This window comes from Schistosoma haematobium, chromosome 6, assembly GCF_000699445.3.
Source record: "Schistosoma haematobium chromosome 6, whole genome shotgun sequence".
NCBI lineage: Eukaryota > Metazoa > Platyhelminthes > Trematoda > Strigeidida > Schistosomatidae > Schistosoma > Schistosoma haematobium.
In genome coordinates, this window is record NC_067201.1 from 15314519 (window position 1) to 15458697 (window position 144179).

The 144179-nt window shown below is 33.7% G+C and overlaps 1 protein-coding gene across 2 annotated transcripts; it reads left to right on the top strand.

Moving 5' to 3' along the window:
• Positions 1–20882: 20882 nt before the first annotated feature.
• Positions 20883–101631, top strand: MS3_00008603 (uncharacterized protein; the record flags this gene model as incomplete). Of its 2 annotated transcripts, none has more annotated exons than XM_012937832.3 (3): positions 20883–20906; positions 68538–70248; positions 97004–101631. In XM_012937832.3, the coding sequence occupies 3 exons, from the start codon at positions 20883–20885 to the stop codon at positions 98452–98454; spliced, it is 3186 nt and encodes a 1061-aa protein (XP_012793286.3). In that variant the 3' UTR covers positions 98455–101631. The 2 variants fall into 2 exon arrangements, with proteins under 2 accessions (XP_012793286.3, XP_051065572.1); XM_051216939.1 differs by lacking the exon at positions 20883–20906 and adding an exon at positions 45786–45955.
• Positions 101632–144179: the final 42548 nt, after the last annotated feature.

Genomic DNA, 144179 nt, shown 5'->3' on the forward strand with positions numbered 1-144179 from the left:
AGTAGTAGTAGTAGTAGTAGTAGTAGTAGTAGTAGTAGTAGTAGTAGTAGTAGTAGTAGTAGTAGTAGTAGTAGTAGTAGTAGTAGTAGTAGTAGTAGTAGTAGTAGTAGTAGTAGTAGTAGTAGTAGTAGAGAGAGAGAGAGAGAGAGAGAGAGAGAGTAGCAGCAGCAGCAGCAGAGTAGCAGAGAGAGAGAGAGAGAGAGAGAGAGAGAGAGAGAGAGAGAGAGAGAGAGAGAGAGTAGCAGTAGTAGCAGCAGCAGCAGCAGCAGAGTAGAGAGAGCAGAGAGCAGCAGCAGCAGCAGCAGCAGCAGCAGCAGCAGCAGCAGCAGCAGCAGCAGCAGCAGCAGCAGCAGCAGCAGCAGCAGCAGAGCAGAGAGAGCAGCAGCAGCAGCAGCAGAGCAGCAGCAGCAGCAGCAGCAGCAGCAGCAGCAGCAGCAGCAGCAGCAGCAGCAGCAGCAGCAGCAGCAGCAGCAGCAGCAGCAGCAGCAGCAGCAGCAGCAGCAGCAGCAGCAGCAGCAGCAGCAGCAGCAGCAGCAGCAGCAGCAGCAGCAGCAGCAGCAGCAGCAGCAGCAGCAGCAGCAGCAGCAGCAGCAGCAGCAGCAGCAGCAGCAGCAGCAGCAGCAGCAGCAGCAGCAGCAGAGCAGCAGCAGCAGCAGCAGCAGCAGCAGCAGCAGCAGCAGCAGCAGCAGCAGCAGCAGCAGCAGCAGCAGCAGCAGCAGCAGCAGCAGCAGCAGCAGCAGCAGCAGCAGCAGCAGCAGCAGCAGCAGCAGCAGCAGCAGCAGCAGCAGCAGCAGCAGCAGCAGCAGCAGCAGCAGCAGCAGCAGCAGCAGCAGCAGCAGCAGCAGCAGCAGCAGCAGCAGCAGCAGCAGCAGCAGCAGCAGCAGCAGCAGCAGCAGCAGCAGCAGCAGCAGCAGCAGCAGCAGCAGCAGCAGCAGCAGCAGCAGCAGCAGCAGCAGCAGCAGCAGCAGCAGCAGCAGCAGCAGCAGCAGCAGCAGCAGCAGCAGCAGCAGCAGCAGCAGCAGCAGCAGCAGCAGCAGCAGCAGCAGCAGCAGCAGCAGCAGCAGCAGCAGCAGCAGCAGTAGTAGTAGTAGTAGTAGTAGTAGTAGTAGTAGTAGTAGTAGTAGTAGTAGAGAGTAGTAGTAGTAGTAGTAGTAGTAAGTAGTAGTAGTAGTAGTAGTAGTAGTAGTAGTAGTAGTAGTAGTAGTAGTAGTAGTAGTAGTAGTAGTAGTAGCTTTTAATTTACCTATATCTTTATGATTTAAAAAATATGTTAAGTACCACCACACAGTGAATATGACAAGTTGTGTAGACTAAATGCCAAAGAAAATTTGCTTCTTGTTCTGATTTCGGCTAAAATATTGATCAATCAGTGAGCATATGTAATGTGATTACGAGCATATTAAAAGGTGTTGATGTAACAAAAAGTATTCTCGTACTCTAATCTCAACTCCTAACTCTTATTCTTAATCCCAACTACTAATACTAATCTTTTTTATGTTTGTTTTAATAACTAAATTATCATATAAAAGTCTATTGTTTATGTTAAAACTATTTATCTACTGTAATTTGATTACTTTTATTTCAAATTGCTGTATAACTACATTGTGTTTCTGATTGGCCGACGAATCGCTCAATGTGGTCAGTATAGTATCGTTTTATTAATGGCAACAGTGATAATAAAAATCATAATAATAAATTATACGGTCAGCCGAAGTTGGACCAGGCAAAATTACAAATAATACAATCACGCTTTCCGTGTACTAGTATAACCTGGTACACAACTGAGATCTTCAAATGAATTAACCTCATCCTCATATCAAAGAAGTAGGTAATTTGAAAATTAACGTTTAAATTGTTTTCAGTCTAAGGATCTAGTGTAATTTTAAAAGAGTTAACTAATATGTGTATATATTAGATCAAGTTTTGTAGAGATTATTTTTATGTTTTTGGGGATAATTTCCACGGATTTATCATAGATGGAGTGCAATTGAAAAACAAAGAGCTTTAGACATTTATTTCATCTTAGTAAGAGATTCTTTGGCAGTGTATACCTACGACTCAGGTCATCACTGACATATTTCTAGATGAGTGTGTAGTGACTCAAGAGAACACGATTGGTTTAATGGAAACAATTATTATTATAACCAATTGTACCAGTGATTGTTTTACCGTACTTGTTTGTTTGACCGTACAAAAGACATTTATTCTTCCGTTGATTGTGACCTTGCACGAATTCGGTTACGCTCAGTAACCACACTTGTACCCCTTTGGCACGATCTCGGTATTCTTTCGATATCACGAGATCGCCAACAAATACATCTCGACTACAGCCATCAACTGCCTTCTGATATTTGGCCTACGGGGGGTCTTGTCTGTTTACTGGCACGTAGTATTCCCGTAGTGGTGATCATAGCCAACCGCGACTAAACGCCACACAACAAGTGCATGGACTTCTAGTGAGAAGTTGTAACTAGTGGAGTCCAGATATATTTGGAGTGAAACAGTAGTCACCAGTATTAATGAATGTTTATCGCACTTTATCGTAAGTTGATTGAATTCGAGAGCGTGTCCTGTTGAACATTAACCCAGTAACTCTAATGCTTAAGTATTTATGTCGAGAAGTGAATGTCCTGTGTTCGGTGTTTGGGGAGGTCACAGATAAAATTTTCTAATCTTCTTTAGCATTTCATGGCATTCCAATTTAAATCAAGCCATGATGGATATTTGACAATTATATATTCTTAATCATTTATCTGTCTACTCACTCGTATATCTGTGCATATCCAAATCGGATGTCGTGGATTGTGATAAGATTATTGTACCACTATTCACCTGGTTGGTTTATGAACATATGAATTTAATTTAGTTGGTTGACTATTCATGAATTTCAAAGTCATAGAATCATTTTTAAATATTAGGGTATCAAATAAGCATACTATTAAGGTGTGCTAAATCGGTATGATACAAATACATAGTACTCTTTTATTTTCAGTAATATGTATTTCAGCTTTATTTGATCGCTTCCAAATGATGGCAGGATGCGAATAACACCAAGTCTTGCACATAGAAAACATTAATTTAATTTATTATATTTTTTTAGCTTAGAATAATAAAACTGATTAATCTCCGTTGGCAATATGAACAGAACATCCATATGCCTGGATTCCTCAAATAGTCAATATTAAAGTCATACAGACATTGTAAAAATGTATTTCTGTATCAAGTTTTCCTAAGAATATTGACTACAAAAGACTGAGAGGGCCTTATAAACTCAGTCATAAATTTCAATAACCATAAGTTAATAACCTTAAAAACAAAAAAAAACGTTATATCTTATTAGTTGAGCAAGTAAGTACCCAATATGGCTCTATGACCATAATAAATGATGACTCTTTGATATTCCAAGTGCTCAGTAATGAATCAGTTTTCCAGTGGAAATATCAGTGATGACGTAGACTCATTCTCCTGACCAGTCTCAAATGGAGTAAAACTTCCTCAATAAGGATGCCCGTAATCCAAGGGCAACAGCATATCAGCAATTCTGCGGTTCAGAAACGTGTGTTTGAGCTCAGGGACGATAATTGAATTGGTATTACCATCTCAAAACACCAATTTTAGTTTCTTGAATATGTTTTATAAGTTCTATCCCAGTGACTTACAATTCGTGCACTATGTTTTAATGCTAGGATGAGTTGGAAAAAGAGCATAAACGGTCAGTGATATAAGAGCAAGCTGTACAGTAATGACATCCATCTGTCTATACCGATATAACTCAGTGATATGAGACATACTCTGATCCCTTCTCTATTTTTTCACATTTTCATTTTCATATTTCTGTAGCGTACATTATTATTTCAGTATCCACTTGTACCAGTATGTAGGTATATTAAACAAATAAACAAAATCTTCATTAAGTTCCCCTAATCACCTTTTACAGGCTGTCATATACAGACGAAAATGTTTAACAAATTATGTAACTTCTTAATCTATAATTAAACTATGATATAAAAATTCTTGCTATACAGCAAGAACATTATTTTCTTGAGAAAAGGAAAGAAACAATTATACAAACTTATTGGACTACATAATTTGGTTTCCAATGTTCAATGTGATGACAAAGAACAGCCGCAAAATTCAAATCCTTATTATTATTAAATTCACTTGATATCGTTTACTTGAATTTTCCCATTATTGTTTAGGACTGCAATTGATCAATCTCTTATTGGAGGTACATCCAGCTGACGAGCCCCAAATAGGACGAAATGTGTGCCCTGGATTCCACTGCTAGCCACTATTCATCTTTGCTTAGAATGCTTGTGAATTAAGGCCATATCAAGGCAATTCAAACAGGATGCACATATGCCAATGAGAGACTGATCAATTGCGGTCCTAAACATCAATGGGAATATTCAAGTAAACAATACTAAATGAATTTAGAATTCACCCCACTGCATAATAAAGTAGATATTAGGACTCAGTAGCTAAGTAGATAACGTGATGGAGTTAGAAGCGAACGGTACTGAGTTCGAGTCCCATAGTGGACATCAACTCTTAGACGCAGGTATATCCAGCTGACGAGTCCCGAATAGGATGAAACGCGCGTCCTGGATTTCACTTCTAGCCACTATTCATCTTTGCTTAGAATACATATCAATTAAGGCAATATCGAGATAATACGTACAGTATGCACATACGCCAATGAGAGACTGATCAATTGTAGTCCTAAACATCAATGGGAATAAACAAATAAACAATACCAAATGAATTTAGCATAATTCTCTAAAGATTTGTTCTAAACGTTCCATCATAATTATTCACCTGAATTTAACACATCTCAATATTAACTGAAGTCAGTCTTATAGACCGTTGGATTCTTATATAACGATTTAAAATTTCTGTACAACTCCTGAAAATGAAAACTTCCAAGTACCATTTTGTTGTGTCATCTTAACAGAGAGTCACTTCCATCATTCAGAATAGTTTCAAACTAGTATATAAACAAGCTATGATAAAGTGAATTTTGATTCTCTCAGAGTTTTTCCATTTGGCAATAATTTGTCATAAAACTATCAAAATATTATCATCTTTAAATGTAATTTTTGTAAAGATAAATAATGGTAAGTATCTTTGGATAGAAATAAAACAAATATTGAAGATTCACTTGTCTCAACGACAATAAATTGTAAATAAAGCATCGATTCATCCTAATAATGAATTGGATTTCGAGGGGGCGGGCGTTTTTTGCCACCAATAAACTTATTATCATCTACGCATAATTAATCGTTTATAAACTACATGGATTGAACATGATTCATTATTAGTATTAGTATTATTATTGTAAAAGTAAATTGCATCACGAACCGACATTGACTGAAGAATTGCATTGATAACTGAAGATCAATGAACAATTTCATCACCCTAACTTAGAGTTGTTTAATAATGTATATTCACAAATTTCAGATCTACAGAACAATAGTGGTAGCTCCCGATCACTTTGTCAACTAACTTTGTGGCATTACTAGCGTCTAGACAGAAGAATTACCCCCTATAGGTCTACACTCTCCTATTCAACTCTGTCAAACTTATCCGAAAACTGGATTTTGATTAAATAAGATATTGTAGCAGTTAGCACAGTTACATGCCTACATCATTTATCCTGACTTATGGACAGATTACTATTCTAATCTTCCCATTCATTTTGTTGTCATTTTCTCATGAGACTTGGATTGGATGATAATATGTATGTATCTATATATTGGCTTGCTTTATATACCTATAAAATATTGAGTCATATTTTGATCAAATTGACTAGACACATTCAACCTGTCTACTTCTCATCCTCCTATCTCTTTGAGTGAATAAGAGCCTGAAATAAATCCTAAATTAATTTGTATTTGACTTTTTATTACCGTTGTCGCCCAAACGAGGTTAGCCTAAGTAGAATATATACGAAATCAAATGAAGAATTTATGTTGATGGATCATTCATCGTTTGTTCCTTCATCCTTCCTAGTGCAGGTAATACGTTGTTATAATACTTTATGAAATCAGGAAAGATGTCATTGTGATAATAACCACACTTCATCGTAGATTGATTAACGTTTAAAAACAATAATAACGGATTTCAACTAACTAACTAAATGATACTGTTATTGTCACAAAAACTGAATGCTCTTGGTTTGATCCCGTGTACAGTCGTTAAAACGTGTTGTTCTCTGGTTTACCACAGTTATATAATTTACATTGATCGATCATTAAATAATAGTCAATGTTACGTGTGTCTAGTCGTCAGTGTTGGTCGAACATTATCGATAAAATTGTAGTGTTACCACAGGTCTGCATGATTCATCATCTCACGCACTATTTTAAGATACTAGGTGGTTGGAAGTAGGCGGTAGGAAATCATGGAATTAGATTTCATATTGGTTGACACTGATTAACAAGACACATCTACACTTTTAAAATAACCTCTCCATTATAGTATTCGAACCCAATTCATCAAGTTTCACAGTTTGAGATATTGACACAGCTATTCAAGCTAAGAATAATCATTTAACACAATCGTTGTTGATCTAATTAATAATAAATGATTTCCAAATTGAATAAATTTCTATAGAATCACCTCACTTTATCATAAAAATGCAGCTATTATTTAGTAATTTATTTTTAAAAATTCAGCCAAATTTTTTCTTTATTCTCCATGACTACGTGTGTATCTGTGTCCTTCTAGACTCTTCTTCATACCGATTAAACTAATTATAATAATTAGGGGCGGTAAAAAGAAAGTTTTATTCTCCCCAGTTACATAAATTCACTAATTCACTTTAGTTTCATTTCACATTGTTTAAGTTGCCGCAAAATGTTTTGAACATTTCAAAAAATAAATAAATAAACTACTATCCTTTACTTCAATAAATAGAGTTTTTAAATATCGCACTTGGTATTGTTTTGTTTGTTTGTTTGTCTGTTTTACAAATACGCTGACGTGTTTGTTAATTGAAGAAGGGGTATCAACAATGTTGTGATGGTTGTTTAAAGTATCCAGCGCATCTAGTTTTTTTTTCTTATTCTTTAGTCTTATACTATTTTATTTATCCTAAAACAAAAAAAAACCCAACTGTTTTGTTGTGTTTCGTTTTGTTTTCATTGTTTCCTCAGGAGTTTTTCAAAGTGTTACTTGGATTTCATAATTGTCGGCATTATGTAGTGTAGTTCGGTTTGTCAATCAACTTTTTCAATGTTTTTTTTTGTTTTGTTTTTTTGAATTCCCCTCCTTGAAACCGTTCAGAAGATCTTATTAGTAATTACGATGAATTAGAATGTTTGACTGAATATTTGATTTCTTTTTTTTGTTTAAAAAAAAGGTTAATTGATATGGATAAGCAATGGAGTCCATTAACAATTACATATTGTACTAGTTTGATTACAAAAAAGAAAAAGCACACACAGAACTGTATTTTAAAATGTTAAAACATTATCTGTATCAAGGTAGATCAGATCTACTGCTTATTTGTATGTATGAAATAGTAATAATGTAATAAGAGTGATGGATTTATGTAAGTTCTTCTCAAATTGGCGTCTAAAATACAAGTTAGATAATTTTATGAGACTTATTAAGACTTACAGTCTTTTGACAGCAAGTCATTTGTTCCGGATCAATCTATGACAAATTTTTCTGTGCTGTTTAAATGTAAATCATAATTATCCTCATTTTTGTAGAGAATTTGGATATTCTAAATATAGGTCGTCAAACATTAGATACCCCACATGTTTCCAAGTCCCAATTATTTTATACTGATTGAAATCATGAGTCGATTGAAGCTAGATCACCATGAAAAACCTGGAAGCACTGGACGACCGTTTCGTCCTAGTGTGGGACTCCTCAGAAGTGCGCATCCACGATCCCGCCCCCTCGAGCTTCGAACCCAGGACCTATCAGTCTTGCGTGCGAGCGCTCAACCATTAGACCACTGAGCTGGCATCCAACTGTGTTAATGTCTAACTTTAACCAACCCACGAAGTTGCGCCACCGTACACAATTGTCTTCAGTGAGTTGATATCTCACAACAGACCTGGTTGAACTCCACTGGTAACGGCTTCAATTGACTCATGATTTCAATCAGTGAAATTTCTAAAATCTCCACAAAACCCCTTCTGATAATTATTTTATAGTTTCTCAGTATATATTGGTCATTTTCGCGTATGGTGTCTAGTGTAACATAGCCCAGGATGTAAAATGTAAGAAACAACGATATCATGAATTTTAAGGCATGAATTGACATGATTAAAAACTATTGTTCAACTGGATACTTTAACCCACTTAACGAATGAAATAAGGTTTGCATGGAAATGTGCCTGCAGTTGGTTGGACAAGTCCAGCTTTGAAAGCAGTGTCTTAATTATAGTTCTAACACATTTTCATAATTTATCAGATGTATTTTACACTGACGATCTTGGGCAACCTATTGGTCAATCAGGAAGCAGTGCTTAATCATAAAACAATTAACAATAGAAGCAATAAAATTACAGTGGAATAATAGTTTTAATATGACTAATTAAGCCTTATATTCCAAATTATACATTATCGTATAAGATAAAGGTTAAGTTTATATAATTGGAGTTGGGGAAGTGTTGTAAATTAAGATTATGACCTCTACAGGGGTTTAATCATCAGTTAATATCATCTATAGTGCAAAAGATTGGGGATTAAGATTTTCATCACAAACTGAGCCCAGTCATAATCCATTGAAACATTCCTACACCTAGGGTTAGAGTTAGGGCTTTCATCGTAAATTGACCTTGGCTATAGGGTTACGATTAATGTTAGAGCTTAGGTTTAAGTTTAGTGTTGGGTTTATGGTTCTCATCACGAACTTACTTTAACTACAATCCAATGTAACGTTCCCACTCTGTTGTTAACACACTTAAGAAAGTTAACGAAAAGTTTTATAGTAAGCTACAGTAAAGGAGAATATTATTTAATTACGCAAAACACTCTTAAATTATGTCAAATACTCTAATATATAATCTGTATCGGGAGCTGGTGTTTCCTGTAATTTAGCTTAAGCGCTGTGTCATATTCACTTTCTGGTTGTATAATTGACATTTATATCATTTTTAATTATTTTAGGGACCAAATACTGATATCTCCCCTTTAGTTTATAATAACGTACAAGCTCTCTTTCACTGAGCTTTCAATTTTGCGTAATAATCTATGGGGAGCTAATTTTAGTTGTGATTGGTCCACTAATGGCCGTCAGCAATTATTACGTCTGGATCTTGGCAACACATATTGGATAGCGTAGGATGTGAGAAACAGGTAGAATGTGAAATAAAGTATAGTATAAGCACATATATTACTCATGCTGGATGCAGACTAATAAATTTTGGAAGCTTATAGGTCTTGAGTGGTCATATAATGTGTAAGAAAGTCAGAATTTCAAAGCATGAATTACGACAATCTAGTCAAAGGTTATCTTTAACGCTTAGCTACTGTGTATCAAAGTTTCCATTATTTGTGACTAGTGTTATTCCAAGACAATAAATTAAATTGTCTGTTAACTTGGTATACTATGAAGTACATTTGGCGTTAACTTCAGATTTCTGACCGAATCATAATAGGCAGATAGAACCTAAAACATACTACTGTTTACATCAATAAAAAACAATCAAATGGATAACGTAGTCAGAAGTAAAAAGGCATAGAATCTAGCCAACCACAATAAAATTAATCGAACACTTATATACATTTCAAATACAAAGTATTATACTGAAACTAGTGATTACTTATGCCATACGATTATCGCAAAATAAGATTGTCAAATTCAGATATGCTGACTTATACGACCAAACTAATGACACATACACCAGTACGGGCATTCTAGAATTCCGACTGGTCCATTTCCCGCCTAGACGTGTCAGTTGAGTCCAGAACACCAATACCAGCTCCCACCATATAGATCATTTATTTCAAACATACCTGGTTTATATACAAACAAACCAGACCACATCACACCATAAAATAGAAAATAACATTTGTACAAGATCAAGCCAAAAGTAGCTGTGATTGTGAGAAACTGTTACTAATATATTGGGAATATTTCAAGAATAGTAAATTATATGATAATAGTCAATAAGTCAAATAAAAGCTTACAATTAAGAGAATATGAATATACATATAATATAGTTACTTAGTAACCATACAATAAGAATATACGTATAATATTAGTCCACAAATAATTCCTAACAGTTACCATTCATTTATTCTCGTCTGTACATAACAATTCTCTCTATTCATACTAGTCACACCTATATGAGTTGATATTCCACTAAGATATAAAGTAAATGTAGAGCCATTTCGACGAAAAATAATAAAAACGACAACAACAAAATTATTACAAAGACCTCCACTAAAAATATGTATTTAGTGTCTGTTGTTTAAACAGTATTTTTAACCTGGAATAAATGTTTTATTGGTGAAACGTGGTACACATAGAGAGTGAACATGCAGTTGAAAATTTAGAATTTAGTAGTTTTAACGGTGCAATATGAATGCCAAGAAACTGGAAGATGCTTTTATTGATCTCTGATAGGTTCATAAGTAAGTATTGCTGAGCTTTTCCAAACTAGAATCAAACAACTTACCTGATGTTAACCGAATTTCCGAATTGACGACAGTTTATCACGAAAATCAAATTCATAAACCTCTTCCAATCAAACATATCATTCAACTTGTATTCATCAGAGACTGATCTCATTTGGCGTACAGTTAAGAACCGGGCAGTATTAGAAAACTGTTCACTGCTAGTATGGGATCATCAGCAATATACACCAACGAACTTGACAAGGATCAGACCCAGGGATTCGAAGCCTTGTTACGAACATCTAACCATTAAGACCACTGGATTGGCATCCATTAATACAATTATAAATTTAGTTATTTCGTGATATACCTCAACGCCCATGCAATGTCACTTGTGACAGTAATTTCACACTAGAACGAACTAAATGTCCAGTGATCTCTAGTTTTCGATTGTACCTCAAACGAAGCCAGTCTATGACGAATACTTACTTACTCACTTATGCCTGTTACTCTTAATGGAGCATAGGCCGCCGACCAGCACTCTCTAACCCACTCTGTCCTGGGCCTTCTTTTCTAATTCCATCCAATTCTTGTTCATTTCTCTCATGTCTATCTCCATTTCTCCGCGTAATGTGTTCTTTGGTCTTCTTCTTTTCCTTTGGCCTTGAGGATTCCATGTGAGTGCTTGCCTTGTGACGCAGTTGGGTGCTTTCCTCAATGTGTGTCCTATCAACTCCCAGCGCTTCTTCCTCCTCTGGGATCTGGTTTGTTCTCTCCCACAGTAGGTTGTTGCTAATAGTGTCCGGCCAATGGATCTGAAGTATTTTGCGTAAACAACTGTTAATAAACACCTGTATTTTCTGAATGATGGCTTTCGTAGTTCTCCAGGTTTCTGCCCCATACAGTAGAACTGTCTTGACATTTGTATTGCAAATCCTGACCTTGGTGTTGGTTGACAGTTGCTTTGAGTTCCAGATGTTCCTCAGTTGTAAATATGCTGCTCTTGCTTTGCCGATCCGCGAATACAACATGTAAATTAAACCAATCTTCACAAAATCATTTCAACTCTAATTGAATTTGTTTACATTTTAATGGATATTAGATCTACCAATTATCTATCGGAAAACTAATAGATATATTTATAACTATATCACTTCATACAATATCAAATTAATATGCTTATAAGATATACAAATTGTCATTAAAAATGCTAATTTAGTTAAATAACAATTAGCTAAAAGAGAGAGAGAGGGAGAGAAGGAAATTGAGGGCAGAGTATGTTCCCGTGTGTACAAGATAGGATGGGGAAGCATTTGTATCATATTCCAAAGTTAACAGTAATCAAAATGTTAAATAAAAATCAATGACAATAGCTTACTTGATTGTTTATGTGATAAGTATTGAACTACGTATATATTAATGTGTTTGTGTAACAGAACATGTATGGAGATCGATTCTGTGAATGACCGGATACAAAATTTAAATTTTAGAAAGTATAATTACAATGCTACCATTATCAATATCGGTAAAATATATTAGAACGGAACAAACCATAATAAATCTATGACTATTAAATGGTTATGTAATTGAAAAGGTGATTGTCCAAGTAAGTGGAAATGGAGCATTAGTTGTCATACTATATCGTTACAGTGGTTATATGTATAATCATTGTATGTATTTTTGAATAGGTAAATTAGTTCAGTACAATTACTTCTAAAAGTTTAAAAGAAGATTGTTTTCTCCCGTGCATTTGGAATTTAGCCTTACTAGCTCTTTGACACTTTTCTCAAGCTCGAATTTAACAAACAACCTGATGGAGAGTAATAGTGTGAAAACATTAGTGTGAGTGTATTTGGTTGCTAAGTACACAAAAAAACAAGATTTGTACGTCAAATCATTTATTCACTTAAACTTTAATTCATCTAAATGAAATGGTAAACTTTACCGTTGACTTCAATGATTTTATTTACTCTCAAAAATATCTCTAATTTTCAATAGTATCTGACCATAGTGTTTGTGATAAAGCTAACTTTTTAGTTTTAGACCAGCTATAATACCAAATGTGTTTGGTATGGCAATTTTGATTCTATTCACTATTTATCACAAGTTAACATTATCTTATTGTGTTGTGATTATGATAGATTATGAAATAAGTAAGTCTAGATCGTCCAGCTTCATCCTAGCTGTCCATTGTATCCCATGCTTCCCTTCAGATGTTTACGTCTTCATGATCCAGTCGATCACCAGGAGAAAGAGAAAGGGTGAGAGTAAGTAACCTTGCCTGACATTGGTCTCTTCTTCGAACGATTCTGTCGGCTGCCCTCCATGCACGATTTTACAGTTTAATCCATCATAGGAATTCCGTATGATATTGACTATCTTCTCAGATACCCCGTGGTGTCGAAGAAGCTTCCATAGTGTTGCCTTGTCCACGCTGTCAAACGCTTTCTCGTGGTCAATGAAATTGATGTAGGGTGATGAATTCCACTCAATTTATTATTTCACAACGATCCGTAGAGTTGCGATTTGGTCGGTACATGATCGATCCTTACAGAATCCAGCCTGTTGGTCTCGAAGTTGGACGTCTACGGAGTCCTTCATTCTGTTTAACAATATCCTGTTGAAGACTTTTTCGGGTATTGAGGAAAGAGTGATGCCCCTGTAGTTATCATACTTGCTGAGATCGCCTTTCTTTGGTATCTTGACAAGGTATCCTTCTTTCCAATCTGTTTGTGCCTCATCCTAAATCTTTCTGAAGAGAATGTGGAGTATCTTTGCCGTTACTGCTATATCTGCTTTCAGTGCCTCTACTGGTTATCGGTAAATAACTGTTCTTAAATTTTGAAGTTTTACACAATAGATATCAGGAAAATTATTACTTAACTAATGAAGGTGACGTGTGTATTCCATTTTGTAAGTGTTGTTAAATATGCATAACTTTTCTCAGTACAATCACGTGAATTGTTAATTGATCATGAAATCATAATTATGAGAACGATGATGATGAAAAGATAAAGAATAATAAAATAATAATTGCTAAAATGACAATAAATATGCTCATGAAAACTAATGTTGTAACAAGTTATTGGGATCACGAACCATCGGAAACCCGGTCAGGCGTTTCTCCTCAATATGGGATTCATCAGTGGCAGTGCATATCCACGAACTCGCCATAGGGGATCAAACCCATGACCTTAGGTCTTGAGCGTAAATACTTAACCTACAGGCCATTGAGCCAGGATCTAATAGTTTACATGTCTAGTTTTGTATATTAATGCAGGCGGTCTGCTTGAATATCTGGGCTACCTGTTCCTGCCATCTAGATATTTCAACAAGTTATATGTCTTTTGTTTGTTTCAACAGATCATGATATCAATTAATTGCACAACCTCTTCAGGTGTATTTGTGAAAAGTTCACGACATTTCGTTGTACAAGTTAGAAAAGAGCACAATCAGAGATATTGTGGTTACCGGTAATGTACATCGAAGAGAATGTGCATTAATCAGATGACGATTTCTGAACTGCTAACATCTAATTAGCGATCACTCAATATTTATCGTCATGATCGATCAAGAAATAAGAAGCGGAAACTTGTTGAAATACTTTGTGCTGAGAATTCTATATTGTACCGGAAATATAATACTGAATAGAGCTAGTAATAACAATAATAATAATAATAATAATAAACCCGTGATCAGTTAGTTTGCTTTTGTAGAAAATCCTGCCACGTTTTGAATATATGGTTTTGATTATAAAGTAATATTGTGTTGGTTGTACTAAGAATGAGACAGTGACCCGACAATGAAATTAGATGACGTCAAGGTATATATGGTGAATCGATTCAAGTTCAAAACATGTAACCCATAGGATTCCACCTCGAAGGTTTAGAGACAAGGTGCTCGACATGAGACCCGAATGTCTTAAGCACGATCTCCACTGGGGACATGGGTATGCACTGTTATAATGTCTCAAACTAGGATAACATATCCGTCGAACATTCCATGGTTCTCAGTAGTTTCCTATCATCTCCACCACTAATCAGTATCACTTTATGGTGAAGAACTGACTTTAAGTTACTAAATACAATTGAACACTGAATGCTATTCTGGGTTTTTTTAGATTTCTCACCAATGAATACCCATACTTTCCACATAAGATTAAGCCCAAATATCTGAAATGATTATTCCATACCATCTACTGTTCTCTAACTAATATTCCATTTGTGTTGTAAATTACTTCTGAGAGAATTAAATTTTAACGGGGATGTACTTTGTTATTCCTTTTGTACTTAATATTCATTATTTGGTAAGTTTTCGTATTCAATGTTTGAAAATCTCATCAACTTTTTGGTCTCATCTTTTAAAGTTTTTCTTTACTGAAAAAGTATGAACACATTTAAATGTGAACCTCACTCTGGTTTAATAATTCAGTAAAATTATATTTACTTATAAATTTTCAATCGAGGTATTTTCTTACAGAAGAAGGAGTTGAATTTAAACAACGGGTGAAACGTTAAGGATCGAGAATTGACAATACCATCACTACCACTAACAACAGGAAAAACATTTAGGGGTTTGTGGAGATATTTTTAAATTTAATCAGGAACTGATCTTAGTTTAATCGTATGCTTGGTAGTGAATCACTTCGAAAGGTGATTCCTGATTTCTGATGAGAAGTCATGAGGAGTGGAATTCAACCATTTTGATTATGAGGCAGTTACTCACTAATTACATTGGGAGATGGTTACGGGATGTTACGGACTAACTGAAGTAAAACTTGCAAATCATTGATTATCAGCTGAGTGGTTTAGATGTTAAACATTTATGCCCGAGGCTGAATTGTCCTCAGCTTGATCCCTGGTGACAAGGTCTTAGGTGTTCACTGTTTCTAATGACTCCCATACTAGTGTTTCCAGGTTTTCAATGTTTGTTAAACTAAAATCACTTCTTGATGTTCATTGTATGAAAAACATCAACATTGAAAGAATAATGAAGAGAAATAAGAGAGAAAACAATAATTTAATTTCGTCATCTAATTTATAATCTATGAATGGATAAATAAGTTTTTTTGGAAAAGAAATTTAAACCTTTACTGTTAATTTTTTTTACCTTGAATGAAGAAATCAATCTAGATGATTACTATTATTATTATTATCAAAGGTAAAACATCTTGTATAATCAGAAAACACACACGTACACACTCATAGTTACAGTAATCACATGGTTTAAAACAAACGAAAGAAACAATATTACGTCATTAGGTGAGAGATAATGATAGTTCAGCAACAACAAAAAAACTTATGTCATTTACAGTCTAATTTGTATATACCATTATTGGAAAAGATTTAAATAATCCCATCGTTGATATATAGGGCTGAATTTTGATCAGTCTTTGTTGGCGTATATGCATCCTATGTAGATCGTCTTGATATGCCAATGTTTAACAAGTTTCTATCAGAATAGATTGATTTATAGCCAGCAGTTGAGTTCAAGATGTGATTAGTCCTATCTGGGACTCGTCACTTGAATGTGCCTGAGACTGTACTGATGTTCACACTGAAATTCAAAACTATTGTCTGTTGTTTCATACGCCCAATGTGTCATTGACTGAATTATCCGGATTCAGTACTTCTGTGGATAACACATGTTGTATTTGAAGCTAAGATAGTGGGTTAAAGTCATAGTGTGAACATCAATATTGAAATTTAGCTGGTACACCTAGTTAACTCGTCCGAAATAAGATGAGAAACGTGTTCTGGATTCTATAAAGAAATCACATTTACAGTTATTTACGTAATTGATGAGGTTGACAAAAAATTCATCGAAAATAATTTCATGTGTTGAATAAAAACACCATGGCAACTGGAGGATAATAATTAGAAGATAAAATGAGAATAACATCTCTAAGAGAGATGTGAAAGGGAAAATAAAGAAGAGACGAATTCATGTCAAAACAACTTGTAAATTTAGATGAGCGGTTAATACCATAGTGAAACAAGGGACTAAACATGTCAACAATGAACACAGAGATCGGGCTTAATTGGTAAACTATCGAAGCTTCAATTATAATACAAACTTATGACGCTAGTGGTCTTTAGAGACGTACTGGAAGAAGAGGAACAAGCCCAACGTAAGGTGAAACTGTAGAATGATGAATAAGACTATTTTGTAATAAGTTTTCTCTTTTGTACTCGAATCGCGTGTTTTGATTTTTGGAAATATATATGTTGTATTTGTACGTCATGTTCTTGCTCCTGAGGCATTCACTGGTCCTAAATGTCGTGTTGTTGTTTCAGATCTCTCCCGCTTCCAAATAAACGCTAATAATACGTGCTACAATATATGCACTTTTTTAGAAAAAATATAGTAAAACTACTCATTTGAATCAAATGCATAATACAGAATTGTACTTTCCTGTTCGTATTCTAATTAATTATTAATTTTATTTAAAAATAACCAAAAAGTGAAATAATGAGAGAGTGTGTGTGTGTGCGTAGGAAGCATGGAAACGAGAATAATTAAATGTAAACCAAAAAAAACTTTTAATGAAGTTCATTACTCAATCGATTGTGCTTATTCATTTCTCCTTATAATCAAACATTGACATTTTGACGTTCCTTTTTTCTTCCTTCACCTTAGTGGATTAAAAAATAAACATTCATTTATAAATTAATAAATATGATTATTTAACTTGAGAAAAGTACAAAAGAAGAAAGTATACTGAACGACGATTTAGTTAGGGAATGGAGGGGAACTAAAGAAGAACAAACAATAAAAAGGGCGAACGGTGAAGAAAATTCATTTTCCCTCCAATATAATTCAGATCATCAATCATTTCAAAGTGTTTTTTATCCTATTGATATTATTACTATTACCATTATTATCATTATTATTGCCACTATTACCATTACAATTACTTATATTGATTTCTACATCTGATCAATGCAAGTAGAGAAACATAATTGGGTAAATAAATTAATATATTTGTAATATCCCAATGAGCATAAAAATTCGATTTTCTGACGTTTGGTAACTGAGTGTAAGCCACTTCTTCAGAGAACGTGTATTTATTATATATATATATATATATATATATATATATATATATATATATAATTATTTTGATGGTAAGAGATATTCAAACTGTCCGCTATACCGAACCAAATAGTTCATGAACATCTTAAACAGTAGAAAGTTTATAGTTTATGGATTCAATCCATAAGTCGGTAAGTCATCAAATATAATCAAATGTAATCAGACTCCATCTTGATGTATTTGTATTCAAACATATCATTTACTTTCATGCATTAAATATACCCAATCATGGACTACTTCGAAGTGTAATGCTTGCTGGTGTAGGAGAGGGTTAGATGAAAGATAAAAATGATCAAACTGAAACATTGGATCACTCTATGAAAATACTGATTGTTGGTCTGAGTCGTATAAGGAGGTCCTGGCTACCTTATTAAATCCCTAAAAAAATGTCGTAATCAATGGTTGGATGATATGGTTCGAAATCCACCAAACAAGATAGATACATTCACATTTTTATCTTCTCATAGATCTCATTCTGCAAAGTTCTCGTATAGTTTTTATTGCACGAGTTTAGTTTATCTTCTCAAATCTTATTATACATGGCTACTGTTTTTTACTACCTTTGATATTGTTAGTGCTTCTCCTACTTTAACATTAATCTTGATAATTTCATCTTGCTTTTATGTTATGGTGTTGTAGCATGAACTGATCCAGAGATATATCAGATTCTACGTTGTGTGTAACTGACTGACTGATTAAAAAAAAACAAGTTAAACGATGGAGCACTGGATAGGTGTTACTTTTTACATGGGACTTCTCTATAGTTTTAACTGTTCACCATTTTATTTAACTCAAAAGTAACTTTTCGATGATAAATATAAGTTATTTTTTCTATTGAGATCATGAACCGATTGATGTTAGACCAGCAGTGCGCATCCACGATCCGGCTCGCGGGATTCGAACCAGTAGGTTGAGCGTTCGCGCACGGGACTGAAGGCCCTGGGTTCGAATTCCGAGAGAGGGACCATGGATGCGCACTGCTGAGGAGTCCCACGATAGGAAGAAACGGCCATCCAGTGCTTCCAGGTCTCCAACAGTGGTCTAACATCAATCGGCTCATGATCTCAATCAAAAACTTAATAATCTCCACAACCCCTATACTGATAAATACAAATTACTTAAATGAAATTGAAAGCAAAATAATATTTTTATTATAAACTAAGAAAGCTATGATAATGAACAGAATATCATTCTATGATTCATCGTAATCGACAGGATTTAGCGAACTCAAGCTATATGTTTGTTGGAAGTCATCAACAAAGTGATTGAAAATTAAAAGGGAACTTATGTTTGTTCAGAAATCACAATTGTCTAACCCAGTGGCATAAACAAATATACCATCATTGACCTGTCAGGGTGGTATTATTTTCTGGAAACAAATATCATCAATTCTTCTTGTCATTTATGAGCTGATTTTTTAAATGTATAGCATAGTAACTGTTTCATCTGGACAGGGTCCAGTGAGTATTCACCATAGACCTCAGTCAATAAACCATTTCAGATTCTAAAATGATATTTGAACTTCTTATCTATAAATAATTTCGGGTTCTTTACTTATATGTAAATTCTAATTGTTGGTATTTAAAAATATAACAGAAATATTCGGAAGGTAGATTAGATTTCATAGTGACACACTTTTAACTAATGTTCTATATTCCTACTGTAATTCTAATGTAAGCACTATTATCCGAGTAGCTTGATCTTCTTGTGGGATCCTACTTTACGAATGATTTCGTAAATTACATCAAATATTAAGAGCGGAAACTTTCGTGAAGCCGTATGCGTTATAATTTATATGGTAAACATATTAACAAGTCTTATTTGGATCGCTACATTATCACTGTTGTTGTTCAGGCACAATTGTTCATTAGAGGGGTTTCTTAATAATGACTCGCCTGTTTATGAACAACAAAGGTAACAAACAGATTCATAATATTCATTTCATGGAAGGATATTTAGTCAAGTCTATGAAAAACACTGTGTTAGTGAGAAAAAAAAGTATTATCCTGTTACTCAATTCACTTCTTTTTTTCAATGTTTAATTTATGTAAATTTTGAGTAGAAAAGAGATATGTTGAAGATCAATAAAATGTACACAGATTTCATTCTGAATATACAATCCTTATCAGTTGTAACCATAAAAAAATTTTTTTCCTCTTACAGTCTGAAACCTTTGATAATCTTTAAAAAGAAGTATGAAGTAACCTTGGTTACTACTTTAATTCAATGCTTCAATTCTTGACTTGATCTAAGTTGAACAATTTCAAAAGAAGATCAATTAAAACAACATGGAAAATTTATACTGCAATATGAAATGTTACCATATAGGATTAAGTTGTAGTAAATAACTTTGTTCTCTATAATTGATGACCATGACGATAATAACAATAATAATAATAATAATAATAATAAATAGTAATAAAGATATCCAGTCAGATTTGTGTCATTACTGTGGCATTATAGTTATCACATATGAATTCTAAAATGACCTTGACGGAAAAACCTTCAGATCACCATATTTCGAACACAGCGTCATTCTATGATTGATTTGGAATTGTCAATCATAACAATTAAATCAATAATTTACGTAATTAACTTGGGGTTATAAGGTTATTATTATTATTATTATTATTATTATTATTATTATTATTATTATTATTATTATTATTATTATTATTATTATTATTATTATTATTATTATTATTATTATTATTATTATTATTATTATTATTATTATTATTATTATTATTATTATTATTATTATTATTATTATTACGAAATTGTATGATTTCATGTCTGTATGATTACCTCATAAGGATAGTTGTGATTACACGTCAAGTTTTAAGGTCAAATATTAACCAATCAATGATGAGTTAGTCAATATATAGTTGAGCGTTAGAAAGACATATCACTTGCGCCTGTATATTTTTTCAATGATTCAATAGAATATTATACAAAAATAATGCCCGATTTAACACGTGTACTATTTAGATCATATTAGCATCCTATGCACATTCTTTGATTTATTTCATTTATTCATTACAATCTGCCTTAATACCATTATGGATTATGTTTGATGTTATTCAGCTATTGTATTGAATCTATAACCATAACAACTGAATGCAATCATTTCTAATTCTTTTATTTTTTAAAAAAAAGTTATACATATGCCAATTTGAATAAGAAGACGGATTATTATTACAGAAATGGATTGTTTTTCATCTGCATCTGTAAGTTGATTTTCTTCTTAAATATATTTGTGACATGTTATCATTTTGTTTAAAGGCCTTATTATAAATATTCGTTTTTCATTCACTTGGTATTGTTTGGCTTTTATCTTCCCATTGAGGTTTAAGACTGTAATTAATCAGTCTGTTATTAGCATGGCGTGAATTTCAATTCACTTGGTATTGTTCGGTTTGTATCTTCCCATTGAGGTTTAAGACTGCAATTGATCAGTCTGTTATTGGCATATGTGCATACTGTGCGTATGCCTCGATATAACCTTAATTCACAAGCTATTTGTAAGCAATGATGGATAATGGCTAGCAGTGGAATCGAGGATGTGCGTTCCGTCCCCATTGCACAAGCAAGTGGCTATCAGGACTCAGTAGCTGAGTGGATAACGCGATGGTGTTTGAAGCGGATGGTACTGGGTTCGAGTCTCAGGGTGAACATCAATTCTGAGATGCAGGTACATCCAGCTGACAAGTCCCAAATAGGATGAAACGCGCGTCCTGAATTCCACTGCTAACCACTATCCATTATTCGTTTTTCAGTTTGTATTCTTAATATGAACATTTGGTGAAATTATATAATTTATGGACGACGACCTTTGAGCGACACTAAAGTGACCTTGAGAGTGTTCACCTAGTAACTAGAACTAAATGAGGGTTATAAAACTGTGTGAGGAATTATAATTGTGATTTACAGTTGATGTGTAATATTAGGAATTAGATTGAGGGTTTTCATCACGAGCTGACATCAACTATAATGCCGAAACTGTATTTAGCTAAATGGATGGGTGAATTTCGCGCCAAAGTTTGAGACCTGTTACATCTGGTTGGTTCGTTCATAAATTATAGTCTTGCCGATCTCCTTTCTTATCTGCTGACATTTATTTGGTACTTTAAGTTAACTAAAATGATTTCTATGATATATTTACATTAATATAATCTCGTATATCAAAAGGAAAATATTTTCTAAGCTATTACGTCGTCCGAGGTTAGACATATCTTACTATTCTCATATGAAGTTATTTAAACTGTCTAGTTTTCACTACTGATCTTCTCTAGTTTTAAAACTAGCGGACTGGGAAAATCTCTGAAAATATACATTCTAAGCATTTAAACATTTTCACCAATGAACTAATAGTGATGTTCCAATTTATTTCTATGAATTTGTTTATCTAATGTATTTTAGTAGAATTTTTGGATTGATTCATGACACAGATAAAGGTGAGGTTATCTGCAACCTTTTCACTGTTGACTATGTTATACTCAGAATTTCCATTCATTTAGTCGATATATGTTGAATATTAGACTGTAATTTGCATAAAAGCTTTCATTTGTACTTTCGTGTGTTAGTCTTTATCAGTTTTAATGGTGCTTGCAAAATAAGATCGTCTAGTTAAAAGTATGCGATTGTATATACTTTGTGCCAATTTATAAAACAATGGACTGAGAGACTATAGTTCATGGACGAACAAGTCAGATGTAAAATAGAACGTCTTGGATTTTCACTCAAAATTCATTCACCTTAATTACTAACCCTACCCTTAATCCTAGCTCCTAACACTACTTCCTATTGATTGTTTAAGATTTCAAAAGGTCATCTTTGGGATCGTTGAAGGTTGCTCATAAGTTACAATCTCTTTCGTTTAGATCTATGGTATATCTTACTTTAAATAATCGATTCACAGCTATATGGTTTCATAACATTTACATATTAATTGTTTCAAGTGTACACAGCCAAGATCAGTTCATCTTATTTAAAGAAATATTATGGACAGTAGATAAACAGGATTACTTCTACGTTTCAATAAAATACATATGTTCATTTCTTAAAATGCTACTTAAAAGTGAAATTTTTCAACTCAAAATTTGTATATAATGTAGTATTTTAAGTATTTAGAGAGAATCTACACTTGGTTGTCAAATGCGCTCATTAGCATTCTTACGAAATTTTTTACTTTCACCCCAGTAATTCGAGTTTACTTTCCACCTAGTGTCAGTGGATGCGCACTGCTGAGGAGTCCCATACTAGGATGAGACGACCGTCCAGTGCTTCCAGGTTTTCTATAGTGGTCTAACATTGATACATTCATATTCTCTATCAAATCTGTTTTAGTTAAATAGCTGTACAAAGAGACTAGCCTTCCGTAAAGCTGAAATCGAGTATGGTGAAAGTGGGAAAGATATATGACTAAGATTTGTTTTTAACTTTTCTGTCTTCATGGGTCCAAAATAAAGTGAAACGTGCAACCGAGATTCCAGCACTAGCCACGACTCAAAAATATACTGTCTACGGGTAATACTTTTGAGTTCACTTAAGGAGCACATGTACTAACAAGGGCTGATTAAATGCAGTCCTGAAAATTAATAACCCTTACTAATACTTCATGGTTTTCAGTTGAATCTATGCCTTTATTTGTTGACTAGTTACGTTGTCGGTTTTTATAAGCGAATAAATAAATCTCCAGTAATTCATTGCTGGTGATGTTTGTTGGTGTAAGAGTAAGTCAGGAAAAACCTAGGAGGGTTAAACCAAGATAGCATAGTTTATAAATTCATTGACTGTTGAACTAAGCCATGTGGTTGGGTGCAGCCTACCTAGTTGTGGTCCATGTGGTTATCTTAACAAATTGTTAGGGGCTCTGAGTGAAATGACCATAAATCTTTCGCAGTGGCGCAGGTGCATTCACTCTTTATCTTTCCTTAGATTATAGGTGTCGAAACCACCTTGTAAATTTTGTAGTTCCACCAATTCATATTTTCCCAGATGATATCTTCGGTACCTAGTCCTTTTTATTATCACTATTGCTGTTATTACCTCTACTACTCTAGGTTTTTCCTTAATAGTTTTATTTTGCTGTGCCGATGGGATGTGGGAACTTGGACTGGTTCCAGGTTTTACGTTGCGTATGATTAATTCTGTATTTTTCAATAATATTCCCAATGCCTAGTCTTTCTCATTATTCGTAGTACTGCAGTCAATTTGTTTCCTTTGTTTGTTAATTTTATCTAGTCATGTTAATATGGTATGGCTAGACTGAACGTTGATAATAACTAACGGAAATTAGCTTTTTAATAATCCTATTCTTCTGTCCTTCGGTTTCAATTTTCCCTTCTAAACTTTGCCTCTCAAGTTTAGAGTTCCACTTTTTAGCCGCCTTTATCTCCCATCCTATGCTTCTCGTCTTACTGATTTTCTCTTTCTATACTGACTTTCATTATGAAGACTTGAACTGGTGCATAATCGTGGAGAGTTTTACTTTAACTAAAACAGATCTAGATGATAAATTGTTATTGTAATTAAGATATACTGGACAGATTTTTAACTGACAACATTCAACGTTCAATGGATGAATCATTCTTTCCTAGAAAATTTAGTTCAACTTTATCACTATAAGCAAGTTTTTATGAATTATTGATTTTAAAGCTTGGACTTTCTCCTCATTGATTTTTCAAGACTACCGAGCTTATCAACTTTTATTGTCGTATTTTTGTTTGTATTTTACACACATAAAGGAAGCTAAAGGTTTTTTTAGTGATCAGAGCTTACGTAAACTTTAAAATGGATTTCTGATAATCTTGTAAAGGGGTTCGATAGTTATTTTAAGGTCAACCTTACGAATTGTTTCAGTTATGTCTTCCAATCAAGTAGCATAGTTATCTAATCTGTGTGTTTATCTGATTTTGTGATGCTAACTGCCACTGAAGCTATTTCGGCACATACATTCTAATTTAATTTAATGAAGACTGATAACGGTGGAGATTTGTAGCTTAGGTGGATGATTTTGATGGAAGCTATGATGACAACTGATACCAATAGGGCACTATTTGACTATTATTGGTAAGTGTTCTGATGGACAAAGCTGTCATCTGAAGCTATGGATTCTAGGCTGGAGTTCCAGTGGGAGTTATGCGTATATCAGTTCAGTCTCAATTATGAGATGCATAATTTCCGTAAATGGTGCCGTCTTATTTAAACTGAGTTAGAAATGCTTAGAAAGGTATCTTCGTAAATCATCCATCATAGAATAATCAATTGTAATGTTTATAATTCTGATTGTTAACGGAAAATAATCGATCAAGTTACTTTTTCAACCATTAATCTGATTGTCTCATGATTCGCTACATATTATAGTAAACGACCTGAATAGATTAGCTGTAACCTTACAAGCTGCATTACTTTATAACTAAATTCTAAAGCTTAAAATATGTCATTTAAATGTAATTTATAAGAGGGTTACGATTCATGTTTCTTCAAAAAACTATGAACTGTGAGTTCGATAAAAGTCCTATTGATTAAGGAGACCATAGCCCCCTGAAGTTGGAAGATCATAGAATGTTGATTAAGTTGTTGAAAAGTATTAAGCTTACAAAGACGCTTGACAAACCCGAGTTTATTCCGACACGATGTTTTAGATGCCCACCACTGGGTACTCAAACAAAAAAGAAATATTTGTCCAATGCTCCCTGCTTTCTTAATGTTGCCGTGCTAGTGGGGTATATCAGCTTGAACCAATGTACACCTGTCGGGTTCTATAGTGCGTTAGATTACGTTCTTCGTTTTAAATATTTTCTAAAAAAAATTAGTTTCCAAAAGAACTCAGATTTTGTTTTAGCTGCTTAATTATAATCATTTCATGAATAATAATGGTGTGTATTACGAAAGCATTAAATACAGTACTTTTTACTGTCTGAATAATCCTTTAAGGTAAAATATTGATTTTTCGTACTTATCAACTGAACTGTTAATTATTGTCAATAATCATCTTGCATGAACTCAACATTATTGATCGTGTGTTATCTTTTATATTGAGATATTTATAGCTAGAAGGAAAGTTTACTGATTACCACTGTCATTATTTGGCATAAAGGTTATTCTATTAAGACTACGCTGTAATATAATCTGTCATAGTAATAATAAATAATAACCTTGAGTTTTAGCGGAGGTGAACAATTTGTGTATCTGATTTACTCAGTTACAGTTAGTTGTTGCTTTTTCTTAAACATCATTAATTTAAACCGTTTTTTTTTCTTACATTAATTATTGATTACATAATCACTGTCACTAAATTTTACATTAGTATTTTGCAAACAAAAATGAAAATTAATTTGATGGATAAAATCCAGCTTTAAAATTAGGGGTATACGTTTTGCTAGATATTCGAAAATAAATGAATTAAGATTCCTACTGACAATGTGTATTTACGCAGTCCGCCTACCGATCAAGGGTTGAGTATATTGCACAACAGTGTATTTTGGATTACTCTAAACTGAAACACCACCCATAAAGGTTGAAGATGTATAGAAGGGTGCAAGTATTTGGTTACTACTGAGTGAATAAAGCTATGTTTAGGCGTAGAGTACTCCAAGTATAAAAATATGCATCAGTCGATTAGGCCATAAACCTTCATAACATAGGGTGTTTGGGGCAAGTTTTACAAATGTTTAATGATATACGCTATCTCAACCTGGGATGGTGGGTGTGTTGAAAAAGAACTGAGGGTAAGAAAATTAAGACAAAATCAGTCCATGCGTTCACTGAATGTCTATCTGAGTGGTCTGAAAATATGTTGATCTGTGCAATATCCGTAGTCTATATTTGTAGACATTGGCTGAAATAACTCCAGATCGGTTACAGTGGCCCAACCGCATCTACCGTTATCTTCCTTTTAATCTTGAATTTATCGCCATTATATACTTATCATTTTTTTACTTCATACATTTGCTTCGAACCATTTTTCTCATGTTTGACCTTTTATTACAACTCATAATATCGTTTCTCATTTCCTGTCATTAATTTTTTCTGTCTATGCTCTGGTATTTATGGTAATTTAGATCGATACATATTCCAGGTTTTATACTGAAGACTATTGACTCACAGTGATTCTGATTCATTTACTTTACCTATTTTTAAAAATTTCAAACATCTTATCATCCCCCAAATACTCTCGTTTGGTCGTTTGATAATTCTGGTTGATTTCAACACTTCCATTAATATTTCTAGATATATGCTACTGAATTGCATAGGGGATTCTACGTCTCACGTGTGTATACTTGATATATATATATATATATATATATATATATATATCCCATGTTTGGTAGTTGGTATGCTACTTTTAGTTGGAAAATAACTTAAAAAACTCGTCAAACAATTGACAGAAGAGATTGTTATACATTTCCTAACGTTACCAATTATCGGTTAAGTCAGTTTGAGTAATTAGTGCAATAATGTTCGGTAAGACTACTCATTCCCTATTGTGCAATGTATTATCTGTAGATTTGCTTAAAATTACTCCTCTACTATATTATTGACCTTATTCTATACAAAATATATTAATTTGTTGGTTTTATTTTTGTGTGTATGGTCAATAAATTGATATGTTTTTTGGGAATATATATTACCGTCAAGTTGTGAATAATACTTTTCTATGTAATGACTTTTCTTTGAACGCCAATTAAATTTGATTGAAAACGATTTTGTTTTCTAATAGAAAAACAGCATTATAAAATACAGAACCGATACAAAAATATTCAACTTTCGTATGTACAGATCATGATAATGAGTAGGTGGGATTTTGGGGTGAAGGAGTAGAAGAACTCGAACTTGCAATTTAGTGTTTGAAAGTTGAACATGATTTAATTACTAAGCCACATTTCATTGATTTTATTTTCTTTGAATAGATAGAAGTTAAACCTACTGTGATTATTCGGTAGTGTGTATGGGTGAAGACTAAGTGATTTGATAGGTCATCTGAATTAACATTGGTCATCCAATTATGATGTGACTATGAAAATGATGTAGTAGAATGATAGGAAAAAGATGAATTAGATGCCATTATTTGAAACCGCTGGTCAATAACTTTAAATGTAAAAGTTATATTTGAAATAATCTCAGTGATTGAAATTTAAGCAATTTTAATGTTTCGTTGGGCAAACTGGTCTGGGCTTCTTTCTTTGTTATAATCATGATCAACACTATCATTAAGTTAAAATGTTCCTCGTTTTCACATTATCATTCATACTGCTCTATGATTTTCGACAAGCTTATAAACTAGTTTATTTTATTGTTGGGAAAATTATTCGACCGGTTTTTCATTGTGACTTTAAGTTAGTTAAAACTTATATTAAGTAGTTATATTTATTTCTCAAGTAATAATTGATCACAGTCACAAGTTAAGGTTATTATTTTTTTGACATCTTTGTATCTCTGCGACACACATATATATTCATGTATAATCATGTCATTCAGTGCAGTCAGTTTGTTGTAACCATATCGGTCCGTTTAGTTATATTACAAGGTCCCAAAATAATATTCATGTGATTTCAAACTATCATCTCATAAAATTCAAACTGTCAACATAAATTACCTTAAGTAATTTATTTTAAATGTTATTTTGTCAAATCAAATACACTATTTAGAGTTTATCGAAATAAAAAAGAACGATCTTCAAAACCGATTCCTGTGTCAGAACTAACCTTCAAGTAATTGTTCGCTTATTTATTCGAGATTTAAAATCTGTGAAACGATGTAGGACTAGAAGTCGAATGGAAAGTCAATATTTTAGGCGGTCATATTCTAAACTTACAAACATAAATAAAAATACTTCTAAATGACAGTGATGAAAGAATAAAATTTGCCTTGTTTTTTGGCACAGCTATACAATGATCTCACTTGAATAATTTTAAACAAACTCTACGTAGCTGAATAATTCAATTAAGAAAATAGTATGTGTTGTTGTTGAATCTGTATATTAAGATGCCTAATTCCTCACAGAATAACACCTTCATACTTGGCCTAACTTAGTGGTTATGTCCTGTTTCATTTTATAATCAAAACTTTTAGACGTACCATCTGGTTAAGTGAATTTTATGCCATAATATTGTGACATCGTACTGTAAATATTGGAGCCCGATTTGATTGTTAATATTTTCACTTATTCCGAATAAAAACCAGTTTTCAAAGGAAGTGTTAAGGAATACTATTGGATACATTACATCAAAGCTAGCTATTTTCACCCACTATTTTCCAAATGACTTTGAATGTATCATTTTAGAAAAGAGTGGATCACATAGTTATATGATGAATTTATTGAGTTTAAGAGATTCATAGGCAATGTTCGTCACGGATTAAAGTCAGTTGGGTTATCATTGAAAACCAGTGAACACTGAGCACTTGCGTCCTCCTTTATAAGATATTTAGTTCACACCAAGGATCGAATCTAGGTCTCTCGGATGTATCACATGATGTACGTTACCTTTACATCATTTCAATCAATTGATAATATAACCAGATGATATTGTTAATAATTACTTATTGATTAACTGTTTGTAGCCACACCTTCAATTATCAATAATACTGAACTAGCTACTCCTATTTTCACATCATCCAACTATCAAGCTTATTTCAATTTCGTTAATGTCATACTTTAAACAATTTAACTCATTGTTTACTAAAATGTGTCCTATTACATGAATGTATTTGTTTCTTTTACAAAAAAATGATAATGAATTGTTTTTAACTTTCGCGTTGTTTTGATGTTATGAAAGTAAACATTTCATACTAGTATAACAATGTTATTCAAAGAATATTCCCTAGCACAAAATATCTAATTACATTGATATTAAAGCAATATAAGAGTAATGCTTATTTTAACTTAATTTACTAATGCATAACTAATTATTGAAGGTGGTAATATGAACCACTGAATTCCAACTCATTGGTCTAATGTTTTACTGTTTGCTATAAAGTATAACACATCTTTGGTTCAACTGTTGACTGGGTTGTTGGTGCACAAAGCTGAAGAGTCCTAAACTATAATAAAGCAACTGTCTGGAAATTTCTTGTTATCAATTGGACCCAAAACGATGTTACTCCCTTACTAAAATCATGTACAGATCAGAAGCATTTAGTCAAGCTTAGTTGTGATTTTCATTCATTATCTAAATATGACACGTTCATCACGAAAGCTGTCTACCTAAGGTCTACTAAAGATAATTGAAGTACACCTTGTCTTTATTTTATAAGAATAATTTATCTTCGGAAAAGCTTTATTATCACTTGAAGCTCCTTATAAATACCATCATAAATCACTTATAAATAGCGTCATCATCAAATGTGAGCAATCGCAAATGGATCACAAATACTTTTATTAAGTTTCTGATCTACGATCGGAATATTATTGAAATGCATGGGACACAGTCAGGTGAATCTGTACGGTTTGCTGACTGAAGCCAGTTCTGATTACACCGGAGATTAAAGTTAGTGTAACAAGACAACGCATACCGTTGAAGTCAGTGACGTTATTATAAGCCTTAGAACAATACAGTAGAAGTTAGGTGCTTTTGACTTTAAGTGTCACATTTTAACATCCAATACTCATCTATAGTTAAATCTTTATAGTTAAACTGTTTACACTTTTTGAGTGTTGTTAGAAATTGGAGTAAATTTTGGTTGCTATACGTACTTATCGGATTCAACATTTTCTCAATAAATAAGTCCTCCTCCCAAAAAAAGAAACGATATATTTGAAAATCACAAAACACGCAAATAGTTCCACTTTGCCAATACGCCTAGTTGATGTATATATAAAGCACTATCTAAAACAAAAATAGTGGTCTTCTTTCCCCAACTTAACTATATATATAGCTTAATTGTTCACTGCTTGGTATTTGTTTAGTCTGTGATTGTAATCTATAACGGTTAAAAGCATAAATGTTACAGTCAAACACTATCTTATTGTTAACTCAAAATTTATAAACACTAATTACAAGCAAATTATCCTTTAGATGTATTTATAAAGTTTTTATCGTCCTATTTTCCTGGCTAAAATGGGAGTTCCAATTAATTTCTGAAATATAGTGGGGTTAAATCTCACTTATTAAATGGATAAGTCTCTGTTGGCATATGTATATGCCTTGATATTGTGCTTTAGTGAAAACCTTTAGTATATTTGGAATGTGGCTAATAATCAAATCCAGTGGAAGCATTTTTTTTTATTTAGGACTCGTCAGTTTGAACATCATAACTAAGATGTTTTTGCATTCAGCTGATTGCCCAGAAATTTTAATCTAGGAATTTTCAACAGTATCAAAAAATTTCTAGAAATACGGTATTATGTTAAATCTGCGATCAATATAAATCCAATTTACCAATTAATGTGGAAAAGAATGGCCAGTCCATGATCAAAGGTTAACTGAATAAAATGGTCAACTGGAACACAAAAGCACATGACGATAATAAAACTTGAAAAGACAACCCGGCAGAAATAAAGGTGTCAGACCTGACTTACCTAAGCTCGCTTCTACATGAAGTAAGAGTTAATGATAGTTCTTGGAACAAAATGAATGCTTCACAATCAAACTATCCAGTTCAAAGAATCCTTCTATGCTAAAATTTTCCTCATCATTTCAGAACATAATTCGTGTATCAGTTGTAAAGCATTTTATTTCGTCAGCTTAGGGTTAGATAAAAATATTCCATTCATTCAATACACATGTACCATATAATTTGTTAAGTTTCGTTGTGAATGTTGGTTTTTTTTAAAAATAGAATACAATTAAATTATGAAGTCGACTGAAACACTAATTCATAACACGAACCCCATAAATTTGATCTGAAACCAATATTTACTCTTTAGACTGCGCTCATTTTCACATGAAATGAATTCGGTAAATATGAAGGTGATATGTGACTAATGTCAATACCCATCTTGATTTTTATACCAAATTATATTAATAGACGTGATGAAATGAATTTAGCTTAGTCTGTGGTGTAGCAAACAATAAATGCAGTGATTTTAAAGGATTCCATGGTATTATTATGAGGGATTTGTGCAGATTGTTGAATTTGATCGTTTGCATCAGGAACTGGGCTTCGATAACAGCTATTAAAAAACCCAGGAAGCACTAGACTAGACAGTAGTTTTGTCCTAGTACTGGATTTCTCAACAGTGCGCATTCATGACTCCATCTAGGATCAAACCAAAGATATTCAGATTTTGCGACAAGCGCTAAATCACTAGACTATTGAGTTGGTGTATAAGGGTTTAGACTTGTAACTTCAATCTACGAGTAATAATTTATAGTCACGTTTTAATGCTATTGATGAGCGACACTAATATCAATTGTGGTTGAACTTTATTGGTGACGGCTTCTCACTAGAATTTCGGGAATCGCCTCTCGAAATAAGTCACTAATGACTACGTGATCCTGGCTTAGTAACCTGGTGGGGTCGTGGATGCACACCACCAGTGAGTCCAATACCAGGAAAAACACAGCTTTTCAGTGCTTGCTGGTTTTCAATCTTTAACTAGCCACTATCAATCCAATGATGTAAACTATAATTTAACGGTAGTTATACAGACAGACCACTTTATGATCAAAGTCTAAAAATTAAGTCAAATTACTAACGTACTTTTTGTCAAATAATTGTTCACATTATTTTGGAAATGCATGCATACAAATCTGGAATAATTTGGGGGGAGGGGGTCCCACTAACTACTCACTATTATTAATAAGTGGAATTTTTATCATTTCTTCATCTTCATTGTTTTGGCGTAATCTTACAGAAATACTGGTGTGATCGGTGTAAATTAATATGGATGGATGAATGGATACATTGATCGACTGTAATCACATTCTATCCAATTTTGACAGTGCATGTCATTCTGTGTTTGAATTATTTTTTCTGGTAAGCGTTTTTTTAGCGAGTTAGTTTTCTACGGGATGGGGACGCTAACCCCATGCCCAACCCTCCTCCTTTACCCGGGCTTGGGACCGGCAGTAACTCTAGAAGAGCTACAGGCGGATTGCCCAGGACAGGGTTGGATGGAGAATGCTGGTGAGCGACCTATGCTCCTTCACGAGGAGTAACAGGTGTAAGTAAGTAAGTAAGTATGTCATTCTGTGTGCATCTTACAAACTATTCCCGTAATTAATACGGATAAAAAGAATAATCTTTGTATTTATTATGAGATAAAAGCCAAATCACCTTCAAGTCGAGCTGCGAGTTCTGCTTAAACTTCAAACTACCGAGTCAGAACTTCTGACTAATCAATTTACGATATAAGAGCATCCAACATGTCACTGATAGGTAATTTCCTCACTCTAGACATAGTTGAACCTCACCAGAAATCATGGTTTCCCATTAGAACTTCGAAATTCATCCCTGTACTATTCACCATTTAGTATTTGGTTAGTTTTCAGTTGGGGGATATGTAGAGACCGGTTGAAGTCTATCTTAAACATCTTATTTTTTATTACTTATACCAACTTGTGTAGGCTTCATTTTACATATCTTGATAATATTGATTTAAATAACTCATCTCACAAGATTCTATAAACACATTTGCATTCAATGATTAACTACTGTTGTAACATTCAGATTTGTACACATATATATTCTATGGAATTAACTAATATATCTTACTTAGAGACTTGTAAAAATGTCAACTAGAATTAATCTCTATTGAAGTGTAATTCACTAATATTATTCAGTCGACTATGACTTCTACCAGCAAGAAACTTTCATCATTTAGCTACAATAAAGATATGGGTTTTATTCATCACAGCCTGATTCCAGTCAAGTTATGAATAAGAATAATAAATCAATGAACATTTTTTTGTTCTAGTATAGAACTCCACATCGGAAAAAGTTTTCAACTAGGATTTCAAGGATCACATACGATTTTGTAACGGGGTAATCAATATCACGTATACTAAGATAACTAATTTATTCATTAGATAATTTGCGTTCACGTATTGATCACATTGAAATAAAATAAAATATTTGGGGTAAACCTAAAGCATAAAAATTTTGTATGTATTTGTTTCCAGTAGTAGCTCTTTGTGAGTTTCATTGTCATATTGGCAAAATAAGGAGTATAGTATCAGTAAGAATGTGTGATAAAATCTCTTTTTTTCAAATGAAGTTAATCTGGTAGGTATATTGCAAAGCTCCAGCTAAGATGGCTCGGACAAACAGTCAATGATTTCATGAACTGGTGTTGTTCTTTAATTTGGTCACCTCTAGCTTTCTTTCACCTCAGTTTACAACAGCTTGGATTGACCATTGAGGTAGGCGATGGTTACAACACATATAACATAGAAACCAAGTCCACTGATTAACTGCCTAAATATGTAAAGACACATATATTAGGGAAGTAGAACTATTGTTTTCATAGAAAATATTGAACTAAAATGAATTACTTAAAATATAATGAATGAATAATCTAATATGAGAAAACAAAGGTCACCTAAAACCACCAATGGATCGTTTTAATAGTATTCATCATCTAAATGATTTTATCCATCAACCAATTACTTCTTTGTCAGACAGTAGTACGTTACATTCAACTAAAGACGTTTATGATATCTGCATATTAAAGAAAACTCTACCAAGAGAGAAACGAAAGACGATAACAAAGTGAGACCATCTATCCGTGCACATATGACCAGGGGATGTATTGACTGTGTCTTTATGCAATTCATCTCCCAAAGGCACTTTATTTTCATCTTCTTATGTGGTGGAAAACTTTGAATTAATTTTCACGTTGACGCGGGCCAGTCCTGGAGCGTTATTTCCATCGGTAGGTCTATAATGAAGTTCAACAAAAATGGAGAAAGTGGACAGCCTTGACGGACACCACTTGAAGTTTCAAAGGCAGATGACAGCTCGCCATAAGCTCTGACTCGACTAGTAGTGTCCGAGTTAAGAGCCTTCATAAGGGATATGTACTTCTGAGGCACACCTTTCAATGACAGACTGCCACAGAACCTCTCGATCCACAGAGTCAAATGCCGCCTTTAAGTCAAGAAAAACTATCATAATGGGACTCCTATAAGCATGCCTGTGCTCTAAAATCTGACGAATGGTGAATATGTGGTCGATGCAACCACGACCAGGTCTGAAGCCAGACTGGTTTTCTCGTGTTTGCAGTTTACGAGTCTTTGTTAAGCGTTCAATAATTATTGAGGCTAGTATTTTAGATGCTATATTAGTCAAACTTATCACTTTATGGTTATCAGGGGATGATTTTGACCCCTCCTTATATATTGGGACAACCAGTGATTGCGACCGGTCAGATGGGATTACATTCAGTTCCCAGATTTTAGCTAAAATATTAGTCAACCTGATGGCTAAAACTGGACCACCATACTTAAATACCTTTAGAGTCGATCCATCTGAACCAGCTTCTCTTCCTCGTTTCAGATTAGCCATAACTTTTTCTAACTTCAATTAGAGTCAGGGGGCCTATACAATTTATATGGGATCTAACCTAGCACTTTCAGGTCTGGTCGATGCTGACAAAGATATCTTTAGTTCACTTATTCTAAATCCAAAAAAAAATAATATTGTGAATTGTTTAGATAAACGACTAGTATATAATAGAGAGATTATGTGAGAAATAACAATTCAAAACAGTAGTAAACGTATATACGTCATTATCACTGGTTCTTTATTCTTTTTAATATCATTGGTGGTTAATGTTTAACACCGAATTAGTTGACCATGAGATCTAACTTCAAATCTCAACTCATAAACACAGATCTAGAAATTGTATCACATATTGCAACAAGAAAAGATTATCTTTAATTACAATCGATTAGGAAGAAATTATTCATAACTTTACTTATTTCATTAAATAACATGATGATTATGGTTCCATGGGTAAACTTCGGTTTCATTGATATATAGTACATGCCAGTATCTTAACTAAAAACATTTTAAGATTCTACATCTAATTAAATTATGGCTAGGAATGGAATCTATAGTGATCACTTCATCCTATTTGGAATTCGTTGACTGGATGTACATCCTGCATCCCGATACGAATGTTCATACTGGGACTTGAATCCCCAGTACCTGTTGGCTCAGTTGTCAACGCATTATCCATTAAACTACTGAGTCCAGATAACCACTAATCCATACATATTTTGACATTTTGTATATCCCACACACCTGACGTATTTGCATTCATACAAACCCTTTTAGTAACGAAGTTTCCCTACCTCTAACCAAATTCATTTAAATACAGTTTAGATTTTTACTCATTAGTTTTTAACAGTGTTTTCTTGATTCGCCATTTACAGAGTTAAAATCAATATGATGAACCAATAAAATATACTATTAAAAACTGATGAGTATATATGTCCTTTAGAAATTTAAGCTCCATTTTTCCACCGATGGAGTGTCTCCCTCTTTAAAAAAGAAAACCATGTCTTGACAAACCACGCGTGTGTCCAACATTTACTCGATGTCTGAGATTAGCCCAGCTTTCCATTCTACAAACAAATAGGTATGGCCTCATGGTTTCAGCTGTAGGATTTGAGATTGGGACACATCAGTGAAACAACAAAAACGGAAATTTCGCCTTTAGTATATTCATCTCTTTTCTCCTTTCTTGTACACATTTTGACACTGCAATATGGTGCCATATGGATATTTATCTTACTAAATAAAACAATATACTGCTTACTAATTAAGTCTTTATTGTGAAGCAGTTTTCAGTTTCCTTCTCTTCTTTCCAAACTACAGAATTCTATCAATTTATCTCGTTTTATATGAATTCATTCCCCGTAGATTTTTTTATGGCCGATGAGTGTTGAGTAGAAAAGAAACAATACCTGTTTCCTAATTCGTTTTTTCCAAGTTCTAATACACTTAGCTCTCTTTCTATCCTACTGTAATGTGCGGTGCGTGAGTTAACGCAAATACACACACACACACACTAATTACTGTTCTCTTTATTTGACCTCCTATGACCCTTGTTGTTTATCGACCCTTATTGATTTTACTATTTTTCCTGACCATCTTGCTTTAAGTTTCTATGTTCACTTTCCAAATTGTGTGTTGAGCTGTGGTCGTTGTTTGTATATTTTTTTATCTCAAAGCAACCTAATCTATATAACCAAAGAGGCATATAGAAGTTAGATGGATTGATTGAAAGTATGTAAGTAAATAAGGAAGGAAGGAAGAAGACTGTATTGCACTCCTATGAAGATTGAAATAACTTGGCCAAAGTCACTTGGCATGCGGACATATAAATAAGCCTGTCCTTGTGTAGTAGTAGTAGTAGTAGTATTAAATCTCCATTTTTATTCAGATTTCCCAATTAATTGTCCTGAATATCAGTTATGACCGCATCTATTATGAGTAAATAGATAAGTAAATAAGTAGCATAGTATAGTTTATGTGTGTGTACATGTGTGAAAATAAGAACAATAAGAGTAAATCAATCAAGATGGTTTTCAAGAAATTACCTATTAATATTGTTGGTTCTAAAGGACGGAGATGAAATAGACCAATTGCACACACACACACACATGTGTACATATGCAAATAAATAAATAGACATAACTATACACTTACATGGATAATACAATAATATTTATTCTTAATTGTGAGATTTTCATTTAAACCATGAATAATAATAATCGTCATTATGAAGATGATAATGGTCAAGTCATTGATACCACAAGATAAAGACATATCTACTTATTTCTAAAAGAGAGAAAGAGCGACGAGTCTCTCCCAAAAAATTCATATAGTTGAAACAGCTTTTTACTCGACTCATTCTCATTTACTTGTAAAAGTTATCAGTGGAAAATGTAAATGGTGATTCGGTCTTCTAACGAATGGTCGTAAAAGAATTGAGTCATTTTTTCTTGTGTTGAAAAGTTTAATTATCACCTTGATGAAACTTCGCTTGGTTCGCTAATTGGTTTTTAGTGTAGTTGTAATAAATAGTAGTAGTCTAACAGTAAGAAATCTTAATATATGTATAGTTAGACATGACTTCTTACCTAATCTACTCATAGAAGTTGAACCAATACTGAATGAGTATTTAGTGGTAATAATAATAATAATAATAATAATAATAATAATAATAATAATAGTTTTGTAAACACCACTGTTTTTATAACTATATGTTCGTTTCACTGTAATGTGATTTTGATAAAACTATCAGACATTACGAGTTTCATATTTTATCATCTCCACTCCTAAAACTGTTGTCTATGTTTTTTCAACAGTAAAGTGATGATCTTTAGATTCACCAATTAATAATCAGATTGTAATAGCAATTAGTAACTTCCGCTTAGTAGACACTTACTCGTTCATCATAACCGCCGATAATTTACAGTTTATGGAGTATTGGATCAGTGTATTCTAGCTATCAGAACTGTGATCATCAATATGATATTTTTGAGATTTTGGTATTTTAGTAATTTTTATTGATCTATCAGTTAATTAGACATGTAAACTAGTGATTTTGATTTTATATGAATTTCAGTTTCAGTCTTAGGTTGTTCTGTTCAAATAGTTTAATTACCGATTGCTATCTGAAGAAATTTTTACATGAATTTAGGAAACTTTCTTGACTTTTTCCGATTTGCGTTACCTATGTGACGTAACTGAGATGTTTATCTGCCAATTAATCTAAGAGTATACTGAGCAGCAGTTCCTTTTATCCTGATTTATAACTGAAAAACAGCCTTTAAAATAGAGGATTTTCATAGGTTACTAGAATCTCATCACTTGTACTTACAAAAAATTGCTTACATACACTGGAACTATCGAGTGAGGAATGATGTGGTTAGGCGCAGAGTACTAGGTAAATATGGCAAGTCGGTAAATGAGGTAATGGACTTTAGTCAAATTAAGGAGCTAGGATATTTGTTACGTATATTCAGTTGCCGACTACCTCATCATGTAATACCGGCTAAAATAAGATTAAGTCTGGGAAAATCTAGAGGCTGTCAAACCAAGATTTGACATCCAGTTCAACAACCAATGATTTCACGATTAGGTCACGTTGTTAGATGCAGACTACCTGGTTGGAGTCCGCGTAACAGTCGTAATCAATAGTTGGAGACGGGTTACATGACTCAGAATTGATCACAACAGCACTTTTTTCTCAATCTTTGTATCCCTTTAGATTTTGGGTTTGAAAATTATCTTCCACTTTTTATTTAACGAAATAATTATTGAGTCACATCTATTTGTAATGTTTTCTACTATTAAGTGATACGGTCACTACCTCTACTACTCTGATATTTATCTTGATAATTTCATCTTGCTGCGTTGATATAGTGTAGCGAATTGGACCGATGCACATATATCGAAGCTTTACGTTGTTTATAATTGAGTATTCGATTACTACAGAGCAGGTTATGCTTAAGACATCTTTGAACTCTAATGACGCTCCATTCGGTGAGTTACTTAGATGACTTAACTATGAATCTTTCATTCTAGTTCTTAATACCATAACCAGCCGTTTCTTTCAATAGAATGAAAATGATGAAAACTTTACAATTCAACCATCGAATTTACATATCTTATTATCAGATGCATCCATTTAATCTACTGTCCCCTTTTCTCAATTATTTTAACATTTTGATATTTACAAAACGAATTATGCAAATGTTCACGAATAATAAGTCATCAATGTTCCATAAGAATTTATACTTCTATTATTAGATTGTAAGTTTTGTCTAACAAAAAAGGTAGTTGTGCACTTACAAGGCACCGAAAAAAAGATGAATAAAAATGCATTTATGAAAAAAGCGCCAAAGCTACATAGAAAGCGAGAAAGGTCTACCATTCAATGAATGCTTCATTTCATACAGGTAATGATCACAGAAACAAAATGTGCCAAGTTAATTAATTTTGACCTGTTGATTTGTTTATTCACTTTGATGAAACAAGCACATTGCACTGAGTTACGGAACATCAGTAATCCAATTTTTTACTGATTGGAGTATTAAAAAAGCACATTCCAACAAAAAAAATTATTCACAATTAAATCATCATTGGGTTTTACTCTAATTTTGTATTTCAATCTGTGTCGGGTATGAGACAGTTAATCACCGCAGGCAATGGATGGAGGTCTGAAGTTAGGTGCTAACACCGTTGAATTCTGGCTCAGAGGTTAAGCGTTCGCGTTCTGGACTGGAGGTCCTGGATTCGATTCCTGTACGCGGAGTCGTGGAGTCCCATACTAGAATGAAATGGCCATTCGTTGCTTCCCGGTTTCCAATGATGGCCTATCTGAGATCAGTTCTTGATTTAAACGGGTACAGTAATATAATAATTGTTAAGCTTTATCTGGCCAAAGAAGGGTTAGGAGTGTTACATATTTCTTCTGAATAATTAAATTGGGGTGTTATGAATATATTATTATTATTACTAAACAGTCCACTCAATGCTCAGTTTATTTGAAATCCTTCAGTCAAACTTTGTCAATGATACTTACACATAAATATCAAATAGTCACGGTTAAACAACAAAAAATTTCAGAGTAAAAATAAATATATTATTAATTCAATTTTAACAATTTTAATTATCCCGTTGGTGATATTTTCGAATCAAAATCTACTGGGTTCGAATCCCAGAGTCCACATTGACTCAACCGATGAATCCAAAATGGGATGAGATGTGTATCCTGGATTCGACTGACAGTCAAATTTCATTTATTTTAAAGGAACATAGTATTGTTGCTGATGTTGTAGAATTCAAATGGGAGATTATGTTCAGATGGTATGAAATGTGAGGTTTTCTTTTCTATTATGATACTACTAACAAGCGAAACTTTATTATAGTGTATTTTGTTATTATGACATTCAAAAAGGATGTGTAAGAATTATCAGGTTTTGGAAAATCTAAATAAAGCTAGATTTTCTTTAGACCAACATTATTTTAAAAAAAGAACCAGATTTTACAATGTCTCAAGTAAATACTTTCTAATTCATTTATCTTTAAACTTCTTTTGTTCTCATCACAATTTCAGGAGTTTTCTTTAAAGTAAGCTATTAAAAAAATTTAAAGGGTACTTTGGGTTATTGAGTGGTATGTTAAACCTATGAACATTTAGAACTATGGATCATTCATTGGATGGTTATTTCATCGTTTTCTAAAACTAATCAGTAGTTCACAACCCTACTACATACAGCCTCACACATTCAGTGAGACCTAGGACATATGTAATTCTCATAGCAACCAAAATAATATTGGACCACTGTATCTTACATTCAATAGTTTTAACTTCAGTGGATTTGCTATAAGGCGATTTTCCCATATAGCCATCACTAATATTATAGGTTACTGATCATAAAACAGTAACTGAAACTATTGTATTCTCTAATATTTTTAACATTATTTCTATAATGAAGTATTTTTGATTGATTATATTGTCGTTTATTCATTCATCAATCCACCTTGGTTAGTTATGTAATTCATTTGAAACTACAACAAACAATATACATATAGTTTACATTCTTTATAGAGAACTATCGTTCATTGAAAGCATCCTTAGAATAGATGAATAAATCAATCATTTGTAAAATGACAATTATGATGCAATACTCATTAGAGGGAGACAGTGAGAAAGAATCATAAGTCAAATAATTTACAATGCAATCATAAATAGAAAATTGATTGATTGATTGACTGATTGATTTACCCTATAATTAAATACCTTCTCTTATCCAAAGGTATAGAGAGAAATATTGATTATGATAAGCAAATATGGATGCTAGCCACTATCCATCTTTGCTTAGAATGGTTGTGAATTAAAGTAATATCGAGGCAATACGCACAGTATGCACATATGCCAATAAGTGACTGATCAATTGCAGTCCTAAACATCAATGGGAAAATCCAAGTAAACAATACCAAATGAAATTAATTATGTTGCTTTATTATGACGTCATAATTAGTAATCATTTACAAATAGTTTCATACGGGTTGATATTTTATGGTTATATGTATATAAACACACAAACAATCATATACTTAGTTGTAGATACATAGGATTTTATTGTACAGTTAAAATAGTAGTTTCCTTGTTACTTTTTGAGATTATTTGGTAATAATTAGCGACAACGCAATTCAAGATATATGTATTACTTATTTCAGTCAAATGTTTTTAACTGTTCACCTTCACCTACCAATGTATTTGACATACTTGATACGTATACCCGGCTATCACCTTTCTTCAAGGTGTCACAGTGAGTAACACAGGTAGCGAGACCAAAAATTCATATTAACAGACTACTATATATCTAAGCTGCGTTCAGAGTTGCAAACTTTGTGTCTGGAATCTTGCAGATAACTTTAACCTATGGTTGGAGATAATCGACAGTAAAGCCTGTTTGATATAGGTCTTGTACTAGTTGGGACTTGTCAGCAAGGCGTGCCTGGGAAGTTCATTCAGCTAGCTCTCTTTGTAGGATCTGAATCCATGTTACCTAAATTTACAATCTGAGACATTACAACATAGCTATTCCTGACGAGTACCAACTAACACAAAAACTAATTCTATCAAGGTTTTCTGTCGACTACCTCCAACCACCTAACATATGACTACAGTGCACTCTACGTCAGTTCACTCAGACTAATGATAACTTTGTAATTCGATCAACACGTGGTCAATAATCGTCATTTTGAATAACTAAATTGCACACGTACTATCGAATCTTACTCCATGATGATAACAATTTGAATAGCTGGTTTTTAAGGGCATAGTTTAAAAAAAACTTATAAATACTCACATTCTCTCCTATGTATCCATCTTCGATTGAAGCAGGAATAAAAAACTGACTTATTAATAATTAAATACTGGATAAAGAGTTATTGAGTGCTTATATATTTAAACTTCATGCCAATACAAATTAATTATAAGCAACATAGTATTTGGTACAATATACATATCCGTCTAATTTCTCATTCCACATATCAGCGCAGTATAGTGAAACTATAGAGATGAATACCAAATAATTAGAAGTGGTAACAGTATTGATTGTAGTAAATGAGGGAATATTTTGAGAATTAAATCGCGAAATAAAAAGTATAAAGTAATTTTGGAATTCATAATCAAAATGAAGATAATGAGTGAATGGATTGGTACAACTATGACTGATTCTGAGTTAAATTACTATTTAGCATCTCCAGTCATCAGTCATAATAACAGTCCGGATTTAGTGGCCCTTAATCTGACTCCATTTGGACCGTATGAATGTATGTTATTGAAATATACATGCCACCAATCATCGCATAAAATTATCGACTTAAATCACGTTGGTGAATAACGGAATTAAATAGGTCAAATACAAGAATGGAGTTTTTGAATGTGTACATTTCATACAATTGTTGATCTGAACGGAAAATCTGGGAGACGGAGCGAAGGAAGCGAAGATAAGAGAGCGAAGCGAAATGACGCGTGATGAAGAAGGTATATAAGCTAACTCCCTTTAACCAAGCGTGGATCGATATTTATAGTCAGACAAAAATAAGATACAGACATGTGATGAGTAGGATAAGAGATGCACACACATACGATCGTATAAAAAGTCAAGGTTGATAGACGAATAAGTGACAGGGTAAAATGAAGCTTGAGAATAATAGGTAGATTGTTCCGTCCGGAGGCTAGAATAGCCTATGTGGGCTTGACATAGTACCAGCCGCAACACGGACACCATCCAAGTGGTTCGCTATTACCAACAGGCCAGCAGCCTATAATTTTGCCGACTGATGTCACTTTTTTGTTTGCTACTCCTAGCTTTCATCCACCCTACTTTTAGTCAAGATCGCTCGTCAAGGTAGCCAGTGATTTAGACATATATGACACGACTTTTTGCATAAGTTTAAACACTAACTTTAGTGTAATTTTCTTATGATGCAAAACGTTCAAAAACTGACGTGTTTATCACATTATCAGTAAAAACACGGATTATCTGAAAAGTATGGTGAATCTAAGGTTTTGATTACATAATAAGGATTATTTTACAGATAAATGTCATGTGTATATTCATACATCATTCATTTATTCGTTCATTCATGACTGGGTATAAATGATAGATAAATAAATGGGTCGGTAAAATTTAATCATTAATGAAGGTTGAACAATATTATAATGTTTATTGAAACATAATCGAATAGTCGATAATATATACAGTCTAGTTATTTGACATCCGTAATAATAAGGTTAGTATGTTTGGTCGAATTGAACTAATTGGGAGAGAGAAAATTCTATTCAAACTTTAGATAACCAGACAAACTTAATTACTTTTTAGATCAATCACTCAGTTTTTATCAAAATAGGACCTAGAAAAGTTGTATGGTAGCTTAAATTGTCAAATCATATCAGGACAGCGAAATAGAATTATCAAGACGAGTGCCAGAGTAGTAGAAGTAGTAACCATATCGGTGGTAGTAAAAAAGATTAGATATAGAGAACATGATTTAAGAAGAAAGAGTGAATCCGTGAACTGAGAGGTATAAAATAATTATAAGACTCACTATCCATTCTGATTCATTTCACCCGAAGTCTTCAACAACTGGTCATAATAGTTGTGAGGACTCCAAACAGGGTAGTGTACACCCATCAACATCACTTGGTTGGTAGGTGGACATCTCACATACGTCACAAGTGACACAAATGGGTTTAATTAAACAGAACGAAGCAGTGCCAACATGAATACATCATGCTCATGATAGTACTTTAGTGCAAACTTCTGTAGGTTTTTAATTTAAGTTGCCTTTATTAGTTTGATAATAAAAAATAGGAATTTTAGGGAACCAATCAATCAGTCTATATTAGTCCTACTGCTATTACGTTATAGTCTATACACTGTTGGTCAATTGAAATAATCTGAAAGTTATCTTTACTAATGGACAGTTTTAACTTAAAATCTCATGATGTCATATAATTACTTAAATTATCATATATGGTGGCTACTGCTTGTATAGATTGAATTATTTGTTAAGCTCAATTCTTGACTATGAAATCTCTCAATCTTGACTTGATCAACTTCTATATTCAATGAGTTAACACCTATATAGATGACACACTTTATGGTATTGAAACTCGAGTTAACTGTGGTTTTAGAAATGTACTGATAACTCGCTTTTAATACTAGTTTGGAAATAACCAAACAAGAGATTAGTTACATTATGACCTGAACATACATCACTCTGATTCAGTTCTATCTTAGCTTCATCTGTCTTTATTCGACTGATAATTAATGAAGATTGTAAAATTTCTTTTTATAAATGCAACTAATATTAACAGTCTATTCATTTAGAATCAAATTAAGTTATTAGGACCAGGCAAACTAAAATGTGACATCAGCCTATGTAGTCAGCGAGTCACTCTAAACTATACTGGTAGGTGTAGACTATCTAATTGGAGCTTGAGCTATAATCGTGATCAGTGGTTGGAGATGTTAGATGATAATGCTCAGAATCAGTTACAATGACACAAATTTATTTGTAATTTCTCTCGAGATCTTTAGTTCCAGTTTTCCTATTTACATATTCTCTCATTCTGTATTTTGTTACCAAATTCTCAATGCTTAGTATTTTTCATTATCATCACCACCACACACTTCAGATTGCTTTGCTATTCATCTAGTTAATTTCATCTTCCCATAGTACTGTAGCATGGGAACGTGTACCAACGCATATTTCCTCCAGATTCTATGTTCATTGTGATCGACTTATAGTGTAGCATTATAATCTTTTATTAAGTTAAATTAAATTTTAGATTTTGTAGATAACTAGAAACTGATTAAATAATGCCAGGTTTAGTAATCAAATAGCAAATCTATGTACTTGGCATTGTAAGCCATGATTTATTTACTGAAGATTTATAATACTGCTTCTTGTTTCCAGCGTTTTACAACCTGGAGAGTAATTTATTTTAAATCAGTTGTTTCAAGTTCTTTACCCAAAACTTCTGATTGATTAGAGTTAAAGATAACAATTATATCAATAAAAAGTCTTACTGTGAATAACAACAATGTTGTAAATCTTCTCTCTTACATAGTCAAAATACATTACTATAAATAGATAATTATTTAATACTTTATTTTTAGAGAAAATTTGGCAATAAATTTCATTAATTAGAAGAAGAAAGCAATAGAAATCAATAAAAAGAATTGGTAATCAGTTGTCGTTATATTGTTTACTATGATTAGATTTAATGAAGAGAATTGTACAATTATCATTGAGTTATTCATTCTTTCGTTCATTCATGAATTGTAATGTGAGTTTATTCAAATTAGAGGAATAGAATGTATAAGATGACAGTCTATATAGAGTATTCAAGTTATTTTCATTTTTAACTGAAGATCTTTAAAAGTCAAATCAAAATATTTATTCAAATCTCAAGATGTGATCACATTACTACTGTAGCCAAGTGATCGTGTTACAGTTGAATGTACAAAAATATCTTGTTAACTTAGAAGAATAGATTGGCTTATACGGACACACTGAAATATATGGATTGTATATATTATTGTACTATTTTTTTGTGAGAAATATTAGTTTTGCGAACGAAATAAGTGATTGAGACATGTATTCGGTGTCCAATCACCGTCTAGCTTGATATTTGTATTAAATCTTAACAAGAATGAGTAAGGTATTTGAGTTTTCGGTTGGCCTACGGTGAATTCTATTTACGAGCGATTAAGGATTCTTCTATTACGACACGACGAATAAAAACTCGAATAAACCGTACATCGGTTATGCAACAATACTTCGATATTGATAATCCGCGCACTAATATGAGACAAAGATGGGACTTTCAGGATAACTTTATACACCGAACAGAAGTCAAAAATTGAGGAGAAACAACTCTGTTTTACGGTAACATTCAATGACCTTAGAGCAAACAAGAAAGTTGCCAAACAGAAAGCAACGGCTAACAATCAAGTAACAGCAAATGTGATTGCAGAAATATTGATTAGGAAAATTTCATCGAAGTTGTTCTTAAGAGAAAGAACTTCGCATGTAATAACAAAAAAAAACTAGATAACCTGATTTATTTTTAGTCTGTCAGTCATCTACAACGTGGGACTAGGCACATATATGCATCGGTCCAAGTTCCTATACCCCATTAGCACAACAAGATAAACACCGAATTCATAGTTTGGATAAAAGCTAGAGGCAGACAATTCAGTGCACAAAATTATTGACTGTTGGGTTTGAGCCATAGTATTTGAAGCGAACTATCTAATTATAGTCCGCCTAATTATCAAAACCAATAGTTAGAGGTGTTGAGTGATTTATGTGAAATCGGTCATAGTGGTGCAGATCTATTCACTCTTTCTCTTCCTCTAGATCCTGAGTCGCAAAATTATTTGTGCTTTTTAATCCATAAACTCATTATTAATTCTTAGATCATATTCTCTATGTTTGATTTCACTAATTTTGATACTGTTACTATGTCTACTACTGTACTAGTCCCCTTGAATATTTCATCTCACTGCACCAATGTGGTGTAACTGTGTGAACCGAAGGACATTTGTGCCAGGTTCTACATTGCTTATGACTCCCTGATAATTCTGAATTAATACGAAAATAAAATGAACAAGCATTAATCTGACAAATAGCGAAAGGTCATTAAAAAGTCTTGTTTTGCTTTTTTTTACACTCATTGAAAAATACACATTTCTAATAATGCGTCAGATTATTAAGGTTAGAATGAACTGTTTAGAGAAGGTTCAGTTCAACTTAGAGCTAATTTTCATCATGAACAAATACCACCAATATGTTATTGAATGATCAAAGCTATTGGAAATATGAACCGTTGAATTTCAACTTGGGATAATTGAATGGTTTCAAGTTGACCACCAAGATCTCATTTTTGTAAATAATCTCCCGTATATGTTATTGTGTATTATATACTACTGATAGGCAAAATCAGTTGTTTAGATCTTCGTGGTTTCCTGAAATTCGCCAGTTGATACTAATTTATTTTAATGAAAGCTGATTTCATGCAGACGAATATTATTATTTGTAAGGATTTGAATTATTCCGTCGTTAATATTCAGGATTGAATTTCGATTCATCACAAGTGGCATGTATCTACAATTTCTGGATTAATTCTATGTAGCCATTTTATAACAATTTTCTTAATGTAGATGAACTGTTGCTAACAAACAGTTGAGTGCAGAACACATGTTTTATTATGTGTACGACTCTTTAATTGGATCCACCTGTTAATGTTCACATTTGGATTAATATTGTTTACGGAGAAATTTGTAATTTTAATAGTTAAATTCATGGGTCGATGTAAGCTAGACCACCACTGAAAGCCTGGAAGCACTGGGCCGTGACCAGTGGAGTCCAATCCGTGTCGGGTAGAGACAGGAATCATCCTCAGACAATGGATGAATGGTTGTGTAAGATCATGAATCGATTGAAACTAGACATTAACATTGTTGGATGCCAGATTAGTGGTCGAGAGGTTAAGCGTTCTCTTGAGAGACCGAAGGTCCTGGGTTCAAGTCCCTCATGCAGGGTCATGGATGCGCACTGCTGAGGAGTCCCATACTAAGACGAAGCAGCTGTCCAGTACTTTCAGGTTTCCAATGGTTGTCTAGCTTATATCGACTCATAAATTTAACTATCATAAGCACTACAATCTCTACAAACCCACATTCTAAATTTGTAATTCACTAAAATATGAAAACTATTACTTAATTCTGTGGATAGTTGGTGAAATAATTTATTACTTAACGAGCTTCGCATTAAATCATTCGCGAAAACAATACTCGTATATACCACCACATCACACCACCCCACCCATATTTTTCCCATGGAAATACTTTTTTTAAGAATTAGAGTAACTCTCATTGACGAAATGAGAAATTGTTTTGGATGATACTTAAATATAAAGTAATGTAGTCTTTTCTATACCATTCTGACATTGAATGTATGTGTTTTGTATATATATACGTGATTGTCGAATTTTATTATTGATACCTATAACAAATTTTTTGTATTATTAGATAATAAAAATTCAGTCTTATTGACCAAGTTGAATTAAGAGTTAGATTTGCCCCGAAAAGGATAACTAGTGACACATACTTATGTATTTAGATATTTATACGTGAACACTAATTGAAGTCAATGGTATTGAACTGATTCAATTCAATGGGTAACAGAAACTAATGAATGAATGGATCCACTTTTTTACATTTTTAAAAGATGTTGGGTAATTTAACACTATTCCATTACTAGGATAGTATTTGTTTACTAATACTCGAACAGATAATTTATATTTTACGACATGGATAACCACCGTAGGTGAAGTTCGGGACGCTTGTTTATTGCAATTTTATATGGAGCTTGTCAGTTTCATGTACTCAGACTCAAAACTGTTACTCATCTCTGCAAGCGTCAAAGTTATAATACCAGTTGGTCCAATAGTGATTAACTATTGATAAATAATCACAGGTAACTGTTTGAGTTGTACAGATATTTGATAAGCATTGATAATGTCCTTTTTGTTTGAGGTTAACCATTTCGTTCCTGTTTCGTACCATGAGATTGTAAAGATAAATGCTCCAGGCATAGGAAACTAACTTCTGTTACTCTCAGATATAGATACTTTAAGATCTTGTTTGGTTTTGATCTAGAATTATTTTGGAAACAATTCGACAACTTATCACAATACATATCTTGTGTAATGTTTATTTATTTGAATGCATTTTTGTAGAGATTGGTTTGATTGGTAGGCAGTGTTCGTTACACATTAATCTCGTTTGGGGTACCATCGGAAACTAGGGGGCAAATTGATTAAAATGCATCATTGGAAACCGGCTTAGTGGTTTCCATGATTAAATTTACACCGCGAATCCTGAAAGTCCTGGGTTCTCAACCCTTAGTGGGGTCGTGAGTGAGCATTACTAAAGAGTCCCCATAATAGGATTAGATATCAATTCAGTGATTCCTGATTGTCGATAGTACCTAACTGAGATCAATCTTTGACAAATGCCAACTGTAATATTTACTTCGTCCATTTCCCCTCCTCAATAACATATTACTTACTTACTTACGCCTGTTACTCTTAATGGAGCATAGGCCGCCGACCAGCACTCTCCAACCCACTCTGTCCTGGGCCTTCTTTTCTAATTCCATCCAATTCTTGTTCATTTCTCTCATGTCTATTTCCATTTCTCGGCGTAATGTGTTCTTTGGTCTTCTTCTTTTCCTTTGGCCTTGAGGATTCCATGTGAGTGCTTGCCTTGTGACGCAGTTGGGTGCTTTCCTCAATGTGTGTCCTATCAACTCCCAGCGCTTCTTCCTCCTCTGGGATCTGGTTTGTTCTCTCCCACAGTAGGTTGTTGCTAATAGTGTCCGGCCAATGGATCTGAAGTATTTTGCGTAGACAATTGTTAATAAACACCTGTATTTTCTGGATGATGGCTTTCGTAGTTCTCCAGGTTTCTGCCCCATACAGTAGAACTGTCTTGACATTTGTATTGCAAATCCTGACCTTGGTGTTGGTTGCCAATTGCTTTGAGTTCCAGATGTTCCTCAGTTGTAAATATGCTGCTCTTGCTTTGCCGATCCGCGCCTTCACATTTGCACCAGATCCACCCTGTTCACCAATGATGCTGCCCAGATATGTAAAGGTTTTTGCATCCTCCAGAGCTTCTCTATCAAGTGTGATTCGATCAGTGCATGCTATGTTGTATGGGAGGATCTTGCCTTTTCCTTTTTTCATGTTGAGATCTACTGTTGCTGAGGCTGTTGCTGCACTGGTCTTCTCCTGCATTTGTTGTTGCGTGTGCGATAGAAGGGCCAGATCATCTGCGAAGTCTAGATCGTCCAACTGCATCCTAGATGTCCATTATATCCCGCGCTTCCCTTCAGATGTTGATGTCTTCATGATCCAATCGATCACCAGGAGAAAGAGAAAGAGTGAGAGTAAGTAACCTTGCCTGACATCGGTCTTTACTTCGAACGACTTCGTCAACTGTCCTCCATGCACGATTTTGCAGCTTAATCCATCATATGTATTCTGTATGTTATTGACTATCTTCTGAGGCACGCCGTAGTATCGAAGAAACTTCCATAGTGTTGTTCTGTCCACGCTGTCAAACGCTTTCTCGTAGTCAATGAAGTTGATGTAGAGTGATGAATTCCATTCAATTGATTGTTCCACAATGATCCGTAGTGTTGCGATTTGGTCTGTACATGACCTATCCTTACGGAATCAAGTCTGTTGGTTTCGAAGTTGGACGTCTACAGAGTCGTTCATCCTGTTTAACAATACCCTTTTGAAGACTTTTCCGGGTATTGAGAGAAGAGTGATGCCCCTGTAGTTATCACAGTTGCAGAGATCGTCTCTCTTTGGTGTTTTGACCAGAAGTCCTTCTTTTCAGCCTGTTGGTACTTGTTCCTCATCCCGAATCTTATTGAAGAGAATGTGGAGTATCCTTGCAGTTACCGCTACTTCTGCTTTCAGTGCCTCTGTTGGAATGTTGTCTGGTCCTGATGCTTTGCCACTCTTGATTTGTCTGATGGCCATGTTGAATTCTTCAATTGTTGGTGGGCCAACATTGATTGGGAGGTCCGTGGGTGCCTCTTCGATGTTGGGTGGGTTCAGTGGAGCTGGTCGATTCAAGAGTTCTTCGAAGTGTTCTACCCACCTGTTTCGTTGTTCTTCAATATTGGTGATTACCTTGCTGTCCTTGCTTTTCACTAGTCATTCTGGTTTGCGGAGATTTCCAGGGAGTTTCTTTGTCGTGTCATACAGTTGTCTCATTTTTCCTTCTCTTGCAGCCTTTTACGCCGTCGTTGCTAAGTCTTCCACATATTTATGTTTGTCGGTTCTGATGCTCTTCTTCACTTGTTTGTTTACTTCTGTGTATTCAGCTTGTGCCTTGGCTTCTTCTGCTCTTGTTCAGCTGGTATTGATTGCTGCCTTCTTGAATCTTATCCAGTGTATCAACAGTGATCCATTCCTTGTGACCCAGGACCTCATGACATGTTGAAGTGATTGCTTCTTTGATCCCCTTCCAGTTGCTCTCCACAGTAGTTACTTCTCCATTGAGTAGATCATGAAAGGCCTGGAACTTATTGCTGAGGACTATCTTGAATTTGTTGAGTTTGTTAGTATCCTGAAGAAAGGCCGTATTGAACTTTTGTGATATTGTCCGCCCCGTTGTCCAGTGCTTCTTGAGTTTCAATTTCATCTTGGCGACCAGCAAGTGGTGATCTGATGCTATATCAGCTCCTCCCTTGGTTCTCACGTCCTCTATAGTCCTCCTGAACGTTTTGTTGATGCAAATATGGTCGATTTGGTTTTGTGTAGTGTGATCCGGTGAAGTCCATGTGGTTTTGTGAATGCGCTTATGTGGGAATATGGTGCCGCCCATGACCAGTTTATTGAAGGCACATAGATTTGCAAATCTCTCACCATTTTCGTTCCTTTCTCCCAGTCCGTGTCGTCCCATGATTTCTTCATATCCGGTGTTGTCCGTTCCAACCTTGGCATGTAAATCTCCCATCAGAATGGTCAGGTCCTTTGTTGGGCACTTCTCGATGATTGACTGCAGCCTATTGTAGAATTGATCTTTAGCGTCTTCATTGTAATCGTTGGTAGGCGCATAGCATTGAATGACGTTCATTGAAATGCCCTCTTTCTTTGTTCTGAAGGAGGCTTTGATGATCCTTGGTCCATGAGATTCCCATCCTATAAGCGCATTTTGCGCTTGTTTGGACAGCATCAATGCAACTCCTTGTGTATGTGGTGCATTTTCTTCTTCATGGCCGGAGTATAACAGGAACTCTCCTGTAGTTAGTCGTTGTTGTCCAACTTGCGTCCAGTGTGTTTCACTGATCCCAAGCACCTCTAGGTTGTATCTCCTCATTTCTGCAGCAATTTTGAAGACTCTCCCACAATGTACGAGCATTCCATGTACCTAAATAGTTGCTCTGGTTGTCAGAAGGGGCATCGGCCTCGTGACTTCCGAAGGAACTCGGCTTTCATCATGAGGCGTCATAGTTCTTCTAAATGAAGACCTTCTGACTCCCAGGGCAGAGTTTAAAAGGTTTGAATAATTTTTTCTGGTTAGCGTTTTTTTAGCGAGTCAGTTTTCTACGGGATGGGGACGCTAACCCCATGCCCAACCCTTCTTTTTTATCAGGGCTTGGAGCCGACAGTAGCCCCCGGAGGGACTCCAGGAGGAGTTCTCGATAACATATAGTGTAGATAAAACTATGGTGACTAATTCCTTTGGTTTTCTAATTCTATATTGTTTTCAGTCTACGAGTCAATCCATCAGTCATTATCAATATTTGGTCTGTCCAAGTAACCACATTATATCAACATAGTGAAATAAAACTAACTAAGTGACTAACAATCGTTTGGAAACGTATTAGCAATAATCATAATTACCAAAAATGTGTTTTACATAGAACCATGAATCAGTGAAATAAATGTAAACGAAAGTATTGAAATTCACTATTCAGTAAAAAAATAAAGAATATATACATTACGGCTGATAATATCACTTAAATCCGTTTAATATTGACCATGATTTTTGCTCGAACTCCAACCAAATTGCTTAAAGCACCTATAATTTAGATCGAAATTCAATGACTTCATATTATGGTTTACTAATCTAATCGCTTGTTATCTTATCGATTAATTCCTGTAAATAATTAAAAGAATTTTTAAAGCCTAAATATTTACTATTAGTGATCATCTACTCTTATTTCTAATACTTTAAAACAAGTAATACAATGCTATTAAATCAGGATGTAATTTCGGGTTCAAATTCATAAATTATCATGAGAACTTAGTTATTATTCAATGAATGTCAGGTTTGAACATAGCACGACAAATTAACTGCCTATTCAGAATCCACTGATTACTTTCCATGTATATTTTTCAATTTAAAATTACATATATCTATATAGAAAGAGATGTCTTTGTCAAAACATTAATTAAAGACATCTTTCCATGGACAGAAAACTATATATATATATATATATATATATATATATATATATATATATATATATATATATATATATATATCATATCAATCAGATAACTATCTACCTAATGCATTTCTACATTTGGTTGTATACGTTTCCATAGTAACATAGTTAAATGTTTCACTAAATTTATCATATTAGCTAGTCTGTTACAACACTATGTATGGAGGTAGGTAGCTTTATGGATTGGAGATAATCTAAAATTGTGTACACATATTTATTTACATATTTTTAAGGAATTAAAATAATAAACATATACTCATTAATTTGTTTATAAAAGGTGGTGGTAATGTATTTTAGTTTTATTGTGGAAAAGAATAGATTACAAAAATACATGTTTTCCCAATTTCGTAACTAATATTATTACAATTCCTGTAAATATAATCTATTTTTATGTTTTGTTCAAGTGGTTATGGTAACCACTGTAATTATTAGGTTGATACTTAAAAAATGACTTTGTTCCTATGGTAAAACTAGGAAGAATTTAACTTTTTATGTATTATTTAATTTGAACTAACTACTGAATTTGAGAGAATAAACTCGAGTTGCGTGGTAGATCTTGAGAGAGAGAGAGAGTGTGAGAAGTGAGAGTGAGAGTGAGAGAGTGAGAGAGTGAGTGTGAGTGAGTGGAGTGAGTGGTGAGGTGAGTGAGTGAGTGAGTGAGTGAGTGAGTGAGTGAGTGAGTGAGTGAGTGAGTGAGTGGTGAGTGAGTGAGTGAGTGAGTGGTGAGTGAGTGAGTGAGTGGTGAGTGAGTGAGTGAGTGAGTGAGTGAGTGAGTGGTGAGTGAGTGAGTGAGTGAGTGAGTGAGTGAGTGAGTGAGTGAGTGAGTGAGTGAGTGAGTGAGTGAGTGAGTGAGTGAGTGGTGAGTGAGTGAGTGAGTGAGTGAGTGAGTGAGTGAGTGAGTGAGTGAGTGAGTGAGTGAGTGAGAAGGAGATTAACATCTGAGTTACCAGTCCTAAAAAATACAAGACCAAACTGGGCTAATCAGTTTTCAAATTCAATGTAATCATCAAATGTTTTCTTAAATTTTCATTTACGTGAAATAATACACATTTTTTGTTACAATTTATAATATTGGTTTTGTGGGCAAGTCTTTTTAGTCCATTATAAATTGGATTGAATTTAAGAAGGTTAGAACAGATTGACTGGTTGGTAATTAAACTAATTTAGATATCCAGTAAATTGTTAAACTCTGCTTCTATCATATCATTCAGGTGCATTCTTGACAACGAACATAGAGTTGAGCGAAGAAATTTCTTTTCAATTAGTTTTTCATCATGGCTCTACACTAATATATATACGTTTTACAATAATGATATAATACTCATCGAGTGGATACGTTACGTAATAATTACATAATGACATTTAAATTAACATTGATTGATTGGAAGAAAGAGGATTATTAATATTCAAAGTGATCAAGAAGTTGCTAAGTTGCGTAATGTAAGAAACAAAGAAGGAACAGAATTTTAACGGATGGTCAATAGGATGGTAGTTACGTAAGAATCAAGAGATGAATGTTGAGAAGTTATTAAGTTCTGTTGCTTTCTTCCAATTAATCAATGTTAATTTAAATGTCATTATGTAATTGTTACGTAACGTATCCACTCGATGAGTATTATATCATTATTGTAAAACGTATATATATTAGTGTAGAGCCATGATGAAAAACTAATTGAAAAGAAATTTCTTCGCTCAATTCGTTCCTTCTTTATTTACCAAATGGCAAAATGGGAATATAGAGTTACTTCTAACTGGTGTACATTGCATAGGTGTTTTATCCCTAATTCTTTATACATTGTAAATGAGTACAGCCTTGTGAATATTCCCTTTGCATATAAACTCTAGTAAACATAATAACGTATCTCCCAGCTTCAAATATAACTGTCTGCACTCATCAACGAATTCTACGCATATATACTATAGTACGAAAATTCACGAAGTTTAAGTGACAGCTATAATATGTGGTTGATAGAATTTAATTAACACCAAAGTATTTGACAAAAATAACATCAGCCAGTACTCAGTGATCAATTAATTTTAAATACCTCAGCCCTATAGCAGGTCAGTCGGAACCTAAACAAGCTCACTGATAGCATCTCAGGTCATAAAGTTGGGTGATCAACGTTCCGATCCCGCAAAAACAACAGTTGTTTCAAGATTTTAGACACCTCTTACTGACGAGTCCCAATGAACACGAAACCTAGGTCAAACAGGGTTTCCTACCTGTTGCATCTAACCACGTATCGTTTAAACAAAGTGCGCCCGATTTCTGGTCATTTAGACAAGTGGGGAATGTTACAACCCGATTGATAGGACCCGATCAGTGCTAAACGGAACTAGACAAGTATAACATTGGTCATTACTATTCATTGATCAATCCACACAAAATTATGGGATAGTTTACTGTAATAGTCCCATAATCATCGCTTTGTTAGTCGTAATGACATTTGGTTATTATTTTCATTGTTTTATTTGTCTTAGTTGTTGTTATAGTAACACTCAGGGCAACTATAACATCATTGATTAAAATATCAAGTTAAAATCATCAACTAAGTGTGCAGTCTAGCCAACTAATTAATAAATGATAATTATTTATCAAAATAATATTTGGTCGATATATATATTGGTTTGATATGGGTTGGTGGTTTGGATACTAGACGAACAATTATTAGAACAACGGTCTATATTATTTACATTCAGTGAATTTTATTGCTCTATACTGACAAAATCCTTATCAGCATTAAGAACTTACAAATCCATAGAGTCCTGGTTATATATATAACAAATAAAGAGGTTCTTTAGTGTTCACTGGTCTTCTTATTCTGATGCTAATCATTCACTCTTTTTACATCTAGTTCAACTGGCTATTTGAATGAGAAGACAAGGAATGGATAGGAAGCTTTATTGGCCGACCGAATCAAAGTTTATACAAACTTATCCATATATTTTCATAGTTTGAAACGCGAACTGATCTTAGCTAGACTACCATTGAAAATCTGGAAGTACTTAACGGCAATTGCGCCTTGCATGGAACCACTTAGCAGTACGCGTTCACAACCACACAATCGGTAATCGAACTCAAGACCCTCAGACCCCTCGGATAATTAGGCAAGATCTCAAATAATAGCATCCATCAACGAACAGCATTCGCCTATCATTTGATCTTGATCTGGCATGCGCGGATAGGCATATGATGAGGCTAAATTGATCGGACCTATCGGTTTCCTGACCGATTGCCTTTTACAATTTTATTAGCGTACACAACAATGAAAACACGGGTCTTTATGTGTATAATAGGCTATGTTTAAAGTATGGATTACTGAAACTAGACTTTATGATTCAGTGATTAATGTTCTCTCTTTGTTTAAAATGTCTAACATTCATTTATTTGATTCTCGGTGACTATACGAAAGCCAGAGAACAAACTGAAGTATTTATTTATCAGTTAAATTTAAACATGCTAGTCCAATAACAAGTCAATTATGATTACTCAACTTATCCGACTTGATTTTTAAGTTAATGTAGAAACCACTATTACTGAGAAGTATGCTTGACACTCGTGTAGACAAATGAAAAACCTAGATGCATGTCTTTCATTCCGCTTTGTGATGGCTGAGCAGAATATTGCAATTGTGAGAAGTCATAACAAATCGAATAGAGTACTAAATACGTACATACATGTGTGTGAAGTTAGTTACATAGTTTTAGTTAGACTACGTCTGATACGGTTACCTGTTTTAATGTAGAAATTTCTAGAATGACTATATTATTCAAAGAATAACCTTACAAAAAAGAATTTTCTTTCAAATTGTTAATTGTATCAATTGTATGAATGACTTAAACAGATTCTAATGAATATTTAAATATACATAATGTTGGCATTCATAGTGATCAAGCTTAAAAAAAAATCCTTAAACTACAATGTTAATTTTGTGTATACGTAAGTATACATCACATCGTAGTTGTGATTATCACCCTCGTCATCATTGTCATCAATCCAATTCATGATAGTAATGCCAACTGTAAAGAGAAAACACATGCAACTATACATGCACACGTAATATTCCACTCCTTATCGTTAGAGATATTATCAGACTTTTTCTGCAAGAAAAAAAACCTGATAGTAACAACAATCAAATCTGAAGAAAAAGTTAAGACAGTTACGTCATTTCTTATCATATAGCACGTTTTTCTCGTATGATATTATTATGATTACATACTTTTCTAATAATGAATGATTTAATAATATGTCCCTCAGCTACGGTAGTAGCACACCAGTGATCATTATTATTATTATTATTATTATTATTATTATTATTATTATTATTATTATTATTATTATTGATAGGTTTTAATCTTAGTATTCATGATATGTTACCTATGCACAGTTGAAAATGTTTCTTAGTATTACAAGTAATAATAGTAGTGTTTCTTATCTGTCGACATGTATTTGTGGGTGTGCATATGTGAATACATAATTGTTGTTTGTAGAAAAAATAAACATACGTATCATCGTTACATTAATTTACAGCAGCTCAGTTAGTTATATTCTCTTACGTCACTAATTACAAAATACCCGCTCTCTCTCTCTCTCTCCCACTCTCTCGCTTTCACACACATACACATTTCATTTAGTAAAGCAGTTTTTGCCAGTATAAAATTACAATTAATTTCGTCATATATATAACAAAAATTAATGGATATATGTAATAGGATCATAACTTAATAAATGTTCAACAATTTATTAGGTATCATTACTAAGGTTTGACTTGATAATTTCGAATAAATTGAGCATTGGGTAGATTTTTTTATCAATGAAAATAGTATATATTTGTAATAATATTCTTGCATTATTCCTTTGTACTATTTAAACTTGGATTAATTTTGATTTGGTTATTTATCCTATGAAGAAGTGGCCTACACTGAGTCACGAAACGTCGGAAAACCTAATTTTTTTACTCATTAGGATATTACAAATATATAATTTTATTTGTAATGTTCAACATTGTTCACTTACCAGCGTTATGTAGAAGTAGGTAATTTGTGGGAATGTATTTATTTTTTCCAAATCCAGTTAGTTTGCATTACAACGGGACTGCCGCTTAATAGAATGTCTGATAACTGTCATTCAACGAATCATATCTTTAATTAACGGTATAGGGTTGTGAAGATTGATCAGTTTTAATTGAGATCATGAGCCGATCAATGTCAGACCACCATTTAAAACCTGGAAGCACTGGATGACCGTTTCGTCCCAGTATGGGACTCCTCGGCAGTGCGCACCCACGATCCCACAAGCAGGAATCAAACCTAGGACCTCCGGTCACACACAAACTCTTAACCCCTAGACGATTGGGCCAGCGTCCACTGAGGGATCCCATACTAGGGCGAAACGACCATCCGTTGCTTCCAGGTTTTCAATGCTGGTCTAACATTGATCGGTTCATGATCTCAATTGATCCCTTTAAATTGTCTAAATATGATGGGTTGATGGTTTGGTGTCTAGAGTTTGATTTCCAGTCGCTAAGTCCTAGGTTTGGACCTCACTTCACCTACTTTGGCTTAGGCAACTGGACAGCATCATCAGCTCTTATACTTATACTGTAACTTATTACCAAGTACCTGGTAAATTAGCTTATTATTATTATTATTATTTATTAGAATATCTAAATAGTGACGGTCGGAATCGAGATATAGGAGACAATTGGGGTGATTAGCTTAAAGATGTAACTTTTCCGAAGACATTTAATCAAAAGTTACGATATATGTGATTCAAACATGTTAGTATTCACGTAATCATCATCGATAGTATTATTAGATACTGTTTTCATAATATCACAGTTTGACTAAAATTTATCATATTAACCAATAAATTCTAACTCAATAGTTTCAGAGTATTGCGCTCTTCTGTATAACTAAAGTACAGTTGATCGACAGATCTCGATCTTCTCTAAAGGAATGAAATTGGTCCCCACTCAGTGATCAATCAATAATGTGAAGTTTATCGACAGGAATTTAGTCAACTGTGATAAATAGATGGAAGGTGATATTAGTTCACCTCTATTCACTAGTCATAAATGTGATATCATTTAACTAATTACATTTATACTACTGTATACTTTTAGAATACTTCCTGATTGTTTTTTTTGTTAAAATAGTTCGTTTCTTCCCCACTTGTGTACGGAAGCTGTCACAATATACTTATCTAGATTGAAGAAACGTATCGTCAACGAATTGCTATGGAAAAGTATTATAAGTAATTTATCTGAATAACTGTAGTTGTCTTGTTAACTAGTTTTATTCCAACGTGTTATCTGTCGTTGATATAGAACACAACCTGAATTAAATTAAATGTATCGATCTATTATTTTCATATGTCAAAACAGTATAGTTGAAGAAAAGAAATAAGAAATTATGACAAAATATGAGTTATAGAAGGATGGGAAAGCTAAATATGATAAATGTGATTAGACATAGAACAAATCAGATGGATGAATTAAAAAAAGTTATAAATTGGACACAATCCAAAATGTAGAACTGAAGTCATCTGTATAGATTGATATTGATTTCTCCTCTCTACGTATCCTTAGTTTTAGGAGGAAAAGGCAGAAATTATACTCACAATGATGTTAGACTATACTTTCAAGTTTTCAGTAGGAACACAAGTATATATATATATACCTTTCAATAGGATTCAGAGTATATCTTTCACCACCAGTGATCTAGAGATTAATTGTTCGTACTGGACTGAGGGTCTTCATCTCGACTCCCTATGGTGGGGTCGTGAATGCATGCTATCACGGAGTTCTATACTCCAATGAAACATATATCCAGTACTGGTGGTGGTCTATCTAAGGTCTGATTGTGGTTTACAACTGAAAATTTTAATCTCCACAAAACTCCATACTGATAAAAATATTGAGTAGCTTATAATTGTCCACTATTTTTTATCTTCTTCAGTCGTCTTTATTCTTAAATCAATGTATTTCCGATAAACCATACATGAGGGGCAAACGAAACCCACGAAGTCGTAGGTTATTGTAAGTATTTTTGGTAAAACATAAACTCACAGTACATTTCCGTTAGTCTCAAGAATTGAAGAATATCTTACTGACAAACAATCGTGGTGATTGGTTAATGTCAATTTTACTCTAATGCAACAGTTTTAAGTCTCGCTACTTTTGGGAGATTTCGAGAATATCTGTAACGATCGGAAAAATAAGTCCTATTGGAAGTTTTATTCATCACAGATTGATTTCTGTTAGTGAACCTTTGAAAACCAAAGATCACTGGACAGCTGTTTAGTCTTAGTATGAAACTCAGTTGTACAGACTTATGACTTCACTACAGATTAGACTCAGTACATTCGATTCTTATGGCGAACAATTTGCCATTGGATCCGCGTCCAGTAATACGGTCGATACTTGACTTATCTCTAATGAAAACATTTCTTCGCTATATCTTAAAATTCATCATTATGATATTCGTGAACATACTACTTATAAGTAGGAAAACTAATAAGAGGTAAATAAAGTCTGAATGCATTTCATTTACAACTTATGAGTTATTTTTGATTTTACGTGCTTTGAATCTACCGTAAGCTATTGATTGTTTATAATAAATAAATAAATTATACTGGGTTCTAAAATATTCTTATTCAAAGTAGATATGAAGGGATTGGATTTTAATGTCTGTAAGGTTTTAGGTAAGCGAATGACATCATATTCATAGGTAGCCACAAATCTTAACTACAAACATAACTAACATTAAAACATAAATCTAATAACTTTTTTAAGTCTTAATGAATTATTTTTTAAGACTGTTATGTCCAGGTTCTAGTTTGTGATGAAAAATTGAATACATTCTCTCAATGATTTTGCAAAACGAAGAGATTGTAGTTACCTAATTGAGTCTGGGACTCATATGTTGATATGTCCGCATCCCAATGTTAATGTTCAGATTGGGACTCGGATCTTTTGCTTCAAATAAAAACATGTTACCCGTTAAGCTACTAACTTCGGATTACCACTAACTACTTTACGGGTATTATATTTAGATTAATATTGGTAAATGTTAAAATTATCCCGGTGTTGACACTCATTCACACTGCTCTTGTATGTTACAAATGAACAAAAGGATTATTTATAATTTCTCTGTTCTGGTTTGTATTTAACATGATTAAGTTTGATTTAAATAGTTCGAAAATAGACTATTAACCACCATTTTAAGGATATTTGCATTGACAACGAAAAAAGTTACTAGTCAATAATGTCATTTTCATTTGTTGTTTGATTAATATTAAGATGTGATGATGATTCAATATGTGCTGTCTTAGTAGGAATAAATTTAATGTTTATGATATGGAATTAATTACCGATAGCATAGTTTTTTATATGTGGTTAGTAAAGGGGTCGTTTCAATGTATTTGGGACTTACCAGATGGATGTACCTGCAATCTCACTGTTAATATTCTCACACTAAGACTAGAACTCAATACTTAACTCTCCAAATACCCATGCGTTATTCCCTGATCTACTGACTACAGATAGTCACAAACATTAACACAGAGATTCAGATGCATACAACTGATAAGTATTAGGTATGATAAAACTCACATCTTAGATTCCACTGTTAGCCCCATGATCGAAAACTACGGGCAACATAGAGAAGCATCCGCTTAGAGTGAACATATACTAACAAAGGTTGACCACAATTCAATCTTGAATATCAACAATGATAAACAAGTCAACCTTACGAATGATGGCTATTAATATTATTTATTAGCATCTCACTACACATATCTGTTTAATTTTAGCCCAATACCAGTCAGTTATTGAATGTAATTATTATCTTATGAGATCATAACAGTCGTAATCTAATATAGTTTAGCGGTAATAACTAGTAGTGCCATTTTCGAGTCCCCATTAGCTAAAACTCCAAAAAGATAACATACACTGGAAAAACGAGACTAATCAACATTTCTTCTTAATTGAATTCTCACTACGAAATTTAACATATATATATGAACTTAACTCATTTTCAACTAAACTGGTTCTCATGTATATTATTTCTATTACCACTATGATCGACTCATTTATCAGGTGCGGATTCGTGTATTTGGCTTTGATCCATACTATACCTATGAGAGTTAGTGATACAACCCAGTTATCCAAACCAAAGTACGTGAATCGAAGTTTAGACCTGCAACTTAATATTTGAAAGTCGAGTGTCTTGACCACTGAGCCACTGTTCTACAATATATACTGTAAATCAAGGTGGTTAATACATCATAAGTGTTTGAAATGTTTATTTGTTAAATTTGCAGGATTGAATCACTCAGAAACTCACCGTCAGTATATATATAGATATTGTATGTTAACTTTCATAATCACTTAGAATTAATGATTCGAAAGCTCACATCAGAAATATTTAACTGTTGTTGGTTTTATCAAACCTGTAACTAACTCCCAATCATTTTTATTATGACCAATTTATCATAGAGACTAGACGATGCTACTCATAATACTCTTTAATAATCTTATATTTACAAATCATATCATCGGAATTATTTGATTTAATAATTTGAGTTTGTTAATTTTATTAATTCCTATGATTTATTGATGTATCGAAATGCACATATTTGTGTGCTTGTATTGTACAAACCCCATCGACTACAAACAAATAAATACATAGGTTGCCCTAAGGCCAATTAGTTACATGTTTGTTAGTCGAATTTATATTACAAATGATATGAAAAATATAAATCATGCTATAATGTAGGGGATTCAACCTTCCATTATGCTATCTAAATAAGGAGGGGACAACAAATCAGCTAATTGTAGTTTTCAATGGTTTTTCAGTCAATGTCAATCAATTTGTAGTGAGCCTTGGAAAAAGTTTCTGTCAATAATTAATTGTAGAATCATGGTTCACAGGAAGATAGTCATCACCTTAGGCATTAAGTGATCGTCGCGCTAAATCGTGAATTGATTGAGTTTTGAAATGTGTCAACTATTGGATGTAAACTCAGTAGTTTTACAATTAATGTGCTCACCGGTAGACTTAAAGGTCATAGGTTCAATCCTATGCGGGGCCGTTGACATGAAATAAGATGGTTCAAAACAGAGCTGCTAGGTTTATTATCAATCCATATCAAAGTATCGTGTTATTTTCGTACAGCTTCACTTGAGTTCTACATCAGTCTACTGTAAGGACTTTGAGAAATATATAAATGAAGACATTGAAGTTTATAGTTTAGTATCGTAATTATATGAATATTCTTGTTATTAAGAACGCAAGTTCGATGGTTAATGCGTCTAGCATTTAGCGATTAAGTTGCAAGTGCAAGACCTGCCAGTTAACTGGGCATTAGTATCTTACATACTCAGAGTTGCTGCTCGAAACTAAGTACATTAATTCATACTTGGTAAATGAAATATATATATTAATGATATCATTATTAGAGAATATTGTGTGATCCCGTTATCGATAATCATGACGGGATTGTGATCAGTCATTGTCGGCATATGTGCGAAAGGTTCTTGGTTCGAGTCTGCGTGTGGACATTAGCATTAGGGTGTAGGGATATTCGGTTGACGAACCACGAATAGTACGAACCTTACATCCTGGATTCCATTGTTAGCCATAAATCTATCTATTCTATAAAGGAATAGTATTATGTTTACTGTACTTTATAAGATAATTGTGAATATGTCTCTTCATTATGATTATTGATTTTGACTCGCATCACTTAATTGAGTTTTCAAACTAATGATTCCAATCAGAAAATCTCCACTTCTCTTGAACATCCATTTCTTCCTAATAAAGTTATCATCAGGGTAAATAATAGAATAGTATGTGTATAACCCAGAACTTGGTCCTCATTCCCAGTCATTGAAAGTTTAACCAATCTGAGTTACTTTCCATAACTCTATAAAATCTTAATATTTCAGTAGGAAGCCTTAATTCAAACAAATGTAATTTCCCCATATCATTGATCTGTATCGATATCGTATCTTACGAACATGAAACATTGGGCACTAAGTGAGCAACTTGCCAATATACTCAATTCTTGATAAAAAAGGGAATATTTTGGTCTGTGATAGATTGTGCATAGCAAAGGAAGGGAACTATTTCTAATAAACGTCTGGATGTGTTCAAGTATCACATTAAGTGGGCCTCTCATAGAAAATCACAAAATGTCTCTAATTATCATATTGACATGTATCATTCATGAATGAAATTTAAGCAATCATCTAATTCACTTTATCAATGAAATGAACCAAATTTAGCATCTATTGTAATCAGAAATCGTTACTTGACATACATAATAATATTAGTTATATTAGTTGTGATCTGAATTTGGATTCATCAAATTTGATTGCATAAAAATGTTCATAGCTATCAGTTGATTCAAAAAAGAGAATTATTTGGATTGTAGAATTTTTTAAGCCAGATTGTAAAACTAATCCTCTCTCAGTAATGATTTAATCAGTGTTGCATGTTTGAAACTGTTCCATTTGAATGTTACGATTATTTGCCTCAATCTGAAAAGATGGAACAGCATTCAATAAAATTAATTGTATGATCTAAACACTGAAATCTTCGAAATGTGAAGAGGTATTACCTGAGTATTGAAATTTGTTAACTATTCTTATCAATGGATTTCACTGAGATCCGTGTCTATTGTTAATGTTGGTAATTTAGTATGCTCAAATTACTAAAGTTACTTAGATTGAGTTTAATTTCAAACATCATGTTTTTAGATATTAACACAAATTGTTGTATTTAATTAAAACAAATTCTAATTCTCTTACATTCGACCGATTTTGTAAGTGTTTCTAAATGACCTGATGAACCGTATAAAGTTCGGATGACTGACTGCTTTTTCTCGCGGATCGTAGTTTGCCCGTTTTCCTGATAAATGTAAACTTTTAGTTAATTTTTCCATATTCCTTCAAATATTTTAATTGATCATCATTGTACAAATAAGAATACATTAAAGTAGGTAGGTGGAGTGATCAAAACAACCTAGCGGAAGGATCTCTATCCAACTATTTCAATATTGAGTCGTCTAGACTAGGGTCCATATTGCAGTTTGATCAGAACTAAAGCACTAAACAAATATGACACTTCTCACTACCACTCGGTGATCAATAAGTTGTGGGTGGAGTTATCAAACCCACTTGATCACTCCACTTACATTTGTTATGATTAAACTAAGAGGTAACAAAGTACTTATTCTGATACATATTGATATTGGAACATGTCAAAACTACTCTTATTTATTCAATCTCAATCTCGTCTACATTGTAATATTATCATTCATCACAATGTTTTTTTATCTCTGTCTGTATCTTTTCCACGCATTACATTAGGCATTCGGATACAGACGTTTGCCATTTCTCCCGCATCTCATTATGTCCAGTCTTCTTACCAATTACTCATTTGTCTCTCTCTCCGTGGCCTGCACACTCACCCGCCCAATTTGTGTAAATAGCTAACAAATCAATTGAGTAGTTTTGTATGGAATGATGAATTTTCTACTTTCCTCAAAAAGAGGGAAAAAAACGTGTATTTACTCATTATTGCCATTACTACCTATCATCATTAATAATACTCTCATTAGTATTATTACTACTCTGTTTGATTGTCATATCGTATAACATAGTATTATAACAGATTGTTAATTTGACTGAAATAAGTCTTGTCTATCTATTTGCCTATCATAGTTCTCGTTGCATTACTATTGTGTATTGTGGTGATATTTATTTGTTTGTTTGCTCGCTCGCTCTCCCGCTCGTTCTTATCTTTTCTATGTGGTTCTCGACACCAGCTGTCATGGTTGCGTTTGACTTATATTATTATTATTATCGCTATTGCTATTTATACAAACTCTCTCCATACACTATTAACTCATCGTCATGGTGTACATCAGAGAGTTAGTTAGTGATTCACGTGATTTAGTGGACACAGTAAGCTAACCTTTTCTTTATAAAATGAATTTAAAAACCAACACAGGAAGACACAAATATGAAACAAAAAACATACATGAATTTTTTATGAAGAAAAAACCCACTTTGCTAAACATGCATACACATTATTAATAGGATGGCCCATTATACATATTAAGTGCATGTAAATACGTATACACAACCATCATACGTATGTATGACGTCTCGTACTATAGTACTATAGTCTTTCACACTTGACAATAGAGATAAGTAATGTATGACTCGTCGTTTTTGCACCCCAATAATTTTCTCTCTCCTTCGTTTATTGCTTATAATCTCTCATTTTACATTACATACTCTCTATGGCAGTTTTTTTTTAAAATATAATGTATGAAGAAAAACAGTCAGTATATTAGTCATAAGTCACATAACCCCTAAAAATCTATGTAAGTATCCAATCGAAATTCTACTCCTCCTTTCCACCCCTTACATTATTATTTTTTTTCAAAGAGAGGATCGCACACACAGTAATATGTGTACCCTAAAAAAATTATTATTAAAGAATACACTGGGTTGTTGTTGAAGTTAACTGCCCCAAGACTAGACGCATATTTCTCTCCATTTATTAGGTGAGTGAGTGAATGAATGAATGAATGAATGAATGAATAAATAAATAAATAAATAAGAGAGACGTATCATGCAATGAGAGAGATGTCACAACATTAATATTAACAACAATTATCATTATTACTAACTAGCTAGACTATAGGGCCCAAGATAATAACTGTTGTGGTGTAGAGAATAACACATACACAATTTGATAGCATACAATCTCCATAACTCCTATTCGTTAGTCATACATTTTTGTATGGGCACAGATATCCATAGTGTATGAGAAAAATAAAGGATCTGCAGTGTATTGTATGCATAGACAAAGTCAGTCATAAATTCGTACCACTAGTAGTAGTACTACTACTGTCTATATCTGATTCTTTGGGATTATCAACGTTCAATTTCTATTTGTGATCATAAATAATTGAGTTATGCATTGTATTTATAATAGAATAGTGGATGGCTACATTGTACACTGGTAATAACCACGTTGTAGACACATCATTAGTGTCTAAAACTTTGAGGAAGTCTACATCAACAACTACAACAGCGTCGATACCGGTCACAACGACAATAATAACAGCGTCAACACAAATAAGTGAGGTCAATTCTTCAAAACAAATAAAAAACAAGTCAACTTATCCATCAACGTCATTTAGTCCTAATTTAGTGGATCACCACCATCACCAATCTATTGATCCCATGTCTAATCCAAATGGTGGACTTGCGTTAGCTTCAGCCTTAGCTGGTATTTTAGGATTACCATTTCTACCGTCCATACTACCGCCAACGTCATTGAATCCTACGACAATGACTATGACAACAACAGCAGCAACGTCAGGGATAGAGACAACAATACCATCATCCATATTAGATAAATCACCGTCGGATATTACAACTTTTCTAAGTCAACATCAACAAACACAGTCGATGTTACCGTTATGGCTTCCATCGAATTATCAAAACAATAATGAAAATGTTGACATATTGACTGATAATCTTATCACAAATACCACTAATAATAATAATAACAATACTCCTGCTAATGTATGTTGTAAAAATTCGAATGGTCAAATAACAGATACACTTGGTTCGTCTGGTATCAATCTGAATATATCAGCTATGAATACAATTCATTCAATGAATTCATTGTATGATAATATCAATAGTAATAATAATAATAATAATGCTGTAACCAGTAGTAGTAATAATAATAGTCATTTATTTAATAATTTTTCATTTATTTTACCCTCTCAACAGACATGCTCTGATGTATCTTCAGATACGGGGTCTGTACAGTCACCATTTACACCTGTACAGCAAACGACCCAATCAACATCAATTCATTTAACTAATTCAAATACAATCGATTCCATTTATTCAAGTGGTAATCCTAATAATAAATTTAATGCAGCTATGTTATCATCGATAATGACATCATCATCGTCATCAACAACTACAACACCGATACCAGTAACATCACAACAAAGCAATCTTGATTCATCATCAATAAATAATAGTTTATTGAATTCTATAGAACGTGATCGTAAACAACGTGAATTTATACCGGATTCTAAAAAAGACGATAAATATTGGGAACGTCGGCGTAAAAATAATGAAGCAGCTAAACGATCTCGTGAAAAACGTCGACAAAATGATATTCTCATGGAATGTCGTATTAATCAATTACAAATACAAAATCATAAATTACATCATGAATTAATCGAGTTGAAATTACGTTTTAATGTACCATTAAATGATGAAGATAAAAAATTTATGGAGAATCAATCATCAACGTTAGATGATACACAAAATGATGTATATAATGAACACCATGATCATCATCATAATAATAGTGATGGAGAATTGAAATTATCCGAAATGGATTGTTGTATGATGTCAACAACAAAGTCAAGAAATGATTCATTGTCGATGGATGATTCACAAAATGAAATGTTATTAAAAAGTGATCAATTATCATCAGTATCACCAACACCACCGCCATTATTGCCACAGTCGCCTACAACAACAACGATGTTGATGACAATGACGACAGCAACAGCGACAACATCTTGTACATCAGCGACTGTTTTGCCAGTGTCAACGTCTTTAATTGATCCATTAATGAATTCTATGGTAATGACAACGACATCCTCGTCATCATCATCACCTTTGTTGTTACAATCATTAAATCGGATGAATTGTGAACAACAAATGAATATTGAGTTGACAGCAACAAACACGACATCTACAACATCAATTCTATCTACTAATCATAATCATACAGTCTCGAATAATTTTTTATTCCCTCAATTAAATTCATTAGATAACACTGATTTATTAACATTGAAACGTATATTCTCTAGTTTAGGTGTTGGATGTTTATCAACACCATCAACTACTTCATCAGTGGCAACGAATCACCCGTCATCAACATCATCATCAGCTTCTCCGCTAATTGCGGCAGCGGCGGCCGCGGCAGCTGTCGCCGCAGCTGCTACAAATGGCGGTTGTACAATGCCTTTATCACCTATTCCCGGAAACAATAACAATGGTGTATGTACAACTTCGACAACAGCACCATTTAATAATCTGTCATCATTGAATACGACAGCTGCATTATTACTTCGACAAGCTGGTTTAATGCCAGCATCTACTACTCCTCCGCCGCCACTGCCTCTACAATCTACTCTTCCAATACCTCAACATCCTCAAACAACTAGTTGTGGGTTGCACGACAATATTTCAGTTATAAAAAATAATAAAAATGATAAATTGTCATTTTCATCCTCAGTCATACCACTGACAGCGGGTCCCGCTGCTAATGTTGGTGGCGGTGGAAACGGCGGTGGTCGCTGTTCATCAGTACACTCAGTAAAATCAGATCTATCTAATAATTCAAATGATTATTTCGAATCTCCATTAGATCTTAGTTTATGTTTACAAATTAAATCTGAAAGCCACAATTCTGGTAAGTTATTTTTATTCAATTACCCTTTTTATTTAGAATTCTTGTCTTTAAATGGCTAATAAATGTTGTAAAATATTCCACTGTTTAAAAAGTCCATTGGAGCAAATGAAATATTAAATAATTGTTTCTTCTAACCACATATGAATATGACCGTAGGTTTAGTTATCTACAAATAGTCAACTGATTCTACGATAGCTCACTAGTGATGATCTACTTCAAGATGTTTCTGAAGTTCTAGTGAGTAGTGTTTGGTAGAGTTCTGTCAGGTTGGGAATTGAGACAGTTATCACCAACGGAATTGTATTACCCTCTTACTACATCGTAAATTGGAGTTCAAATTGTATCGTTGAACAATAGCCAAGTGGTTCTAGGAGTTTTACGTTCATTATGAGATCTAAAAATTCTGTGTTTAGTCCCTAGTGGACTTCTGTGTACATATTTCTACCGAGTTTTATGCTAGAATGAAACAACTACCCAGTATTCTCCAATTTCCAACTGTATCCCAACTGTGACGACCATTGCCTACAATTTTAATCAATCTTCACAAACCCTTTGAAATAATTAATTTTATATTGTTTGTAATGCACCAATATATCTAAGTGTATTTTGTGATGTAGGGAGTTAGTAAAATACATGAAACAATTCACTGCACAATAAGAAATAATTAATGTAGAACGTAATAAAATTGTAAATCAGCCCACATTCCCAATCCAATAGCACAGCGAAATAGAATTAACATAATGAAATAGTAACGAAGTTGAAATAATAATAATATCAATGATAATACGGAAAACAATTCAACATGGAGAACATAGTTTGGAAAGAAATAGTGGATTCGTGAAATAAAATTATGAGAAAATATTCAGATTTGTTACTTAAGAAAAGAAAAAAAGAGTCACTACATCTCCACCACAACCGACCATTTTTTAGTAATGTTTGTTCCTCGAGCCCCCACTGGGTAGTTCGCAACTTCACCCTAACTCCCGATACGGCTCAGACCTAACAAGCAGTGACGTCTGGATTGATATCACATTTAGTTTACACATACCAAACTTTATTCTAACCAACTTTGCAACGTGAATGGAATGTAAGTATTAGCATTTGTGGTTGGATACAAGTTCTAGGTGTTGTGAAGTTGAGCTCACGAATTTGAACATATTTAATCTCATCATGATACAGCTTCAAACAAATGGGTGTTTCTTTTTTCATTGTCACACATTTTATTATTACTCCTGTTCTGTTTAGTGTTCTCCAAATAATCATAATCTATAATTAAGGGTCGTAGATTAATGATGACTTGTTGATCGTTAAGGATCAGATTTATTTTGTTTTTGGGAATTCTTTTAAAATCGCAATTTCTTGTGATTATTTCTCACTTTCTATTCGTCGACAACATCAATTTCTTCGCGAACTATATTCTTTGTATTGGTTTTCTCCCGTATACTCTTTTATTACTATCTTTTTTTCAGTGTTTAGATTGTCAAATCTGTCCGGCTTTTTGATGACTTAGTTTAAGGTTCGAACCATTCTTTGGCTACTTCCATTTAAATCACTATTTGGTGCTATTAGCCTTTCCATAAAGTCCAGTTCAAATATTAGGGTACACATAGACATCTGTAATTGGTAGATAAATGGGATCACGTTTTTACTTTTACGATTTTCATGTTATGGAATACAATGCATCCATGTGTCACATTTCTAATTCCCTGTGAACTGGCTGATCATTCTAAAATATTAAATTAGTTTCATGTTACATATTCGTATATCCTTTGGTCTGTCCAATCAAAATGTATATAGTTGATGAGATTACTTCAGTTTGCTAACATCATTTCATTTTAATGTCTCTGCTTCGACTCGTGCATCGTTCAATTGTGTTGAACTTTTATTACTCGTTACGCAGTTAACAGGATTTCAATGATCAATCTACTAATTAATATTCGTTTGTTAAATTGTATTAGTGATGACTGATTTCATGTTCAATTTCCATTTTGAATAATCTAAAAATATTATTCGTAATAAGGATTTGATATATTCCGTTATTGATATTTAAGAATGAATTTTGACCAGTCTTTGTTGAAATCAACATTGGGATGTGGCAGACGAATCTAGTTGACGAGTCGTTAATAGGATGAAATGCACTTCTTTTCATTCCACTGCTAGTCATGATCTATCTATTTATAAAGATAATAATAAATTATACATTGTTACCACAACTCTTCCAAGGAACAAATGGAAGCATTGAATTATATGGTTTGTGTTCACTTACAAAATGCAACGATTATACATTAAGATTCCAAATAGGGCTATAATTAATACCCACTATCTTTTGCAGTGGTTCCCACGATCCGAGAAGTGACAAACATTTATGTGTTTGTCGTTGACCAATTTTAGAAAATATAATATTGAATATATTATGTAGAAATATTGAAAACTAGATAGTATGTTTAACCTTTCAGATTATAATCAAAGTTTCTATGTAGACAGGGTTTGTTTGAACCACACGTTTGGTGCAAATGCACTAGTCATATTATTCAATTGTCTCCAAATTTGAAGCAAATTAACCTGACATTCTCCACGTATTTCAGTTGAAAAAATTGAACTCTCTTTCTTGTTCATGTTCTCTGAAACTATTCATTGATATTCATTCAGAAAAAACCTGTATCATTCAATCATACACAACATCACACCACATCAACACAAGAGATGAAAATATTAAGACAAGTCCTAGAGAAGTGGAAGTAGCGACGGTATACAACGATAGTAAGAAAATGTTAGGAATAGGTAATGTGATTCGACGACAGAATAGTGAAAACTGTTAAATTTACATCACCGAATGACTTTAAGTTAGACAGCTATTGAAGACCATGAATTACTGAACAAGTGTTTCGTTTTACTATACGAATCCTCATCGGTAACAAGTACCTACGACTCTACCTGGGAGGAGACAAACCCCAGAAACTTCGAACTTTCCTGGAGGGCGTCTAATCTCCAGATCATTGAGTTAGCATCGAATTGTTTACATTTCTAATTTCAGTCAGTTTTTTATATTATACCACTACTATTCACTGTAATTGATGTTATTTGTTTGATACTTGGTATGTGTTGAACCCCAATGATCGTGATTTCACACTAGAACTCTGTGAATTGCCTTTATGAGTTAGTTACCAGTTAAGACATGGTGACTTTCAGTATAGGAGATTGAGGAGAATGATAAATTTCCAAATTACATAGTTATTAGGATTGGTGGTTGAATAGCAGAGATTAATTACTACTGTGTAATTGGCAACATAATAACTATTTTTTAGCCGTTGGATGGTTTAATAATTCAATTACTTGACTTTTAATGTTCAGGCCGTAGAACTGAACCTTTACTTCAGTCATACAGCTGCTAGGTAGTATCGTTCTAACCCTTAGACACTCGTTGTGTGACTGAAAACCAACTACATGAATAAATTATTGACATCACCTAAAGACAGTATCTCAGATATATAATTTCTTCTGTCTCCACTATATCTCTTTAATGGAAAGGGATATATGCCTGTGAATTTGTTGCGCACCCATTTTTCCATGTTCAATCTATGTTCGGTAGTATCAAGCATTTTTGAGCATTTCCCTATTCATTTAGAGGGTGAATGTGAGAGCATAATTTTCACTGATGAATTTATTTCAAACTTCAACTCTCAATTTATTTGCTTTTTTCATCTATGAATTTGACATGGTTTACAGTGACGGCTTCATATAAAACAATATGTAGATAACTTAAGATGACTGAAATAAAATCGCTAATGAAAATCATGCTTTTGTATGCAACACACTGATCCACTAAATGAATAGAGAAATAGTTGACAATATTAGATATTTAACTGTTATTGAACAATGAAAAATGATGGTTATCCTTAAATCTTTTAACCTTTTCTCATGATCTCATATTTTACACATTGAATAAAAACATGAAACACAAAATTAGGTAATCATCATTAAATTTGATAGTAAAATGCGTGTAACACACAATCCCCTGTTTTTTTTCTCTCTCTCTCTCTCTCTCTCCAGTTTTTGAATACTGATCATCTGTTTAAAAATAAAGATGATTTACATGAGTACATATCACTCTTAAGAGTGATTTGTTGCTATCACTCTATTTTGTCCATTTTATTTTACATAATAGATTGTTATTCTATCGTTATGGCGTTAATAGAGAAGAAGGATCAACACTTAGTAACAGGTTATTACATATATATATATATATATATAATATAATTTAATCTGACACAATATGTATCTGAGGTCATAAGTATATGATGATGAAAAAGTTTTCTTTGTTTTTACTTCAGTCAATAAGGTCAAATGATCAACTATTCCATGAATAAAAATAATAATAAATATGAACAAGTTAATCAGTTAATACTTTGTTAGCTAGCTAACAGAATACTTTGTTGTATAGGAAAAGAAGTGTTCAACTGTAAAGAACGTATCTATGAGAGGTGAAGACAATTAATTGATGAATGTTAAGTTACAGTTTCGAATAACCATATCATTTCTTTAACAGACGATATTCAAATCAGTCACCTAAAGTAAATTGCTTTTTTTTTGTACAGGTTACAAGTTGATGTCTGTTTTACTTCTCACAAAGATCATAAACTACAATTAACAACTTTTTTTTAAAATGAACGTTAAATTGAAATAAGTCATTTTGAGTAGTTTAAATAGCTCAGGATAAAATTGTTTCGTCTTGGAGGATTCTTAAGAGTGTACACTTCCTAGCTCTCATATTAAATCAATGTCCCCACCGCTTACTCTTAGTGAGTGCATGTGTTGTAGAGGGTCGTAGGTATACACTAGTCAGGAGTTTCAAACTAGACACCACTTATCTAAACAATTCACTTTATTAAAATAAATTAGTTAAATTTTATCATCTTCATGAAATCATCAACGGAAGTGGTTGGAAAACGTACTACGTATGCCCAACCGCCGCCTACCTTTATAGGCTATGTTGTCTGGTAAAGAAGCAGACTGAAAGGAAGCTAGAAGCGGTTGAACTAAGGTATTTCGTCAGTCCATAAAATCATTTACAATTAGAATGAATGATTTATTTAGGTGTAGATCACTTGGTTGAGGTCTATTTCACTATCGTAACCAATGGTTAGAGACTTCCGTTGATGTGGCTTAAAATCTGTAGCAATGATATGAATTCATTCACTCTTAATCTCAAAATGCTGATATTTCTCATCCTGCAAATTCATTCTTTCTTTTCAATAGTAACGGTTTGAAGATACCTATAATTAAATACCAACAACCTACGTATATCCTCTATTTTTATGGGTCATGTTTCATACAACAAAGATTGAACAGAGAAAACTGCTCAGTTGTAAACTTATCAATGTAGTGCTAAGTATATATTTTGATTGTTGGCTTGTTATTAGGAATTTTCTCAGTGTATGTAAATCAGTTGATTGATTCTGTTGTATACAAAGTATACGACAAATTAACATTTCATGTTATCTTCCTGTATATCTTGCTTCTATTTCCCTAATACTGACATACCATAATTCACTGTAAGATCTCGATGATTCTGATAGAAATATTAGGCATTTGAAAGGTGATTGGTATTTAGTCAGTCATCATCATTAACGTAGAGTCCAGGACAGATGTTCGTTGACTTGAATTGTCATATGACATTAAAGTGAAATGAAAATAATAAGATGAATAGCATAGGAGTTCGAAATAATCCAGAAACATTGCTAAGAATAAAGGTTGGACAATGAGAATATAGTTCGAAAAGACATAATCCGAATGTAGGTGCACATGAAGAAATACTGAAATTGGAAGGTAAATAGTGAATGTTTCTGTGTCATAGTGATTGACTCTGAATCATGTCACACAAAGTCTGTTACCACTAGTCGGTGTTGTTTCACGAATAACAATCACATAGTCTGCATCTACTAACATAGTCCAAACCAACAGTCAATGTCTTGACGATGAACTAATGTCATGTATTGGTTTGGCCACTTAAAAATAAATGAAATGAACAAGTTTTATACAAAATACTTTATTGTAAACTCCTCATTACTAGCTAACTTATTATACGGTTTATTTTTACATGTTATTATAACTTCATGAACTTGACATTAAGAAGGCTAGTGTTATCATTCAATTACTCATACTGATGTAGTTGGAGCGTCGGATTCGAACCTACAATATATCGTTTGAAAGCCGAGTTGATTTTACCACTAAATCACCGTCTCAACCTTATTACCAGAAGATCCTATTCGTAATAGCTACATGTTTTGGTAAAATTACTACTAGTTTCTTGCATATTTTTATGGTAATGGAATTTCAATTGAGAATATCTTTGATAAAAAAATTTTGATTGTAAAAGTTATGTAATTTGTGGTTAGAGGAATTGATTTTCGATCAGTGAATCTCATATTCGAATTTCATTTCGATTTGAGCAGCCGCTTAATATCATTACGTCTCGCATAAGAAGTGAGGTTTCTACCTGAAGTTTGTGCTGATAATGTTGTTCTGAAGAACAATGAAAGCTCCACGAGCAAACCATCTAGCTCAAGGAACAAATTTCCACTTTCATGTGGAGTCTTAATTTTGTATTTGATGAATAATTGATAGATTAGTTAATTAACCTACAAGACTGTAAGTTTCGACAATATCTTAAATAATCAATACTATTCAAACATTGACCTTCGACAATTAAATAACTATCGCTTACTTTCACTGTAAGACTCCTTTGTTTAATTGATGAACATTATTACTACTACTAGCAGTAGTAACCTATAAATCAGTTTAAATTAATGTGTTGACTAATGTTACAGTGTTTTGGAAACTAAATGATCTTTATCAATATTTTAAGTCGCACGATGGATTTTGTGTCTATGAAATGGATGTTTTTTTCCGACTGTTCCTTAAAAGAAAAACATTTTTCACAGTTTTTTTTTCTTAAAAAGAAGGATTAATATGAGAGAGGTGAGATGCAAACAGGAATATGAATTCTTAAGTATATTTGAAGATTACAATATTTCTCCTGCTAGCTAAATTATATTGAGTATTATTCTATTTAATGGAATATGGATCTCCAATCACATAACGTATTTAAGACCAAAAAATTGTCTACGAATTCATCAAATAGTATCATGATTCATTTTAATAGTATATACTGATTATATCCAGTTGACGAGCCTCAAGACAAAAGAGACTTCTATACTAGACTTAATTACTGTCTTCTAGCAAATTGTTATTCTTCTAAACAATATGTAGTTTGTTCAATCTTCATGAACATTTTTCGTAGACTGTAGTTATCCTTAACTTTTGCAATATCCAATGCAGTGTTTTAGGTTATTTTTGTATTAATTCAATGAATGAGGGGTGGAAGTTGGAGTGCAATTTTCACTAAAGATTTTATTTCAAATCCTAACTTTCTCTGTATTTGTGTTTTCCATCCGGTATTTTGGGCTGCATTACACTAACATATTCATATCAGAGAGCTGTAAATAGCTCCCGCCACTTGGAATGAAATATTTGATAATAATATTGACTTAATAAATGAACAGAAAAAGGGTTGAAAGTGTTGGATCCAACACAATTACGAAATATTAACAAACATTGCATATAACCTCATTTCTTTTAGTATGTAATGGATTTTAATCTCATATTTTTGACAGAAAAGTTACATTTATCACTTGGAACCGACCTGTACATAGGTTCCGTTAGGCACAGATAAATTGTCAGTCTCACGTTTACACAAGATTCATCAGTTTGACGTTAACCCTACTACTTAAAAATATTTGTGAGTAGTTATCGTTAGATAGAATATAGACAACTTGAAGCCATGGGATACTTTTTAATCGTAACATTCTAACCAATAACTCGGCTATCACTACTTCTATTTTTATGTGATGAACTAAGAATAGTTTTTTTCTCACAAATAATTTGCATTACAATGTCGTCAATTTTCACCATCTGCTTACCTAAGTAACACAAATACTATGAATACTGTACATTATTATTGTTTCAAGCCAAATATATCACGAGTACATAGTACTACCACCTGAAACTAATAACAGAGATGTGAATGCCTGTGTGTAGGGCAGGGTAAACTGAATCTTCCTGGACATTTAATTTCATGATGTGACCTTTTCATACTATCGATAAAGGATAATTTTCGTTAACTTTCTATCTCATGAACTAAGTTTAATTGTACTTGTCAGTATGGGGTTGTGGAGATGGCTAAACTTCATTGAAATAACGAGCCTATTAAAGTAAGATAACTACTAAAAACCTGGAAGCATTGGACGGAATCTTCGTCCTAATGTGGGACTCCTCAGCAGTGAGAACTCACAACCCCCAAACCAGGAATCGAATCCAGAACCTGTTTCGCACGTGAACACAACGTTTAAACACCTGAGCTGGGATCCAAAGATGTATAAGTCTAACTTCAACCAATTCAAGATAATTTTATTTATTGTATATTAATGAAGATTTGTACTTAACTCGGGTGATTACTTTTGATTGTGTTATAAAGTAGTAAGTGCTGATGATGTTATTGTCCAGAACGATAATGCAAGCTTTGCAAATGATCTATCTCCCTTAACTTAAAAATCTCAAAAAAGGTAGTGTTATGTTTTTGTTTCCCGTTACCCTACTCGATTAGCTTGTCGTATCCACACTACTTAGCTATAGTTTTGTATCCTTTTCATCAACTATTGGTTTGATTAGAAAGTTAGTGGTAGTAGTATACTACATGCAGAGAAGTGCTGATGATTCATAAAACTAATCAAAGTTCTTACTCTTTTCATAAGAGCGTTTTGTATGGAGTGTTTTTACCACATTGAAAAGTAAATTAGTGATTGAATTGTTTAAATACGCTATTGTTAATTATTTCAATTCAAATTGTACTCCATCATATAGAACTGGTTAATTATAACAGAAAATTAATCTATTGAAGGAGTTTTCTATTGAGTGCTAACTGCTGTTATGAAATTAAGACTAAATCTTATGAAAATCTCAACGGTTAAGATCATGAAGATCACTGAAGACAATGGTGAATGTGTCGCTCGATTTCGTGGATTAGTTGAAGTTAGACATTAACACCGTTGGATGCCGGCTCAATGGTCTAGTGGTTAAGTGCTCGGGCGCGAAACCAGTAGGTTCTGGGTTCGAATCTCGCAGGGGGCGAGGTCGTGGATGCCCACTGCTGAGGAGTCCCACAATAGGACGAAACGGCCGTCCAGTGCTCCCAGGTTTTCCATGGTGGTCTAGCTTCAACTGACTTATGGTCTTAACCACTGAAATTACTACAATCTCCACAAAAAAACCCATCTGATATTATGAAAATCCGCTTATAGTTTATACTTCCTTACGAATATTAAATAGAAATATATATAGAGATACAATTCAATCGATAGTGCAAATCGGTCGGATCCAGCACATTAAATCTTGATCGCAATTCATATTTCTTTTGTAAAAACTTTATTCACTATAAACATCTGCAATAGACTTCAGTGATGAGCATTAAAGACTAGATAAAACAACGATGGATGGCGGGGGATGGTAGGTAGCTCAGTACTAATTGAAAAGTTTAGATTCCATTCATTAAGATCTTGATTTGAATCTTGCTTCATCTGTTTCCGTTCTAGCAACCAAATAGTATTTACCAGTCATCACAATTAGAGTGTAGTTCGAAACCAATTACACAAATTCGTATTTGACAAATGAGTTACCACTAAACACTAGGATTATTCATATAATTAACCTTATCTTCTACAGTAGTTCAATAACAGCCTTGATATCTTTACTAGTAGTGTCGCCGATTGGAACCGAATTTTAATCTTTGGAATATTATACTTAGAGGTTTTGTTCATAAACTCCAAAGAGTATTAAATTGAAAAACATATAATTTTACTCATTATTATTATCTATTCTAATCAGTCAACAAAATCAACCTTATTTCAGAGTACCTAAATACTACTACTGTTAATAAGAATAGTAGTGATTCGATGTATATGTATACAAAAAGAAGAGTATGAAGGGATGTGTTTCGATTTTTTCAACAATATTACAAAAGAATACTATATAGATAATAGTATGTCCAAAACTATGACTAGGCAGACATGTATGAGTTAGAAATCGTAACCTAGATCAGTCTACCGAAAGTTTTATCAGTCCCATTCATATGACGGTTGTATTTGAATATCAAGTGATTATTTTTTTTACAGATTTGCACTCAATATTACCATTTTCATGTCATCAATATTTTGTTAAGTACACTACACCACATTAATAAATTTGGTTGAGAACAGTAGTGAATATATATAATAGAATCCAGTCTTCATTTAATTGGTTGCTACAAAAAATTTAGTATAGAATCCACCTGTTATTTAATCGTGATACCAATCTATCTATCAGTCAGTGATGGTGAATGACGGGTATACTCCATAAAACAGTTGATTCTATATTACATTATGGCTCTGAATAAACCTAAAAAAAATGTGTATGGTGCATATTTTAGTTAATAGATTGACCAATGAAGTTATAGATTTTCGTCGACTTAATTCGATTGAGATATTTTATTGTAGATTAATCCAAACACAAACTATCCCATGACATAGAATGTCAACTAGTATAGAAATAGAGTTTTTAAAGTTTTAGATTGTTAATCTGTGTCATATTGATGGAAATGTAAACTTACTTGCTAAAGTCATCGAGATAATCAGTGGCCTGTAATCTTGGAAAATTATTATTGATATTATTATTACTATTATTATTAACTCATTTACTAAATACAAATTCACGTATTTGGCTAGGGATACCACTCATTTACTGAAACCTGATTTTGATAAAGTGATGTTCGAATTGGGGGCTTGGTAACTAAATGTTGGATCGTTTTATCATTAGTGTTAAATCATTACTTCATTAAGTATATACACACACAATAGAGAACACATGTATTTATTTATTTATTCTTTATACTTCTCAAAATCTCGCAAACAATTTATTTTTCTAATGTTCAGTTTTCACTTTTTCGACTGTTGTACTTCTTCTCCTTCATTGTTTGATTCTTCACAATGTATTAAGATGATCCAGGAGATAAATTTATATACATATCCTATGTATATATAATATATATTGTTTTATGACTAAAGACTTATGTCTCAGGTAGCTTTCTTAGATAAAAAGAAAATTCAAGTATTATACATTGAATGAGTGAGTGAATAAGTAGATGAATTTCTTCCTCTTTAGATAAATTCAAGTTATTTCTCTGTGATATGTGACAATACAATAGACGGATAACAACATTGATAGAAATAAACTTTAGGTCATACTGTATATTGTGTTATTATGTGTCAAATGTTCAGTAATTTATTATTATTATTATTATTATCATGAATAGGAATAATTGAATAGCGAAGAGTTATTACTAAATATGAAATACTCATAATTTGTATGTATGCATGGATGTATTATATATACTGACATAATAATAAGAGTAATACTAATACTACTCATAATAGTAATAATAAATGATGATAAACCCATTCATGATAATACATGAATTGGTAACAACAACAATATCATCAACATCCTCATGATTATGATGGGCATATATATATCATTGTTATAAATGATGACCTATTTTCATGATGATAATTGTCATTACGGAAATTAATCGATAGTTTACTGATGTGCTTATATACACTTTTATTCAATTTTTTTTGGTATATATATAGGTATTTCACTGTATATCTGTATGTGTATATTCCCGTGGGGTGTATGTTTTTAATTACTCATTAACTGTGAAAGCTAGATTAATGACACTGTAAACATGGTGGATGCATCAACAGTTAGGATAGGATACGTGTTCGTGAATTTGTAGTGTATCCGTTTCTCTATGTTCAATATATGTTCAGTAGTATCAAGCATTTTTGGGCATTTCCCTGTTCATTTAGAGGGTGAATACTGAATGTGAGAGCATAATTTTCACTGATGAATTTATTTCAAACTTCAACTCTCAATTTATTTGCTTTTTTCATCTATGAATTTGACATGGTTTACAGTGACGGCTTCATATAAAGAAATATGTATGAAAATCATACTTTTGTATGTAACACACTGATCCACTAAATGAATAGAGAGATAGTTGACAATGTTAGATATTTAACTGTTATTGAACAATGAAAAGTGATGGTTATCCTCATACTAGCTTATAAGTTAAAACATTCAGTTTTCAATTTTAAGATTACAAGTTCAAATCATTGTCTCTAAACATCAACTGCGAGTTCAACAATCAGGTAACAGTATCAAGAATCCTTTCACCAAACAATTGATTGGTAGATCCTCAAGTAAACAAACTGCGCTATTTAATTACCAAAGTATATTGATAAATATTTTGGCATTAAAAATCTGAAAATATATTGTTCTCATTAATGTAGAAATATCGAAGATAAATTTAGTCGGTCACTCAAACTCAACGTAAACCTTAGTACGTAGATATATAGGCTTGAGTTACCATACCTCATTAACATAGATCAAGATGTTAGGCCGAATCCGAAAGTAGTAGAAGTAGTAATAGTATCAGTGATAATAAAGAAAATTAGGCATCTAAGATACGATTCAAGGAAAAATAAATTATTGAAATAAAGAATTTATGAGGCATTCAGAAGCATAAAATCTTAAGGAAGACAAAGAGTGTATGCATCTTCGTTATTACAAGTAATTCTAAGTCATATCACTGATAGTCTCTAATCACTGGTTGCGATAATCACATGGACCTCAACCAGATAGTCTACACCTGTTAACGTGGCTCAGTTCAATTTTCAATGGCTTCATGGACGTGTGCTACACTTTGTTTTGGATACACTTAAATTTACTCCAGCCTACTCCTACACCAGACAACATCGCTCGTCGAGGTAGGCGGTGGTTAGGCATGCGCAGCACATGTCCCAACCACCTCATCAATCGATTTGCCATCCTTATCTAGTACTCTATTCTCAACCCAGACATTGCTAACTGCTCAGTGGTCCCAGAATGCGCAAGAAATGCTTCGAGAACACTTATGATCGAATATTAGTAATCAAAGAATATCCTCTATTCTTAATGGCCACGCTTTACACCCATAAACTAGAACAGAGCGAATGGCCTCATAGCAAGTTCATCCTTTATTTGGCGGACGGATATTTTGCCTACACTTAGTGAAATAATTCGGAAAAAGCCAGTTGAGTCTTCTGAATGCATGTTGAGATTTGGTCAGACACAATGCTTTCAATATTGACAAATTTATGTTTAGGAAATCTTTCTAATATACAGTATAAGCATTATCAACCATTGATTAGATCGAGTTCATGAACTTAAGATAACCGTCATCATAACCAACATACAACCTTGCACATTTGTGTGTTGTCTCAAGTTGTCATTCCACATTAGCATGAAATTAATAAGACGATTAGCAAATGAATCAAAATAGCTTGGTAGTAATGATAATGAAAATGTATTGAAGATATGATGTTAGAAGATGGAATGAAAGGGTGTTTATGAAAAAATATTGAAATTCAAGATCTAGTGCAAGTTAAGGTGTGGATCCTTCTAGGCCACTGTGACTAATTCAATATCTTCAACCATTGGCCGATGTTATCTTACGGGCCACAACCTAATATATATTTTGGTTGGTTAATGATGAGTCTGAACTCAAGACTCCTTTAGGTCTTGTGATGAAGCACGACAACACATAAAGATCTCTAGTTTTTGACCCAGTTGTCGATTCCTATAATTGTACTTCGACCGTTGTATACAAAACCTCTGTAATGTAAAGGTGTCTGCTCGATGCAAAACCAGCATTTCCTAGGATCCTTCTCTGAGGACTGAACATTGCTCTGGGAAGTGTCGAATTATCTACCGAAAGGTCGTAATGTAATTTAGTTGATATTGTGACCAACCTCATATTGGTCATAGTGCAAATTAATCGGTAAGAATCCAACAGTAAACACTTAGATAAATGAATAATTAAACACACAACTGCTCTGTTTTACCAGAGACCAATCATTGTGGCCTGTATAACTCAATAGTAACGTGATGCTAAGTGACATAGCTTCGAATGTTATTATCCTCAAGATTACAAGTCCCTCTTGTTGATATGATTAATGTCATTTAACACGAAACCTAGGTCCAAAATCAAAGATCGATGTCGTTCTACTTGGATAACAACTAAAATATTTGGGTTTTAACACCTTAAGAAAAGAGGGAATCTTTTTTAAAAAAATGAAGTTTTTTATCTATTTACACCATATATAAAGTGCTTCATGGATTAATTTCATACTATTTTTTGCTTTTCTGAGCAAATCAGAATGGTTCAACATCTTAAGAGACTTTCTACCTGTTGATATTTAATAACGCCCCTGTCATACGTGGTCCGTAGAGTTAGAATAACTTTTACTCCTAAACAAATTGTTATTTTATAGTTAAACAATCATTGAAAATCAAGAAACGTTGAACCTTGTTTCTTATCCTAGTATGAGATTCCTTACCATCGCTCATCGACGATCCCATTTAAAATTGAGCTCAAAACCTTGAGATTTCACAGCGAGTGTTTAGCCTTTAGACCAATAAGCCTAAATCTGTTGGTTCACATCTCTAATCAATTCATGATACATAGCGCAAAGATCTTTCGATGTAATTGATAAATAACTAACTCACACTCAACACGCTTGAACTTCACTTCTTAAGATTTTTCACTAGAACTCCCCGGGGAAATACCTCTCAAAACTAGTCCCTGTTAATATTTATTTTCTTTGTTATTGTGTATACGTTAAAAAATACCTTAAAGTTTTCTCCTTATAATCACATACTGAGGTAAAAAAAAAATTGTTAAAAATTATTCTTACATAGATTATGTTTCTTGTACAATTATCTCTTAATACATGTTCACAAAAGTCGACTCACATACGCACATACAGAGACGCACATGCATTCCAGCCACATAGTATAAATCATTTTACAGCTTTCATTAATGTAATATGTAGTTAGTTGTACATGTCAAAGAAGCATTCAACTAACTGGGTTTTGTTTTTCATTATTCTGAGTAACAGTAAACAAGATATGTATAACATACTCATACATTGTTGTGTTGTATGTAATTTACTCTATTTACTTATTTACTGACAAACTATATTTTGTTTTATTATAATGACTAACAGTCTACACTTTTGCTCTGTTAATAATAAGGTATTTAGAAGTTGTCGTTGGGTCGTAGTAAAATAGTATTCAGTTTCATGATAAAGTCGTAACGACAACTGATTACTTACTAGTACACTATCTTTTTTATGCCAGTTTGCATAGCCATGGTAACACATACACACACGTGATTATTACTCATGTGTACATGATTCATCCTCCATTCTTATTATTCGTTCTCTGTCTGTCTGTAATGCATTCATCCCAAGTTTTGCTTTTTTTATTGATTAAAATGATTGACTGAGTTGTTTACTCTTAGTTTCCATTGTTGTTTACTTTTGCTACTCCCACTGCCTCATATGTGTTTATTATTCTGTTATTATTACTAGCCATGGTAGTAATAATAGTAGTACTCTTCGTTGTACCCTCTCTCTCTCGTTCGCTCCTACACAATTATTTTACTCTTTGGATATTAGTTGCGTTTGGCTGGTGATAGTGGTGATGAGCGGGTTAACTAACTAAGTAACCAACTAATGGGTGCGTGCGTGTTGATTTCTTTCAATAATAATAACAATAATAATATTAATTGTTATTATTATCATTATCAGTAGTAGTGGTAGTGGTAGTAATAGTAGTATTTCCAACTTGGCCGACAATAATGTTAGTTATCCTAGTTATAGGTACTGACTGTCTCATTTCATTTGGGTTTAATTTTCTTCTACATGGTAGTTTTGAAAGAAAAAAAACAAAACAACAGAAGTTACAAAGAACAACAACAACAGCACAAGAACGAAATGTTGTACTACATTGTATTGTAACATACAAGGGTCTGAATTCATCACATGTCTGTCTGTATGTATATACGGCTTTATAATGAACATATGGTGGTTGTGCATTGCGAAAAGTGATTGCAGTAATGTAAGGTAGGTATGCCGTACATCATATTTACGTGTACACACATACGCGAACTTGACAATAATACCGTGATGTATACACATACTACTGCCATATATTGCATAGATTGAGTAAATTTCATTCGAGTCTAAAACAATTTGCTTATTTATTTATTTATCTATTTAATGTATTCTCTTTTTCTCAATTATATTTTATGCGTACATGTATTCATGCATTTGAGTGTATAATTAATACAATACGGGAAAATAATGTCATAAACGAATAATCACTATGTTGTGTGTATGTGTGTTTGTCGTGTTGTTGTTTCTGCATCACTTCATTGTCTCATTTGACAGATTGCAAAATAAAATTCTATCACAATAGACAATAATAAGTTTAAATTTATAAAAATGTAAAATACAATTTGAAGAAACAGTAAATGCAATAGACCAAAGCGTGTCAGACTGATTGAGAAATGTATTATTAATAATGTAGAGTGTATAAAACTGAATGACCGAGTGAATGAGTAAGTGTATGTTGGAGAAGGGAGTGGGTGAAGAGGGTTGAGAGCAAATCGAATTACATATGCCTACGCGCTGCAGCATGTGTACTGTTACACGTTTTGCATACGTACAATACTCACTTAGTAATTAACTAATTCACTCTGTCACATACAATCTGTTACTTAAATTGTAGTACTTTGTTAATATTAGTGTTTTAATGGTGGTAATCATTTCAATGTATATGTGTATGTATGTGTATTTGTGTGTACACTCTAAAATGCAATACTTTTTTTATGTACGATGCGTAAATTCGAGACACGCAGAAGTGACTCATATAGTAATTTAATAATAACAATAATTACTCAAATTACCCATTTTAGTACTACACGTATTTTGTAAATTTGAAAATAAGGGTCTGTTTCATATTATTTATTTGATTATTTGAACACATAAATATTGATACAGAGGGGCATCAAATAAATATGCGCTACACAAGTCACTTGATTTTTGTGTAGGCTGTGATAATGGCCGGGTGCCCAAGCCGAAGCAGGTGATCTTCTTATGGGGCGAGATGCAGTCCCACGGTAGCCAGTGACCAACAATTGGTTCATACACCATTTGTTCCCTCAAGATCCTGGAGCCCATGTGCGCTATTAGTTTGGAATCAGGGTTTCTCAACTCCCCTAGGTGGATCCTTCATATCCAACTACCCGGTTAAAGCGCTGGATATTCGCTTTTGATCCTCTCAATTTCGTAAACAACACCTCACCACCAGAAGGTAGTGAGTAGGTCTTCCCTGGCAGAGGCTATATACGCGTGGCCATGTGAGAGCATTTCGAGAGGGAGAGCGAACTCTCCCCACCCTCGGCCGTACTAGGGCATTTGAGGTCAAAGATAAACACTTCTATAGTTTAAACTGATCCATTTTCGTTTCACCATGTATCCAATTCAACTGTGTGAGTGGTGTATAATTTACTCCTTGATCTTAGCCTCAGTCGCTCTACGATCCCCTCGCTCACTCACTCGTTTAATCTGTTTTCAATAGACTCCTTTTTATGTTGCCCTTAGTGGTGGTGTTTTTTGCACACAACCATTGTCTCACGATGATATCTGTTTTTTATTAGGGTATGCAATAATAGTAAAACCGAAAACTGATGGATAACATTCAGTCCTTTTTTGTGGGTGGGTGCGTGTATCCCTCCTATTTATGAATAGAGCTATAAAACATGAAAATATTACTTTGCACCAGTGAGTTATTTTCTCTCTCATAGTCTCTCTACAAAAAGTTGTACTTATAAACTTTCAGATGTCGAGTATGCATATATATATGCCTATGTGCCCGGATAAGTGACCCTGTCTAAGCTTGTCATTATATTTTTCTGTTTATTTTAAGTTCAGTTTGCATTACTTTTTCATCCTACAATTTAAATAATCGTTTCCTCTCCTGAAAAACTCCTGTTATTATTATTATCCCATAATTATCATTATTATTACGATTATTATTATTATGACAGACGGATAAAAGGTGATAATTTTTTTTCGAATCAGGAACTTGTAAAATAAACTACATGCATAACCGGACGCTTAATGCATACATCCATCAATACTTTGCCTAGCCAACCCTCCCCTCCTCTTTATCCTACTACTCGTCGTCGCGCTTTATTGAATATAAACATATGCTAAATAGTTTTTCTGTGCTTCCTAGACTAACCACTATTCCTCTCTTTCTCTATCTTACCATGTTACATGTTCCTTCATTCTATTAGTGGATCTTAGCTCTCCAGTCACACTCATACACAGACATAAACAAACATCGCATTTGTATTGTGTACTGGGATGTTGAGACTACGTTTAGTTAGTTAGTTAGTTATTATTACTATTATTATGTATGATCATCATACCATCTGGTCATTGAACTGTCTCGGAAATGATCTTCCTGAATACATTATTTGTCATCTCTCAAAATATATTTTATAACAGAATCTTTCAATTTTTGTGTTTTATCTTCTCTGGGTTTTGTTTCCTTACAACTTTACATATATATGTATAAAACATATATCATCATAAATTATAAGTAAATACTGATATAAAGAAAGAAACCTGTCAACAACAACAACATTTAGTCAATATTTATCGTCATCTCATCTCATCATACATATAGAAATTGTTATATCTATATATGTATGGGCTACCTTAAAGATCTACAATACACAATGCATAGTTTATTATCATTACTCTTACTCCAAATACGTGTCTATGTATGCATATATATACACATATACTATGTATATTTGTATGCATGTGTACATAAACATTTGAACGCTTAATGTGATCCTACATTTTACTAAATACGTTTTTTTAAACCCATATACAACTATATATTATTATATTATCATTACGAGATGATAGAACTGTTTCGTCTATATACATACAAATATCCCTGTTCTTTTTTCTCTCCAGTTCATCCAATATTCAAATTGTGTGCAATAAACAGGTGTGTGCATGTGTGTGTGCGTGACTGTCCCTATGTTTAATGTAATTTATGATTAATAATAGTAAGAGAGAGTTTTAATAAATTGATGTATCTGTTCCTATTTGTGTGCTCTATACTACCTGTATTATTATTATTATTATTATTATCATTAATACACATTTGTCTGGCTTCACACACACATAAGTGGATATGTATTGATTCCCTTTGTATGTGTATATATATACATCTAAATATGAATAATAATGGTTTAGTTCTCCACCATCTCATGTATTGATGATCAACTAAACTGATCGGTTCATTTTATTTAATCTAAATCATAAAAATCAACTAATTTTTCTCTCATCTATACATTATAACAATAATTAAATAAATAAATAAATAATAAATTGTGTGTTTACTTTAAACAAAGAAATAAATCAAATAGACATTTATCAACCATATAATTCAATATTTGTGACAGCACAATACGAGTTCTAGCGAAGACATTAAATTGGTTATAAGTATATATATTTCTATTTCTATTATTTAAACAAAAATGCTATACGATACTTTTTTGTATATGTATGTATATATATATGTTTATACGATCTCCCAATTCCTTGACCCGTTCTTTATCATCTTATTAAATATAAATAGGAAGAAGTAATGACTAGTTTGAAGTGTTCTTTATTTACGTTGTGTAGATTTTACATTCAGTTATATATATATAAGTTACTGGACGAATACTATTGATAAAGTCCTCAAAGTAGGAAACGAAACAACCAATACATATTGTTCTCTGATCAGATTGACAATCATTTTCCGTCATCACCTAATATGTATGTCTTATCATTCAATTATGGATCAACAGTTTGTTAACAATTGAGCGCCAAGTATGTAGCAATCATTAGTTGTGATTAACTTTATAGCCAATAGTAAATATTTTATTGTTCTATGGAATCCTTACGAGAATAGATAAACAAGTTTCTTCATGGTTATTCTGTAGTTATAAAAGAAGCAATTCAAGTTGTTTTCTTGTAAAGTTAATAAACTGGGATAATATTAATAATAAATGTATCGACACATTTCCAAATTGTCGATTTGTGAACATCGGCTATTATCCAGATTTAGTTTAATTTATACATTGAATAATAAAATAAATGAAGCAAATAGATATCGATTATTTCAACCGATGGATAACTGTATTACAACCATTTCAAATCATATAAAATCATTTCGATCACTTTGATGTCGGACTACTTACATGAAGATTGCCTATTTTTTTGCTTTATTAATAGCATGGTTATAGTCACACATCAGCTCCCTCTACTACTATCATCATCTGTTTGACTGAGCTCGAAATGGAACTTGCGTAGCGTGATTACCATTAGCAAGGTTTAACACCGTATTTCACAAATTAATGTATATTGCTTCTTTTCAGTATAAATAAATAACCGAATTAATTTAATACAAATGTAAATAGTACCTATGTAGGGAATATCAACTGGAAGCAGAACAATTCAATGGTTTATGTTAGTCAATTCACCATACTAACAATTTATTATCTAACCACCTTATGTAACGAATTGCACACGTTCATTTATTTTTCTACCTCTATTTTTATCGCTTCGACATTTGGTTGGTTAGTTTTGCCTAATGATTGTTGTTTTGTAACAGTTATGCACGTGTATGCGTCGTATCGGTATCAATGATAAAGCGGTGTTTTTTCTTCAATGTCTTTTATCGTTTTGACAAATTTACGGGATAATAATAATAATAAATAGACATCAGTAACCAATCATTGAATGGATTACGTAAATAAATTTTTCCTTTCCATCCCTCTTTATTTTGTCTAGTGTATTTAGTGTGAATATAATGATGTGAAATAGCATATTTCCAGTGTGATTTAACATTCTTTCACGAACATTCATTAATATGACAAATATTGCATAATCGAAAGGGGTGAAATTTAGAAGTTTTATATTATGTTCTAAAATAATCGAATCAACAAAAGAATATGCATGATTCTCGTTTCAGAACTAGAAATATTTTACTGTCGTCTAGAAATTCTTGATTTTCTTATTTACACTGAAATGATTTCTGTTTATACAACGTATAGTGTTTATTTATCTAATCGTTCACGTTTTATCGGTATTATTGTTTTATACACAAAACCTCTCCTGATAATAATCATCTGCTCACTAGTGACTGACTTCAAGAGATACTCCTGGAGTTCTAGTGAGAAGCCGTTACCAGTGGAGTTCAACCAGATCTGTTGTGAGATATCAGCTCACTGAAGACAATGGTGTACGGTGGCGCAACTTCATGAATTGGTTGAAGCTAGATATTAACACCGTTGGACGCCGGCTCGGTGGTCTAGTTAGTTAGGCGCTTGGCGCAAGGCTGATAGGTCCTGGGTTCGAATCTTGCGGGATCGTGGATGCGCACTGCTGAGGAGTCTCATACTGGGACGAAACGGCCGTCCAGTGCTTCCAGGTTTTCCATGGTGGTCTAGCTTCAATTGACTCATGAGTTCAACCAGTGAAATTTCTAAAATCTCCACAAAACCGCTTCTGATTATATTAAAGCCTATAGAACGGGTGAAAAAAATTATTTACAGATGATCAATTAGATTAGGTTTATCTAAGTTTGTTAATTATGTTTATGAAATATGATATACTATCGTGTACTGTTCTCTGTCGATTTGCCGACATCTATATTTACAAGAAATATTAAGCAATATTTTATTTTTTGAGCAAACAAAAAACGTTGAACACTAATGAGTGAACACCAACTATTGAATGCAGGTACATCCAGCCGACGAGTCCCAAATAAAATGAAACGTGCTTCCCGGATTCCACCGCTAGTCACCATCCATTTTTGCTTGGTAATGAGAACTATTTATATTGGTTGACAACAGACATTGTAGTGTGAAGTGAATTATTGGTTATTGATAATATATCTGGCAATCGGTCATAAGTTTCTTTGAAGCATTATTCATGTATGTTGAGACCTAATATATGAGTGATGTTATGGTTAGATGCAGTGTACCAGATAGAGATGGGAAATAGGTTGATAATGCAGTGAATTTTCATCAACCAATGTGGTTGGAAGATTTATTACAGAAACTTCACTAAGCCCTACTTAGACGTAAGAGGTTTCATGGCATTAGAGAAGTTAGTGTGAAGAAAGCTTGTGGTGGCCCAATGCAATAAGTGATATCAGTCTGTGAAGTAATCAATTGATGAACTGTGTCACTAACAATTCGTTAGAGATATTAGGTTACGCAACTCCGAATCGGTTGCAATGGCACAGATTCATTTATTCATTGTCATACCTTGAATCTTGATCTTTAAACTGATTTTCAACATTTTATTTTATTAATTAATTAATTCTTTTTGAGTCATATTAGTCATGTTTTCTACAGTCGTTGTTACTGTTAATATTTCTAATACTTTGGTATTTGTCTTGATAGTCTCATCTCACAGCAATGATATAGTGTGGTAACTTCAAGTAATGCTCATAATCTGCTAGGCTCTATGTAGACTGTGATTGACAATTAATTTTTGAATAACATACTTGTGATAATAATCAATAATGGAATAAATAAATAACAGACTAATCAAAATTATTGAATGTTATCACCAGGATTTCTTCGACACTATAGTGTACCTAAGGGAATCTTCAACATCATACGGAACTCATACTCACTGCAAAGTGGTGCATCGAGGACAGTTGACAAACGCATTCCAAATGAAGACAGGAGACAGACAAGACTGCCTACTCTTTCCCTTCCACTTTCTTCTGGTGGTTGACTGGATTATGAAGACTTCGACATCTGAGGAGAAACATGAAATAAAATGGACAGGTTGGATGCAACTAGATGATTTGGACTTTGTAGATGACCTGGTCCTTATATCTCATACACACCAAAAAATAAAGATGAACATAAACAATGTATCAGTAGGCCGCAACATACACAAGGGAAAATCCAAGATCCTGAAATACATCACAGAAAACACCAATCGAATCACACTTGATGGAGAAACTCTGGGAGAGGTGGTAATTTTCACGTAGCTGGTCAGCATCATTGATGAACAAGGAGGATCCGATGCAGACAAGCGAGGGCCACATTCCTACTGTTGGAGAACATATAGAAATCAAAACAACTGTCAACCAATATCAAAATCAGAATCTTCAATACGAACGTCAAGACAGTTCTATTGTACGGATCTGAAACGTGGAGAACTACTACGACTATCATCAAAATGGTACAAGTATTTATAAACAGTTGTCTATGCAAGATACTTAATATCCGTCTGTTGGATACTATCAGCAACGAACTACTATAGGAGAGAACAAACCAGCTTGCAACTGAAGAGGAAATTAGGAAAAGATGTTGGAAGTGGATAGAACATACATTACGCAAATCATAAAACTGCATCACAAGACAATCGCTAACTTGGAATCTTGAATGGGAACGGAAATAAGGAAGGTCAAAGAACACACTACGTCGGAACTTGGAAGCAGACATGAACAGGATGAATAGAAACTGGAAAGGATTGTCCAGGACAGAGTTGGATGGAGAATGCGGGTAGGCGGCTAACGCTCATTCACCTAGGATAACAGGCGTAAATAAGTAAGTAATCATTAGGATGGAATCATAAGAAACTGAGTAGTAACACAATAGACAGTTGTGTTGCCAACTTACAATGTATTTCAACTATTATCCAATCCATTTTTCATAATAATAATTGTCATTATCAACCATAGTGATTGAACTCTCTCAATTACATATGTATTATTTTCTCTTCACTGTATCAATACCTAATTTGTATTAAACAGATAAAGGATTTCTGGTTTTCACATTGCGTAATGTTTATTTGATATTTTTGGTTGTTATTGTCAGTGTGTGATAAATAAAGATCAGTGTGTGTATACAAGTAGATAAATTCATTGTTTTAAACAAGTTACATTTACAATATTACCGGGGGTTATTGTGTTGTTTTGTTGTTCAAATCCTTATTATAAATAAGTAAATAAATGTTATTGTATCAAGCTATGCAGACAATGGCAAAGAAATTACCTAGTCACTTTTATATTGCGCATATGACAAAACTCTTCTCTCTTTTATTGTATGACAGTAGAAGTAATGGGATTCTTTTCAAGTCCTTTAAACTACTGTCTGAGTGTTATATTACCATATTGGAATTCGTCTATTATTATTTACTATTTTTAAAAAATGTCAAGGCCCCTCATAGCGAGTGAGATAGAGAAATTATATATATACACATTATATATACACAGACATTAGTAAATAAACAATACAGATTGATATTCAATATTTATAGATAAACGATAACAATCAACCTTGTATTTTTGTAAAATACTGCATTCTCCCGTCAATCTGCTTGCATATTTGAATATATATAGTAATATTAAGGAAATGTCTACACCAGTAGTAGTAGCATTAGTAATAACGGTAGTAGTGCATTTGTCTAACCATCTGGCTAGCCAGCCAACCAGTCACTCATCAAACCGTTATCAAGGTACTATATTTTTTTTTACTTCCAACACATACTTGTGTTAAATTTTTTTCCTACCCCTAAGTATTCTTTTTTTTAGAAAAAGCATTCTCTTTCTCTTTGGACCGTGTATTATGTTGTTGTTTGTTTGACCTTGGGGACTGAGACTATTTCGTTTATTAGTCAGCAACATCGTGTAGTAGTACTACTTGTATATATATATATATATATATATATATATATATATATATATATATATAGTACGTACGAGTGTATTCAGTTTTTTTACAATCTTCTCTGAATACTTTTCTGTGTCATACACAAGTCTTCGATTTGTAGCGTCATCGTACAACAGAGATGATGACGCAGCAAATACACATAATACTGTAGTAAGTTGTAGTAGCTGTATTCGTAGTAATGGTCATGGTCATTATCATTCTAATGTACTATATGCATATGGTAAAATTAATGTAATTATGCATTTATTGTTTTGTTTTTATAAAAAAAAAATTAATATTAGAACATGTATTGTGTGTATACAAGCAAATCATCAACTTGGAATGGTGACTGATCAGACCAAAAGAGTAATAAATTTGACTAACTCCATATTCATTTATCAAAACGAACCAATCAAATAATGGAGATTTAAATAGTTTGGTAATATAACGCCCACGTTTTCAGTCATATCTATTATTACCCTAACAAAATGACATGAACTATGGATAGAGGTCCTAATTCTTATGTTTTATTAGTCTGGACAATTAGAAAAAAAAATGCCTTGTTTACATACTACTACTATTACTGCAAATGATGAGGCCTATAATAATAGAATATGACTCATTATTTGTAACCTTGGCTAATAGTAGTTAGTGCTAGTATGATTATAGGTACTGCGCTTATGATGGTACACTTTTTAAAAAAAAAATAAATGAAAGCAAAAAATAACTTATTAGAAATGAGAATGAAAAACTCATCTTGATTAGTTATTCTCTGATGAGAATCGGTGTATTGGATGTTGGTGTTAGGGGAGGAATTTTTCATATGTGATAGTGCAATAATGAGACATACATATGTATACACATAGTCGAGACTAATATTATATATATGGTTGATTGCGCTATCCTATTGTTGTTCTTGTACTTTGTTGTTTTTCGTTTCATATACACACTCTGATTATTAAGTATGATAAGATCAATAAAAAAGAGGTAAGTAGAGGTGAACAAAGCATTCCTGTTTTAAGCAAAAAAAAATTGAAGTATGGTAGAGAAAAAAACGAACTATGGAAATATGTGTAGACTATTGTTGTCTAGTTTCCTATTTAAACAGAATGTATATATCCTACATAAAACCAGAAGGTCATTTTGTTCTCAGTATAATCATGATTGTAGTAGTTAGTAGTTAAATGCTTAAACTTTTTCTACATATTCATCATGACTTGTCTTTTGTTTTCATTCTACATATCTCTTTATACTATTAAGGGTTACAAGTTGGTTTACGTCATGAACCTCTTAGTTATTTTTTTACAATTATCTCAGTCAAATTAACGAGATTGCAAAGAATACTAGGTAAAAACGTGTGTACTATAAAGAAACCTTATGAAACCAGCAACCATAGTTCTAATCATCTTCTAGTTTTTGCCTACGTGAAGATAATGTATTACTTGTCCCACCGTATGATTTTTCTTTACCATCTTCATGTTCTTCAAATGAACGGCTATTTCTCCTAATTCTAATCTACAACTCCTACTATTTTTCATCGAACTTCAAACTATTACGTAACCACATACAACTTTGGTTATCACTCAGTGGTCAGTCATCAAGAATGTCTCAATCAGTCATCTTTTAAATGGTTAAATGATCATGTATACTTCAGACTGATATGCTGTTATTTGATATGTTTGAATCTTACAATAGATATCAATTTTCTCAATATTATAGATACTCCGTGTTGATTTCCAGCTACTTAATCACAGGTTCGAAACCCTTTTCAATTCAGTTCAGTTTGGGGTAAGCTAGGTAATCTTATCAGCCCTTGAACTTGGAATATGGTTTAAATCCGAGTTCACGAATATATACTCAGTAAATAAGTCGATAATAGTAATAATAATAATAAATGTGACATATGTATTTATCCAATAATTATGTTTTTCTCTTGAAAAATCTTTTTTTCTTTCCCTTTATTTGTAGAACATTTTCTAAGTGATTCAAACTCAGGTACATCAACCCTGGATAAACGTTATCAAGATCGTCGACGTCGTAATAATGAAGCAGTACGTCGTTGTCGTGAAAATAAACGTGCACGTCTACTTGGACGTACAGAAACTACAGAGAAATTACAAAGTGAAAATCGTTGCCTACGTAATGAATTAAGTGGTTTAAGTATGGAAGTTAAAGCATTACGTAAATTGCTTACAGTCGGTGGACAACAACAGGATCAGCAAGAAAATACTACCACCTTTACTACTAAAAACAATAATTGTATGAGTCGTAATGCTAGCAGTAATGGTATGGATTATTCTGATGACAATAATGAAATAAAGTTGTTTGAAGAAACAACAGCAACACTGAAACATGATCAGAAAGAAGTTCCATTATCACTAACGTCATCGTTATCACTACGACGGCGACCACCACCACCACCGATATCTATGCCATCTTCAGATGGAGATAATGAAAAAGAAGTTGAGAATACTGTGATTGTTGATCATGAAACGGAAATGATTGAAACTATGAATGATAATAATATTGACAACACTGACGATGATATTGAAATGCCAACTTTAACCACCATGAATGTGGATAATTATTCCTTGGATGATGATGATGATGATGATGACGACGATAATTCATTGAGGTCTCAAACACATACTGATCATCGTAAGAAATTATCATCCAATATCACCATGGAAACATCCTCATCAAATGGTCGAATCAATAAAAATGTACGGGTTTTATTGCCAAATGAACATTCCCAACATATTGATAACTTATTACAGGAAAAGCTAATTCATATTGCACAGATGGATACAAAAGACAATACAAATGATACTGCCACTACTACTACTACTACTATTACTAATACTACTAATAACGAAAATATCAGTTCCTCTGACAGTAATAAAATTATGGATTGTACTAAAAGCGATAATGGTAGTCGATGTGGCGTTGATGTCGGTGGTAATAGTATTAGTATCGCTGTTACAAATACTGATGGAACCCAATCGACTGAATCATTAAGTCATGTAAATAAAAATGTAAATGATAAACCGACAACTATCATCTTACGTGGACGTCGACGTACATTGAAGACACCAATACATAATAAAAACGCTAAAACTAACATAAATCATATCAATCATCATCATGATCAAAATACTACTGATACTATTGATAATATGATTACTTCTAGTATTACTCAAACTACTGATCTGAATGATGCATCAAATACATCCAATATAATATCCGCTCATAAACAACATACACCTCCTTCCTGTAATACTGCTACTAACATCATATCAAGTAGTATATTATCGAAAAGTGAAAATTCTTACATTCTACCCGATAAATCAACTTATTTTCAACTAACTAATGAATATTCCACAAGAAATTCAGGGAAAGAAGATAGTATTTTAACTTAGCATTTATTTATGTTTGTTTTTTTGAAAAAAATTTAATTTGTGTTGTTTATAATTATGAATTATATACACCCCATCCCATTCCACCCCGTCCTCTGGCCTTTTCTTCTTCTCGTCTCTTTTGTCCTATCTTTTTTTTGTGGTTTTGGCGATTTCCGACTAAATTCATCATCATTACCTTATTTTTGTGATCAAAAGAGAACACATAACTCATGTTTATTACACTGATTTCAAAGTTAGTAATCATGTTGGCGCCGATGTCTTCTGACCATTATTTTTCCGATTGATCATGTACATATATTCCTGGAATTTATGCAATCATGATTCAATTTTTACCTGTTTTCTTTATTCCATGGATTGATTTCTTCCACAGTTTATTCCTCCTTCATTGTCTTCCTACTTTTAATTTTCCTTTCTTCGATTTAAATCTTAGAACTCCAATTGAATCTACTTATTGTGAAGTAAACATTGAAAATGCATACATTTTCAAAAGGTGTTCTTATTGCTTAATTGCTACATTGGTCAGTTAATTTACTATTTCATATGAGATCAGATAACGCATAACATCATAGTCTTTGAAGATGACAATATAATCGATATCATGTTGATTGACAAATAATAACCTCTTGATACTCTCTCTCTCTCTCTTCATTTCTCTTAACTATACAGACAACATGACTACTCTCGTTAATCCCTACTGATTGACTATTCATAACCAACAAAGGTAGCAGTACCACTACTAATAATAATAGCAATAATAATAATAATAATGATAATAGTTTTCCAAATCGATCTTCTTCTATTTGTATCCCAATTATTTATAATATGTATTTTTGTTTATTCGTTTGTTCGTTTTTTGTATCATGTTGTTTGTTTGTTTATTGTTACGAGAGAAGGCGGTTTTTTTTAGAAAAGTATTTTAATAAATAGACAATTTACAACATTGTCCCCGTTTATCTCATCCTCCATTCTCCATTTCTGTGTATTTTTTCCCGTCCAAAAGATAACACACTTTCCATGACATGTAGGATGATGATGATACATTATCATCACTGTTGGCTGGTTCAATCTTTACCTATTGAACATTGAGTTTTGTTGTTCACATTTTGATTGGTTTTTGTTTTTTACGAAAAACACTTGACTATACATATATATATATATTCCAATGATTCATATTAATGAGTTGTTTTTCTATGATTTGATACTGTGCTCTTCACTTTATCATGTAGATTATTAACTTTTAACTTACCTCAGCGGCGATGATGGTTGTTTCCTGCCCGTTTTTTGTATCCTATACAGTACTGATGTAAATAATAATAATATTATTACTAGTCTCTGTTTTTTTCCGTTGTTTTTTTACCTGTTATTTTTCTAAAAAGTGATTATCTTTGTACTCCATCACGCATTCCTCTACTCGTTATATTACACTGGCATGTGTATGTGTGTGTGTGCGCGCAAATTCTTCTTACCTGTTGAATTCTTTCATTATTATCCCTTTTTCTTCAAAAAAAAACATACGAACAATTTTCTTGTTTCCTTCAAGAGTTAAGTTTTTTTTGTTTGATAGAGATGAGGCGTGAATTTAAACCGAAGTTCAATGGAATTACGATCTAAAACAACAAATATTCTTCATCATCGAAAGTCAGCCATCAGCATTTTCTTTATTTCTACTATGTACCATGTTGTTTTTCTTTCAAATCTTATGAAGAATGTCTTTGGACTTAACATGATAATTATTGGTCTATTCCTCCCCATCCACAACACATTTTTTAGTGAGAAATGAAGATAGCAATAATATTGATAAATAAGCGCCAAATACGTTACGTTTCTTCTTATCTTTTTGTGTTTATGAGAATACCTTGCTAATATTCTGTATTTTTGTGTGTTTAGAGTGTAAAAATGTAAAATAAACGTGTATGTCTGTAAAGTATATGTAGATGAATATCTAGGTGTACTGAAACTTATTGTGTAATGACTACCCCACACGCACACACATACACATTGGTGACTATGTAAGAATAATCCTATCGTTAATATTATTACCATTATTATTATTATTATTAGTGTATACCTACAAAAGGAACAATTTTATTGTTGATAGTAATCATCATTGTGTAATAATTTTTTTCTAATTTTAAAGAGAAAAACAAACATTACATTCCTATTATATGATTCCTTTTTCTCTCTGTCTGTACGTGTATGTATGTATATATATATATGTGTGAGGTTCTTCTCCTTATTTATCAACATTACTACTATTCCACTCATTGCACATCAACCTGTGTGTGATGAATTTACTGCTCAGACGATAACAACGATAATTAACAACTGGGAGAACTTAAAAGTTACGTAAGAAACTAAACAGAATGATAAATGTATTCCACAAACTATTGTGAATTGATTTTTGTATTTTATATATTATTCATTACACAATCTTCTATATATAGTATCAATCTTAAATGTAATATTGTATGACATTACTATTACGATGATTATTACTATTATTATTGTATACTTTTATGAATACTGTTACCGAATTACAAGTTGTTAACTATTGTATTGTTTCTGTCACTTATTATAGAGAAGAATTGTAAAAGTGAAACAATCAGTGCATTTTTTTCACCGGTGTCTTATTACTATTATTATTATCATTATTATTACTATTAATATTGTCTATATGTTCGTGACATTGATGGTGTGGATTATGCTGATGACGAAGAAGAAGAAGAAGAAGAATAAGAAAAGAACAATAATTCTGATAAATTAACCTGGCAGTTTCTATTCTGGTCTAATCTTCTTGTTATTCAGCCATTCAATTTCTTTTTTTCTTTCTAATCTCTTTCTAAGTATGTTCATTGTGCTCAATGACAATAAATAACGAGGGTTTTTTTTAATGTTCGTATCATTCCTGTTTTATTACTCTTATTATTGTTATTATTACTATTGAATAATAAAGTTTTTTTCTTTCGTTTTTATAACTTTGCTTCGTGTTTTCTTTTCGTTGTTGTACATTTCAATTTGTTGATAGTTGACAAAAAATAGGGTATAAGTGAACTTAAGTTACTACTTATTATTATGACTATTATATTGACTAAAGCATTAGATATTCAAACATTAATTTTCTGGTTTGAATCCCTCGGTTCGCTTATATATCGTCTTGTATAGTTGAAATGAGCGGAAAATTTTAACTCTTATAAACAATATCAGATAATGTAGAAGTATTAAAAATCTACAAAATTGACTTGTCTAATTGTGATAGGAAATGCCAATAAACATAATCTATGTGATAACTCCAAGTTTCCGTTTTAGCATGATATAAAGGGTGAGTAGTGTTTAGAAAGAGTTCAACAATACTACCATATTTTGATCAAGAATGGTTAACTTATGTCAAGATTATTTTGGGGAGATACACAGTTTCTCATTTCATTATTAATCATCAATACTGAAATCTACCAATTTAGATTAAATCTCATTTGATTTGACCTGTTTTTACTAAATCAGATATAGATAGAATATATGTATACAGGAATGGCGAAACTGAATTGTGCGATTACTAAATGTGACACTACGTATAAAATATACATTTGATTCAGTGAAACCAGTTCAAATCAAATGAGATATAACCTAAATTGGTAGACTCCAATGTTAATGATTAACGGTGAAATGAGAAACGAGCTTGTTAGATTTCAAGTCAACAGCTTTAGTCCAACCATTCCTTATTTCAATACTACTTTGAGAATCATTGCGTTCACTATGCTATGCTAGTGAGCTGAGATAAAGTTCGTACTCTCAAGCAAAAATATGTGGTTTCCTAAGAGGTTCGCTCTGTTATTCTTCTATCTAAAGGTCCACTCGACAAGTCTTGAATGTTACTACTCTTAGTATTTTTGTTTCCCCATAGTTTCTAACTCGTCCAATCGCATTTTCATGGTGCTACTGATAAAATAAAGCATATACTAACTAAAATGAAGCACAGTAGTATATAGTTTGAGCGCTTGCGCGCGAGACTGAAAATCTCGAGTTCGACTCCCCATTGTGGGGTCGTGAACCCACTCTGCTGAAGAGCCTCATACTAGGACGAATGGTCATCTATTGTGTCGAGGTTCTCAATAGTTATCCAACTTAGATCAGTTCATGATATCAATGAAATTAACTGGATCAGTACGACAATCTCTGATAGGTAGTTATCTTTATTCGAAATAATTCAACCAAATCAACTAGGGAACAGCGACCATTTATAAGTTTATTTGGAAATTTCTTTGTAGACTTCTTAGCACAGTCTAGAACTGTTAAAAGCAACCATATAGCTTAGTAAGTCGGATACATTTTTTGGTTGTAATATTAAATTGCCGTTAATTTGTGTTCAGACAGTACCGCTGCTCAATCTATACAAAATCTGAATGTCGATCAGTAGGAAAAAATCATGTGTTCATATATTGATTTCAGTCGAGTTGATGATTCTTCATTCAGATGCTCCCATTTCTTAATGTTGACGTAAAAAAAACAATATCGAGTCATCTATTCAGAATGCCTATATACTAATACCACCCAGAGTCTTATTATCAATCAACTGGTTTTACTATTACACTGTGTTCTTTAAACCGGAGAATATGATTTACTCAGCAATGATGAATAGGCATTCTGAGATTGCTTGTTATTCAATTAAATTTAACGTAGTTTACACATTTGTAATAGAACACGGACATTTGATCTCACTATTTACCGGGATAATAGAATAGTCTCTGGTTTTCACTAGTACTCTCGATGTGATGTCAGTTGAAGGTGTAAACTAACTTCGACTTGAAAAAACCACAAATCTCTCCCTAATTATAATCTTATCCTCACTAGTGACTTATTTAATACTGAGAGTAGCCAGTGTATATAAAGCACATAAAATTTTCAGTTTTTACTGGATTTGAATTTAATATCGTTGGAGTCCCCAAAATATCCCTCGTCATGTTCCCAGAGGTCCAGAAATGCCAGGGAACAGAATCTTCTCATAAACATCTAGAATATATGGAATCACGTACCACGGTTTGGGTTGGATAGTCACCCATACTGTTATTATATTTGGCATAGTTCCAGAAATTTCCGGACGCCCAAGACTAGATGTAAAACTATAAATACCCGCGTTTTTCTGCACATAAATTAACCTTTGAGTAAAGCTTTTATTCGCGTTTCCCACCTGCTCTCTAGTGTTCCAGTTGATGTGTAGAATTAGTTAAGGATATCAGAACCGGCGAAGAAGACAGGTTAAGCATCTTGGTAGCATGACTTATTATATCTGAACATTAAACTAATATTTAAAAATGTGTGTATTTTTTCACAGACTAATATCAGGAAAATAAATTCTGGCGACGAATAGAGTAATGGAGAGTTATCACATCGTTGTTTGCGATGGTTCAGAAGTGCACGCCTATAATGTTGTACAGAATCAGTTACAGGATACTCACATATGCTAAGTACATATTACGCAGCAGTATTTAAGATTTAAATGTATTCTCAAATTTGGAGTAAGAGATTCTGATCTATTGAGTTCGGGACTATTGCATTTTATGGTTAACATCACAAACTAACCTTAGTTATTTGACTAATGGAGACTAGGGGGCACTGTACAGGTATTTCGCTCTAGCACCGGGCTCCTCAGCAATGAGAATTCACGACCCCACTGGAAGTCTAATCCAACACTTTTAGGCCTCACACCGAGCACTTTACCATCAGACCTTGATTTGATCACCAATGAGGCTATGGATTTGTGCTGATAAATTATCCATCTACTAAGATGAAACAACTGCCTAGTGAGCTCAGTTATGATAGGTTGAGGCAGGTATCATCTATGGCAATGAGTAATGGTCTCTCAGTACAAATTTACTGAAGTTGAAACAGAACTAACTGATGGTACCTTATCCCTATATAAGTAAAACTGTCTACGCAATGCCTAGAGGACTTGAATTCTATCCGTGTCTAAATCATGGGTGTACAATACAGTGGAGTCCAACACTAAAACTATACAATTGTCCAGTCACCCCTGGTTTTCAATAGTTATCTTATCAAAGTCAATTCATAATGTAATCAGTTTTCAACTTGACAAATAAAAGTCTTCACAAATCACTTAACTATCACATCATAAAAAAGATTCTAATATAATACGATTTTGTTGTTATACAGCTGTTCAGTTTAAATAATACGCCAAAACTACTTAATACATTACAGTTCCATATTGTGACAATGAAACATCATTTCTCTTTTATAACTATTTATATAAATTATTAATCTTAAATGTATGAATTGATTCAGATCACTTACGTTGATAACAAACAAACAAACAAATAAGTAAACACAATGGAGACATGTTTTTCAGTCTGAAATTTTACTAACTAAAAGTCAGGTTAGAAATAGCGAAAATTACATTATGCAAAACTGATTGAATATTTTACGACTATCATTCATATTTGTATAATAATAATAATAATAATAATAATAATAATAATAATAATAATAATAATAATAATAATAGTCATTATTATTAATTGATTTTCAAGTCAAAAAATGCATAGGGATGTTTGATGGTCGGGGTGGAGCACACTGGGGAGTGGTGTTGGTGGTAGTAGTAGTAGTAGTGATCGATGGGGTTAAATGATAAACAATAACTCAATGGATAAATGAGTGGAAAGTAACTCTTTATTATTTCATTTAATTGACATTATTATTATTATTATTAAATTTATCTAATTTATTCCAGTTGCTTTATAATTAATATTTTCATTTTTCTTAATTGCAACCAAAAAAAAATTGATTAAAAGGTGAAGATTAGAGAGAAATATCATGGAATTACTGATAGATGTGTGAGTGTGTTTGTGTGTTGCTGAGACTAAATTATTAATACAAGCGAAATTGAATGAACAATGGATGTAGAGGATTTTCTATTTTTTTTTTTTAAAAAAAATTCACTTTAAATTAATATGTAAGTCTGTTAAACTGACTTATTTGTTTTGGTTAAATGAAATAGTTACCCCCACGATGTTATAGAAAGAGAAATACTGCACTGAATATTGTAAGTCAATAGTTTAAAAATATTATGACTTCTGCTATTCCTAAAGGTATTTGATTGAATCAATAGAAAGTGGTCTTGGGTACGCATTAATATGGAGTTCATAACATTGTTTCAGCTTAGGACTGTGTGAGATCGTGGACAGTACTGTTACTTTTTGGTTACTTAGCTGAAATCTATTAATTTCCTTCTACAAATAATCAATAAATAATAAATGTCACTGGTTGAAATTATGAGTCAATTGAAGCTATACCACCATGGAAAACCTGGAAGTACTGGACGGCCGTTTTGTCCTGGTATGGGACTCCTCAGCAGTGCGCATCCACGATCACGCACCCCGCGGGATTCAAACCCAGGACCTACTGGCTTCGCACGCGAGCACTTAACCATTAGACCACTGAGCCGGCATCCAACGGTGTTAATGTCTAACTTCAAATGAATTTGTGAACAGAAGCGAAAAATTCGATTATCAAGAATTTATTGATTGAGATCTTGAACCGATTGATGTAAGATCATCATTGAAAATCTGGAAGCACCCTATACTGATAATTATCATGTGCTCACTAGTGATTAACTTCATGAGGGAATTCTCGGAGTTCTAGTGAGAAGCCGTGACCAGTGGCGTTATTCCGTGTCGGGTAGATACAGGTCAACCTGCGTAACAGAAGGATTGGTTGAGGTTAGACATTAACACTGTCGGATGCCGGCTCAGCGGTCAAGTAGGTTAAGCGTTCCCACGCGAGACTTAAGGCCCTGGGTTCGAACCCCGAGAGTGGGGCCGTGGATGCGCACTGCCAAGGAGGAGTCCCACAATAGGACAAAACGGTCGTCCAGTGCTCCCAGGTTTCCAACAGTGGTCTAATATCAATCGGTTCAAGACCTCAACCAATAACTAATAATCTCCACAACCCTATACTGATAATATCCAGAATTTGTAAGTATGAAATAAGTCGGTCTTTCAAATACAACTCAATCTAATATCAAATAAATTGACATACGAATTATCTCCGTGATCAAGTCTCTTGACTGACTGTAGTTAGTTAAGAGAGGATAAATGTCTTGTGACGTGAATAATAAACTATACTGATTAATGTCACTAACCATAGGATCAAAATAATTATGACTGTTCTGTATCAGTTGGAATTTAAGATTTTACTTTGAATAAAGCGAAGCCTTACTTTTGGACTGGGATAACCTATGGAATTTAGCTTGTGTGTTTCGTCTTATTTGGAACTCTAGATGTACTTACATTCAAGTGTTAGTTTTTCCATTGAGACTGGAATACCTTACATGTCGTTTAAGCTGCAATGGATTGTTCAATAGGCTCAGAAAGTTTAAGTAGTCACTAGGTTGTTCAGCAAGTGTGAAAATATTTGCGATACAGATCTATACAGCTGATGAGTCCCAAATATCCAAGGTCCAAAGTGAAATCGAACGCATGAATTAGGTGACAATAAAACCCAGGAATTGACTCATATGGTTCATATCATCAACAGAAACTGACCAAATACCATTTTGAACACCAACGACACAATAATATGGAGTTTTATAGAGGAGAACTATAGTTACTTTTCGTCTGAACAGCTACTTTTTATAGAACTGTTTTTCCTCTAAAATGAACAAGTCTAAAACTATACAATTTCAAAATCATGTTATACTCTTCACTGATTTGTTTATATGTTAGTTTTCTTAAATTATGAAGCTGATCAATTTAAGGATGTTACAACAAAGATTGTCATGGAATAAAACGTTTTGCTTGAATTTAGATATATGATGCTTTGTATTCCAACCCAATGTCTATATAATACCATTCTCAACATAAGGTGAAAAGATCCTAAAATGAAATTTATGTTGAGTCGTTCGTGTATATTGTTGACGATTCTCATGAAATAACAAAACAAATGCCTATAGATTTCTAATTTTTAAGTGTATGAAATATATCTCTTTCTTTGTGCATGTATAGTGAATTGTTCTTGGCTGTAAAATAAACCCTGTATAGAATACACGAAATTACAAATTACCGATTGTAACAAGTACTAAAAAGTAACTATATAATTAAGAGCAATAGTTCAAGGATTTCTTAAAAATCATAATTTCTAACATTAGTCTTTACAATTCTTAAGATTGATATGTTATCTTCGAATCAGTAAGTAACTTGAAATGTCATAGTGAAGCAGTATTTCAAAATATGACATGTTCATTATGAAACTCAAATACTTCTTATAAATAAACCTTATTTGATGTAGGTTAATGCTCGTTTATGTATTTCAACAAGACGTACTATCAATATTGACGGAATTAGTGATCGTTATGGGATTCAAACTTCCGTTACCCATATTCATAGTCTGAAACATGAATGGACTATTCGGTATACTTCTAATACCCTGTAGGAATGTAGTATTTACAGTTGTTTGATAAGTGAGTAATGACCAATATCATATCTGTCTTACCCTTTGGTACTGATTAAAATATATCGTCCAAAACTATAAACTAAGTGTCACTGGTTCAAATCTATCAGGTGGAATAAGTTCTCAAGAATGTAGTTACACCTTGTTAACAAGTGATAACTAGCTCGAAACCTCGGTCAAACAGGGTTTTCTATCTACTACCTCTTACCATTCAATATCGAAATATAATGCATATAATATTAAACAAATTAAACTATTGACCACACTACAACTTGATTGATAGAATTTGATCGACGCTAAAAAAAAACTGGCTAAACCTGATATATTGGTAACTTCTCAATGATCAATTCAATGTAAACTCCTCTTAGATCATCAGCATAAATTTTAGGTTAAACTTTTACTTGGTATCAAACCATACTTCATTCTATTTAGATCTAATATAATATATATTCATGTATGCATATAATTGGGATGATGTGTAATAAATGAGGTCACTTTTCTTTATTTTGACCTATTTACTTCTAAAATAAAATTTTTCTACATAATTAATGTGACTGTTTTTTTTGTTGTTTGTTTGTTTGTAATTATTATGATTACCATTATTATTCATTGAAATTTGATGTCATCAGCTTCCATTTGTTTTTGTTTGTTTTTTGAACACGTTTTATCTGGTCTCTTCTTTTCTTATACTCAAATTTTCTTCTCTCTTGGTCATTTAACCATTCACACACACACATATACACATACACCCACTATCTCTCTCTGTGTGTGTTTCATGTACATCCACAATTGCTGTTATTTTCTGTAATATGACATTGTAATCAGTTATAATGATTAACTGCTCAAATTCATGATTAGATAAGTTAGAAATTTAATCATAGTTATTAGGATTTTATAAAAACTGATATAAAAAGTTAAGGAGGGGGGTAACATTGAAGTACACAGGTTGTATGATTTTACTATTCTCTCTAGTTTTTCTTTTCTCAATCACCTTCCTCTTTCTTGTTTATCATTTATCATTACAACACATAAACAAACACATTTCATGTATCAGAGCGCATCATTGACCTAAATATAATATACGTCACAATTATCTTACCAAAAAATATGTTATATAAATGAGTAATAATAATGATAATAATAATAGAATCATTGAATCCATTGCAAAAGAGGTGATTGCATGTATCATATTGTATCAAGATTCTTTATGTTTTCATATTGTATATTGTTAAGCATAATAATAATAATTGTGAATAGATTATTTATTTATTATTTTAAATAATAGAAACTCTTTTGTAATATCTCGTTTAGTTCATTATTACTCCTCCTTTCACTTATTAAGTTCCTATCTTTTTACACAGATTGTATATGTGCTTGAATATGTGTGTGCATGTGTGTTTAGTGTGTGTGTGTGAGAGAGAGTGCACGTCTGTGCAATAATAAGTGGGGTTACAGACATTTCAATTTAATTTTATCATTCGACCTGACTAGTTAATTTGTGTTACGTTCATTCTTTGTGTGTGTGTCAGAGAAAGAGAGAGAGAGAGAGTAATATTTATTTTTTTTTACTGTGAAAATAATGATTTTAAAAAGTCATCATCATTATTATTATCAACATCAGTAACCAGGATTGCATGTGTTGTAGTATGTTTACACTTGAAAATTATTGAACAACTTTTTTTCTTTATAAAATGATTTTGTTACATGAATGGTAACTGATTACTTTTTATTTTTATTCATTGACTAATTTGCATCAAAAATCCTTTTTTTTATATTTTTCTTGTTCTTTCATAAAGATAAACATTGTGATCAGTTACTAGATTTCGTGATATTTCAATTTTGATTTTGAATATTCAAGAAGAAGGTACCAACAACAACAACAACGACAACAAGAACAATAACAGAATACTCATCTTGTGTGTGTGTGTGTGTGCGTGTCGATTAATTATGTGTATTGACCTATTTTATTGAAATGTCATATTTATTTATTTTTTTAATTTTGAATAAATTATTATTATTTTTTGGATATATTAATAATAATTTCCTTAATGGTGTATCCATGCCTTTGTATGTGTGTGTATGCGTGTGTTTTGTAACTATGATAAGTTAATGGAGTAAAAATAACAACAACAACAATAACTCAAGTCGATATTTGGTAAATAAGAATGAGTTAAGTGGTTAATTAACATATATGTTTTTGTTGTTAATAAAAGGATGCATACTTGTACATCTAGTCAACTTACTATAAACTGAATTCGAGATATTCTTAAAGTTCTGGTGAGAAGTTGTAATTGATGGAAGGAAGGAACTTCAACATATCTAGATTGAAGTAATTATCAATAATAAGGTTGGATTCTTATGGTTGGGTAATCACAGAGAGATATGAATCTTCAGAGCTTAATAACTAATAGGGTCTTGGGTGTGTATCACTGAATAGTCGGATTAGACGAAGTAGCTGTCAGTGGTGGTGTGTTTGAATATCTGGTCTACCTGTTCTTGTCATCTAGATATTTCAACAAGTTATTTGTTTTCGCAAATAATTATGTCTATTAATCACATAACTTCTTCAAGTGCGTTTATGAAAAGTTCATGACATGTCGCTGTATAAATTACAAAAAAGCCAAATCAGAAACATTGTGGTTGCTGGCAATATACATTGAAAAGAATGTACATTATTCAGATGCCGATTCATGAACTGATAACATATAACTGGAGACCACCCAATATTTATCGTCGGGATCTATCAAGAAATAAGAAACGGAAACTTTTTGAAATACTTTGTGCTGAGAATTCTATATTGTACCGGAAATAGAATATTGAATGAAGCTAATAATAATAGTAATAATAATAATAATGACTGTCCAGCGTTTCAGGTTATAAAGCTGAGTGACACGCGTTCAAACCATACTAGGAGTGTCAGTTCCTCGAAGATTTCAGGAACGCCTTTTTAATGATTATCACCTAACGAGAAATCTAGGTCAAACAAGGTTTTCTGACAACTACCTAACAGCATACAGAGCGCTGTTCACCTACATTTGGATCTTGAATTCATTTTTTTCAAAAAGATCATAAGATCCCGGACTAATTTCATTAAGTTTTCAATTGTTATATAGTAAGCATTTGAATTGTAGTAAAGTACACTAGATTATTTTGCTTCAGTAATTATTCATCCAATGTACATCCAATACATAACTTATGCAGAGGAACATTTTCTAAGTTCAATTTCACATTAATTCACTCCTGGCAGTGTTCATGAACATTTTTATAAAATAATTTCATGGAGCGTAGTTCTAGTAAAAGACCAACAGTATCAAAGTCCAACCAATATGATTATCAGAAATCAGTGGCATATACACTACGATGGAAAAATTGTCCAGTGCTTACTGGTTTCCAATCATTGTCTAACATAACGCTCGACAAACTCGAGAGCGTTGTCTAACTCTAGCTTATAACTTTAAACCTAACTCAATATTAAATTTTAATTCCCAACCCTAACCTTTATTATTCATTGATCATGTTGAAAATGTTTATTCATCGTGGATGCGCACTGCTGAGGAGTCCCATACCAGGACGAAACGGCCGTCCAGTGCTTCCAGGTTTTCAATGGTGGTCTAGCTTCAACTGACTCATGATTTCAATCTGTGAAAATTTCTAAAAATCTCCACAAACCCCTTCTGATCATATTCATTTTATCACGGATTTTATTACAGAATCCTTTGTGGCCAAATATTTCTATCTGATTATCTGATAAACCATCGAGGTCACCACTATTATATAGTTTTACCGTTATTATAGTCGATTTGACCAAACAAGAGTATACAACATCTGTTTTGCGTATATGCAAATCTTTCATCTACTACCTTTATTATTCACTTTGCAAATGAATTAGTTGGTACACAGAAAATTAATATATTCATCATCATTCTATTAGAAACATGTTTACCACTTCATACTTTTATACATTGAATGACTAACTAATCTTAGCTAGACTATCGTTGAGAAACATTTACTGTTGAATCGCTATTTAATCTTACTATGGGACCCTTCAGCGAACTCATGGCTTCTGGTTTTGTGTGCAAACGTTTAACATCTGGATCACTGACCCAGCGTCCGACGGTGTTAATGTCTAACTTCAATCAGTCGAGAGCGCGAGACCAAAGTTCCTGAATTCGATTCCTACGTGGGGATCGTAGGCGCGCACTGATAGGGAGTCCCGTGCTATGACTAAACGCCCATCCAATGCTTCCAGGTTTTCAATGGTGGTCTAACGTTGATCGGTTCATAGTTTCGGTGCAACTAGAGAAATTTTGGAATCCAAGGAGCTTTGTGATTGATGTGTAGTTTATAATATGAGATTTATCAACAGTGCATACTCAATACTCTGGACAGAAGTGATACATTTGTGTTGACACTGACTTTATAACCGCTTCCTAGTCCTTCTCACAAAACTCTAAGCGTATTCTAAAGCTAGTAACGGGATTGATAACTATTTGTTTAGCATACGACACATAATTTGTCATTTTCGTAGAGCTGTTTGGAAAATTTCTGTTGAATACTTATAGAATAAAGTATTTTCAGACTTTTTTTCAACTTCTGAATACTTTTTCGAGGAATTCTTAAGGGCTCCCATCACTTACTCATTCACTCGCATTAAGACTTGCCCTTTCACAGCATGATCTAACAATATATAATAGGTAGTGAACATTATTCGTAAATATTATTACCATAGGATAAAATAATCATCTATTCATTATATTGTTTTGTTATTTAGTCGCAAGTTTTTACTATATCCGCTCAGGATGACTACGTACCAAGAGAAGCTGATCTCTTTCAGATTTTAATATCAACAACGGGGAATAATAAGCCTATACAAAAACCTTTGTACCTATTGAGCATTAGCTAAGTGGGTAACATATCGATCATATGAAGTGAAAACTATTAGGTCCGAGCCCTAATGTGAACACCAACAAGGATCTGGAATTACATCCAGTTGATAAGTTAAAAATAGGACGAGATACGTGTTCTAGATTCTAAAACTTATATTAGGGTAATTTGATTAATTAACAAATTGAATAAGCAACTGACCAATGTTACAATGTTTCTCGTACCAATGACCACTGATCATCTGTTTTTTACTCTACTGAAAAGCAAAGACGAGGATCCGAAGGAGCTAGAGACAAGACCATGTAAATGAAAGCAGAACAATACATTCTGACATGGGGATATTTAAAAATAAAGCCCAAATGGTACCGGCTGGTGAAGTGAAGATAAATTTTGTTTCATTTAAATCTATTCGGAATCTAAAGTTATCCTAAAAGTCCTGTCTTCTCTGTTTCATATTAACGTGTATATCATCAACATCGAAGTGTTGTTGTGTGTCAAACGTACAGCCTACTCCAGTTTTTATTTGTTGCATTATATTAGAAGAATTCTCAATCGTTCGTAAATAGAATTTATCGAAGGCTAACTGAAAACCCAATACTTTAAACATTATTTTAAAGACAACAGATATATTGCTAATAATAATAATAATAATAATAAGTGACACTAAAGAAGAAGAATGTATCTGTAAAATCTCAGCGAATGAATTTGAAGTACATCCCGCGTTTCGCCTGGCAATCTGGTTCAAGCTTTTTCAAGGAAATATAATTAAGCATGAAAATTATCGAATAAACAAATTAAACCATTTAAACTCTACCTTCCCAGTTGAAAGAAGAATTATGATTCCCCATGATGAAAGCCGAGATTCTTCGAAAGTCACGAGGACGATGCCCCTTCTAACAACCAGAGCAACAATTTTTATGGGTACATGGAACGTCCGGATAATATAGGAGAACGAGAGGACCAGTCAAATAACAAAGGAAATGAGGAGATACAACTTGGCGGTTCTCGGAATCAGCGAAACCTATTGGACTCAAGCTGAACAGCAAAGGTTAGGTATAGAAGAGGTGCTGCTGTACTCCGATCACGAAGAGGAAAATTCTTCACACACTCAGAGAGTTGCTCTGATGCTGTCCAAAAAAGCAAGGAGTGCACTTATCGAATGGGAATTTCATGGATCCAGGATCGTCAAAGTATCCTTTAAAACAAAGAAGGAGGAAATCATAATGAATATTATCCATTGTGATGCACCCATCAATGATAGCAATCATGACGATAAAGATCAGTTCTACGATGGGCTGCAATCGATCATAGTAAAGTGTCCAAGAAAGAATCGCACCATTCTGAAGGGAGATCTAAACCCCGAAGTCGGAATGGGTAACAACAGTTATGAAGATATCATGGGACAACATGGACTGGGAGAAAGGAACGAAAATGGGAAGAGATTTGCAAATCTATGTGCATTCAACAAATTGGTTATAGGCGGCAAAATATTCCCACACAAACGCATACACAAAGCTACATGGGTCTCATCGGACCACACCACGGAGAACCAGATAAATTATATTTGCATCAGTAAAAGATTCACAAGGTTAATGGAAGACGTGAGAACCAGGAGAAGAGCTAACATCGCTACAGATCATCGCTATGGAAACCCTGCAAAAGATTTAAGAAAGAAAGAACAATAAGACAGCAATTAACAACAGCCGAACGAGAACAGAGAAAGTCAAGGCACAAGCTGAACACGCAAAAGAAAACAAGCAATTGAAGGAGAGCATTAGAGTTGACAAGCAGAAATACGTGGAAGAGCTAGCAACGACAGCGGTAAAAGTTGCACGAGGAGAAAATATGAAACAACTATATGACACGACGGAGAAACTGACAGGGAAATATAGTAAACCAGAGAGACAGGCCAAGGAAAAAGAAAGCAAGACAATCACCGGGATTCAAGAATAGAGGAACAGATAGGTAGAACGCTTTGAAAATCTCTTCAATAGACCAGCTCCGTTGAATCCACCGGACATCGAAGCAGCACCTACAGACCTCCCTATATATGTCACTCCACCAACGACGGGATAAATCAGGGTGGCCGTCAGACAAATCAAGAGTGGGAAAGTAGCAGGACCTGACAATATATCAGCCGAAGTACTAAAGTCAAACACAGAAGTAACTACAAAGATGTTCCAAGTTCTCTTCGAGAGGATTTGGAAGGAAGAACAAGTGCCGAAAGACTGGAAAGGAGGACATCTCATCAAGATACCAAAAAAGGAGATCTGAGCGAATGTGAGAAATACAGAGGCATCAAATTACTGCCACTACCAGGAAAGATTTTCAACAGTTTTGCCGGACCGGATGAAAGACAAAGACACCAACTTAGAGACCAACAGGCCGGATTCCGTAAGGACCGAATCTCCATACTACGGATCGCCGTTGAACAATCATCTGAATGGAAATCACCACTGTACACCAACCTCCTTGACTATGAGAAAGTATTTGACAGTGTGGATGAGAGAACGTTATAGAGCTTTCTTCGACACCATAGTGTACCTAAGGGAATCGTCAACATCATCCAGAGTTCATACGACGGACTACACTGCAAAGTGACAGTTGACAAACACATTCCAAGTAAGGACCGGAGTCAGACAAGACTGCAATACTATTTCCTTTTCTCTGGTGGTTAACTGGATTATGAAAACCTCGATATTTTATGGGGAGCACGGAATAAAATGGACAGGTTGGATGAAACTAGATGACTTGGACTTTGTAGATGACCTGACCATTTTATCGCTTATACATCAACAAATAGAGATGAAGATAAACAGTGTATCAGCAGCCTCAGAGGCAGTAAGCCTCAACATACACAAGGGCAAAACCAAGATCCTGAAATACATCACAGAAAACACCAATGCGATCACACTTGATGGAGAAATTCTGGAACAGGTGGAAACTGTCACGTACCTACTCGGACAGAATCATCAATGAACAAGGCGGATCCAATACAGATGTAAAGGCGAGGATTGGCAAAGTAAGGACAACATTCTCACAATTGAAGATCATATGGAACTTGAAACAACTCTCAACCAATATCAAAGTCACAATCTTCAATACGATCGTCAAGATAGTTCTATTGTACAGATCTGAAAAGTGGAGAACTACTGCGACCATCATCAAAACGGTACAAGTATTTATAAACAATTGTCTATGCAAGACACTTAATATCCGTCAGTCGGATACCATCAGCAACAGCCTACTATGGGATAGGCCAAACCAGTTTCCATCTGAAGAGGAAATTAGGAAAAGATGTTTGAAGTGGATAGAACATACATTACGGAAATCATCAAATCATCACTAGACGATCGCTGAATTGGAACCGTGAAGGGAAACGGGAATGAGGAAGGCTTAAGAACACACGACTTCGGGACTTGGAAGCAGACATGAAAATGATGAGTAAGCAGATAAAGCATAACAGAGACTGTATTGATTTCTTGACATCAGAAAGTCAATGAAAACAAAAGTATTCAATTGTGTACACTTATTCACAAAACAATTAGAATATTAAGCTCTATATAAATAACCTTACTTAGCTTATAATCTCATTCACTTTCTCTATGTTACTTACTATGTTTAGTCCGGTACAAATTAAATTGCAGATTATCATCTTCATCGAGAATGTCCCTAAATCTGACCCATCATTAAAACGATCGATAAACATAGAAAAAAATAAACCGATGAAATAACTGGTTTCATTTTGATTGGATCATATTCAAGGACAATATTATTTTATTGTTCTACCTAAATAGTGCATATCACCATTACAATAATAAAAATATTTGCTACCATTTCTTTTTCCCTCCTTTGTTGTTGCTTATTTTAAAATAAAAATACAATGAAACTACAATGTGATTCATTTTTTTACATTGTATATGCATACACTTGTATTATATATTTAGTTTATGACAAATACATTTGGTAAGTCGCTTGATTTAATCAAGGTAACATTGATAATCATATCAATGAGTCATAGATCTAGAGTATCTATGATGATGATGATGATGATGATGATGATGATGATGATGATGATGATGATGATGATGATGATGATGATGATGATGATGATGATGATGATGATGATGATGATGATGATGATGATGATGATGATGATGATGATGATGATGATGATGATGATGATGATGATGATGATGATGATGATGATGATGATGATGATGATGATGATGATGATGATGATGATGATGATGATGATGATGATGATGATGATGATGATGATGATGATGATGATGATGATGATGATGATGATGATGATGATGATGATGATGATGATGATGATGATGATGATGATGATGATGATGATGATGATGATGATGATGATGATGATGATGATGATGATGATGATGATGATGATGATGATGATGATGATGATGATGATGATGATGATGATGATGATGATGATGATGATGATGATGATGATGATGATGATGATGATGATGATGATGATGATGATGATGATGATGATGATGATGATGATGATGATGATGATGATGATGATGATGATGATGATGATGATGATGATGATGATGATGATGATGATGATGATGATGATGATGATGATGATGATGATGATGATGATGATGATGATGATGATGATGATGATGATGATGATGATGATGATGATGATGATGATGATGATGATGATGATGATGATGATGATGATGATGATGATGATGATGATGATGATGATGATGATGATGATGATGATGATGATGATGATGATGATGATGATGATGATGATGATGATGATGATGATGATGATGATGATGATGATGATGATGATGATGATGATGATGATGATGATGATGATGATGATGATGATGATGATGATGATGATGATGATGATGATGATGATGATGATGATGATGATGATGATGATGATGATGATGATGATGATGATGATGATGATGATGATGATGATGATGATGATGATGATGATGATGATGATGATGATGATGATGATGATGATGATGATGATGATGATGATGATGATGATGATGATGATGATGATGATGATGATGATGATGATGATGATGATGATGATGTGATGATGATGATGATGATGATGATGATGATGATGATGATGATGATGATGATGATGATGATGATGATGATGATGATATGATGATGATGATGATGATGATGATGATGATGATGATGATGATGATGATGATGATGATGATGATGATGATGATGATGATGATGATGATGATGATGATGATGATGATGATGATGATGATGATGATGATGATGATGATGATGATGATGATGATGATGATGATGATGATGATGATGATGATGATGATGATGAATAATGACGATTATTATTATTATTATCATTCGATTTCCAGAAACCAATTATTTAATTATAATAAATGTACTAAATAAATATTTGTTTAAGTTAATTTATATATTATCATCTGATGAATATCTAGAATTTCAAGCTAAAACGGAATATTCTGTACATGGATGTCAACTGGTTAATTTTAATCTATTTTGATATCTGAATCTATCTTCTATACTAGTCGTAATTTGATGACAGCATAATGGATTGCTAAGATTAAGATAATTGATGCTTCACATTTAGACTGGAGGTAGCTGAATGAAAATTTATTCGATGGCAATCAGAAATGACCTTAACTTACTTCTCGTGGAGGAGCATAGGCCGCCTACCATTACTGTCCATCCCACCCTGTCCTAGGCAATCCTTTCCAGTTGCTACATATCACTTTCATGTCTGCTTCCAAGTCCCGAAGTCGTGTGTTCTTAAGCCTTCCTCATTCCCGTTTCCCTTCACGGTTCCAATTCAGCGATCGTCTAGTGATGATTTGATGATTTCCGTAATGTATGTTCTATCCACTTCAAACATCTTTTCCTAATTTCCTCTTCAGATGGAAACTGGTTTGGCCTATCCCATAGTAGGCTGTTGCTGATGGTATCCGACTGACGGATATTAAGTGTCTTGCATAGACAATTGTTTATAAATACTTGTACCGTTTTGATGATGGTCGCAGTAGTTCTCCACTTTTCAGATCTGTACAATAGAACTATCTTGACGATCGTATTGAAGATTGTGACTTTGATATTGGTTGAGAGTTGTTTCAAGTTCCATATGATCTTCAATTGTGAGAATGTTGTCCTTACTTTGCCAATCCTCGCCTTTACATCTGTATTGGATCCGCCTTGTTCATTGATGATTCTGTCCGAGTAGGTACGTGACAGTTTCCACCTGTTCCAGAATCTCTCCATCAAGTGTGGTTGGGTTGATTGAAATTAGAATAACCTTGAATCTGATGAATAGCACTTACTTACTTACTTACTTACTTACTTACTTACTTACTTACTTACTTACTTACTTACTTACTTCACTTACTTACTACTACTTACCACTTCACTTCACTCACTCACTCACTCACTCACTCACCACTCACTCACTCACCCACTCACCCACCACTCACTCACTCACTCACTCACCACTCACTCACTCACTCACTCACCACTCACTCCACTCACTCACCACTCACTCACTCACCACTCACTCACTCACCACTCACACCCACCACTCACTCACCCACTCACCCACTCACTCACTCACCACTCACTCACCTCCACTCACTCACTCACTACCACCACTCACTCACTCACTCACTCACTCACTCACTTCACTCACTCACTCACCTACCACTCCACTACCACACTCACTCACCACTCACCACTCACCACCCACCACACTCACCACCACTCACTCACTCACCACTCACTCACCACTCACTCACTCACTCACTCACTCACTCACTCACACTCACTCACCACTCACTCACTCACTCACTACCACTCACTCACTCACTCACCCACTCACTCACTCACTCACCACTCACTCACTCACTCACCCCACTCACTTCACTCACCACTCACTCACTCACTCACTCACACTCACTCACTCACCTCCACCACACCACTCACTCACTCACTCACTCACTCACACCACTCACTCACTCACTCACTACCCACTCACTCACCACTCACCTCACTTCACCCACTCACTCACCACTCACTCACTCACTCACCACTCACTCACCACTCACTCACTCACTCACTCACTCACTCACTCACTCACACTCACTCACCACTCACTCACTCACTTCCACTCACTCACTCACTCACTCACATCACTCACTACTCACTCACTCACCCACTCACTCACTCACTCACTCACTTACTCACCACTCACCACTCACTCACACTCACTTACTACTCACTCACTTCACTCACACTTACTACTACTTACTTACTTACTTACTTACTTACTTACTTACTTACTTACTTACTTACTTACTTACTTACTTACTTACTTACTTACTTACTTACTTACTCCTGTTACTCCTCGTGAAGGAGCATAAACCGCTCACCAGCACTCGCCATCCAACCTTATCCTGAATAATCCTTTCATCCTGCGTCCAGTTGTAATTCATCTTTTTCATATCTGCTTTTATTATCCGACGCAATTTGTTCTTTGGCCTTCCTCTTTTTCGCTTCCCTTCAGGATTCCAAGTTAGGGCTTGTCTTGTGATGCAGTTTGACGATTTGCATAGTGTATGTCCTATCCATTTCCATCGTCTTTTCCTAATTTCTTCTTCAGCTGGAAGTTGGTTTGTTCTCTCCCACAGAAGGGTATAGCTGATGGTATCCGGCCAATGGATGTTGAGTATCTTGCGTAGACAGTTATTTATAAATACTTGTACTTTCTTGATTGTGGTTCTTGTAGTTCTCCAAGTTTCAGCTCCATACAGTAGAACTGCCTTGACGTTCGTATTGAAGATTCTTACTTTGATATTGGTTGAAAGTTGTTTTGAGTTCCATATGTTCTTCAATTGTAGGAAAGCGGCCCTTGCTTTGCCGATCCTCGCCTTTACGTCCGCATCGGATCCTCCTTGTTCATCGATGATGCTTCCCAGGTATGTGAAGGACTCTACATCTTCCAGAGTTTCGCCATCAAGTGTGATTGGATTGCTGTTCTCCGCTTTGAATTTGAGGACCTTAGTTTTCCCTTTGTGTATGCTGGGGCCTACTGATGCAGCGACTGCTGCTACACTGGCTGTCTTTATCTGCATCTGTTCGTGTGTAGGAGGGGTAGGTCATCTGCGAAATCCAAATCGTCTAATTGATTCTGAGCTGTCCATTGTATTCCGTGTTTTCCTTCAGATGTCGAGGTCTTCATAATCCAGTCGACCACCAGAAGAAAGAGGAAGGGAGAGAGTAGACAGCCTTGTCTGACTCCGGTCCTTACTTGGAATACATCTGTCAACTGTCCTCCATGCACGACCTTGCACTGTAGTCCGTCGTATGAGTTCCGGATAATATTGACAATCTTCTCAGGTACTACGTAGTGTCGAAGAAGTTTCCATAATGTCCTCCTATCTACACTGTCGAATGCCTTTTCATAATCAATGAACTTGATGTATAGTGATGAGTTCCACTCAACTGATTGTTCGACGATGATCCGTAGTGTTGCAATTTGGTCTGTGCACGACCGATCCTTTCGGAATCCAGCTTGTTGATCTCGAAGTTGGGCGTCTACTGCATCCTTCATCCGGTTCAGCAACACTCTGTTGAAGACTTTCCCTGGTATTGACAGTAGTGTAATGCCTCTGTAGTTTTCACATTTGCTCAGATCTCCTTTCTTTGGAATCTTGATGAGGTGTCTTTCTTTCCAGTCCATCGGCACTTGTTCCTCCTCCCAAATCTTTTTGAATAGAAGGTAAAGCATGCTTATGGTTACTTCGACGTCTGATTTCAGTGCTTCAGCTTGTATGTTGTCGGGTCCTGCTGTTTTCCCGTTCTTGATTTGTCTGATGGCCATTCTGATTTCTTCCGTCATTGGTGGATTGACATATCTAGGGAGATCTGTGTGTGTTGCTTCGATGTCCGGTGGATTCATTGGAGCCGGCCTATTCAGGAGTTCTTCGAAGTATTCTACCCATCTGTTCCGCTGTTGTTGAATTTCAGTGATTGGCCTGCCTTTGTTCTTGACCGGCCTCTCTGGTTTACTGTATTTCCCTGCTAGTTTCTTCGTTGTATCGTAAAGTTGCTTCATATTTCCTTCCCTTGCAGCTTTTTTCGCCGTCGTTGCTAGTTCTTCCACGTATTTCTTCTTGTCGGCTCTAATGCTCTTCTTCACTTGATTGTTTGCTTCTATGTATTCAGCTTGTGCTTGGACTTTCTCTGCTCGTGTTTGGCTGTTGTTAATTGCTGTCTTCTTGTTCTTCCTTTCTTTGATCTTGTCCAGTGTTTCTGTAGAGATCCATTCCTTATGATGGTGCTTATTTAGACCCAGAACCTCTTGACACGTTGAAGTTAATACTTCCTTGATGCTTTTCCAGTTGTCCTCCATACTAGTTTCTTCTTTTTTCAGTAGATCTTGTAAGGCTTGGAACCTGTCGTTGAGAGCTATCTTGAATTCATTGAGTTTGTCAGTATCTCGAAGGAAGGCCGTATTGAACCTTTGTGGTGCTGTTTGTCCACTTGTCCAGTTCTTTTTTAGCTTCAGTTTTAAATTGGCTACAACTAGGTGGTGATCTGAAGCTACGTCAGCACCTCTCCTGGTTCTCACATCTTCCATTGTCCTCCAGAATTTTTTGTTGATGCAAATATGATCTATTTGGTTCTCTGTGGTGTGGTCCGGTGAGATCCATGTAGCCTTGTGTATACGCTTGTGTGGAAATATTGTGCCTCCTATGACCAATTTGTTGAATGCACATAGATTTGCAAATCTTTCCCCATTTTCGTTTCTTTCTCCCAGTCCATGTCGTCCCATGATATCTTCATATCCGGCGTTGTCTATTCCGACTTTGGCATTTAGATCTCCCATCAGAATAGTTAGGTCCTTCCTTGGGCATTTCTCAATAATTGACTGCAGCCGCTCGTAGAACTGATCTTTAATTTCGTCGTTGGTATCATTGGTGGGTGCATAACATTGGATAATATTCATTAAGATCCCCTCCTTCTTTGTTTTGAATGATGCTTTGATGATTCTGGATTCGTGAGATTCCCATCCTACAAGTGCATTTCGTGCTACTTTGGACAGCATAAGAGCGACTCCCTGAGTGTGTGGAGCATTGTCCTCTTCGTGACCGGAGTATAGCAGCATCTCTCCCGTAGCCAGCCTTTTCTGTCTAGCTTGGGTCCAGTGGGTTTCGCTGATTCCCAGTACTGCTAAGTTGTATGTCCTCATTTCCATTGCTATTTGACTGGTCTTCCCGGTTTCCCACATTGTTCGAACGTTCCATGTACCTATAAAATTTTTTGCTCTGGTTGTTAGAAAGGGCATCGGCCTCGTGGCTTCCGAAGGAACTCGGCTTTCACCATGAAGCGTCATAATTCTTCTAAATGAAGACCTTCTAACTCCCAGGGCAGAGTTAAAATAGTTTGGATTATTTTTTCTGGTAAGCGTTTTTTTAGCGAGTTAGTTTTCTACGGGATGGGGTTGCTAACCCCATGTCCAACCCTCCTCCTTTACCCGGGCTTGGGACCGGCAGTAACCCTATAAGAGCTACAGGCGGAGTTGATGAATAGCACACTAATGTATAAAGTGTTGATGAGACAAAAATTTGTATGAACAACTATAATCTAAATTATCAGTCAATGTAGGATAATGAGATTTAGGACTACGTTGTAACTAATAGTTGACACAGGTTAAATTATCATTTGACGACTTTACTGCCTCATGAACAATGAACAGAAGCTGTATTAATAAGAAATTCATATCCAAAACAATTCCATTGGATTAATGAATAAATTAACTGGTAAAAAGGAATAAAAATTATGCACAATTCATAATTTTACACAAATCACACCATTTTATTAATATCGATTGCTAATAGCAATGTAAGCTGAGTGGCGGTTAAATAATGAAGCCAATTATAAGAAACTAATATGAAATTTCTTTTCTCGTTTAGAATTCCTGATTGGTTTAATTCACAAAATGGACCGCAGAATGTGAATTTACGAATAAATGATAGTACCTTCTGAATAAATAATAAATTAGTATCAGAAGGGGTTTTGTAGAGATTGTAGTGATTTCAACAGTTGAGATCATGAGTCAATTGAAGCTAGACCACCATGGAAAACCTGGAAGCACTGGACGGCCGTTCGCGAGGCGGAGTCGTGGATGCATACTGCTGAGGAGTCCCACAATAGGTCGAAACGGCCGTCCAGTGCTTTCAGATTTTCCATGGTGATCTAGCTTCAATTGACTCATGATCTCAACTGTTGAAATAATAAATTATTGATTGAAACTCCTAGAAGTTAATTTGGTAGATGAAATTCAATTCTCCCTTTCAGAACCGAATAAATGTGGCTGTCCGTATTTCATTATCTTCACTGACTTTTACCTTGTTTTATATATACAATTCACTTTGTTACATTTGAATTTAACCTTCCTACTACAAATAATGTGGTTGTTTTGCTGAAGGTTTTCAAGAAATTTTAGTCTTTACTTCATTCTACTTAAATGCTATTTTAGTAATATATTGATGATAAGTTAGTATTTATTATGTGACCAAATTCGTTATTACGGCATTTAGTAGTAAAAATTTATTTTTGAAACAATAGGTTATACGAATTTTATCATGAAGATCATGGCAATGAATAGATTTGTAAATGGGTGTTATGTTGTCAATTTGACTACTACGTTACCCCTTACATCTCGCTCCTTTTAATAATAATTTTTGTGGCACATTGTGACATAAAATGAACAATAATATCAGCTGGAATTCACTAGCCCGTCCATTCTTTAAATGACAAGAGGGCTGACTTGAATATCTCATTCACTATACCATCACTACATAAAATAGTAAGGTGAATGGGAAATGTTTGTTGTCACCGACAATGACCATAGTGAATGATCACTATTCGTGATTTGCACTTTGTATATATAAAGATTGTTGAGTGAATTAGTGGGAATGATTAGTTTCTCGAAAATACATCAAATGCGAAATGTTTCAAGTAAATTCGATATGTTGTAAAAGTCACTGGTGTGCTTACGAACTTATATGATTAAGCCTTCTACCCATGATGAGGCAGAGTCCACTGACTGGATTTCCACGTATATGTATCTTGGATTTTCTTTTCCAGTTGACAAAAAGTGTCTATGGTTTTGATATCTGCCTCCGATTCACGGCCCCATGGGTTATCCGGTCTACCACTTCTTTTCTTTCCTTGATTATTCCAAAATAGGGATTTTCATGTGATACATTTTGGTAGTTTCCTCAGAATTTGTTTTTTCTAAAAACTCCTCATCTGGCAACTAGTTTGCTCGTTCCCAGAGTGAGTTATACTTGATAGACCCTGGCAAATCAATATGAAATATCTTGTGTAGACAGTTGTATATAAATATCTATACATTTTTGATTATTATTATTATGGTAATTCTCCATGTTTTAGCTACGTACAATAGAACTGATCTGAGATGTAAATTTAAAATTCAGAAAATACTCAAGGGTAACATTTATTTCGCTTTTTATACATTCAACAGTAGTTGGAATACTGCTTATGACTTGCCTATTTATACCTTGATATCTGAATTAGAACCTTCTTGTTTATCAGTGATGATTTTCAGGTATACAAAGGCTTATCACTTCACAGCAAATATTCCATTAACTTAAGTTCGATTCTGTTCTCATTCTTGAGAATGATTTTAGCTTAAACTACGAATGCAGATGCAATGAGCTTAGACTTGATGCTTTATGAAAGCCAAGAATTAAACTAGATTTAATCTTTCTCAACAAAATACTAAATAGATGATCTTCCACATACACTGTTGGAATTCAATATACTAAATCATCTAAAACAATAGATAAGCATGAATCTATGAAATTTAATAATACGGCAATTTACATATACATATACATATACATAATGCTGGTGAGCGACCTATGCTCCTTCACGAGGAGTAACAGGTGTAAGTAAGTAAGTAAAGATTCACAAAATTAGGCTTCATTTAAATTAGTATACTGTACTCAGTATGTCTAATGTTAGATCCCTATCGTTCCCACCTTCCACTAGATCATGATTTCCAGTACTCTTCTGTTATAACTTATGAACCTGTGTGCCCTGTTTATTGTATAACGCAACGATACCGCTAATCAGAGAGCAGCGAATTATCGATCGAACCAGTGACGCATAAAACGCGTGCGAGCAGCCCAGAGTTCTTATCGGTCTCGCTTCCTGTCTAGCCCAGTCACTTAGGTCCAGAACACTAATCTCAGCCTCTGCAATATGGATCATTTATTTCAAACATACTCGGTTTATATATCGACCAGACAGACCACAACGTACCATAAAATATGAAACAACATTTGTACAAGAATTAGTAAAATGTGGCTGTGAATGAGGGAGATAGTAATTAATAGACAGGCCATAACTCAAGAATGGTAAATCGTATAGTAATAGTTTATGGGTCAAATTAAAGCTTATAATAAGAGCGAAATGAATATGAACAGTTAAGTTGCATAACAATTATACGATAAAAATATACTCAGAGTATTGGTCCATAAATGGATCCCGAAAGTTACCATTCATTATTCTTATCGGGATATAATAACTTCCATACCTACCATCTTAATTTCGTCCCCCTATATTATATTCTCAGTGTTTATTCCTTCTGTTACAGTCATTTTTACTCCTTTACCAACCATTATGCGAAGTTCATTTTGTTGTGTTTGTGTGGTAATGACGACTTGGTTTAGCCCATATGTGTGCCGATCTCTAAGTTGTTTGTGATTAATCATGCACCCCAAAAGACATGTAGAAGTCAAATCGGAAGTCATAAATGGAGAGGTTCGAGAATATATTTGAAAGGCTATCGATATATCGGGAAGTGTTTAATCTAAGCTGATTAACGATTGTAAGAGATGAGCAGCACGGCGTATCCACTCGTGATCTGGTGAGGATGCGTGACTGAACTCCTTCGACTAGGTGTTTCAAGTGAAAGTAATGAAGTCAGCATCAAATGTTGAAGACTTATAGAACTATTTATTTTGGAGATTTATTTACCGATACATATATAATCATTGTACCCAATGACCATACTTACTAGCCTTACATTCCTGAAAGTATTTCACACTTACACTGTCCCTGATTGATTTGAATAATATAAAGAATGGCTGTCTAAATTAATGGATCATAAAACAACTTAACACTTATATGATACTGAAGTTATCACAATAATTTTTGCAGCTCTTGTTGTGTCTTCCGTATTCTCTCTTTGCTTTCTTCTGGTTTTATATGACTGCGAGAATTCCATAATGACACTAGAATTAATTTTATTCATATATGAATAGCGTGTCCTATTACTCCAACTAAGAATTAATGCATCCCAACTACTACCTTACATTATCGTGATCTTAGTAACAAGTATCTGTTTGAAACAATTTATGACTGTCCCGGTCTCTCACACTATCTGGACATTCCATGTTAATCTCAATCGATAAGAGGAAATAAACCAATAAATTTTGAGTTAGACGCCTACCTCAGAAGACTCATTTAATCCCAGACTGTTTATTATTTCTGACCCTTTTTATTTAACTGCCAATAATCAAATTGCACCAGTTATATAAGCATGATTAACCCTTGTTATTGATTAGTTTTGTTATGTTCTTGCTACTACTCGATGGGCATGTCTATTGTCCTTTTTGCAAATGAATACTACTGTGCGTCTTTCTATTAATTCTCGCGCGTACAATACACTCACTCACATTATCCTCAACATTAACACATTCAATTTAATCACTACTCTAACACAATACACACATCACAATTATTTATGGGTCCGTCCGTCCAGTCAGTCCACGTAAGTTCCACTTCAGTTCTACACTCTATCCTATTGTATCAAACACTCGTTTCACATACTCATCACATCCTACCTATCACTTCACTCTATGGTTACTACCTTCTCATCCATAACACACAGAAGGTAGTAAGTTGGACAGTTGGCTAGCAGCCGTCCTATGCCTGTTTTATGATGTCCAACAAGTCTTTCATACATACTGCGAATCATTATCACCAGTGATGTATTGATTTTGCATGGACATTTTAGAAGAGGAATAAATATCCCCCGAAAACTGTGTATCAGTTTATTGGTTTTACTTGAACTGAGGTACCGATAGTTGCACTAGCTTGTCTTCTTAAATGTAGGACGTGAAAACTTGCTTGGTGAGTGAATGTTAACATAAGTACTGGATGATGGCGATAAATATGTGAATAATTGGTGTATAAATTTCGACATACATTTAGCCGAATATGATATACTACTTAATATTATTAGTACGTAGCATAAATCTGTTTTCGAAAATACGTGTGAAGAAAATAATTTCACTACTCAAATCGTTTACCCATATATGAAATTAATTGACTCTGTGAATTTAGACTTTGATTGTGATGAGTTGTATTTGGCTCTCTTTATCCCACAAATGTTTAACCTTACCTTATTAATATATGAGTATTTGTAAATATATTGGGCAGATAGAGTCTTCCTCAAATGATTACTTCTAATTGTGCTATTCAATGCATGAATCCATCCATCCACACTACATATAAGATGTTTTACAACAATGTGAAATGTCTCTCGATATCTCTGCTCAACGACAAAAAGTGATTCGATTGTGCCGATCAGTTGAATGTTTACATTCCTATAGGTCACTCATTAGATATTGAACAATCAAATGTCTGTACGGCCCGATCAACTTCTGACAATACACTCTGCCAATATGGTTGACTAAACAGTCTAAAAACAACCTACTGCTTACCAATCAGCAATTCCAGGTTATCCAACAGTGGAACATGATTCTGTAAATTGGATGAGATAAGAATATTCTCATTGTTTAATTAGTGATATTTTCGAAACCCTGTCGGTGTGTTTGCTTCACGTTTGGTGATTCCAGTCATTTCATGGAAAACCTCAAACCAGAGTTTGCTGCGATACGTCGGAACTATTCAGTTTCAATAAGTTAGACGTTTGCAGATGACACTTCATATATTAGTAGTCGTTTATACTTCAACAATTGAGCAAGTATTGTTGAGATATGATTCATATTCTCAGTGAAAAAACAACTGTTGATAACACTAGAATACACTAGTCAGATTCTAGGGTTGACTCTTATGTGAGTGTCAGTGATATGATTTCTTAAGAAACTCTCAACTACAAAAACACCAGTTTGCATCAAAATGTCATATCTAGAACTTATATTACCTGCTATATGGTGTACTACTTGAGCACTGGATCGCTATAACTTTCCAAGGACACAGCAGATGAGTGAAAATGAATGTTACAGTCAAGATCCTGGGATGTTCTCCCAAACGATGATTGCATGGAATGTCTCTAGTTCTTTCTGAGCTTCTTCGTCATACAAGCAATCAGCCAGACAACGACTACAAGCTAGAAAGAACTGAACAGATCTTTTTTCCTAGTGTGAGACTAGACAACAGTGTGCATCTGTAACTCCACCATTGTCTAGTACATCCTGGTTTTCATTTATTGTGTAACTAAGTTAAATCCGTAACTCCACCTGCAGCCATTCTAAGGTTATTGCCTACCCCAAGCCCGGGAAAGGATGAGGGTTGGTCATAGGCTCCACAACCCCATTCCGTAGAAGAAAAACACTAACCGAAATAAACCACTTAAGCTCCATGAGTAAAAATGGATGGTAGCTAGTAATGAAATTCAGGACGTTCATTTCGTTATATTTTAAATAAGACTAAATAGCTAACTTTAATAACAACCGTCATAAAACAAATTTGTGTTTTGTTCAGCTATAGAAGTACTCCGTCACAGAATATAAATTCATATTTAATGAAGCGAGATTTCATAGCTTTGAGTTAAGACATTCAAGCCTAATAAACTAATCCAAATTGACATTATCATTAGGAGAATTTCAATAAGGATTCTTTTATTCTTCCTTGCTTTAATCAAGTCATACATTATTTTATATTCATATGATTTGCCTTAAGTTGGGTTTGTTTGTTTTTTGTTTTAGCCGTTGTGCGAATTTTTTTCTCCCTCTCATTAGATTTATGAATCACTAACATTTGATTATGAAAGGAAAATTTTGCATAGAAACTGAATAAACAATTTCTGATAGATTTACATACGTTTTTTATATTTCAACTGGTTTTAAGGAATCAACTCTTGACTTATTATTAAATGGGATGAATAACCAAAGAAAAATAAACAATCAAATAGTAATTGTAATAGTTGAGATCATGAGTCAATTGAAGCTAGACTATCATGGAAAATCTAGGAGCACTGGATGGCCGTTTCATCTTACTGTGGGATTCCTCAGAAGTGCACATCTATGGTCCCTCCTCACGAGGTTCGAAACTAGGATCTGCCGGTCTCGTGCACGAACACTTAACCTCCAGACCACTGAGCCAACCGGTATCTAACAGTGTTAATGTCTTACTCCAACCAATCCAGGAAATTGGGCGACACATTCACCATTGTCTTCAGTGAGTCACTATCTCACAACAAACTCAGTTGAACTCCATTGGTCGTAGGTTCTCACTAGAACTCCAGGAAATACCCCTTGAAGCTAGTCAGTAGTGAGCATATGTTGATTCATATCAGAAAGGGTTTTGTGGATAATATAGTAATTTTAATAGTCGATACGCACTACTAATGTGTCTCACAATAGGACGAAATGGCCGTCCAATGCTTCCAGGTTTTCCATGGTGATCTAGCTTCAATTGACTCATGATCTCAACTATTAAAATTACTATAATATCCACAAAACCCTTTCTGATACTAATCAAATAGTAATTGAACTTTTTAGATTCAATGTGATTAAACATTATGACTGGACTTCTTCATTCTCTTTTATTTATTTGCGATCATCTCCCACTGTACTAAGGTAGATACCTATCTCTATCCGACACGATTAGCTCCACGGACGTCCAGTGCTCATGATCGCAATAATAAAAATAAATATTTGACTGAATTCAAAACTTAATTAATATTTCAGAGCTCATTATTATTATTATAATTTAGCTATGTACTTGGTAATTTGTTATTATTTGAAATATGCTCAATTATTTCAAGGTATGAATGATTAAAAGATTCTACTAATGTGAAACGGCATTTACGAGATCTGGCAACTCATACATAACAACAATTCATTGTTAACAATGTGGTAGGAACAATGACCTCAGGAACATATGACAAAATAGCAAATAACCAATCAAAATACACCAAACGTAAGGTGATAATATGGATTGTAATTAATCAACATTTGGTCAAGATTTATTGGCAGCATTAAAAAACAATAGATAATCTGGAACATTCTTAGCATAGTTGGTGCAACTGATTCGGTTCTAAAATGTCACTATTCGGTTGGTATGTTCAGTGTTAATGCCTTTAATTTTGCGGAGTCATTTAAAACCTCTTAAAGGATAATGAGTTATTTGTAGCCTCAAAAAGATTGTGTATGTAGCGTTGGATTGCATGGACTATTGACCAGATTGAAAACTGAGTAGTGAAGTTAGATTACCACTAAGGATTGGGCAAACATGGAATCGGTTACTTATCAGTGACTAGTCAATGTAAATTTCTCATTCTTATGCTAAACTAGTTGCGCTCAGAACAGCTTAGTGACAATGTCTCAGACTATGCCATTGTGTTGTTTATTCGATTCCTACAGAGAGCGGCTATTGCTTTAAAACTGAATGTGTGTCTTGCTGATGAGTGCCAACTAGATTAAAACTTATATACAGGTTTTCCAGATGATTATTTCTAACCATCTAGAAACAAAATTGGATCTTATTTAATAGTTCTTCCTTTGGAAGAAAAGATGTCTCCCAGTTTTCCTTAGGCAGAATTAGAGGTGCTATTAAATTAAGAATATATATTACTCAGAATAACTATGAAATTGATCCAGGTTTGATAGCAGTTGAATGTACAGTGGAAATGATCCTTATAATACTTTTCCATAATGGGTTCAGTGAACTTTAATCAATGTTTTCCGATAATTTTGTTTGCATTCTCTTAAAAATAACTCCACCTGTAGCTCTTCTAAGGTTACTGCCGGTCCCAAGCCCGAGTAAAGGAAGAGGGTTGGGGGTGTGGTTGGCAACACCATCCTGTAGAAAACAACCTTACTAAAATAAAACACTAACCAGAATAAATAAATTAAACCATTTAAACTCTGCCCTCCCAGTTGAAGGAAGTATTATGACACCTCATGATGAAAGCTAAGATTCTTCGGAAGTCATCAGGCCAATACCCCTTATAACTCAATCTAGCGACTTGTAGTTAAAATTTAGGGAATAGGTGTCTTTACCACTTTTTTCTTCGATGATTAAGGCATTCTAACAGAGCATAAAAAGAAGTGAGCTGATTTTTTAATTCCAAATCATATTTCTCAGTATAAATGTAGATATGACCTCAGAAAAAACAGTTGTTTTTTACTCTATTGTTTCTTCTAATTAAATTATAAAAAAAATGTCAATGTTCTAGACGTTAAGCGTTCGCGCACGAAACCTAAGGTCCTAGGTTCGAATCTCGCGAACGGGATCATGAATGGACACTGCTGAGGAGTCCCATGCCAGAATAAACAAGTAGGTCACCAAAAATAATAACACTTTTGAATCACCATCCTAATTCTCTATATTACTGTATCTTATCAATTTTCAATTTTGTTGTTGTTGGTATGTTATCATTCAATAATTTACCAAATACTTCTTTGTTCATTATCCTGTTTTCTTCTGGGGAGATGAAAAAAACAGCCCAGCCAAAGAAAAAAATGTCAAACGACTAACAATCTTTAATAAAATTACACTTGAAAAAAAATTGTTTGAACTAATCGCCAAATAAAGCGAGAGAGAGAGAAAGAGAGAAAGAAAGAGCGAAAGACAAAAACAAAAAAAAATCATGTTTAAAATTGAATAAATCAAATGGAAAATGAATATAATCCTCTTTTTGTTATGTAATTATGATCGTTCTTTCTTTCTTTTGTTGTTATCGTCGTTGTTGTTGTTGCTAATGTTGTACATATACACCGAAATCAATCTGATTATCCATTAACTAGAATTTAACAGATGTCTTAATGTGAATAGTTTGTCTCTTACGAACAAAAAGAAAGAAGGCAAGAGATGAATCTATTGGAATGTGGCAATTTTCTTCTTTCTCTCCTTCATTCATCGTACTCTCTTCATTTGGCTTCATTTCCTATTCTATTCTGTTCTATATTTTGTCTTGTTTTTTTCTTTTTCTTTAAATCTTTCCCTTATTACTAATCTACTATTGGATTCTGTACTTTTACTCTATATTCCCTCATAATATTTCTTATTCACTTCGATAAAATTAATCTTTATTATTATTATCATTATTTTTTTCGAATACTCTTATTATACTACTATTACTACTGAAAATAAAAATAAACAAAAATTTTTCAAAATGAGTTTTTAACAAAAATCAAATTTATCATAGAAATAATGAGACTAAAATTGAAGAAAATTCTGCTATTTCGGTGTTTGTTTTGTTTTGTGTTTCATTTGAAATGTGTGTAGTGAATATTGATGGAACAGAAATTCCATAATATTGAACATTGATCTTCCCTTTTCTTTTCTTCTTCTTTCTAAACAAGCTAATATAGAACATTACGATAGAATATCTATTCATTTCGGAAATAGAATCAAATATAAAAAGGATGAATAACAACTGGAAAGAGTTGGGAAAGATTGCCTAGGACGGGGTTGGATTAAGAATGCTGGTAAGTGGCCTATGCTCCTTCACGAGGAGTAACAGGTGTAAGTAAGTAAGTAAGTAAGTAAGTAAGTAAGTAAGTAAGTAGGTAAGTAAGTAAGTAAGTAAGTAAGGAAGGAAGGAAGGAAGGAAGGAAGGAAGGAAGGGAGGAAGTATATATCCTTTTCATAAATATTTAATAAGTATGCTGGAAACGACATTTTCGGTTATTATTCTATTCATTTAGTGAGTAATTGAGTGAGTGTTGGGTACAAGAGTGAAGTTTTCATTGAAGAATTTATGTTAAGATTTAATTTTTACCATATATGTGTTTTTTTATTCAATATGTTGGATTGAGCTATGCTAACTTGTTTATGATACATATGCATATTAACTCAGATAAGATCTCTGATGAAAATCATGTTTTTATATATGTGAAACTCACTCAGTGAATAAACGAATAAATAACTGAAAATACTAAACACTGTGTACTTCTTGAACATTTAAATACTGACTGATATTCTTTCACAGAATATTTCACTGTTAAATGGTGCTTTCAATCTTATAATATACTTAGTGTGGTTAGCAGTGGATTTCAGGTAGTGTAGTTCGTATTATTTGAAACTTGTCAGCTGGATCTAACAGCAGGGAATGATTAATTTTTACTCTGATACTAAATCATGATGCTTTACACTTCAAACACCTACGCCATGTCCAATAATCTACTGGATTCAGATAGCTAGTAACTTGTTCTACCAGTATGAAGATATTAGCTAGTGTGCCATTTCCGTTGTTAATATTCAGGATTTATATACAATAATACAGATTGATCAAATTAGTCATGAATATCAGCAAGGGAAAAGTTAAAGATCCTTATTAGTACTATCAATAATCGATTTTTCTATAATTCATCCATATACATGAAAAGATAATGCGGATAAAAGCCAAATATTTATTCCGAAAATAGGCATTTAATTATAATTTAGATATTTTAAATGACTGTTGAATGGTTCATGTATACATTTGAATGAAATAAAAACAACAGCAGAATAGCATAGATTCATTTACTTCATGGATACTATTTAGCTCATAATTCCTTTCTATTTCCATTTCTGTTCTCTCTTCAACTTGATCTTTTTAGCATTCTACTGCTAGGTTTTTCACTTCTGATTGATGTTTCATACTACTTATATCTATGAATATAAGTAGCATACACTACAATTTAATGAAAAATTTACAGAAATCCAATTTCAATTGACAGATATCTATTCTATAATAAACAAACTTTCATTTAAATTGAGCCAGATAAAATTTAAGTATAAAAATCAAATTAGGTACATTGAACTCTTATTCATTTAAACAAAAAAAACGAAGTTAAAACGTTTAAATTAAATTAATGTTTAAAACTAAATGGACTTTTTTCCAACACTGACGTTATTTTACCTTAATACATTTAAACAAAAAAGAAACACAGCTATAAGCAAAGATGGATAGTGTCTAGAAATGGAATCCAGAAAGCGCGTTTCGCTCTATTTGGGACTCGTCAGCTGGATGTAACTGCATCTCAGAGTTAGTGTTCACTACCGGACTCGAGCCAAGTACCATTCGCTTCAAACGCCATTGTATTATGTACCCAGACACTGAGTTCTGATAGTCATTTTCTTGTGCAAACAACTATGTTTGAATTTCTTTTTGATAGCTTCTTATTTTCAATACTCATATCAATTCTATTGAAGTGAATGAACATTCAAATGGAGAAGATCAATTTATTGTTTAATGCATAATTACAGAGTTCTTTTATTGTTGTTGGTGGTGGTAAAATGTGAAAATCTTCCATCAATTATCTCTTACATCTCTGATGACTTTTCCAATTCTCAATTCCTTTCTGTTGTTTTTTTCAGTTCATTCTTATCAACCTTCTTTTGACAGGTATTTCACTTCTGATTGGTGTTATATATTACTTATGTCGACAGACATAATCAGGAATGTGACGCGTGACTTTTCACTTTCTAGACCTTTCTAAGATGTTCTTTAGTTTTTTCAGGCCCCTTTGAGTTTTTTTCAAGGAGTTTTCTGTGTCTCCCTAAAAATATTACTTAGCCTCCGAATACTTTCGGTTTATATGAATGAAACTAAACACGTATCTTAATTAGTCTATCTTACACTTATGCACGTTTTGTATTAGCTCGGTAGTTTTGAACTTTCTTAGACTTACCTATATTCCGAAGACAAAACTCATCCTTGATATACAAATGTATAAATTTATAATAAAACCATTGGTAGTTTACTGAATGCTAACTTATATCATTCATATCTCTAGTCCTTAACGATGATTGAACCCCTTCAACCAAGTAGCAGTTTTATTATTAGTCCAAATGACCCAAGAATGTATTTAATGTGTTTTTAAAATGCTAAACAGTTGGAGGCCATTGAAACGTCGCCGTAATGCCGTTTGACGCTTTTCAGCGAATCATATTTGCATTGTTCTGGAAATTGATGCTTCCTGTAGCATTAATTAACTGTTCGTTATTCAGAATAGAAGAAAGATATTCTACCATGGTGACAGCTGAGCTAGTTAGCGTTTTTTTAGCGAGTTTGCTGTTGGGTGGCCTATGCTCCTCTACGAGGAGTCACAGGCGTAGGTAAGTAAGACAGTTGAGTTGTGACTGATCTGCTACAAGATTAAGTTATTTATAATGATTTGTCATTAAGTGATTACAAATGAGTATTATATAACTTCATAAGTCATGCTTCAACAGATTTAACAAGTATAAGCTAATTATATTGACAGGTATAGATAACATGTATAGTTAATCTTTTATCTGACTATTCATATCATTCTAAAAATGTGTCTAACTATCATATGATTTTGAGATGGTGGAGAAGATTTGTAGCTCAGGTGGATGATTTTGATGGAGTTCCAGCTCAGAGAACAAAACTCCATCAAAATGTGTCTAACTAATTAAGAAGTTGATCAATCAAATTTTTACATAACCAAATTCAAATAACCATTAATTCATTGAATATAATAAATTAATATAGCTGACTCATTGTATTATTCATTCTATATAATAGATGATTATTATTTGCTTTGTATTGCTTCATTTGTTTTTTTGTTTAATTTTTTATACTACTGACAAGTTTACATGATCAGTAGAAGTTGGTTAAAATTTGAAACAATTCATGTATGCAATCTACACATGACTGTACTCATCTAATAATATGAAATTGTTACAAATATTGAAACTAAATACGTAATGAGCATAGATTAGCATAACTATCTAATTTATTTTCTTGTCTCTTATTATTTTAATAATAATAATAATAATAATGATAATTCAGTGTGACATCTCATTTACTATTCTTTTCAAATAACAAAAAATGTATTTTCAATGGTTGAGATCATGAGTCAGTTGAAGCTAGATCACCATGGAAAACCTGGAAGTACTGAACGGCCGTCTCGTCCTATTGTGAGACTTCTCAGCAGTCCACATCCAGGATACCGCACCGCGACTTTCGAAACCAGGACCCGTCAGTCTCGCATGCGAGCGCTTACCCTCTAGACCACTGAGCTAACCGGCATCCAACAGTGTTAATATCTAACTTCAACCAATCCACGAAATTGAGCGACGCATTCACCATTGTCTTCATTGGGTTACTATCTAAAAACAGACTCGGTTGAACTGCACTGGTCACTGCTTTTTATTAGAACTCCAAGATATGCTTCTTGAAGTCATTCACTAGTGAGCATATGTTGATTCATATCAGAATGGGCTTTTTGGGTATTGTAGTAATTTCAGTGGTTGGGAACGTGAGTCAGTTGAAGCTAGACCACCATGGAAAACCTGGAAGCACTGTTTGCTGGTATCTTCCCATTGTTGTTTAGGACTGCAATCGATCAGTCTTTTATTGGCATATATGCATCCTATCCAGATTACCTCGATATTGCCTTAAGTCATAAGCATTCTAAGCAAAGATGCATAGAGGTTAGCAGTGGAATCCAAGACACATGTTTCATCCTATTAGGGGCTCGTCAGCTGAATGTACCTGCCTCTTAGAGTGGATGTTCACTCTAAAACTCGAAACCAATACCGTCCGACTCAAACTCCATCACATTATCCATTTAGCTACTGAGTCCCAGAGTGAACATTAACTCTGAGATGCAGCTACATCCAGCTGATGAGTCCCAAATAGAACGAAACGCGTGTCCTGGATTCCACAGCTGGTCACCATTCATATCTGCTAACAAAAAAATATGTTTTTATTAGCTATTCAGAAACAACTGTTATAGATTTGTAGTTATTTGCAAGTGAAATTCTATAATATTAAAGATGATATAAGAATAAATTTCATGTCTTCTGTTTTTTTTCTTCAATAAATTAAAGAAATATTTGTCTTCATTAATTTCCAGAAAAGTCAACAGATGGTTGATCAAAAAAAATTGTGATATTCCATCAACACCATGATTGTTATTATTGTCATCGTCGTTCTCAGCATATTTTTCTTATTTCGATCTGTTTATGTTCATTCGTTTTACGCCAGTAAATAGTTTGCTTAAATCTGTTAATTAGTAAGTAGCAAACTATATAAGATGGATATTGTTAACATGAGTCAGAGTTGCTTGACAAAATAGATATAGTTGGAACTCTGTTCATTTGTTGTTGATGGAATCAATAGTTGATCCTTAATCAACTTTCCTTTCACTGTAGTTGAATAGGAATTTGCTGTGTGACAGAAATATGAATTAAAGCAACCAGAAGTACATGATAATTTTTTATTGATGTATCGTTGTAGATTGTATAACTATGTAGTCTGACAGTGACTAAACTTTATGTTCTTGTCACTACTATTTGCCGTCAAGTTATTGGTTCTTGGATAATATAATTGGTTATACGATTGTGTGATCAATGAGTAGTGAAATTGTCTATTACTCAATGATCAATCAACTGTAAATACATCTCAGTTCTAGAGAGGAGATCAATTATGGCCTAAACAACTCACTAGTAACTTCTCTTTATGTGAAACTGGATGACATGGAATTTAGTCCTCCAAGGACCATCGATTCCTTAAGGATTACCGGCAAACTTTGCTGACGAGTGCCAGATAACGTAAGGCTTAAGAACAGGATTTTCTATTGACTACTTTCAATCACCTATTGCACAACCCAATGGCTACCTGGAGTCGATAGTTTAATGGATAACATTTTGGCGTTTGAAGTAAAAGACAAAATATCAATCCCACTGTAAACATTGACTGTGCGATATATGTACATTCAGTTGCGGAGTACCGAATAGAACGAAGCGCATACCCTAGATTTACTGTTAGTTAATATATAACATTCCTAATGAAGAACAGATTTATTTCGATACTTTAAAACCATCAATGTAATTAGATAGTGATAGTTTAAACTATGGAATTGCTTAAATACAAATTGATGGATGATCTTAAAAACTAGTTTTAGACTAATTAAATGATCGTTCTATTGAACTATTAAAATTTCTTATCGGTTTCAAAATACCTATGTACAGACTCATTAAAAGATCCATAGATTGACGTTCCAAGACAATAGTTCAAGGAAAATGTAAACGAAATACATAACCCTGATAAGTAGTTTGAATGACACAAAAATACCTAATATTTAATGTCAGTAATAATGGAATTAATTTGAGAGTTCACTTTGAACAAATGGTAAAAATTCTTATTTAATTCAGATTGATATCATGAATAGATCAATGTTAGATTGCCGTTGGAAAGCTGGAAGCTCTGGATGGCCATTCCATCCTAGTATGGGACTCCTTAGCAATATCCATTCACAATCCCACACGCTGGACTCGAACCTAGGGCCTTCAGCCTCGTTCACGAATGCTTGACCTTGAGACCACTGAGTCGACGTCCGACGGTGTTAATTGCTTAGGATAAGGTCTACTTTGATAGTAATAGATAAATCATACAGTTTTCTACTTAAATAACTTTAATGATTATATGATGGCATAAAAACACTTTCTCAATAAGTTATCATCCGCAAGAGTTATTTATTAGTTTAATGCTAGGTGATATTATTTGTTGAATTGTTTGTAGAAGCATTAAAAGTCATTATCTTGATGTTAAGTAGCTCAGCAGCATAGTATGGTTCTAGCATATAACATAAATAAACTACAAAATTAATAAAAACAGAAAAGCACCAAAAATCTATTTCATCCTTGTTTGGTTGCCCTTGGCAACTATACATCCACTATCAAATATGCGGTTGAACCTAGAACTTTATGTCAAACATCATACATTAAAACTACCCTGGAAAGTTTTAGAAATGCACTAAATTTTTTTTATCATAATGTTAAAATTTCAGATCTAGGAAATTTCAGCCATGACTAGGAGCCCGTTATTCATATAAATCTATGATCAATTGATAACCAATGAGGACCAGATAAACTAAACACTAGGTCAAAGGTCAAACATACATAAAAGTTAATAGAACTGCACATAATCCTTTATGAACAAATTATTACTAGTCTGATTAATATAAAACTAAATGACTTAGGACTTAAAGAATTACATTAAAATGGCTTACGTTTATTTGAAGTAAGCCCCTGATAACCATAGTGAAAAAACTTCATAAATAAACCAATCACTTAAAAGAACACGTTACCATCAAATGCATCCACCTGATAATGCAAGTACTGAATATTCACTTGGTGTTGTTTTACTTGTATCTTCCCATTGTTATTTAGGACTGCAATTGATCAGTCTCATGTTGGCATATAAGCATCCGATGAGAATTGCCTCATTATTGCCTTAATTCACGAGCATTCTAAGCAAAGATAGACAGTGGCTAGCAGTGAAATCCAGGACGCGCGTTTCGTCCTATTTTGGACTCATCAGCTGGATGTACCTGCATCGCTGAGTTAATGCTTACTCCAGGACTCGAACCCAGTACCGTTCACTTCATAATGTTACGAATGTACTGGCAAATGTTTGGTACACACATGATATTAGCTAATTATTCATTTAGCATCATACATATATATGTGTATATATATATACGTGCATCCACTGATACATGTGACATTTGTCATAAATCTTTCCTAACTACAACTGAACTGTTCATAAGAAGTTTATATAATCAATTTCAAAGTTGTTCTTATTAAATGTGTTAATTAATTTTATCTAAAATTTCTATTTGACAGATAATTTACTATTTTCTAACCTAAGCTAATTTTATAGACTATTTCATTATTGAATTGCTTATGTCACATATAATCAGTGTAGTTGTTTAAATATACTGTTATATCTATAAAATGAATATTATGGAATAAACTGAAAGATAGTCAAGATGAATGATATTAGACGTTAAGAAAATTATTGAACTTCTATTTATCTATTTAAACACATAAATATTGGTGCAAAGAAGCACCGAATACATATGCATCACACAAGTCATTTGATTTGTGCGTGGGCTGTGATAATACCCGGGTGCACAGACCGAAGTAGGTAGTTTTCTTAGGGAGCCACACTCGGAGCCTTCGACCTAAATGTTTGATTCACAAGGCAGTGGAGCAACGTAAGGAGATGCAGTCTCATGGTGGCCGGTAACCAATAATTGGTTCATACGCCATTTGTTCCCCCAGGATCCAAGAGACTATGTGCACCATTGGTTTGGAACCAGGGTTTTCCAACTTCGTTAGATGGATCCTCCATATCCACTGACCCGGTTAAAGCGCCGGACATTCGCTTTTTGTCCACTCAACTTAATAACCAACACCCCCGTCACGAGAAGGCAGTGAGTACGATTTTCCTGGCAGTGACTGTATACGCGTGGTCATGTGAAAGCACATGGAGAGGGAGAGCTGAATCTCCCCACCCTCGGCCGTACCAGGGCATTTGGGGGCACTGAACTTCTGGTCGGCTAAAATATAATTTTAAAGGATTACGGAGATCGTTGAAGCTTCGTAGTTTGACTTCAGTGATTAACGGTAATTAGAACAAGCTATTGAAAATCGGGAAACAATAAACAACTATTTCGTCCTAGGATGAGAATCCTTATCATTGTTCATTCATGATCCCATAGATGTTGGGTCACAGAATCTATAGGTCTTGCAATGAAAACTTAGGTGAGATGAACTTTGAGAGACGCTAACGTGACCTTGAAAGTGTCCACTTAATAACCAGGACCAAATTATGGTTATGAATCTGTGTGAGAAAGCAGAATTATAATTTACAGTTGGTGTTTAGAGTTAGGAATTACATTTAGAGTTTTCATCACGAACTGACATCAGCTATAATACCAAAACTCTATTTATCTAGATGGATAGGTGAATTTCGCGCCAAAATCCAAGACCTGTTATCTTATACGTGATTGGTGCGTCCATAAATTATAGTCTCGCCAAAACTTACCATACATACCTATGAGTTGGGATTCAGTAGTTCATATTCTTAACGTTTATCTATTTACAATGTCATACAACAATCACTAAGCTGAATTAATGATATATATCTCACTTCCAATATAGCTGAACTTTACTGGTCACTGCTTCTCACTAGAACTCTGGATATTACCTCCTGAAGTTTATCAGCAGTAAGTATCTATTATATATTTTTCATTAATAGAGATAGAAATATTGTAGATTCTTTGAATAAAGCTACTGAACAGATGGAAAATTGTGATAAAACACCCTCATTAAATTATCAGAATGGGTTTTTATGGATATTATAGTATTTTCGATAGTCGGGTTAATGAGTCAATTAAAGGTAGATCACCATGGAAAACCTGGAAGTACTGAACGGCCGTCTCGTTCTATTTTGAGACTTCTCAGCAATGCACATCCACGATACCGCACTGCGAGATTCGAAACCAGGACCTATCAGTCTCGTACGCGAATGCTCAACCTCTAGACCACTGAGCCAACTGACATCCAACAGTGTTAATGTCTAACTTCAACCAATCCAGGAAATTGAGTGACACACCCACTTTTGTCTTCAGTGAGTTACTATCTCACAACAGACCCGGTCGAACTGCATTGGTCACTGCTTTTCACTAGAACTCCAAATTTCTCGTTGTTTTAACATGAAAAAATAGTATTACATTCGTCAGTTTTGTTGTTTGCGATTGTCTTATTTATTGAATACAATAGTTTAAGTATTGTAAACTATTTACTTTAGTTTGCATCTTGTTTAAATCAACAACATGATCCGATGTTAGCAATTATGATAAGAAGCGCCAAATTCTACCATAAAAAATTGTTTATATATGATCAGTTTTAATGTTAGCTTAAAATGTTCGAACTGGTGATATGGTTGAAGAGTCAGTAGTTAATGACTTTTTCGACTGCAATTATTAGTTAGAAGTTTGTATAGATTACTGTGATGTTTTAGTTCATTTAGTTATGAACATTTACGTAAAGTGGTATATAAAATACGACTCAATTCCGTAAATCATATAGTCATTATTGATTAATTTCAAGAGGTACTTCTTAGAGTTTTGTTAAGAAACAATGATTAATAGAGTTTAGCTATATCAGGCATGAAGAAGATGGTTTCTGAATACCAACAAATGATTGAATTCAGATGAGTAAATCATTGGATACTAACTTAGTGATCTAAAGTTGAAGTACTTATTGTGAGACCTGAAGACCGTGGTTTCGATCCTCGGTGGAATAGTGAATACACTATGGAGGAATCTCATGATGGGACGAAATAGATGGCTGATAGTACCTGGTTTCCAAATAATTAACATTAATCCCTGATATGAATTATGTAATTCATTATTATCCACAAACCCTCTTTAGTAAAATGTTACTGTTAACATAACTTAGTCAAATTATCCTTGATTAATGATTTTATTAAGGTTAGAAATAATTAAAATGGGCATGGTATATGTCACCGGAGTTCATCAATGTTTAGATATAAACTAAATCTTATTCACCAATAGTTTATTTTATTACATATTTAAAGTGTGGAAAGACAGTGAAATTATTCAATGAATCAATTTTACATTTATGCTATAGAATTATACAGTTAGGTCATGTGATTATCAAGAAATTAGAAAGGTATTATATTGAGATTAGATGGTGGTTGGAGGTAGTCAACAGGAAACCCTGGACCCGGGTTTCGCGCTACTTGGCACTCGTCAGCAAGGTGTACCTGTTATCCTAAGGGAACTGGTGATCCCTGGCGGATTCGTTCTCGTGTCACCCAGCTTCACAGTCAGAGACGTTACCACTGAGCTATCCGAGCCGCGACCAACCTCCTTTAGGACTGAGATATAATCACAATTGATTGATCACTGGGTGGCGATCAATGTCATGCGTGTCTAGTCCTTATTAGCGCAGCTCGAATGCTACCGATCATGTTGCAATGTGGCCACCAGTCTAGGTGACTCGACACTGCGGGCAACCCAGTGGTCAATCAATTGTGAAGGTATTATATTATGAGTGAGTGAAATCGCAAAACTCTTCTTTAAGCATAGTCACTATTGAAGACTGTACTGACACTTGAACAAAACGAATTTCTGTCTTCTTTTTTTGTTGTTGTTGTTGTAAGACTTACGTAGATACATTGAGTCGAAACACACTGTAGGAATAACAGCATACAATTG